Below are 144,179 nucleotides of genomic sequence, written 5' to 3'. Positions count from 1 at the left end.
CCATCAGCATTTCGACCCATGAGTACTCAGTAGTCATTACTACATTATGATATGAGTACTCATCTTGGAACTGTACAGTTTTGTGGCTGCATCTTGTACGGTTGCGGCACTACACATGAGAATTCATGTCATAATTAGGGTTAACGAATAGCGTTATAATGTTCTTTTATGCATGTGTGTCATGCGTCAATAAGCATGTACACAAAAACAAAAAAAACAGACAGTTTTCTTACTCGTGTGTTCAATAATACTGGTCTGAAGCTTAATTCTGAGTCTGTTCAGTAAATATTTTTCTTTCTTTTTTTAATATAGCAACTTCTGATTAATCCATATCGATCAGGCTTAAAATAGAAACTTCCTTAGTCACGTCTGGTTTAAACCAGGTCTATTCCAAGTACGGACACATCCATATAATTTAGTTGGTTATTTAGAAAAAGGTGGTGTACTCACTCATCCCTGATAATAGTGTAGTCATTACTACATTATGACTGAATTGACACACCCATCTTTAAACTCAACCTTCATTTTGATCCCAACTACAGACTTGCAGTGCAGTTTCCCGACTGTATCTTGCGTGGTTGTTCACAAAACCAGTTCACAGGCACCAACCATAAATCAATTCCTTATGTGAGTGAACATGCACAGGGTACACCAACGTGTCATTAAACACAACATCAACTGCTCTCAGAGATTATTAGCAGAAATCCACCTGCTTGAGATCTGCTCCTTTGTTTTTGGCTCTGGTTGTTGATTTTGTTCCCTCAGATTTGAATCAGCTAGTGAGGCATTGGTAGACACTCACAGGTAAACTGCCACAAACCAAACCACACTAGTGTCAACTAGTGTCAAGCTTAAAAGGTAAAGAAAATTCTGGCCAGGGGTACAAAGAAATATACCTTTGGAGATCAAATTCAGGACTATCCCTCTCACCTCATTACCTGGTCCTGCAGTATAATGAAGCCCCCCTCCCCCCTAAAAATTTAGGTTCAAGGCCCTGTCATGTCACCACTTATGGAGACTACAGTACACACCCTGGGGGCAACACCCAAATCTGCTCATGCAGCTCTACTGCTATTCTGCCCTATCTTCACTTGTGTAGTATTGTACGTGACACGGGTGAGAGCACACACACACACACACACACAGACAGTACATTAAAGTGCATCGCATGCATACACACACAGCTGCACAACACACCACACCGTTAGTTGTAGGAGAAACCCAATCTGCTTGGTTGGGACAGTTGTCTTATGAGGTGTCGTACACTGACTGGACATATGCTGACCCCTTATGATATTTTTTGTGCTGACTTCCTCGTTGATGCCTCTTTGCGTCATGACTTTGTGCTGAGTGCTGTTTAGGAATTGTGCAGAGGGAGGTTGTTTGTAGTGTATCAGGGATGAGCCCTCTATGTGTCTATACTTGTTCTGTATGTGTGTGTGTAGTGGGGTTGTTTGGTTCTTGCTTGCAAAATTAAAGACAGGAAGCTGTGCCATCTGAACTGAACTACACGAACTCTTACACACACACACACACACACACAAACTCACTTGCAAACAGTGTGTCTATATACATTACAGACCAACACACACAGCGGTCCTTTCAATCCCAGCTCAATCTCCACGCAGTCCATGTGAATGACACCTGACAGAATGCGTGTGACTAGCGTTAAAGGTAAACACACACTCTCACACCTCCAGAGAGCTTGTCACCTGCTCACGCCAGGCGGGTTGAAGAGAAAATAAAGAATCTGGATAAGGCGAAGGGGGAACGGGGACAACAGTCTAAGCGTGTGGACATTGGTGCTGTCTCGTGAAGGTGTGAATCTGTCATTATAGAACATCACAGACACATCTGGACATACACTGGCACAGCAAGTGCATGCAGACACGGCACACATGCTGATACATTCTCAGTGTTAAGAAGTCCTTGCATGTACAAATATACACAAATACAGGCATATATCTTTATGTATACATGCCCACACTCCAGTACACCCACTGTACCACAGTCCTCAGGTTAGCACGAGGAGGTCACCCACAGTAAAAGTCTACTTTTAATCATGCCACCTCAAATCCTACAACAGTGTGTAGCTGTGCATGTCAAAAAGGCCTTTCTCTGAAAAGCCTGACAAGATGCAAAAGGATCAGTCACGCTGTACCGGAAAGATAACGTCACCAGAATGTGTTACGACATATTGAGGGGGGAGAGAAGAAAACTGTGACAGGTTGCACAAAAGCTGTGCTTAAAACAGGAGGTGTACAGTTACTTGGTGATATTAATGTACGACGACAACTAGCAAAAAATAAATAAATAAATAAATAAAAATCAATAAAATGTTTTATGACATCTCCATCTCTCTTGGCCAGCATGCCTTTAATGCTATTCAAATGGGAGAAATGTTGATAGGTTTGGCCATAGCTTCTATAAGGGAGGGGGAATGGAAGACAAGGATGATAGAGGGCCCCCAGATAACTCGCTTCAGGCTGTCTGCAGTGCCATAAGCTGTTGTTTTATTTCTCATTTTGTGGATACAATCAGAAGAACAAATACAGTATGTAGTTGGCAGGGAGGTCTGAGGGTTATCCCCATCTCTGAAATCACATAGCACATAATCTACATAGTATGCGCTACCTGAGGAATTATAGAGAAATGTGTCACTTTGGATCTATGAGAATATGACCAGAGGTTAAACCTGTGTGTTGTTCCAGCAGTGCTAGCTGTGAAATCCATACCATGATTTAAATGTGCATATCAATATATATTTCATATTTCAAGTCCAATATATGTTAATACAAGACAATAGTATACTTGACTAATAAATAACATATCTAAAATCACAAAATACTAAAAGGAGTTCTTAAATATCAGAGTTATAAATAAACACAGCCACTTCGTTTAAATTAGAGTTCGCTGACGCTGAATATGTAAAATTTACTTAATGTTGCCTTATGAGTAAACAGTTCAAGTGCACTTGCTTAATGCTTTTTGCCATAGTATGTCTGTATGCTGTTTAGGAGTGTGGGTTTCTCACAGAATTTGAGTGGATTTCCTTCTAATCTTCTGGGTTTACTCCATGTACAGTCCAACAACAGCTTTAGCTTACAGGAATTTTGACAGTTGACAGTCACCCCTGGTTGTCTTGTTAGAGCTAAGCAAGGCAAGCACAGACACACACACACACACACACACACACACACACACACATAAGAGCAGAAGGAGAGCCAACTGTACACTAAATAAACCTGCTTGTCATAATAATGATGAGAGCCGTCTCCATTATGTTCTTTTGAGTTTATTTCTCTGATTTACCGCAGTCAAAGCGACGCGTGCCTGGGACGGTCTCCAAGGTTGCTGTCAGGGGGAATTTAATGTCCTTGGCTTTAGCGTCTTCCTGGGAGCCTGTCACATTGGCTCAGCACTGACTGGCATACCAGCCGGGACCTCTGGCATTGTGAATATTAATAGAATATTGATACCGCCAAAGCACTGTGGAGGGGAGGCCTGTTGCCTCCTGTAGTTAGACCAGGGCCTCCGTAGAGAGTGCCGTGTGGCCATCGCTCCCTGGGCAGCCGCCACAGCGCCCTCCGGATCGCCAGTCAGTCCCTGTCCTCGCCGTCCAGCGAAGCCGTTGCCCCGCGGAGTTGGACTGCGGCACAAGCGCAGACCCCGGGGGAGGGTCTCGCCGAGCGGGCGAGCTAAATGCACTTTTTTTTTTATATGTATTTGTCATTTAGTGTTTGTGTATATAGGTCGGCCTATTTTCTTATATCTTATATCCGGTGGTAGGGTTTCCGGGGGGGAAGTGACGGGTTCGAGTGTGGGCGGTCTCATGGGTGCCATAACGCTGCAGGTTCGCCGGGTGTGGGGTGGTGTCTGAACTCTGCGTGCTGTGTTAAAGCGTGCCTTAAAAGCTAGCGACCCTAGCCGATGTGTAGTGGGTTGTCACTGAGTTACATTAGAGGCGAACCTGCTGTTGTGACCCTCCAGAAAGAAGCCTGTGCCCCCGACCGGCATCTCCCCCCGTCAGATTGGAGCCCCCACATGTTTTATGAACTTTGATAATTATTAATAAAGGCTGTTATTTACTGTAAATCATCCTGTCTGTGTGTTTGTTCGGAGGTTCTGACGTCATCAGCTTTTATAGCTAAAGGTAAAACCCACATTTATTACAGTAGTTTGGATAACGAAAACGCTTAGTGTGAGACATTTTGTTGCCACACAGCACAAATGCCGATAAATATTGAGCCTGGTCTGTAATATCTAACGTGTGATTTTAAACATAAATGCTAATGTCACATTCGCATTTTCTTACAAAGTTCACAGCGATTCCTGTACTGGATTGCCTTCCAGAGGCTTACTGAGAACGAAGAAGTGACAAAATGTTGGCTGGAGCATTTAGTGATAAAGATTCTTGATAATAATAATAATAATAATAATAATAATAATATTTTTCATGGCATCAGTAACCGATGGCTTCCTTTACCGGTGACTTAAACCAAAGAAATGAAGTGTATGTAACTGTGAGCCTCGCTGGACTCGAACTCGTGACCAGCGGATCTCTAGCGCTGTGCGCATGCGTACATGATATTTCTCAAGGTTGCTTTGGACGCCAACCGTTCGGCCACCTGGGCACATGACGTCACTAAGAGCATACGACAGCTGGTATGGCAGACGTTGGTCCGATCAGAACAGTGGGATGTTTCTCGGTGAATGTTGTTCTTCAAAGTGTTAAAACTTTTTTTTTTTTTGCATTTCACATTCAGCCTCTCACCACCCCCCACTTCCAGCGTCCGTGGTGGTGGGATTCTCATGTCTTCTAGCCGCTTCTCTCTTTGCAGGACTTAACCCCCCTACCCACTTTCTTTCCCTATCCCCCCTATATGTGCTTGTACTCTTCTTTTTTTTCTTAATTTGACACATGTAATATTATGCAAAACCGAATTAATTAGTGTTTTTACCACCTCTCCTTATCATTAAATTAATTATTAATTAAGCAAAAAAACTACAGGTGTGTTTAATGCTTCAATTATTACTAGAAGTTTTTATGGGCAGTGGAAGCTCACTGGTTGAAGATTGACACACACACAAACACACTTGGGTATACTCATATGCACTACCACCTCTGTCACAGTTGTTGCATAAGCCGCACTATGCATGTACCTTCATGTGGACATTTCTTAAAAGCAATGACTCAGCCATAAAGAAACTGGGAGCTCGTCCAAATATCTTTATTCATGTTTCTGCCACTGCAGTTTTACCAACCAGTACTGGCATGACCCCACAAGTGCTTTAAACCGTCTCATAATATTACTTAACTGATGTTGGTTTCCTTTCCCAGGCTCATTTTAAATCCCATAAAGCAGTAATAAAGTGCAGGAGTATTTAAACGCCATATGCTGGGCTGAGGAATTCAATTGCACAATACCTATTTATTTTTTGTCATGTGATCTTTAACGTGCTCAGTTCCCAAAGCGTGAACATTTAAAATTTAAATTGTTATGTTTAAAGACCAATCAACCAACAACTTCTTGTCACATCTTTTGTAATTCTCTAAAACATTTAAAGGTCCAGCTTGTAGATTTAGGTGGATTTATTGGCTTAATATTTTTGTTGTTCTATTCTATTTTCATTAGTGTATAATTACCTTGAAAATATGAATTGTTGTGTTTTTGTCAGAAAAGTCAGAACAGGATGGAGTCCGCCATGTTTCTACAGTAGCCTGGAATGGGCAAACCAAACACTGGCTGTAAATAAGGCCTTTCATGTTTTTCTTACTGTAGTTTCTGCTACAGGCTTGGAAGGGGAAAGTGAGGCGAGTGGTACCCAGTTGGTTGTAATCTTCAACTTCTGCTGGGGGCCACTAAATCCTACACATTGGTCCATTAACATTGATGACTTAACAACAAATACAGCTAAAGCTCGGAAATAAACCTACACTATTTTTCAGGATGTTACATTCGGCATTCAGCATTGAATTCTGCTTCACTGGAACTGTGTGGGTGAGGTTTGATCAATGTGAGCAAACAATATCACAACAGTCATCATATTTGGCGTCATCTTGCTTATCTCTGATGATATCATGGAAACATGTGACACTGTTCTTTTTCCAACTTAGCCCAGCCCATTTCAAGTCAGTGAAAAAAAAAAGAAAGAACAATTTTTTTTATGTAGAGATCCCATTGTTCATGAGAGAGAGAGAGAGAGAGAGAGAGAGAGAGAGAGAGAGAGAAATGTGTTCAGAGCCTTTAAAATGGCTTTTTGCACCATAAATATCAAATTCAAACTTTGAAAACATAGTTGCACTGAAGCACTCATCATCACTGTATCCCCTTATAATATTGAACCACGTGATAAATTCTACCATATTTAATCACAAGGGGCATTGATTTTGATGTAAACATAATTATCAAAGAGCGTCAGACTAAATTGGCCTGACAAGATAGAGAGTTCATTATCAGCCAAAACACTTGGGAGTGTGCTACTCTAATTAATTTTCTATAATGAACCCAATGTTTTTGTTAAGCTCGGAAATACCTCAATGACACATTGTTTACTGAGAGACCTCATCCCAGCTCCACTGGGTTTTGCGGGGAAGCTTGTGCTGGGTTATGTATTGCAGTAGCTCGGTGTATGTTCATGTTTTGTCAGCAGTTCTGAAAGTGCAAATTAATAATAACATTTGAAAAATCTGACAGCATGTCAACAGGATATTTTGATTGAAAAAGGACTTGGTGGGGTTATTGTATTCTGCACTCGCTTCTCGTCTGTGAAGCAATATTTTGAGACTGTGATTTTTAATCAAGTAAGAGACATTTTCAACTTCTTTCCCTTTTGGTCAAATCAGCACTGTCCCCTCTTTGCTTGCACTCTCACTCACCATACCAGGCAGTGTTGGCATCAGAAACCATTTTCAATAATTGATTCCGCACTCTAATTGAACAGCACGACTGAACGACATAGCTCATTACTTTACTCATTAGTTAATTATCGGAGAAGTAGGACAAGTCAATAAAAGTGAAGGCAGTAAATTCCGATACTAATTAGCCGCGCTTCCTTCAAGACATATTTAAAGGCAGATTAGTTACCTGAATGTCCCGCGACGGGATGGGAGGGGGCCGGTGGGGAGGGGTGGTTATAGGGGGAGGGTAGGACGCAGGAGTGTTGGCTAAGGTTAGCTGCTCGATATCATTAAAGTGGGAGAGATCATAGTTACAGCAATGGGAAGGAACTCCCCAAAAGACAGCCTTTCATCCACATGGGGATTCAAGGTATGGAGAGTGAAGAGTGGCAAATTAGTACGGAGGGAAATAAAAAAAAAACCCCAAACTAAATTATTAAATTTGCTGGTCTATGTCACGTTAGTATTTATCACTTTTGATCTTGTCTTTCTAATGAAAATAGAGCATAAACAAAGTAGTGACATGAAAACAGTTTCAAGTGTGCAACTAAATGCAAAAAAGAATAGCAGGTAATTGAATCAATATATAAATGAGCAATAAACAAACAAAAACAGAATACAGTGAAAGACAACAGAGTATAAAACTGCAATGATCCCTTGTGATTACAAGCTGTACTGAACAATATTACGTGTGACTCGTCAGTAATATCGACTGGGATTGTGTCTTTGACATATTGCTCCAAATTGATTAATGAGGAGAATTGATTAAAACAATTTATTCCCTTTCATTATGAGCCTCTCTGCCTCTATTTGTTTTCTTGGCTAATGCAGCTAATAATAACCGTTTGACATATTGGGCCCATGGTGAATAGCCGTGACCGGGTTCATGCACTCCTAACAGGGGGGGATTTGCAACAGTAGCGCAGATGCCCTGTCAGCCAATCATAAGGCAGGAGAGAGAGCTAGGCGAAGCGAGCGCTAGTGTCTTTTTCACATGCAAATGCTACAATGTGATAATAAACACCTGACATGGAGCATGACTGAATTATCCTGCCTGTTTAATCAAAGGCGCTCCTTATTGCAGCTCCCAAGCCCTCTGTCACCTTCCTCTTTCTGTAATATTTCATCATCTTCTCCTTCTTTTCTGCCTTTTTTCCCTCATTTGTATTTCTCTCTACATCCCCTTCGATACTTTTCTTTCCTCCTATCTTCTCACTTTCTCTCTCCTTCCTTCACGTGCTCTTCCCGGCCTGTTAATCTTTCTCCCTCCCTTTCCCTTACTCCCTCCCTTATATCACTCAGCTGTTTTCACAGTCATACATTATCACTTTTTCCGTCAATTGGCTTTAACCGTGCTAAGTTTTGTGAGGAGCCATTGGCGGGGGCCCCTTGGGGACAAGGAAATGACAGAAGGCGGCCTTTATTTACCTCTGTGGCCCCTACCGTGTCGTCTGCTTAATCATGTGGCTAATCGACAACACTGTCTCCCCGCTCGCCCGCACCCGGACAATGGGGAACCTCATTCATATTTAATACAATGGAGTGTTTAAGTCATTGCACGCGTCTGAGGAGGAGGATATTGTGTTTCATTGTGAAGGGCTCCACAGGGACCTCCTCCCTGCCCACCCAGGCCTCCCTATCTGCCCTCCTCCTCCCAACTAGCATATGCTTGGCACTTCTGGTGTTAAGCAGGCGGGCCCCGGCCAGTGCAGCTGGCTGGATGCAAGGGCCCCGGCCTGGTATCAAAGCGTTAATTCCCATGATTAATTCAAATGGTTAATTCTGCTTTATCATGGCTTAAGAAAAATTACCAAGACAAATATGTACTGCACTGAAGAATGAATTACGTGGAGGTGTGTTTAATAATGCAACAGGGCGTATAATAGGGGCTCTTTTCCTTGCACTAATCTCCTCGCCACCTCCACTTTAGAGAGCATGGTGTCAGATGCTTGGGACCATGTGCTGCCTCTGTTCTTTAATAGCTCTAAAAAGGGATTTATCACACAGAAAAAAAGATCATTGTCTGCTGTATCCGTTAATGTGTCTGCTTACTTAACCACTCCAAAACCACTCCAAATGGCATTTCAGTAGTTCAGCTTGGCTACGGCTGATAACTTACATAACTGCAAACACTTCAATTGATGGGTGTGCTGATATCTACGTCATCCCTCTCCCTGTCAGTTTTTCTCTCGCTGTCTTCTCTCCTCCCTGTTTCTTTAAAAGATTAACCAGGGTCATTAAGGACACTGAGAAGGTTCATTTGGTTGTTACGAGTGGCAAATTAATCATGGGGGGATGCCATTTAATGACACACTTCCCTGGACTGATTACTTGTGTTCTTGCTAATTACATTGGTTAACTACAGTGCACCTATGAAGGTCCTTTTGGTATTCGGTCTCTCAAGTCCACGGGCCTCCTTAAAGACACACTCACACGCTTTATTTTCTCCTCGGAGCAAATTAAAGAACATAAAAGAAGCAGCTGTGTACGGCGCGGTTCCCCCGACGAGCCCATTACTGACACGGCTGCCTGTGCCACGGAAGGAACTTAACTGTGTCCTATAACCTTAAAACGAGGGCACGCCGCTTGCCGCAGTTTTACTGTCGCAGTGCTGCGGCGGTTTTCCTTCCCATCTCTCACTCCTTGTCTAAATGAAAAGAGCACAAAAGCTCAGTGTCATTAAAAACCACCACCATTAGGGCTGGCTGGCTTCATTTGTCCTCCATTATTACTGAAGACGGCTCAGTCTTCCGAGCCTCAGAGATGGGAATGCGGGGTGGTATGCAATAGAATACAGGTTAGACAGAGGGCCACAGCCCAGTTAATAAGGGAGGGATTCTTGGGGCAGGTAAGGGTCAAACTGGACACTTCCTAGCATGCAGTGAAGAGCCATTCATCTGAATGGAAATGTCAGCAGAGACCATCAGGTCAACAGCTCCAGGCTAACTTGGACCTGGGTGTGACTCCTGACACTCAACAGTGGACAGGGGCCAGATAATGGGTTTAGGACCCTGATGGTTATCTCCTCAACTCTGGCTTGTTTTCATTCCTCTCCTCCCCCTGCCCCTCCTTCCATCCCTCCATCGTCTCCCCTCCCCTCGAATGACAACTGAGGGAGGGGGGTTAAATGGTCTAATTCCATAGAGATTTTTGGGGGAGAAGATACGTGACAGATGTATCGCGATGAACGCTGGCGTTACTCAGAAAGAGCAACTCAGAAGCCAGGGACAAGAATGGCAACGTTGTTTCCTTTGTGATGTGTGCCAGTACTATTTATAGGGGTGTGTGTGTAAACAACCAGAAGTCCCGCCTTGTGACTATCATCATTTTTGAGATCACAATCTAGACCTCTGTCGTTTTTTTTTTTCTTGATTCAAATGACTCACTTTGCGAAGTGCACTGATCTGAGGCAAAGATGTGTTCGTTTTTAAGTGTAATTGATCCCTTTCATTGATTTATCTGTTTTCAGTCACCATCTTTTGAAAACATTTTTATTTTGATTGCTTATCAATTAGAGTGAAATTACAGTAATTTAGATGTCAGTTGAAAATTGCCGCTTCCATTTGATGATTTAAATCAAAAGAATTTTAATCCCATGGAGGGGGGGTGGGGGGTGGGGGGTTGCTTTTCTGACATGCAAAATGTGAAAACACTTTTTTCTTTTTCTTTTTTTTTTCAGGAATGCAACCCCTTTATGTGGAAAACAGCAGACAAATATCCACATCTTCCTCATGTCAAAATCTGTCAGAGCATTTGGAGTCCTTTGATTTTTTTTTTTTTTTCTCTTGCTCATATTGAGACGGCTTAGAGGAGATCCTGAAAAGACCTTTTGAAATGGACCAGAGCTGGCAGTCTGGCTATTTGGTAACCCCCTCCTTTTCCTCAGCCTGTTTTACAATCTCATTAAATCGGCCCTTTGTTTTGCCACTTTCCAAGCTCTGATCTCTGGCTTAGGACGAGTCAAGAGGCCGAGACAGTTTGAAAAAGGCTCCCTCCGCCACAAAGAGGCTGCTTGTTCACAATCATTCCCCTCTTCAACGCCACCCAGACAAAAAAAGAGAGGGAGAGAGCAACAGGGTCACTCACTGGCGCGTTATCGTGAGAACTTAATGAAAGTTTTATAACTCTTGAAATGTTTATGACCTTCCCACTCAGCAACTTGTCCCACCAATTAATGGCTGATTCTGACAAGAGTGCACGAGCTCCACTGGTCCTACGTACGGGATAAAAAAGGAAAAAAATATCATAGAATAATAAATATTTCTGAAATGAGAAAATTCTCCTGTTTTAATCAAGGTGAGATTATCATCACCTTTTTTTTTTTTACTTCCAGATAATGTATACAGTATGTCATCAGTACCTTAACATGGCTGTTTAGCTGCTACAGGGAGGTACTGCACATGATATTATAATCTCTTTGGCAGCCAAGGCCTTTCAGACACCACTAACAAAGTCTTCCTCCTCTTCTCTGCCCAGCAGCTTTCCAGCTCTTGATAAATACTGCTCTATTGTGGCCTTATTATGCAACATTCCACTCCATTATGTCACCGTGTTTACAGGGTGTAAAAAAAAAAAATGGAGAAAAGGCCACAATCAAAGAGAGATTCTGCTGCTGTTACCGCATCATGTTAAGATCCAAATAACGCATTCAAAAGTGTTGCATCAAAGACCAGAATGAACGCCGAATGCCGCCTCTTTCGCTCAGTAGACAGTAGTTACTGAATTACTCCTCTTGCAAGGACTCAGCAGAGATCCATCTTGGTACCGTGAACCTGTCATGGAGCAATGAAGGGGAATCCAGCGCCCATCTGAAACAAATGACAAAGTCTATCGCCCAAGGCCCCTCTCTCCCTCTTCTTAACAGCTATGCTGAGAAGCCATCACTGTCCACAAAATATGATAAAACCCATGCCATAATAGGATTCATAAACATGCCCAAATACAATTTGCTGAGATGTATTTCAGGAAAAGACAATCATTTACAACTTCTGAGGGGGATTTAGAATAAGTATGTTTGTATGCAAATCCGGCAAACACGTTTTATGTACTCCGCTCCCACAGATCATGAAAGCGCATTAGATTTATGGCAATGTGTGTGCATAATTGTGAAGATGGCGGGGTGGGGGAACAGATGAAGAAGAAGAAGAAGAAGAAGAAGGAGAAGAAGAAGAAGAAGAAGTCTCAGGATTTATACTGAGACCTTTTTGGGGGTTTTGATTAGTGTAGAACGAGCCCAGCTTTTATGCCCCCGACATGGAAAACAATCGCTGCCACTTGGCTGAGTCCTGGGCATCCAGGCCCCCTTTGCTTCCACATGGGATGCCGCCAACATTCGCTTTTGGCAATAAAGATAGCCGAGGACAAAAGACAGGCAGCAAGCACCTCTTGGCAAATTCTTATTTGCAAGCGGGCCTTCTTAATTTGTAGTTGTTGTTTTTTTTCCCCCTTAAAAACAAGAGAATTTATAAGTGAAAAGTTGAACAAGGGGATATATTTTAGGGGGAATTGTTTTATTAGTGAAGAAATTAACCTTAAACGATCACTTGACATTATTGTCTCTCAAAATACGATAAATCAGAGTGGAGAACTCTGTTTGGGGGGGTTATATTATTCAGCTTTTTCACTGAAATTACAACCTCTCCACTCACTGTCTTGCCTTGTCATATCACAGAAGTCTTAACCTCTCACAGTATTCATCTGATCAAGCTAACATTTAGGGTCTTATCAAATTCTCTCTAGAAAAATCAATCTGTAAATATGCCACTTTAAATAAAGAAGTGTTACAAAGTTGAACGACTCTATGCTACCTTGGCCTTATTAGAAACTTTAATCCAATAAAGTCCAATTTACAAACTCATTTATTACCAATAAAGGAGAGGAGAAACACCTGCTTCATGCCACCTTAACCTCATTTTGAGATGTGTTTTCTTTTCTCTCGCTCACTCCGTCTGGAGAGACTGTTATGTGCAATGTGGCATGAATTTGGGCGTCTGAGACAGCAGCCTCCTCTTCCTCTATCTCAACCATTGGTGGGAGAGAAGAAGGAAAGGAGTGGGGAGGATGGGGGGGGGGATTGACCCAGGAATCTGGAGTTTTTTGGAATGAGAGTTCAAAGGAACTCCCCGCAGCCTATATAAACCACCCTCAATTGGCACAAAGAGGAAACTCAATTTGCAGGGAGCTGCGCTGTATACTTTTTATAGAGGAACTTTTAGTCATTAGGCCATATACTCCATCTCGCTCAAAGAGCCAGGCGACGCGGCAGGAGGCCTCAACGTGCTTCTTCTACAAAAAAGCAGAACAGAACCCCCCCCACTCCATAGAAGAAAAAAAATCTCTTAATGAGAGCCCAGTTAGTTCCTGTGTCTTCAGATGGTGTCCTGTTTGTTCAGCAAAGCAGGGGGATCTGTGTTAACCCTTCCACAACGAAATCTGCTTAGAAGGTGTAATCCTATCTAGTATGCATGTAGCAGTCTTCAGGCGGGGCTGTGCAGGAAAAACAGCCAAAGATGCTGTATCAAATTAAACATATGTGTGAAGAAAAAAAAAAAAAAAACGCACTCTTTTGGACAACAATCAGTCCGCATTGAAAGAGAATGAATTTCTTCTGAAAATCTACTTTAAGGTTGTCATATTCATTTTAGTCAAATGGGATTTGAGAACAAAACGCAGTTTGAAACATGACAAAAACAGACCCAATAGTTGATCTGTTTACAAAAACATTATTCACTATGCATACTCATCAAAGCGCGTGCTTAGCTGCTTAAATAAAATACTGGAAGATAATGAAAAAACATTTCATTTTAAATACAGATGTGGTGTATATTCATTTGAATATTATTAATTTAAATATGTCACGAAACAAAGGTAAAAAAAATACAGTACATATGGCCAGTTTTCAAGACGCATTTTTATTGTTTTATTCAATTATAGTAATATTATGGATTCTACAACATTCCACACACAATATTCAGAACAAATCTTTGTAGTGTGGGGCAGTCATTAGATAAAAATTACACATATTATTATTCAAAGTTTCTAAACATATATCAAGTGATACATTCTCCCATCATTGTCATTAAGATTATTTTTAACATTACACATTTTACCTCTGGAATGCATGTTGTCAGTATTGCAGATGTTAGCCCTTTTTTACCGTACTGGCTGAAAACAGCAAGTAAATTAAACATGATGTGTGAGATTATTATACTTATTGCCTTTTATTATACACTTTATCCAGGTTTCTATGCAGAATTGCCACTCAGCTGATGTGGCTTGTTTTTTGGGGGGACATATGATTACTGTTTGGTTACAGTTAAACGTTTGTGACATTGGATTGTTGCCAGGAAGGGAAAAAAAAATTACTTAAATATTTGCTTCTTTCTAACTGTCAAGGCTAAGACGGTGTATGTTGATGAAAATCTGCTGAAGTTGTTTTGTGTGTGTGGTCTCTAGCCTTTGTATGTTGCAATAATCTTCTGGCCTGCTCCCAGTTTAAGATTCCATCCAAATATCATCCGTCATAATTTACACCTGGGTTCTTGCTAACCTTTGTGAACTTTGACCTTACCACACAGCCCTTGCCAGCCATCATATTTGTCTCTTTGTGTCCTTTGTTGCCCTTCTCTCCCCCATTCTCCCCCCCTTCACTATATATGGCAGATTAATGACAGCTAATAATATCTGATGTTCCTGGACATTGCGTCCGGTAATGAGATGCATTCCCAATGGGTAGGCAAGGTGTCACCACTAACAAATTCACCGTCGCTGTGTGCAATTAGCCTGTAAAAAGGGTGGAAAAATACACTAAATCAGTATCGGCCAAGATGGATGAAGCGTGCTGAAAGAAAAATACCCCTTTGTTACCAAACAGCCAACACGGAGGAACAGAGAGAGAGAGAGAGAGTGAGAGAGAGAAAAAAAATGTCTCTTTTCCTCCTCCACATCTTTCTCCTGGAGGAGATGTGGACAGGTTACCTTTATGGAAACATTATTCCTTGACTGCTCCCTGGCAGGAGTTCATTACAGCTCAGCCTAACGTTGAAATATTCTCTGCAAAATGTCAGCATATGTAAATGAGGACTCAGCCCTCATTCGCATGTCATGTTTTGTTAAAAGTTGTTGCAACCTTTCTTTCCTACTTATTTCTGGCTTTTCTTTGCCCCCTCCTCATCACCAGGGAGCCAGTTCACTTCCAAAATGATACATATCATTCTGGAAAAAAAACAAAATATAAAGAGTATGGACATATTGCTAAATGTTCATCATTTCATCTTCGTGAAGGGTTAGGGTTAGGTTAGGTTATATACTGAGCTAACAATATAAATGAAATAATGAATCCTCAAATGGAGTATTCATTAATTTAATCAATTAAGAGTGTCTTTAGTTATTTTGTAACAGTGTTTAAGAACTGATCTTTCAGTTTGAAATAAAACATATGATTTACTGTCTGTTTTTCACCAGCATTCTAAAGAAGTTACATTGAACACCATTAAACATCTGTGTTATGTGGCTGTATTTATATCTGTACTAGTAGGCTATATTAAATCATGTTCAACAGCATCGATCCCTCAGGGCATTTTAAATATTAGTGAGCATTAAATCAATATCAATGCAGGCTGTTGTTACAATCTAAAAGGACGCTGGCATGATTCAACATTTATGCAAAACAACAGCTAAACTCTGGCATAATGTCTTGGCTGGTGCCATCCTCACTGTACAGGCCCTGTGGCTACTCCAAATGATGAGAATGGATAGAGCTTCCATTCACAGCCACATCCATGTGTGCCCAGTAGCTCAGAGCATCGACTAGTTGCCCAGTCATCCCCCAATGTGACAGCTAGCACAACTCAGACCGAGCAGCTAATGCTACACCGAAGCTGAAACACCACCCACTTCTTGCAATAAACTCACACTGTCTGTGTTTAGCATCACGCTCATGAGCTTTTTTCGCTTTCCAGGGCAAGTCTGAGGCAGACTTAGATGCGGGGCTATATGGTAAATAATTTAGGGGGCTTGTACAGGGGGTCTGCTTAAGCTTATGTTGCTATGTATGAATGCATCATGTTCTCATTGTTGTATTGTCAAAAATTCATTTTTATACAGGGCTACAGAAGATGCCAACTAGTTCACCTAGAGCTGTGAAGAAAGGGGATTTGGCGCATTGTGCTTCTGAGAGGAATGCTGCACTACTCCTATATTCAGCAGCCGGCTCACTGCTCTGGTTTGTGCCCCTACTGTACCCCTATGCACGGGCTGAATCTGTGGGGGCTCGATCAGCCTAATGAAAATTACATTCACACCCGCGCCACTCCTGCCTATACAGCCTACATTATGCAACAGATGAGCATTGGGGCCAGGGTGTCTAAGTTTGATGGCATTTCTTAAGCAGGATCAAACTGGAAGCGCGGGAGGAGTGTTGGCAGTGATGTGAATTTGATGAGTTCAACAGTAAAAATATTCACTTTTCACGTATAATGAGAACGAGAAACAGATCGGCGCCGGGTAGATTTTTGGAGACTTTTTTGGGGGGGGAGGAATCATCTTTGCAATATCATTATGTGGGGTAAAATTGATATAAAAATGAACTTTTTGGAATAATTGACTCTGTGCTCATAACAAGAGGGGATCCCGTCATTTGTTACGAGCCAAATGTATGCTACAATATAGGAAATCCAGTTAGGAGAAAAGTGATGAGTTTCAGGAAGGCACTGAAATCTACATGCAAATGCATAATAATCACACATCTACAATATTGCAGTGTTAAGAAAAAAATACCTTGAATTCAATTATCATGTGGGCTGGAATAATCATAATGTTATTGGAAACTCAATTACAGAGGCAAGCCATGTCTGGAAATTAGCTGAACTTAGCTAAGGCAAGTCAGCCCCTTGAATTCATCAAGTATGGATTATCACAATATTACATGTTCACTTTGATTCTGCTGTCCAAAGACAAACATTCACAGTCACTGCTGCATACTCCCCACGTTTGTTTTATTCATGAACTGCGCTCTGATCTATTATACATACAAAACTGATTCTATGCTGATCGCCTCAGGCTAAGAGGCTCAGACATAGAATTAATTATATTATATACACATGCATGATAATTGTGTACGATTCGGTCAAACACAGAGGTATTTCTCTATGTGTGATTACCATTGTTGCTTCAGCTGCAATTATTTTCATTATTGTTGCTAATATTGTTAATGTTATTGTTTTCTCATTACAGCATTTCTCTGGGGCTTATTTTTAAGATATTAGGATGTATGTGACCGCTACTCTGGAATAAATCATGGCGTTAGCTGACGAGGCCCATGACATTAATACATAAACGGCACGCTCATATGGCAAGAAAATTACTTTGAAATTAAACACCAGGCTAGCACAGGTCGGGCACAGGAAATAGAGATAAGGGTGCTAATTCATTAAAAAATATTAATGAAATATCCCCCTCTACACAGTGTGCATGGAGACCACCATACTTTTGAATATTGCAACATTAAAAGTATTTCCTCTGGCTGATATGAAGGGTAGATCTTTCTTTATTATTAATATTATATTGGTTGATACTTGTACTCTGTTTTCCATGCCTGAGCATGATTGAAAATATCATTTCCACTTGGTACTGGGAGCGTCATGCATGGTCTGGTTATCAAATTCCAACACACACTCCAAGGTCCAATATGATTCCACCCCAAGATTGTCCAAAGACATTTACAATAAATATACTGGGTATATGCAGAGTTTATTATGAAAAAAGTGTTGGACCTACTGAGGTCAATTGCATGCCTGGGTGGCATTTCTAATAAAGATAATGTCTTTAGGCATGGACCATGGAAAAGGGTGTAAGAATCTCTATTGATATTTGCATAGATCCATTAACAATGTGAGTGCATATAGTAGGGGAAAGTTTGTATATACCATATATATATGGAAGACAAAGCATGTTTGTGTTTACAGTGTGAATCTATTGGTTCTCAAGGAATTATTTGATATTTTACTCACCTTTCAAATACCTGGAATCTTGAGACATGTAAACAACGGAAAATCTTTTTACTAGCTTACAAGGAGAGGATAAAGGAAAAGAATGAAGTGCTATCATTTCTTTTATTCTGCTGTCCAGCATCAATGATTCGAGCAATTTCTATGTTCTCATCTCTGTGTGTGTTTCTGTCAACTTCAAGAGAGTTCCTTTCAGTTCACTCTGTCACCAGCCTTACCCCTGTTCCCCCTGCACCGCTGCCTGCCATGGCTGAGCTGGGGAACATGCAGCCTCGCTCCAAGACGACTTCAATCCCCTATTATCAGGAGAGCGCACATTGCCGCTCACAAGGGTTTAATTTATTTGTGCCTGTTTCAGCCCAAGATTAAAGTTTAATTGGCGCTGACTGGCAGCTCCCAAGTTTTGACTAATTCTCCTTATCGGGAATCCTTACCGAGTAGCTGTGGGCAATGTGAGGCCTGCCTGCTTGCTTGCCTGTGTGCGTGGCAGCAGTGCCCACACACACACACACACACATTTACACGCAGATGAACACATGCAGTCAACATAGTAATCCCTTATTTTAATTGGTCGATACATTGAGTACCTGTGACTACATGCTTATTTGAGTTGTGTGTTTTCTAGGTGTGTGTACGAGTGTGGATGCAATTATGCGTGTTTGGGTTTGTGTGTACGTGTTTGTTTGAGTGGTAATACATGTGTTAGCTCCATTTCTCCTTGGCAAGGCCCCCAAAAGCTTCTGGATTGTTGGGTAATTAGACATGCATCATATTATTTACTCCAGACTTCATAATTGATTTGCGAAGGTGGAACCATCATGCTATAGTGCAGACCGCTCTTGTGCTTCCCTAAAACAAAAACCCAGGCTCTGTGACTTCAGCGACGTCTATGAATGTACACATTTACAAGTGAAATTTCTCAGTCAGTGTCGCAAAACACAAAAGCAGAAAAATGCCGGGTGAAAAAACAACATTGGATCGTGGGTTGATGCAGCTTGTCTGCCACATTCTCCATGAATCGTTCTAGCATAAATCATTATAAAATGCATTACCGTAGAGAGATCGCATTTCCATAAGTGCGTGTTTATGCCAGAGTGATACACAAGCGTAAATAACACTGATAATCTCAGCCTGTGTTTGATCAGCCAAAGCTGAGTCTGAGGGTGCAATCATTTGTGACCTGTGATATTAGTGGCAGCTATTAAAAGCTGTGGAGGATTTGCAAAGCTTCATTTAGTCAGCCGGGGAGATGTGCGTGAAATAGAGTTCCTTTGGTCGTAACTAATGTCTCTAATTCTAATGAGCGAGGCTTCTGTGTTGCAGCTACATGCTCCTAAACTGGGAAGTAGTGGATTAAAAGAGTTCTCATGAGGGCAAATGGACCCGAGTTCAAAGTCATCGGCTTTGATCAGGCATGCAGATGTACACATTGGCACAAAAGCACGTAACAAATGATTCTACCGATGTACTTTTTGTATGTGTGTTTGCACCACACTTACTTTCATCCTTTTCATCATATTAAAATAATTATGAAAGAAGTGGGACAAAATCTGCCACGGCACGTTTGAACTCATTTGAATAAGTGACACTTTGACACTTTTCCAGTAAGAGAGATTTGTGATGTGTCAGTGTTCACTTGAAAAGGGTTTGGCACTAAAACTGAACTTGCACAGGTTTATATCCTCATTTAATTAATTCATTTAAATGATTTCAAAAGAAGAAAGTCCGGGAAACCAGTAAGACAGGAAAGAAGGGGGGGTGGTAGAAGTTATGAGGGTAAATGGGAATGAGAATGAAGAGTACATGCACGTACTGTACATGCAGGACGGGTGAAAAAAAAAAAAAGGTGAGTGAGTCGTCCTGGCTAGTTGAAAGCAGCTTTCTCAACTGCCAGAGCAAATCTGGGATAATGCCAAACTCACAGGTAGCGTGAGCGCTGTGTCCAGCTGGAGACAGCAGGCTCCCCTCTAATGCAAATAATGTGTTAATGCACCCTCCCTGAACATATTACTGGTCTGAGCTGTGCAGTGAAACATGCCACCGCTGCCTAGATACCTGTGGGAATAAGGGGGACGAAGTGGAGACGCACATAAGCGCGTACGTGAACGCAGACATACCCCAGATATGACGGACGGATATCGTCTGTGGTTCAGATGATACTGTTTGACAGAGCTTAGAACGGTTTATTGGATTGTTGGAGAAGATACTGGTTTGTGGTTTGTGCATGGTGTTCATTAAAACAGCCCATGAGCATCACCCGCATGCCTCACATGCACGGATAAACACAGACACATACAGACACAGGTATAACATGAATAGACACCTTTTTGAATTTGGTGAGATTCTTAGCTGGGTGTTATTCTTTGGAGCTGTGGGGTGAGACGGGAATGGCGTGCGTAGATGTGTGTGTGCGTCAAGGGTGTGAAGGGCTGTTAGTGAGTTGAGATGGGGAGGTCACCCCGAGTGAATCCCCCAGGTCTGAGGGTCTTTTATTGACAATCGCTAATTTCACCTGACACGGCCTGGCAACCAATCGGCACGCATCAGTCTCAATCAGGAGGAGCCATCCCTTCTTTAGTGCCCCCACCCCAACACACACACACACACAAAGACACCACCTAATAGGGTCACTGGTATCAGTGTTTCCACACTCTCATCCCCAAGGAGAGCACCTGATCCTGACCAGGAGGAGACGGTTTTGCTGAGTCTAACTCTACCTGACCTCCAGGCGCTAAATACTGTTCAGTCTCGGTTGTCACATCTGTCACACCTGAGGTAGAGAGAGCGATCAACCCTGGAGAAACACCCACATACAACACTCTTCTCTTCACTAAAGCAAAAAAAAAACTCTTGATGACACCACCTTGGCTTGTTGCCACCTTTTGCATGCTTCATGACATGATGCTCTAAAACACTGTGTATACCACCTGAGGAGTGGCAGAGTGGCTTCCTCTCAAGCTGAAGTCAAGCAGCACCAAACAAACAGCACCCAGTAGACAGTTGGTTTCACGCCACTGAGCTGAAGCACAGGGGAGGCACAGCCAAATCATGGAATTGCCAGTTATGGTATAACATCTTTCATAGAAAAGGTGAGTCTCATGTTTGTGTGTGTTCTTCAGTATTCAAAGACGGTTTCAGTGATTGGCTGGAGTGAGTGTTCTCTTGTGTGTAACAGAGACACATGCTGGCAGTCTCTGCTGGTCAGCTGTGCAACAATAACTCAACAAGCATCTCTTTAATTCATAAATGTGACAAATGCACAGCCATCTTCTGCTTTCATCATCCTCCCACTGGTCCTTTTTGTTTAGGCTTTTTTTTTTTTTTTCAAGGTCGTTACTCCGGGGCACGAAAAATATTTCTTTCTGCCGTCCAATGTCGAGTTATGATGAACAAATTGTGAGGCGAGAGTTGTTTACAGGAGGAAAACAAAACAAGAAACAATGTTGAAAAATGGGCGCTGCATTTAGTTTTCGCAAAACAATTAATGTTGCTTGCGGTGGGCAAAAGCGCTCGCGGCCAAAACCCATCTCTCGTCCTCCTCAGCCCGTGTATGCAGTCGACGTCGCGGGTTTCTCACTGTGTCAAGAAAGAACATATTCAAATGTGTATGGCTATTAAATGTTAATTTGCACAACAGATGAATGTCAAGTACAGTGCTTCATCAACAAAATGCCCCCTCTGTCTGAGTATGCAAAGAGCAGGGCTTTCACCAAGTCGAATGAGCTGTGGCATTAACAAACCTCAAACAGATTTCTTTTTAAGCTTTTAAAAGTTTGAGCTTGTTCTTTGTCAACACTTCAACACTTCCCATTCATACAGAAAGCCTGGACAAACACAGGGCGTAAGCAGCTCCAGTGTTTTCTTTTGTTTTGTATTTTTTGGCTTTAATGCAACATTTGAACAGCGACTATCAAAAAAAAATTCTGCTGTGTTTCTTGTATCAACTTGAGATTTCCGCTGAACCGTCTTACATTTAGAACTTAATCTTGAGCAAACAAGCTTGAATTGGCCGCAGACAAGGGGTGACTAATGTGTCCGCTCTCTGCGCATCACGACTGATGGAGCGCTGAGTCGTTATTGACAAATGTCACCGAGCAAAATGAACCGAATGACTAGAGACAGAACATTTCAATACCACCAGCTTAGTGCGCTGATGGATGGAGATTATCATAGCGGTCATGAACAGTTGTACCTCTCAACACATGATTGAAATTTTCAAATCCAAACTCAATCAAATCAAAGCGTGGGATTCACTAATGTCTTTTGCAAGCCTTGATTCTCTTTCCCCTTGTCAGTTTTTGCAGATAGCCTGCAAGCCTATGGCACTGAACTGTTACAGCATACAAGCTCAATTTATTGACTGCAAATTTTATGTTTGTCTTGAATTTATCTTGTAGATAGAAAACAAGCTGTATTTGTCAACCCACTGTACAGTAACTCAACGTGTTGATATACCGTATTTTGTCCGAACATGCTTTACCTCTTGCTTCAGCCTTTAACTGTAACTCAGCCATGAAGCATTGTACAAAGGTGAGTCAGTCCTCCTCTCTTTCTTATCCACACACACACACTTAAGTGCTCCTGTCAGTAGTGCTCCGATGACTTCCCGTGCGTACACACCTGACAGCTTCTCCCAACCACGTCTGCAACGGAGACACAACATACACTCACACCCGAGTCGGTGAAACCGAGACCCCGAAGAAGGAAAACGGTCTCCTGCGCCTAACGCCGGAGCTTGAGCTGATGTCGCGTGACACGGTCAAAACAAAGTGCGGCGTTTCTTCACCGCTACGTTAAGCATCAAGGCGAGGAGTGTCAGGACTTACCTGCTTCCTGTTTGAAGGCTCCATGGAAACCCGTTGTGACGACACCACCTGGTCAGTGTCAGCGGAAGTCAGCATGAGTGGATACGTAGGAGAAAGAAAGAGGGAGACGTGGAAGAAAGGCAGCACAGTATGCTCTTACACTCTCTACTGTACTGGATTGCTTCAGGAAACTGTTGTCCATTTTCACAAATATTGATTAATTTGTTGTAGAGCAGTAACATGCTGTACTGTTCTCCAAAACACTGACCTTTGCACCTAATTCAGACAACACTTGCATTTACTGTAAATCACAAAGTCAAATAAATGTTTACTTATTTCACACTTCTTTTTTTTTTTTTTGCCATATAGTATGATAATGTGCACCTGGACTACAAAGCAGTTGGTTTTGGGACACACATCAGAGGTAAAGCCCTAAAAAGATTCATTCATCCTCTGAGCCTTCTGCTTTATTTTGGCTGCATTGTTGTCAAATGGTTGCACATTGAGGCTACGGAGCCATGTAATGCCTTCAGGGGATTTATTATTTTTTTTATTTATTGAGCTACTAGTGCATTTTAAGGAGTTCCAAACATAAAATGTATTCATTTGTGTCAGCCCACTGTTTATTGATCACTAAAGTTGGGCCACATGCTTGCATTTTATACAGAATTATAATAGGATCGTAGGCCTTGGCTGCAAGGGGGGATGCATCTTAATGTGACCATGGGCTTAATACAAAACCATGTAAACATGGATGATTAGAATAACAGTTGAATATGTGAAGCATCAACCTGTGGTGTTTTTGAAGACAGTGAGTCTTTTTGGTCCGCCATCAGTTCTTCTGTTTGCCAATAGGAAGTCTGCGAGTCGATTCGCAAGCGTCCGCAGTGAATCTACATTCATCATAGCAAAAATAATGGACAATTGCAGCGTGATAAAAGTAGGACATCGCAACAGAAGTGCAAAAAAAGAAAAGAAAGAAGGAGGAGCAGAATGCTTGTGTGTGTTTTTCAGCCTTCACCCAAATTGAGGCCACACTTTTAAGGTCAGCAGAGTGCGAAGAAGAAGTGCAGCGGTTTGCAGAATGTTGCTGGCACTTAGCTTGGCGCACTTCTGAACCTCGTAGACGTCTGTGGCAAGGTCATCGCAGGGAGCATAAATGGGAGTTGATGGCTCCGTTGTTCCGTGTCATCCGCCGTGCTCTTCACCATACTATTCGGGGACGGCACTACTGAGCGCAGCTGACATCGTGCACATATACACAAAGAAGACAGGCGGTATTAAAAAAAAAAAAGTGTGGCAAAAATAGAGCCCGGCCCGACATTATTAAGACACAAGCTTCAGTTAGCCCACACAATGTGATGATGGGATATAATTGATGCACTTCCTGTTTTCAGTCCGAGAGAGCTTTTTACGCAGGCCTACACAAACACACATTCTTGTGCCTGGCTGCATGTTAGTGGAACTTTTTTTGTAAGTATTTGGTGGCTATTTTTCTCCTCCTTTTCTAATGGAAAGGGATAATGGATATTCATGATGAGAGGCCAGAGTGGTCCTGATGCTCCACTCACCCTTTTTCTACTCGAGACTTTTTTCCACTCTGCGAATGCATTGTTTTACTGCAAATTATAACCATAAAAAAGCCTCTGATCCCCCATTCTGTTAAATTAATAGAATTACGCAAAAAATGTAATGATAGCAATTAAGTCTTGAAAATGCAAATTTTATAGTCAAGGACGATTACCTCATTTATAGCATGTGCTGGAATGATGCCAGACGAAGGTAATTTAGATCCGGGTTGCTCACGGTTACATCATGATGAATATGAGACGAGCGGGGCCTCATCACGCACCTCCAGTCGCCCAACTCTCAATCAAATGGAGAGGTGGAGAGGCGGAGCCTGGGCGAATGAGGAACATGAACGCTGTCAGGGACGACTCTTCCGCAGGAGAGAAAGACATACATCAGGAGTAAATGGGACTGAAGGAATATGAAGATAAAAACCGCAGGTATTCTCCAGTGCTGGGACCTTTAAAATGACTGCAAAGGGCACTGACCATAAGCTTTAAAGGACCTGTTCTTGACTTCTGTGACTTTACAAATATTATGCATTCCGACAACTTCTCGACAGAGAGAAACTGTTATGTATTTTACAACGAATGCTGACATTTCCGAGCGAAATGGATTCCAACACAGGTTTGATGGAGGCCTCGCAGGACGACACCGCGTTGCTTGCTTCACAGCGTGCCCTGTTAACCTCATAATGTTTATTGGGCGAGATTAAGAATTCACATCAAAACTCCACGCCCAAATGACATTTAAATGCAGGGATTTTTAAAGTGTAACTGCGTTTGGCTGAGTAAAATACTCACATTAGTTAATTATTCGAGAAAGGCAGCTGTAATGGCATGAATCTTTTATGGGGGTCTGCCTGGTACCATGATCTCTAATAGCTTAACATTTCACTTTAGCACTCCCTCCATGCTAATACACTCTTCTAATCAACAACTGTTTTACATGCTGGAGTATGGTGCTCTTCTAATCAACAACTGTTTTACATGCTGGAGTATGGTGCAGGGGGCAGCACGGCACCAAGGTCCATTTCTACTGCACTGTTGTTTTTTTTGCTGCCTGTCTCAAAGCAAAAAAAAAAAAAAATCACCAGGAAGGAAAACACTTTGCTTCTAGTGAAAGCAAGAAAGGATAATTTTGTTATGACAATTTATCTAAACATTTCCACTGAGATAACATCCTAATGTGGTTGGATATTCCCCACCTATCAGTCATATAATGTTTTCAAATGTTACTTGATTTAGTTTGATTTCCCCTCCAGGGAGATTTAATAGTGGGGAAAAAAGGCACCAAGATAAAAGAAAAGAAATAGCACAAGTATCCCTCTTGTTTCTTTTAAAACTGGAAAGCCATTTAACTAACATTTCACCCAGGTCTGGCTATTACACAGTCTATTGACACACATTGCACCCGGGTTGGACTCTTTCTCAACCCCATCCATCGGTCACACAGATTGTCCCCTGGTAGGCAGAGGCCTGCGACGTTAATGGAAATGGGGCGATGCTGGGAGCATAGAGCCTGGAGAAGCCTGGATGATCCCTCAGGCCATGGCTGCCACGGGATGAAATAGAGAGACTATTACAGCAGAGTTGTAAAGCCCCACACGCTCCACGCACTATCATAATAGAATATTGATTCTATCAGATGCCAGGCCCCGGCCTGTCCCCGCAATGAAGAAAAGAGCACTAAAGGTCATTGTGTAAAAGAATAGAGTGGGGGAGAGAGAGAGACAGAAGAGCAGAGAGGTAGAGAGGAATAGAAACAGGGTGGACAGGAAGGAAATGTGGGCTAGTGCTGTTGTAATACTGTATTTCTGTAATAATGGAATGTATCATGCTGGTAGAGTGCACTACAAAACTATTTGAAAAAGTAAAAGGACAAGTAGAAATGAGTTCAACATTGTATGAATAAAGTTGAACTAATCTTAACACATTTCTGCTGTTCAATTAAACTATCTTTTTCCTCCTTTCTTTTCTTTTTTTCTTTTCTTTTTTTTTTTGCATTGCCGCATCTGTCTCCACAGCCATAAGTAACAAGGAAGCAATTTCAACCATTAATTGTTGATCAAGGCGGTTGGGAAAAGCGCCAAAGGAAAAGGATGACAAATAAGCGCCCACCACGCGAACAGCAGTACAAATTACACCACAAGCAGGAGACGTTTATGCTTGATTGGAGCAATTTAATGTTTTCTTACAAAAAAAAAAAAAAAAAGCTCGCAAATCCTGGGAGGACAGTTAAGGAAATGACTTTTTAATCATCCAAGGAGCCGCTGTGCCTTGTCTCTCCTGATGGCCCCATATTGAAGACTTAGAGCCATTAGGAGAAGGAGATCATTGGTACAGGCCGGTCTTAGCAACAGTTGGACTGATGTTACTTAAGGAGATGACTTTTTAGGATGCAGCTAGTCCAAAGTGAACAGCAAGAGTTTGAATTTAGGAACCTGTTAAAACATTTGATGCAGGCTTTTAATCATCACAATCTTCATTTTGTTTTTCATTGTTTAATATTGATATAAATATATTCCGTTTTTTAAAAAAAGATTACATTTACAAACACCAAAACTGGAGGAAAAATTGTGCAAAAAGAGACCTCTCCGAGTGTAAATATATTGTGATTAAAGCCTCTAAATGCTATTAAAATAGGTCCAAAGTATACTTTTGTAAAACAACATAAACCATCGCTTTCTGCCTGCAACCATCGTACTCTGTACCAAGTCAGCGGGAACATATGCTTAACAGTGCCAGAGTTACATGCACAATACATTAGGAAATTGACTAATCTTCGCTGTGACATTATGGCCTGTACAAACTTCATGATAAATTCTGTTTTTCCAGGGCTCTTGGAAAATATATTCATGAAATTTCAATGTCCGATGAAACAAGTCATCTTTTAACCAGAGCTTGACTGTGACATACCATTCCTCATTTCTATTCCAAGCAAGGCTTTATTTTAGTCAAATAAATATCCATTTGTCTTGTTGTATATCTTTTCTTTCTTTCTTTTTTTTTTTTTTTTTTTTTTTTTTTTTTTTTTTTTTTTTTTTTCAATTCGCACACAAGCCCTGGTAATTGAACAGTAGTTGTTGTCGAGGGCCCCGGCAAATGAAACTGCCATTGTAGCATCAAAAATAATCAATTTGATGAGTCTTGTATATACTCCCATACTCAAAGTAATGTGATATTGATTTGGCGCTCTGATATAGTACTCCTCTTCTGCACCAGAATGATTATTGGCTTTTGACAAATTCCAGCACAATCTTTTATACCCCCCCCCTCCTCGCACTCTGCCCGGCCACCTCTTTTGTCTCAAAGCACCGGTGCCAAAGCTCTCAGCTCCAATTCCACTCTGCAGCCCGACTTTGTGTGTGTTTGTAACACACTTGGACAATAAAAGACTCTTTTCTTTACTGCAGAACAACAGCCGGAATACAATTTGACCCGATCAGTCTGCATCAAAGCATTTTACACGCGACTCAATTTGCATCTAAAAGACATGCAATTTCATATCGTGTGCCTCTTTCTCTTTCTTTCACCTTCACACACACAAACACAGACACACACAAACACACACACATGCGTACCTTTAAGTTATTATGTTTCATAGTGTTGTGAGGCATTGTGGATGGTAGCTCTGAAAATCTAATACATTATTTAAATCCAAATCACCCTCCCCTGTCCGGCCATGTTATAGATGACAATAATGCCAACTCTCTCTCTCCCTCACACACACACACACACACACACTCTCTCTCTCTGTCTGTCTCTCTCTCTCCCGCCTTTGTAGCTCTCTTTTCCCCTCTGAATCAAAGAGACGCCAAGGACCAAAACAATAATACGCACAGAGTGATGGTTGGACATGGGATGATGGATGTATGGATAGATGGATGGATGGAATATAGATGTGCAGAGACAGACAGGTGGATAGATGAAAGGAAAGGAGGAATGGGAATGATGGAAGGTGTAAGAGAGGATGAGGAGGGAGAGACGGAGGCCACAGAGGAAAGATGGCAGTCCCCAACAACAGTCCAGTCTGTATTGATTAGTGTGTGTAATAAAGAAAGTGAGACACTTGGCCCCAGAGAGGACATGGTTCACTTGGTGTCTGCTTTAACAAGGAGTGAGTGTGTGTGTGTGTGTGTTTGAGATCTAAAGCCACTAAATATGCCGATGCGTGCATTTTACACACAGAAATGCCTATGGGTGTCTACAGAAATGAATAAATGAGAAAGTATGCGTGTGTGCAAGCGTGTGCACCTGTTTAGATGTCTGTTTGTCTGTGTCAGCCCATGTACAGTGCATGCGTGTGTGTTTGTGCACGCTGCAGGCTGCACCCCCCCCCCCTATGAAAGCATGAAAACACCTCACACATACAACAGGGGCCTGCTCATAGAAAAATCAATATGCTGGTGATAGAAATATGCTAGAATGTTTTCTAGGTGAGAGATTGATCTGAGCTCCACAGAGGGTCTGTCCAAAACCAAGTAATGGTTAGAGGCCAGCGACCTCCAGATCTCCACAGAAAACAATAATTATAACCATGTCATGTATGCCTGGACTAAGCATAAAGGCCACGGTCAATGAAGGCTAAATGCTAACACTGCAAAGGTGGCGATTCAGCATTGAGAAAAAAACTGGAGCTATAGTTAGATCCACATTATAATTGTCAAGATTGGTGTTTTAGTGGGTCTGTTTAAAGCTTATTTCCCTCACTTCAATCCAAGGGCACGTATCAAGTCATGCAGATCATTTCGGCATTATTCGCTGAGGAAAGCCCTGAGATATCCAACTCTATAGTTTTCCCATGTCACTAAAAGATAACAGGTGAGACATAAAATCAATTTCCATGGGGACTATTTGTTTGGCAGAAAGTAGTTCCGATGAAAAGTGTTCACAACAAATAAAACCATTCTAAATCAGCAACAATCAATACATAGACCAGGTACAGAACTCTTTGTTTCACTTGATTCTCGATACATAGATAGAAACAAGCTGCATTGTGATAATTTAATACTGCCCTCTCTGTCTGATTACATAATGAGTATTCGGTGCCGTTAGGTGCATGTATGCATGGTTGCATAGAGCCACTAGTTTGGCTCTCCAGGACCTTGTACAATGCATGAGCAACAGAGCTGCGCACACTGTTTCTATTCCATAATCAAACCAAATAAAGAGCATTCATTCAGATTTGTAGCCGTTCATGCTTCCTGCCATCCATATAAGCGCATCAGCTCCTTAAGCCAGGTTGAAACCCACAATATGTTGAATGCATGATGTGTACCTTAGCTCACAGATCCATAGACTGTCCTTGGCATTATTGCTGGTGATGCCTGTGTCCAACTCGGTCCTGGCAGGTGCACTAACACAAGCTGTCTTATGTGGAAAGTGACCAGGCACATAGACTGATAGAGAGACAGCCAAGCCAAAGCACTGTGTTGGTGTGAGGAGGTTTAATTGCCTCTGTGTGTCTCCAACCGTCATCATCAGGACTAGCCTTATGAAAATGAAATCTCGGCTATATTGTGTCTTTCAGTTATGCTACAGGAGGCTTACCATGTCAAAAATGTTGTATTTTAGGCCTTTGGTTGACAATAAGATATTCAAATGGTCAAGTCAAAATTGTAAGTAGTTCTTCATAATCCCAAAGGAAAATGTCCTTGGCCTTTTTTTTCCCTAAAGGCTGGACTGGCCAACAGAACATCCTCATATTACCTAGCCAGCCTATCATCAGCACAGCCACTTTTTGAGTGATGAGTCTCCTACAGGAACCAACAGCTGTATGTGCAAATCATGCATATAAATCAATTACCGGGGCCCTATGTACTTTAAATGCACCCATTAATTAAGCAATGTCAGACACAATGAACCGTGAAGTTCATTACATTTTTAGCATTCAAACCCAGGATTATTTGAAGAGTGCATGAGAGAGAGGGAGACGGGTTTACCTAATGATTAGCCCCATAGCTCAATGTCGGGCAGACGCCAGCGGAAATTTCAGGAAAGCTGTTGCGAGAGGAGACAGAACAGCAGCGAGCTGTCTCAGCAATCTACAGAACACGAGCGGCTTGATCAAAAGGAAAGCGAGGAACAACAACAACTACGACGTGATCGGTGCTGCCTCTGTGTCTACTTTTGAACTTTCAACTCAAACAAACTCTCACACAGCCATCCATACGAGTTCTACCCGGTGGACTGATGTGAGTCAATTTTTTTTTTTCTAATATTCTTGCTTTGCATTTGCACAGAACCAGTGTGCACAGTGAGGTTTTATGTATGCAAAGTTCTCTAGAACAACACATGCAACACCCAGCTACAAACACGAGTCTTCTATGACTAGTAATGTGTGTACACATAGTATATATTAACACCAGAGCTAAGACAATAACCAGTAAGGGAGTCTTAAAAGCTCAAGAGAGTCGAGAATTATCCTAATCCTTTAAGTGAAGTGACGAAAAGAGTCAACAAAACTGAAGCTCCACGGGTTTCTTTCAACAACACAGATATGCAGGTGTTTTTGTGTACTGATATGTGTTCGACTGCATGTGCATGTGCATGTGTGTGTCCGTGACCTCTGTGTTGCTTCGTGCCAGGCTGCAGTTTGGTTCAAGTTGCTGTGAGATGACAGGAGAGGTTTGGAGGGTGGGGAGGGGAGGGGGCGCAGACAGAAGAAGCTGGGCCCAGCTGCCTGGCATTAAGCAATGACCTCTGCATAATGAAAGATGGCGACAACATTTCCCACTCATTACAAGGTTCCACACTGTGACAAGATTTGCATATTCATATATTTTTCCCTCCACCTCCCCTCCCCTCCTTTTTTTTTTTCCACCGCAAATTATTATTTTTTTTTTTCCTGTGAGCAGGACATCTGCCTCCCTGACACTGCTCTGGAAGAGGAGAAATAAATAAATATGTGTGCAGAGAGGCACATGATCTATCCAGATGCCACAAAAATATGGCACGATGTTGACATCGCCGCACACCCCGACCGTGTGTGTTTTCCGCGGTTTAAGCACCAGGAAATCATGTTAGGGGTCAGTGGAGAAGAATACAGCTTGGGCAGAAAAACCTGACAGAGGTCTGGAATGTATATCTGTTTTGCATATTATTGTTCTACCACAGTGGCATAAATGCAAACACTGGTGTTTGCAGGTTACGCATAGTTGGGAACGACTAAAATTCATGTCACAGAGGAGAGGATCAGTAGATGTGCTGCTGAGCTGATTAGACCAGTTCTTTCATGTAACTAGGCCTCATCTTGGTGAATTCTCATTGTACAAATTATGGAAATAAAAGATGTAATAATAGAGCACCTTGGAACACACATTTATTTACAGTCTAAAATAATAAAAAAAATATTACAACGTATATATTTTATTTCACGTTTTTAAATATCATATTCAAAGACGTAGGTTGAATAAAAAGATTACACTTTTATTTAATATTTAAGATGGTATTTTTTCAGAAAAATAAATATTCTTTGTAGATGAGAAGGCAAAATTGTCAGTGAACATGCACTTATTGGACACACAATTAAGCTCAGACTTCCCTGACGGATATTATAGACGGTTTTCTCTGATCAAAAGAGCATCAGAAAACCAAGCTCCTTCACTCCTTACAAGACATAATTACATTTCAACATCAAACAAGAAGGTGCCATAAATGAAGTTCAGTAAATAGAAAATACAGACATGTATGCAAAGACAGTAAAATGTACAAAGTTCTTCATCAAAAGAAATGCTTTAAAAAAAAAAAAACAATCAGAAGAGGTTTTGAAAAGAAGAAAAAAAAAGCAACAAAAGTGTGAATATGAATCCCTTTTATTTAGTTGGGTAACTTTAATTCAAATGAATCAGGCTGAGCCGCACCCGGCAACCGTGCCCGAAGAGTTGCCGATCTCAACGTGCAGCATAACGATCACCGCAGCACTTCTGAATACAAACTGTTTTATGTGAATACCTCCAGCTGAGGGCTACATAAATATAGAATTAGACAAAGTGTTATTTTTTTCTTTTTATGTTTTATTTTTCCACTCTTTTCTCACTCTCCAGCAACATCCCCAGGTTGGGTTGGCTCTAAGCAGATGCAGGCACTTACTTCAAAAAGTTGCAGCTCCCTTATGATAGCTCTGCAAAAAGGTTTTCTTTTAACTTAAATCAGCAAATGTGCGGAGCAGAGACCTAGCGGCGTGTTTCTCTCCCCCAGAAATAATTGCTCCCAGGGATCAATTTGAAATTTAAATCGTGATGAAATGGTGTTTGTCATTAACAATCAAATATTTGAACCTTGAACCTTTGCCCCCTTTGTGTCTGCACCCTCTGCCCCCAGTTGGAAAATATTGCACAGGGCATTGTTTTGATGATGATGAACTGAAAAGCTGGTGATGCTCCCAGAAAACATCACACACGAGAGAGAGCAGGAGGAGAAACAAATGCCATTCATCAAAAATTATAGATTTATATCAAAGTATTAACATATCAAAACAGATACACAGACCAGAGGAATATTTATGCTTTTCAGCTGCGTCGATTTTGCCTCTCAGACTAGCATCTTGTTGTACATATAGGCACACAGAGAAAGTGAAAAGAGCAGAAGAGAAAAGAGGAACATAGAGGTAGTAAGGTAGGACAAATGGAGAGGGAGAAGAGCTTCCTGTCATCTCTGAGAGGCAGCGTCTCTGCTTAATGTTCATTAGGGGGCTGATTGAATTGGGGGGTGTAGCACTGTCACTGTTAATGGAGTGATCTCTAATTGGAGCGCATTAGCTCTATAGGTTCTGGCTAATATCAAAGGCAGACAGAAGGGCAGGATGCAACACGAGAGTCTAATACATCCTGCCAATGCTGACAATGCACCAAAAATAAACCAAATGTTATCTGTTGAATATTTGCATACAGTTAAACAATCAGTTGAATTATGCCAACATGTTGTGCTTTCCCCCGTTTTATAGAGATGGACTGATAAATCTGAAAATGTCATCTCGTTTCATTTAAATCTTCTCCTCCTTTTATGAGGACTTTAGGAAAGGCCTGTGGCTCTAGCAGAGCTCAGAGAATCAGAAACAAAGATGTTAGATGTGTGTGTGTGTGTGAGAGAACAAATTTCTGAATGTGTGTGTGTGTGTCTGTCCATATGCACTGTGCCTCCGGGCCTCGATTGTGATGGTTCAAACATGGAGGAGGTGAGGAGCAACTTCAAGGCCAAAAGTAAGGTGTTCCTGATAATGACGAGCACGGATGGCAGCTATCGCCATCCAACAGGACACAGAACTTGATCCGTAATGGCTGCCCATAAAGGAGAATCATCATCAATGAAAATGACAGGTTATTAAGATACGATTTTAGGAGGGGGCGGAGGGGGGGGGCTATGGCTTTAGTATGATAGGTTAGCTATCTATAAAACCTTTAAAGCCTGCCCCTCAACGACATCAGCCCTGATTCCCATCTCCCCGCGCCCTGTGCCAGAGACACATGCTAATAAGCTCACAACCTTTAATTAAGCAATATGTGTAAGTAGGCAGCCATTATGGCCTGATTTGTGAGCCACTTCATTACAGTGAGCACCGGCTAGCAGACACATATTCAATACAAATCAAGCTGGCCTGAATATTATCCTGCTTAATGTGAGGCCAATATTGATATTTTATCACTCGTGTTCTGATTACTGACTTTTAGAATCTTAATTTTTCACTGTGTTGAGGCACTGCCGAACACCTAATGACCTGCATTCATTAGAAGTGTTGCTGAACATTGTTTATGAGGGCACAAATATCTAATATGTTCACATTTACTATTCATGTTTACTTGCAGATGGTTGCAAGACCAATGTTGTTGATTTTCATCTTTATTCTGATGAGTCAACTTTCCATCTTTTACATTTTTGACTATTTTAAGAAGTCATTCAAATCTATAGTACCCGGGGACTACTTCACAAATACTTACCACAGAGTAAAAGCTGTTGAAAAGTAGTACTGACTGACTAACAGTTTTTCTGTCTTCAGTATTTGGATTACTTAAGAAATATACCAATTACTTTAAGTCAAACAGACCCGACAGTTGATCAGTTGACTCACATTACTTCACGGTCCAATTATCACTTCCCACTTGCTTTGAGATCATTGGTTGAGGTCTTGCAGTGCAAAACTGGATCCACACCCACTTCCTCCTATTGGCTCAACGCGATGGGACCCTGAGGGAACGAAACATTCGATGAAACTGCCTAATTTTTGCTAAACAAACAGCAGATAAGGAAAAGGTGTGCACAGCTCACATGTGTGTGACATGAGACGATGAGGACGACTCAATGTGTACTTTTCTTTGCATGCTCCCAAATGAGTTCAGCGAGCTGTGACAAAAAACATATTAGCTGATTGTTGTGCATCACTTACTTCCAAACAGTTTCTTCCGTTTCCGTAGCTGATGTAGAACACTTTGACCTTCCTTGTCCTCTCTCTGATTGACAGAGCCCCGACCCTGGCAGGACACTATCCCAGCTGCATTGTCCACCACTTCCATGTCACCAATCACCTTCAGGAAAAAAACCAAAACCAAAACAAAACATGCATACGAGAGTCAGCAAGGAAACTTAACAATAAATGAACAGTACAACAATGTTAAACCCAACCGTTTCAGGAGGACCCCGGGGCCAAATGTATCAAGCATTTCAAAGTACAGGTTGAACTTGGATGACAGTGACTGAGATTGGCAGGAGTACTGCTATTTTCCTCGAGGCCTGCGAGTAGTGTTGTCATGCATAGTCTCTGCCTCTGTCCTGGTGCTTAGAGTGAACTTGGAGGAGAAGCAGAAATGGAGACTTTATATGACACACTACCTCTGGTCCCAGAGGGGAAACAGCTCTCACAACTCTGGGTTGGCCTACTTATGTACGGTGATATGAAATACAACTTAAATCACACTGGTATGAGCCATGATAAAATGATACATTGTGTCAATTTCTCTAAAAGTGGAATATAATTTGACCATAAATATATGACGAAAGTGAAACTGTGATCCGTGGATAGTGAGTGAGAATGCACAGTACAATGTACAATGATGGGTTAAGTCGAAATGACTATTGCATTCTTTCCACACGTCTATATTTCATAAGAGAAGCATCAAGTAGTCATGTGGAAAAGGTAGGCTGCCACTTTTCTAAAGTTGCAAATTACACAGATAGAACAGCAATTGAGCAAACTTGAAAAAATGTGCCACAGAGTGCTTCTTTATCTAAAACTAGTATAAACTTGCCAGATAATTACATGCGGTGTACTTTGGAGAAGTCCTCCTGCTAAGCAGATATGGCTGCCAGGGAGGCATTAATCTCCTCATGCAACATACAGTACGTAGCCAAGGACATCCCCCCCCCCTCACTCTCACTCTCTCTGTCTCCCACTCTCTGTCTCTCTCTCTCTCCTTGTCTGTATCTCTCGTAGCCACACACACACACACACACACAGCATACAGAGTACGCTCACTTCCTGTATAAATCATATTCATATTTCTGAGGGCTGCCGATGACCTCACGGCAAATGAAGCGTGGGTCCTCAGCTCCGCAGCGGCAATCAAACGTGCGGCAGAGTAATTACAAAAGAGGGGTAGGAGGGAGAATTGATGCGGTTTGTCAATTAATGTTGCTGCAAGGTGTTTTTTTTCGAAAGGTTAACTTCTTCATATTCTCTGCATGCTAAATTAGGTCAATATTGGTCCGGCGAAGAGTTGTCGTCACGCGCAGACAGACGGTGGGCTGAGTCATGGAAAGACAAGACAAAGGGTCCTTGTTAATGAGAGATTTGATGGCATATCATGATGATGAGGTGTCTCTCAGAGCCTCTGTGCTCTTTACAACTCTGTACCGCTCTGCCTTCCATTTCTCATATTCTAGATTCATCATCATCAGTGTCATTAATAGCGCTCATCATCATATTTAGCAGCATTATTTGAAAAATCTACAAACTATACAGGGAATGCTTCTCCTAATTAAACAAACCATACATAATACGACACAGCTGTAAGATGATTAAATGCAATACTTTTAAAACCTTATCATGTGGATAAACTCCATACCTTTTGTTTCTACAAATGGTTAAGCACATCCCCTCCAAAATACCAGAGAGGAAAAAAAGCACAGCTGAAATTGCAGGAAAAAAAAGTGTTTTTATTTATACAAGTCGCTGGAGATGCTCATCATCAGCGTTTTTTCCGAGCCATAAATAATTTGCGCAGAGAGGTAATATTCAAGCTGGCAGAGCCTTAGTTGTGCATCTTTAATGGAAGTTTTACAGAAGCTGAGCCAGTTCTTGCATATGCTGCTGCCTCCCATATGGAGGAAAGGAGACAAAAGGAGCACAGTTGGCTTGTCCTATCTTTTTATAAGTCCATCGACACTTAAATGTTAGCCCCCGAGAAAAAAACGACACAGGGGGACATAAACCCACTGTGGTTTTAGGAGGGAAGATAATGACTTCGCCTGCATTAATTTCTTCATCAGCCATCTTGTTTCTTCAGACAGAGTGGTTATGAGGCCTTCTCTGAAGGTCCTAGGTTATATAGATGCATTTCCCTGCATAATTTCGTCCCGAACAGTTGTTGTCAGCAGTGCAATTTGTGAGTTGGCAGCTGTGGAACATCTGTTTATAGGTAATGAGTGTTTGAAAAGCAACACCTCACTTTACCTTTAATGTCTTTTATTGGAGCACACTGATGGGAACGTAGCTTTAACTTTTTTGTATTGTTGTGATTCAGCTGTAAGATTCCTTCAACATGGTCAATATTACAGACACCAGCCTTGGGCAACACGTTGGATGAGAGCATATGATGGATCATTAATATTAACTTTCTTTGAACAGAATTCAATATGCAAGTCAATAAAGACTTCATTATCGTTATATTTTTTACTACAAACCCAAAACTCAGAATTTAGTCCTATTCCATTCCTACTTCTTGCTAACGATGCAATGCAAGAAAGAAAAAAAACAAAACAACTTTCAGTCAACATAGCTGGTTCAATAATGGCTGAATAAACAAGAGAAATATTTAGTTTCTCATGACTTTCATTCTCTAGCAAATCAAACAGGACACACCTCACTGTTCCTTCCAAACAGTGTCTAACAGTGTCTATAGCTCAGGGCACTTCTTCCAGGACTTTCTTTTAAAGGTGTTCGTTTAGACAAATTTCGGGTGTAAATTTGAGGGTATTATGCAAAGCTGCTGGCCCCTGGAGCTGTGGTCATGTTAGTCTAAGGGAGGAGCAAGTCCTCGGGGGCATTGGCGTCCAGGACACTGCCTGCGAAAACACAGCTTTTTAAAGGAAATGAGCCATCCGTCAATATTTTCTCAGTAAATGGAAACAGACTTCTTAAGTAGCAGGATTAGTCTTTTAAGTGTAACTGGGCCAGATGATGGAGTCACGTTATTACACTGTCAAATAAAGTTTTTTGTCACTGTCCTCAACTACACTCTACACTGATCAACATATCAAAACAGAATATATGGATAATAGATAGAGAATACTGAATAATAATAATGAACATGCGCACAGTAGACATGCTGAATTGAAATGCCAAGACAAAAGTTACAATATGTTGCAAGAAAGCGTATGCAAACATGGCAAATATAGCAAATATATCAGCATAATCAGCTTAAAGTAAAACAAATCACATTTGTTTTTATTGCTCAAAATAGGACTCATGCCATATAATACTTTGTCTAGTAACATGGCAGTAACCACATCACCATAAAACATGCTATTATTTAAGTGAATAAAGTAATAAGCCTGTACAGGAAAACCCATAAAACTGCTTTAAAATGTCATAAATCTAAGAACAGAGGGAAACTTCTCTGTATTACTGTGGTCACTGCATCTCATAGTACAGCCTTTTTCTATTTCATTCTGTATTTTTTTTTATCAATTTAATTTTTGTAGAAGTGTCTGCACGGCTGTTATTTCTCTCTGAGGAGCTGTCACCTTACATCTAAAGGCCAGTTTGTACACAGCACCCTGTCGCAGTGTGTATATTGCTGCCAGAATTATATAAAGCACTAATAAAATCAGCTCAAGTGTTCTTCCGAGTGCCGGGGATGCCCTTTGGTGATTCCTGAATCTTGCTCTATACATAAAACCAGTCTATATATTCAGGGGAGGATTAGTTTTGAATATGTAAAGTGGGGGTCCGTGCTGCGAGGCGAAGGGGAATGGCATAGTGCTCTCTCGGCAATGCTGAGCGTCGGTGTTATCGCTCCCCGCTACCAGCGGGTGAAAGAGGATGCCATCGGCATCTCTTGCTACTGGAGGTCCCTGCCTGTTAAGTTGCAAGGAACAGACAGCAACACCCAAGGGACACAGTGTGTTTGTGAGAAAAGAGAGCAACAAAAAGATATAGAGAGTATATGTGTGTGTGTGAATGTGTTTCCCAGGGACAGTAACACCTATCTTTCACTTAAGGTGGCCTCTATGAAACTCCCTTCACAGTTTAAAGAATGGACAGTCAGCTGAAATTCATTCTTTTACTCTCAGCGAGCTGAGTTTTTGTGTGTCGGGGTTATGGGTGTAAATTTGTGTCGGCATCTGTGTGTTTATGCAAAGGGTGATTTTTGTAGATTTTTGTGTATGCCATAACATTACTTTTCTCACAGTAAGAATTGTGTGTGTTTGTCTGTGTCAATGAGCGTGCGAGTGTGGCTATGAACAATCCCCCCCAGATGTCTCATCTGCTATGCACAGGTCTAGAGGCTACACACCCATATACATATACACAGAGACAGTGCGACACCAGTAATAAATATACCATGCTGTGTGTTTACTCACATAAGCTCACCATCACTCAAATTATGACGGAGAACCATTAGAACGCAAAAGAGCCTCAGAGCTAATTGTTAGCGCATATAACCCCCTCCTCTCTCACTCCTCTGACATTCAAACTTCAAAATATTAATTTTGTTGGGATGATCCAGGTTGCTCTTGGGCGACTGACAGAATGATTGAGGAAAGGAATGACTTCTTGCCACTGCAGCAGTTGTCACAAAGCACTACTTTTAATTAGGGAACAATCTGTGAAACAGTCTGTTTCTGACCTGTCTGTCTTGCAGGGACTTGGAGGACGAGCAGCGAAATATAAGAAGTTGCAATAATTACAATGCACAGCAAAGTTAGGCACTATTTTTTTTTTTTCCTGTTTCAAATTACATTTTGTCGTAAGTCATAACACAGTTTTAAAACAGGATGAGGCACTGGATTTTTTTATTATACCATACAGATTGTAAATGGTTGTTACAGGCAGAGGAGACTGAGAAAAAAAAGGGTGAGTTTTGTTGACTTTAACTCAGTAGTAGCTCCATTAACATGATGAACTAGGTTCTGATTTGTTTCTCGGGGCAAATCCTGTCATTTCCTGTTTAAAAAGAAGAAATATTTAGTTTTACCCAAGGAAAAAATCTGTCTCGGTATCTGTCAATATCTGTTCTTCACCTTTTCAGACCACAGAGCTGTACTGTTGTCTTTTTATTGTTCTGAAAGCAAAATAATGAACTAGTTACTGCATTTGTTTCTGTCCTCTACCCTTCTTACTCTCTTCAGTTGGAGGAGAGAGAGAGAGCGAGAGGGGAGTGTTTTGTGAACCTTTATCCCCTCTCTCCACCTTTCTCCTCTCCCTCCATTTAACCTCTTCTCTTCAATCCTCTGCCTTGGCATAGACATGTGCTCTCTCTGTGTTTATGGTCAGATTGATTATTTGCATTTAATCCCACTGCCAATATCGTAAGGTAAATTTGAACCTGAATACTGACAAACAAAACTTGTGTTTCCAGCAAGAGGAACAGGAAAGGTGACCTTGTATTTATTACAAACTGAACGTTCCTTTAAAACACATTGTATGAAAATATGTTGATAGCCCACCTCGGTGATAGTCCCATCCGGTTGTCGGAGGAAGTGCCTGTATCTTTGTTTGAAGCCACTCAGGTATAGGGTGTAGACTGCCACATGGGTGCTGGTCTCTCCCTCTGGTAAGGGTGCACCCTCCCTAGGATATTCACTTGGATCAGCTGGGCCTGCCAAGGGGTCTTCCGCTGTCCAGATATAGTCATACACGGCCACCTAATCAAACACAAACATGCATGAGATGATGATGTATCGTTAGCGGGGCTGTAAACTCTTTCTTGTTGGTGTGTTTAGAAGCTTGTGAAAAGGTTTCACAGATGTCACATTAACAAGTTATTCTGTTGGAAAATCAAACTGAAAATGAAGGGAATGATGTAAATAAGAGTGAGGTTTTCAAAAGGATAAATATGTTTCTATCAAACAATGTAAATAAAAGTAAAAAATAAAAATCTTTTTAACATTCACTACAGTGTGTTAAGTGTACAATATACAGTAAGTACATGTGTGGAAAAATCTTCAAATGATGCAAAAATAAGTGGCAGTAACTTTCAAAAACCCATGTAGAATATATTAAAATCAGGCTGAATCGTACCTTGTAAACTGCTAAGATGTTAATTTTAATTACATACAACCGCAGCCACCAGATAAACACCACTGGCGTACAGTACATCAGCACGCTAATTCCTAGTAGTGCATGAGTCCTTTGGGGCCTGATCTGTGGCAGGTAAAGAGACAGGTCGTGTTTGTGATCATGCATACATATGAGTAATCCTGGTGGCAGGCTTGTTTATGACTCCTGTGTGTTTGTGTGTGTGTGTGTGTGTTTGTGTGTGTGTAATGGAGGCTTGCACACCTGTAATGCGTTGCCCCTCTGTGTTAGGGTGAGACACGTGGAGCGAGCGGAGCGTGTAACATGTTATATAGGTCATGTAACTCGAAGTCATCCGTGTGTGAAGATCACGGGAGCTCTCTGCCTTTCTAATAGTGTGTGCTGGTGAAGGCTTGAATGTCTGATTGCATACAGTAGATGTTATACACCATAATAACTCAAAAACACAGTCATAAATTCATTAAATATCCATTAAACATAATGAAAATATGACTATTTTGTCCGACATGAATCCCAAATCCATGTTCCAGACTGCCAGGCAATGGTAGGCCCCAATCTGTGGGAGACTTTTAAAGTATATTTGTGTGTTTGTGCATGTACATGCATGTTCTATAGGGTGCCACATACAGTATGGGCCATAATGCAAACTCTAACTCTCACACCACAGACTCTGAGCAGGGAGAACTTCATGTGCACACACACTTAGCCACACAAACACACACACAGTCAAGAGTCACAAAGAGGGGGAAGTTTTTCAAGTAGTTTGTAAAACTCAAGGTGACCCCCTAATTGGCTGAGTAATTATGATTCGTCTAAAAATACAGAAAAAGGCAAACTCATTCAGCGGGCCATGAGTGGCAGGGTCAAGCTGAAGGAGAGGTTTAATTTGGTGGTGTATCGATGTCACCCCACACTTATAAACGGTTAGCCAAACACAACTCTAGGCACTTCACCGAGAAAACAGTGGGAGCCATTACCCTACTTGTAATTAGAGACATTGCATAAACTGCGAACCAGACAGCCCCATGAGTAGAAAGGACCTCATTGTCAAAATGTCAAAGAGTCACGAGTGCCGAGAGAAAGAAGACTAGCTAGGAACATTTAAAGAAGGTGTGCGTGTTTGTGTGTGTGTGTGTGAGTGTGAGCGTAAGAGGGAGGTGGGGACGCAGGGATGCATCTCTTCAATGCTAATTAAGACGCTCATTAGTGAAATCGCCTCAACTGCGCCTTGCCTCTAGCTTGGCCTCAGCCCACACTGGGGGAAACTGATTACCTGAATTCCTTAAGTAATCAGCACCTCTGCTAGGCAGCAATCAGTCTGTTTGGATAGTGTGTGTATGTTGGTTTGCCATTTTTTCTCCCTTTTGAGGACACACAAGTGGGAGTGTGCAAAAAATCCTAGCGTTCTTAGTTTGTCCATGATACAGTAACACATTCTAAACATTTAAAGTCACGAATGTGAGAAAAAACATCCTTTCCCGCTGTACTGGTCACAGGAAGTGTGCCTATGACCCGGCAAAGACTCAAGTCTAGGATTTTCTAAACCAAGCTGTACGGTGGTGATAGAAACACCGTGGATTCAGCCTCGGTACTCTAAGTCACTTTGGTTAAACACACCTGCTTGAATTCCCCTGTGTATGTATTTTGGCTTGCATGAAAATAGATTTTTTTGATGTTAGCCATGCCACCATCCTACGCCAATTAGCACGTGAAATCCAGTTGACAAGACGGGACAAAAGCTTGAAAAGGTGTTTGTGTGTTCAGTTTTGGGTGATGCCATTTCATGCAATGCACCATGGCTCTCAGGATGCATCATTGCTGAGACACAAAAAGGAAAGAGCATTAGAGGGCCTGTCTGCTCTACACTCTACTCTGTTCTGGTCTGTTGTGTTGCGTTATGGTGCTAGCCTGGCTTCTAGCCCTAGCTTGAGTGCTCTCTCCACTCCACCATTGTTCCATTTGATAGCACTAAGTGACTGATTTAGGTTCAATGCCTGCATGGAGCAGACAGGCCAGCTGTGGGTTAAGCAGATAGCATTCAAGTGAGCTAACCCAATTCAAACCCAATCAAGCCAGGATTTATTGTTGGGGTCTGTATTTAGAAATCTGATAGAGTCTACATCAGTCCCTTGACTTGCATCAGGAGAGACGGGCCTTATTTCTTTTAGCGGAGGACTATAAACAGCAAACCATGTTTTCCAGCAGGGACATAAATTTCAGGATTTGTAGACATTACCGCAAATGCACACGGAGAATGGGAGGGAGGGACAGGGGCACAGGAAGTGAAGATGGCACAGCTGCAGACATGGCTCCATGGTTCACAAATATAGTCTGTCTGTCTTTCTGGGAGAAGATGCGATTTCACACCTACCAAATCATACCATGCCACATATGAATGCAGAATAAAAGCAATCAGCACTTAAATACAGGCGCCTGTGGAAAGCTTTTCTTTTTAGAAATTCACTATGACTTGTGATAAATTTTGACTGACATGTCAATCATTTTTATTTAAGTGTGTGCAAATATAAAGTCTGACAAGAGATGGATTTGGGATTTCTTTTTCTGTTTTGTTAGTTAAGGGCCAAAACAACATCACTGCAACATAGATCAAAGGAAAAATGCACCATATTCTAAAAGGGGTATTCTTCTATGATATATTTAAAAAGCGACCCATATTCAAACCTGAATTAGGATTTAAACTCGCAACTAACAGCTAAAAATAGGGCAGACAGTATCTGGGAATTAAATAGTAATTTGGGTGACAGGCTGGACTAGTAATAGCTCTCTGGGATACGTACAGTGTATTTTATATATCTCACACGTCCTTGACTGTCACAAATATCAATGGCTGACATTTTCCTCTATCGTATGACATGTTGGGTATAAACACAGTGTCTAGAGTTGACCATTATTAAAAAAGGACATTTCCACTGTGATTCCATCTGTGTCCCAGCTGACAACCAAAACAGTTCCCAAACTTGACCTCATGACCTTGCGGAAAACTCTGCTATTTTCAGACGATAATCAAAACACAGTGTCAATTCAGAGGGCTAGAGAGCATGTTAGAAGTCAGCCGTAATCAACTAATGTGTGCCTTAATCCACCATTTTGAAAACTCTACCGTAAGGGGGGGATGCATCACTGATTACTAAACACAGACTAACAAGGTCCCAGAGTGAGGTATCCATAGGTATCAAACATGAAGCTCTTCTTAGGGAAGGTTTGAGTATACATTTGTCCGTCTGAGTTACCTACCTGTTGTTTGCATGTGTGTGTGATATATGAGTACATATATATATATATATACATGTGTGCATGTGTATGTGACAAAACTGAAGGGAGGAGAGAAGCAAACGTCTCAATGGGCAGGCAGACTGAGCTGGGCTGGCGACTGTCCAGGATAGGAGCCTAAGGCGTGGGCACGAACAGGCCTGTCAGTCCCCCTGATCCCTTAATGATTGATCCAAACTAGATAGCCACCATTACCATTCGTGCACTCTCTCTTCCCCAGGTCTCCCTTCCTCTGTCTAATTTTACCTTCCATTTGCATGTTCCCATGGACTAATTAAATCTTTCCCCTCTCTCTCCCTCTCTCTTTCTCTCTCAGTGTCCATTGGTATGAAAAATAATGCAGCACATTTTTGGCACATTATTATGTATGAAATGTGAGGGCATAATGTATTCCAGTTGGTTGAAGTTCTCTAGACTCTGCCTGTAATGAGCACAACAGAAGTAGACTTGCTATAAAGCCTGTGTGAATACTATACCTCCATTTTTCTACCCTCTCCATCTCTCTCACTATCTCCCCTCTTCAAGAAAAAAAAGCTGCTGACCTTCCCTCTGTCTACCACCCACACACTTTCTCCAGCCGTTTCCCACCCTTCAAACAGTTCATACATAGGAGCGCTGGGGTTTTCTCCTGCCACCACCATGATCATTTTGGTTAGTAGTTCTGTCCCACTTGGCTTTAATTTACAGTGGGAAAATAATTAGAATCTCACTTTTGCGAAGAGTGGAGTGAAAATGTAAACAATGCTTCCCTGCGGGCGGGTGCTTCATCACTTTGACAGGTGCATTTGAATTTGCCTGGGTGGCGGACAGGCTTGGTTATTTATGTGTCAGTCGCACATGGAAGCCCCGGCTGTGGCTGGGACTATGGTTTGGGCTGAGACTAGGGAAGAGATTGGAGTTCAGAGGAGAGGAAGATATAGGTTTAGATTTGAAAAAAAAAAAAAAAAACTGAGGCTGGTACTGGTTCTGTACTTGGTATTTGTAATGCAGTTGTGGCTGGTTCCAGGACTTGGAAAGAGCCACTGCAGGATTGGAGCTGGATGTGGAGCTTATGCTGTGGCCGAAGACAGAGCTATAGCTCTAGTGAGGAGAGGGTGAGGATGGAGACTAACATCTGGAGGAGACTAGATTTAGCGAAAGGGTGTGAAGCATGGCCGAGTTTGGGCATGGGAACTATGTGGATGCTGATGAAGTAGGTTTGGAGAATAATTCAGCAAAACTGTGCAAAGGCTTGGCTCATACCAGCATGTTATAATAACTCTGGATTTAAAGTAGCGTTTTCTCTGTAAAAATAGTATTTTCAGCATCCAGATCCTTTGAAATGTTTTATAGGATGCCAACTCACCTGGTCATTAGCCAATTTTCGGTAATTAAAGATTAAGATTAACTAAATCTGAGTCACAGAAGTGTTGGCATAGTTCATCAGGACACATTTGGAACTATTTGGGATACATTTTTGAGCGGTTGCAGTTGTCGTTGGTGGGATACCCCACAACAGCTGATCAAGATATGCCAGCTTGGTAACATGCACAGTTTATTAAGAGGAGAGCTAGGAATGTCCTCAAGTATGCTGCTTTTTCAGATATCCTGCATTCTCCAGCACCATTTTTTAAAACCGCTGGATCAAATATGCATCGAAGAAGGGCTTTGAAACTTATAAATATAAATAGAGACATCTAAATCATGCCAAACAATTACATGAGCATCAAACCTATGTCCTGCAACTCCTGACCATCTACCCTGCTTTCCTAGCACAAACCTGTAAGAGCCAGTTAGTCAACTAAACAATGAATAAGACCTAATGGTGCCCATTTTGTGGACAATGGAAGGATGCTGTCATAGACACTCAGATGTGAATATCACCATTGGACAGTAAAGCCGAATATGCTGTTAGGATAATCAGAATATTTTAAATTGTACAGTATGCCAATAAGAAATGGCTTATTTGCTCATAATATCTTAACCTGTACGGCTTTCTATTTCTTATATTCTATCTCATATTTATATTGTCACTGTAATGTTAGGTGTTACAATTTTTAAATGATTTTTCTGTACATGTCAAAACAAAAGACATAACATGAAAACACAGTGGACACCCTAGCACAGATAGAGCAGAAAGGAACATCAATGATTATTGCCAAGTGAGACATGGTTGCTTCTTTTGTCCACAGATCCTCATCCACACGCACACGCACACACACACACACACACGCACACACGCACTCACGCACACACACACACACACACACACACACACACACACACACACACACACACACACACACACACGCACGCACAGACGAAAACCCAGCTACTGCTACACACACACAACACACACATACATCCATGCTCACAAACAGACAAAGCCTCACACAGCGAGGCAACGCATGCGTGCGTCTCCAGTGCCTGCGGGCGCTTGGGGCTAGGCAGCAGGGAGTGGGGGGGGAGGGAGGGAGGGAGGGAAGGGAGGGTGGCAGGGAGATGGGGAGGAAGGGGAGGAGGGGGAGGGAAGGGTGAGGGGAGTGTGTGCTGTGCAGAGGCTCTCTAAGCTATAGAGGGTCAATCCCTTCACTCCACCACCACCACCACCGCCGCCCTGTCTGTCAGAGCTGGCCCGGGCTCAAGGCCTGTTTGCTGAGCAGTGGGTTCATACCACCACGCAGACTGTAAGCACACAAACACACGTGCCAACGCAGCCTCACGGACGCAAGCGCCAAACACACACATGCGCTGGGTTCACACGGACACACACACACACACACACACACACACACACGCAACAACAACAACAAATTTAAAATAACAGGCGCATATACTGGAGTAGAGAGGCACAAGCGTTATATGCACAAATGCACATGCTCATTCACAGAGATATTAATGCATGCACGTAAGCATACTCTGGCTTCATGCAACACACACACATACAAAGCCAAGACAGGCTACAGCACATTGCACATGGCTGGGAACAGACCAAGCCACAAAGCATAAAAGACCACCGACATACATGCATGGATAAGCCAAGCAATGTCAGCCATTAGGATGGAAATAGATATGCTATTATTGTAAATTTGGCCAATATGTGGACGGTCGGCAGATATAATTGGAGCAGCTTGAAAATGGCATGGATGCACACTGTCTGCGTTGGGCCTGATTTGGCTGAAGCAAAGGTCTGTGTCTGGTTAAACGCACCACTGGACAAGACAGGCTACCCATTCATATTTGCATGCAGGGACCCACACATATGCACACACAAGTGCACACACAGAGTGACAAAATGGCCAGTACGCTACAGTAGCTTTCATCCACACACCTCTCATTACTGCGCGTATAAAGCACAGAACGCTGTGATACGAATTCAACTTGAGCAATCATAGTTAAAGTGCAATGACACACTCCATCCAAAAGTAGCACAGACCAAATTGGACTTCGAGAAAAAAGATAAACAAGCAACAATGACTATATTTACAGTGAGAATAAACTGAACAACTTTAAAGGAGATTATCCAGTGAGATAGTATCTCTGAGTGCTTGAGATAATCCAGAAAATAAGATATGCATAATTCACTGTTACTAATCTCCTTAGCAGAAAATAAAGCCTACTCCCAGCCTACAGTAAACAACTCAGATAGTAGCCCATCTTTTACTTCCACACCATGTCTGGCTCACCCTGGGCCCTAAGGAGATCACTTTTCCAGGTTTGTTTTGGAGCATGTTAAAGTTTACCTGCAACTTTATTTAACAAAAATAAATAAATAAATAAACCTGTGTGATTCATGTTTTAGTGTTTCTATTACTGTCTGTTCATAAATGTTACATTGTAATCATCTTTATTTATACCTGCAAATTCATGACCTCAAACCATAAAAACACCACACATAAGCCAGAAGTCTTGCAATGTGACAATGCACTTGTATAAGTTGAAATATTAGCAAGAAGATGAGAAGAATAAATAAAGCACGTGCGACACGTTACATGGCTACTTCTGGTAATCCTTGAAAACATATTTTTTTCCACTAAGTGTATAGGCTACATATTTTATTTCTCAAAACGTCAGGAGCCCAGGCTTCGTATTAAGATGCTGCAGACAGATGCTAAAGTTGAGTATTGCCTTTGATATCCAAAATTTGACTTTGGAGTAGCTTCAACCTAATCAGGCCTCGGAGGCTGGAGATGATAAGTATCCAAGCCAATAACCGAAATGAGAGCTGGGAATCAGTGGTGAAACGCACACACACTCACATGCACATGCACACACTCTGTCTCACATAGATACTGTACATGTGCACAGACACATGCACTGTCTCTTTAAGGTTATGAGTGAAACCCTTATGAGGAAAAAAAAAAAAACCCTCCAAATGTCTATCTCTCCTCGGGATGTCATGTGGGGCTGTTAAGACGCGACACCTGTCACAATCACCAGACCTTCCTCATCCCCTCCGGGCCGCAGGAAGCGGCCAAGGTCAAACTCTTTAAAGGAAAGGAAGGGAGAAAGGGGGAAAGAAGTGACTAACGATGGACAGTCACAAAGAATCAGATCTGTCAAGTTCAGGCTGTAAAACCTGTGTGGAATCAGAGGCTGTATATGCATCTTTGTGTGTGTGTCTGAGTGAGCTTTACGCACAGCATTGCCCCTATGTGTGTGTACACAAAGTATGTCTGCAAATGTGGTACGTGACTTGTAACATTTCTTCAGCTGATTAACTTGATTACTACAGTCTACTGGTCTACATGTAGCATTAATCAATTAAATGTTTTGGTTAAACTACATTCTATATCCATGCGACTCCACAGTGGTTTGGTCATGAAACCTCTGGTGTGAGATGAATCTTTTAAATTCTTGTTTCCATGTGTGCAGAGCTCCTGAGCTTCTTTTTCTCACTCTTCAACAGTCCAATTTGTTCCCTTCTGTTTCGCATTATGGGATGGCAAGGGAACTGGCCGGGACTCCTTAGGTCTTGGCCTGATGGAGGAGGAAGTAGGGAAAGATGGAAAAGCGTCTCAAAGTGGTGAAAACCTAGCATCAATCTAACTTCTTCCAGCTGGACATGTTTTGACAGCTGATGGGTAAAGCTTCATATTATGAATAAAAAGAAAATCTCTTCCTTATTGACGGAGTCACAAGAGGCAAGTGTCCGAAACAATCTGACGAGCACAATGTTTGGAAATGATCTCCAAGAATCTTAGCATGATCCTTTTGTGAGACACAGAGGTTGACCATACTGTCGGCTGCTAACTAAAGGCACTTCCTTCTTTTGACTCTTTTTCACTCTCTCATTCCCTCCCTCTTTTCTGTCTGACAGAAACGCCTGCCCAGGCCCAGGCTTTGGTAGATAATGACATCCTCTCCCTGGATTAATTGTGAGGGACACATTAAGCAATGGGGCTGACACTCCCTGTAATTAAACTGTTCACACCGACGAGTTCATACTGGAACACTTTCGCTTTTCTCTCTCTATCTACTGTGCTGAAACCGTGGGCCTGTTAAGAAATAGGATAAGGCGTTATAGTGCGGTGTTTGTGAGGGAAGTGAGTGCATCACTTTGTGGAAGTTAAACAAAAGGAGGAAAAAGCTTAAAGTCTTTACTTTTGTTCATAGAACTAAAAATGTATCAATGCAAAATGAAACCCTGGTCATATGATGATAATTTCTGAATATAAGAAATATCAATCAATTAATCAATAAAACATTCTCATTTCATCCTGACTTATTTACTACTGAACAAAATACAGTCAACATGACATTTTTTCTGCTTGAAGCTAGAAATTGCTAGCATTTATAAGACAGTAAAGGTATCAGAAAACTCTCCACTCCACACACTAAATGTTAAGATGTCAAGTAAAATATAAGATGGCCCCTAAAATGTAGACCTTATATAATACATAGGAAGTGAACCCTGATGGCTGCTGTGACTCGAGCCTATCAGACAGTACTGGTATTGATTGCTACCTTATAGTGAAGCCGCATGCAGTTATGATCACCTTTGTTTGTTAGACGACTGAAATGACCTGAAATGCCTGCCAAGACCCACTGAGACACCGGTTATAGCTCTTCTTGGGTCCATGCCCTCACATGGTCAGGTCTCTCGAGAAAGCTACGTATGGCTATTGTTCGTAGTGCTAAACAGAGGTCAGAGAGGAAGCAGAACAATACTGAGTGAGAAATAGGTACAAGGGGCTGACTGATGGAGAGCAGCTCACCTCCCATAGCTCATTTAATGTAGATGTAGATGGTAAATGTGCACAAAAAGCCCTGCAAATAGCTCTTAAAGGATTATTGTTGTAGTTCTTTAGACATTGGATGAAACTAGGTGCTCATCAGTGTGTGGATCCTCTCTGTCTGATCATAATTCAAAGATGGTATTCTGTATTAACATCACTTGGCTGGTGTCCCCCCCAGAGATAATATGTATTCTATTTTAATTCTAGCACTGCTTTGAATGGCTCAGTGGAAGGATGTGTTTTGCATTTGGGTCCATAAAATCTTAAATGTGTGAGATGAAGGTGAGAGTGTACATGTGTTTGATCTTTATCTGTTTTTTTTTTTTCTTACCCTCTTTTTTTTTTTAACCACTGTGCACCGCTTTCACACATTACTGCCCAGCAAAGTCCATGACCTTTTCAGGAACATAGGAATGTAGTCTTTGCAGTCATATCTCATATTGAGCTCCCTAATGCTCTGACTATGGAAGCTGTGCTTGCTGCTACGTCGCTCCTGTCCTTGCCTGCCTGCCTGCTTGCTATCGCCCGGGGCCATTGGGGCCCTCAGCGCTGTCCACTAAAAAAAAAAAAAAAAAAAAAACCCATCCGCTGTAATTGAAGAAGCCACTCTAATGTGACATGCACATGCAAGCGCACGGAAAGGTTTGCGTGCATGTACTCACACTTACAAATGTGTGTGACGATGTATACACACACATGGGCAGAGTAGAAATGCGCACTGAGCACGTGAATTCACACTGACCACACTGCTCTATGGTAGAGGTTGTTAGGGGGGTTGGGAGGACTTCTTTGACCCTATGCTTACACACATGCATGCACACACACACACACACCATAGACCAATAGTTGCCCTCTGACTCTAGACGACCCCTCCCGTGCTACTGAAGCACTCAGCTCCTATTCTCCTCTCCTGGTGTTCCTGTGTTACTGTTATGGGTTCCTGTTCAGGAGCTGAGGGTTCTATTGTGGTGTGACAGCGGTTCCTGTGTATCCTGCCATGGTCTACTGCTCCCTCTGTCCATTTTCCTCTCAAAAGCTTCTTCTTCCTTTTCTCGGGTTTAGATTTGCATCTCAGGTGGCCTCGTACTCACTTTACTGTACTATTTGACTGATGATAAACCAGGTAAAGTGCTACTTAATATATATTGCGTGTATTGTCATCTTGAGTTTCTTGAGACATGAAATCTAGATTTTGTGATGTCAAAACTCACAGTGATATATTAAAAATAAAAGCAAATAAGGTGGCAGAGGTGTGTCTTCTTAAAGCTATTTAGTTCCGCAAATTTATGTTTTTTAACAAATTAGTTTATTATTTTGTCTGAAAGGCAAGGAATACTTCTGAATTAACTTTGCAATAAAATTATTGCTACAATTTTTCTTTTTTGTCACAATGTAATCGGTGGGAAGAAGGATGGCCTTGGTATCTCTTTGGTCAGGTGGTACCATCATTACGCTTCTGTAGGTTAAGATGGAGAACCCATCTTATATGATTAACAGCCAGCCTCCCAGACTCGGGTTATCATTACCACTCCAATCTGTGCTGTTTGACTCTCAACAGGTTTACTCCCCACCAACCACGCTGCTGTTGCAAAGCACCTTGGGTGTTCCCAAACTTGCCCGCTGGTAACCCATTACCCAGACATACGGAGACAAACGGCACGAAGGTACGCAAATGTTGATGCAATCAGGTTGCGAAAACATCTCCAGGGCCACCACACAGACCCCCCTCTCTCCTCCCCTCCCTCCTTCCCCACTTCTTTTAATCTCTCCCTCTCTCCTTCAATTATCACAATGTCACCACCAACCACCACTGGGAAAGTTTCCTTTTGGTGAATTAACAGGAAAAGAGCTTTGCAGCGGGTAAGCTGGCGCTCTACTCTGTCATTGTCATAGCAGTGGCTCTGACAAAACAGTTTGCGTACCTGCTTAAGTATTACAGAAATTAACACCTCCCTTCCAGGTACAGTAATCAAGGGGGTGACGGGAGACAATTAATTAGGTCCATCTGCATCACTGCCTTTACATAATTAATGGGGCTCATTACTGAACCACTAGTATGATGTGGAGCATGCTAGCACATTCACTAGCTCAGAGCATGATAGTACTAAAAGCACCGGGAAAGTGAAAGTGAAGATTCTTGTTTGTTTGTTTCATTTTGTACAAACTCGCCTCTATGTGAATGATCTGCAGTGTCAAATGCGGTTTCCTCAGTATCTGTCAACTTTTGATTGGCTTGTGCCACAGGTTTTATTAGCCTCCATGCCATCTCAAAAACAGTGACAAACACAGTTCCTCTGAGCTAAGTTTGATTCCTGAGAGTTGACCTTGGTTGCAATCTCAGCCAACATATTATATATATGATATAATTATATATATATATATATATATATATATATTTTACTATGCCAAGTGACACACACTTCACCAAAGGGATATAAGAACATTACATATATTAATTTAAAAAATACCACAAGCATAAGCTCCAAGCTATTTCCCTTGTGCTTGAAGCAAAACTAAGTGTAAAAGGTGTAACCACTGCTACGCACGTAAATAGCAGTGTTATACAAAAAGTGTGAAGTAAGTCTTAAGGAATTTCAATTATGAAAAATGCCATAATTGGTGGGTGAGCTAATGCCCCGTCTCTCAGCTGTTATCCACAACACTTGGGGCTAATGATCTTTAACAGAAACTCATTCTTTTCCCTTCCTTCCTGTGATCAAATTAAAGAACACACAGGTAGATAGGTCCTTGCCTCATTTGCCCACTTTGCTTAGCCAGTAAGCTGTACTGCCGACATCTTGACCTGAGAGTAATATTTAAACCTTGAAGCAACTCAAATGATCATATGGCGTGGAGGAATCTATAATATAAAGTTAATTGGTGAGAAAGTAAAAATTAGATTATGTTTTATGACTGCCTTGTGAAAATTACAAGTTTGATAATAATAGGCCATTTGCAGGTTGGTTATTGAATGTGGATTCTTTTTTTTATTGTTTCAGTGCTGGAGGGAGATACAGCATCAGAGAGATTTTGCTGAGTTCTAAGTTAAAGCACAGCACATTCAGAGAAGTCATTTTAACCTAATTGATTATAATCATATTGCATTTTGTTTTGCTTGCTTTAACTGTATCTGTGCTTGTGGTCCTGCCTAGTATAAACAATAGTAAAATGATGATAATATACACAATATTGGGAAACCTCTGATGCTCTGCAAATACGTTTCTCCATTGTTGGCGAATACTATATTCTGTTCTGATATCTTATTTTACTTACCAGTTATGTTTGTTGTGATCAGTAACTGTAAAGGTACAATGGATTCTGAAAAAGTGGATTGGCTGGTCAAGCAAAATGCAAACTGGCTGACAGATTTCTATTAAAGGTTTCTTTACCAATGCACAGGCAAGCAACAACAATTTGCTACCTGCAATGCAGCTTAAACACCTCTATAGGGTGCTGCAGAAGAGGTATTAAATTTGCTTCTGCATGTTATAACCCACATTAAAGTACTAGATTAACCGCAAAAGACTTTCACTTGTGATTCCCTAAACCATTTTACATTTTCACTTCAGCTCTGACATACAACCAGTATCAAATTAGGCCAAAACAAACATGAGGTTTTTGCAGTTCCTGTTTGCCCCAGATCTTATTGTTGAAAATGTCATACTTTATCCTTTTAAAAGTACTGTTCAATAACTTTGTAAAATTGGCTCAATATCTGACTGCTGCTGTTCCTGCGAGTGCCTTGTTTTCCTTCTCCTCATCCCTCCTTTCTCTCACTCAGCTAATGAAGGCCTCGTGGCCCACTGTTATTAAAATTACGCCCTTGCCTCTGATATTAATTGGGTCCGTAATAAGGAATGCGTCGGATTCATTATTTAATTGCAAGGGCACATTTGGAATACAGTTTCTGAAATGTATTTTTAATGAAAAACACTACATCCTGACCTAATCATATCAACCTTATTCTATCTAATTAAGGATGCAAAAAATCATTAGAGTTGCAAAATATTAGTTTCAGCTCTGTCGGGCTGCTCCTTGCTCGCCTTCATGAATATATTTTTTTCCTGTCTATGATAAATAGTTAATGAGGGAAAAATGACAAAAATTTGCATGTAGGCAAATTAGTCTAATAGGGATATGTCTTTGCTGAGTTAGGAAAGTGACCCTTTTCACGGGAGAAATTGTTACAATAATTATGGAATAATGGCAAGGCCCATCTTATTTTGATGAAAAATGGCTGGCTTGAATAATGTAAAAATCATAAAATGCAATAACCCTAAATTTTCATCATGCTGGAGAATGTGTTAACGTGTTAGCATTTTATCAGTTTAATAACGGCAAATTAGGGACAATATGAAGTATGCTGTAATTGTTGCTGTGCACGGAGATATGCAGTAATGCAAGGATGATTTAGCAGTGCCACCACAGCAAGAGGCCATCAGCAGCTAAATGAAGCATTTTCTTAATCACAAACTTTGGGGGTGTAATTTCTTTCAAAGTCTCTAAACATTGGGAGGTTCAATTTTCTCCCAATAAACAGGTCCATCACCATCCCATTAGCAGTAGTGTAGTCATCTCTCAGAGCATGGGTTGCAGTTCATTAAGGCTTACAAGACAGGTGTAACAAACAAAAAAACTTTATGTCTATAGTTATACATCACACAAATCGTATCTTATGAGTTTAATAATAAATTAAGACACTTTGAGGTAAATAAACAAGTTATTTTCAAGTATCAACCGTGTAAACATGATTCATCATAATTTTTCATGGGCTCTGTTTTGATAAGATTCTCACTCAAAAGCACAGGAAATGAGAACATCTACTGATACTATGTCTAGTTAAAGTGATGGTTGCGATTCTACCATTATCAATCTCTCTATGATGGCAGAGAGCGCTCAAAGAAGCTGATGGCAGAGCAGCAGCAACAGTTAAAAACAAACCTATAAGTGCCATCTGTTGAACTGCAATCATTATTGCCATTCGTGTGATAAGTGTGACACATTCCAAAAGACACAATCTTGTATTTACTAATGGTAATCATGTATTTATCAGTTGAAACACATCAGTTGTCACTACTACTTGATGATTTTCTATGAGAGGCATGCCTTTAATTGTGTTTGTAAAGATGGCTCCACTCACACTGTGGGAAGCAGACATTCAAAGCGTAGATTAATTTGTCACAGAGGAAGTTGATTTCCTTCTAATTAGATTTTTGCAAGTCATACAAATAAGAACTATTAACACATTTTGGATTAGTTGACTTTGTGTCATTCATTCCCCTTTAAGACAAAATGGTGCATAATTTCTAAGTGTGATCCCTGAGAGCTGACAGCCAGTCCATCTTTTACCAGAAACAGAGTATCTTCCTCGGTTTCCGGTCGGATTTGATCCTTTTACAGCCATATGAACTTGTGCAAGCAAAGAGCAAAGGAGTTAATGAACACAGAGAACACCGAGCGATGTGTGCCACTAACAAATCCTAGAGAATAAATTAAAGGGGGCTGCAGTTTGATCGCTGTGTTCCATTTGCCTTATCTCAACAAGTCACATTTTCAATCACTATGCAAAGATTCTACATCGGGTGTAGGCTCGGTGCTAATACACTGCCCTTTCCTGTGTCATCACCATCGACCTACGCAAGGCTGTCAAACATGCGACAGCCTCTCCCCAGCAATAGTAATTTCATGGGGACATGCATTTATGTGAACTGGAATCCTGCATTCCCCATGACACCAAGTTGTCCACATCAAGAGAATGCCCAGTGTAACATATGCATATGCGCCCCGGTATGTGTGTTGATTGAGCAGTCTTGCTTTAATGAAATATCTTTGGAAATTGGTTTCCACAGACTAATCAGGCAGCCCGCTAGCCGAGTTTCTGTTTTGGTAATTATCTTGTACTAATTAGAATGAAGCTAAAGACCTCTGAGATGAATTCTCAGCTTTCTGAAATGTAACTAAAGAAAATGTAATGATATAAAATGAGCCTGTTCTATACATCCTCTCGGACGTAATATCTTCGTTAAAGTGACCACATCTAATGTGGTATTGATGAAAATGTGAGATGGCAACATGGCTGCCATTAAATGTTCCTTTCAGTATCAAACTCTTCCCTCCGCAGCCAGTCTTTCCTTCAGCACCAAAACATGGCAGAAACCTCTCGGGATTACAAATAACCAACTGTAGTTCCTCTCCTATACACAGCCCAATCGAACAGATTAGTACCATTGACCTTTTGGCTCATTCTCTCTTTAAGAAAACATCCATTAGCCCAATTAATCTCCAAGGGTTTGAGAAGAGCATTGTCTAGAGAGACAGGAGAGGCTGCTGTGTGGTGAGATACTTATACCTTGCGCCTCTCCCCATTGAAGCCTCTCCACTGCTCCGCCTTCTTTACAATGTAGCTCAGTTCCTGATTGGACAGCTCCAGGTCTTGAGGCAGAAAGTATGCACCCTCCTTGGCTGTGAGCCGCTGAAAGACATCCAGCATGCGGCCACCATTGTGGAATCTAGAAGGTGTGGAGTGAAGAGAAAGAGTGAGGAGGGGGAAGTGGTAGCATGGATGACGCCATACTGAATCACTGTCTTTGCCCTGTAAAGGTCACATGGGGTCAAATGTCAAAACAAGAAAAGACACACATCTTTGCCTGGTGTCAAAGATGAAAATTGTGGATAACCAGCTGTGTGGCTACCTCTCTGCCAAACAGCATCATGCCCTCTTTTTTGCTGTCATATTGGCTGGCTTTTGTGGAACAGGTCAAATCACAATGATCCCAACTTGCTGGAAGACACCATGAATCTTCTATTGATTACACAAAGCATGTTTGTAGTGCAAGTAAATACATCAATTCAAACACAATGAAAGAGCAAAAGGAATCAAACAAATTGGCCTGTGAGTGGGAAGCACTTTGTTAACACAAGCTGACTGTAACAATGTCTGTGTTTGGCTGTGTGTCTGCGTGGTTGTACATCTGTTAATGTGTGGGAGTCAGATCCTGGGATGTTCTTCAGTGTTAATGCTGAGCTTCAAACATGGCAGATGTAACGGACGTGCTGGTTGCAGATGTGTCTGGAGAGACCGGCCTGAGTCACAAGAAAACGAAACGGCACAGCAGAAGGCTTATTGATTCATACCTCCAGATGAGCACACATCACCAAAGTGTTATTTTTCTTTTGCCACACAAGGGTGCATGCAGCCAACCCCTAAAAAGAATCACCATGTCTGTAAACAAATGCCTTGGCTGACCATCAAAACCAGAAGACCTTGTGCCCTTCCATAGAGATTCTAGTCTGTCAGAGGGTAATCAACTCTCAAATAAAACCAACATCAAGGAGACTGGGATTTATACAAGAAGCTGGTGCGGAGCTTTGAACTCAGCATCATTCCCCATCGCTCTTGGGAGAGGGATGTTTGTAGAATCTTGACCTCAGACACAGGAATAGCATGCATTCATTTTCATCCTACATTTGAATTGTGCTTCTCATTCATTTATGCGGTCTCTCTCTTGGTGGAATTCACTATCTTTGTATCTCCGTGCTTCAAAACTGGTTCATTTCTGCGGTGTTGGAAGTGCCCTGAATGTAAGTATGTGTGACTTATATCTGGGGTATGACCTGGATGATAAGGCTCTCATCAGCTCTTCTTCAGTATAGGGGTCACTTTAAGGACATGGGTTGACTTATGGAATAATTTAAGAGAATATTCATGACAACATCACCACAGTGGATAAAGTCTATTTTTGTGTTGTAAACCTATGTACAATAAATATATTCATACTGAATTTCAGTTTTCCGTCTTTAAATCACTGAACATGCTAAATATTGCCAAACAATAGAAGCTTATCCTACATCTCAATCTCATGACAATGTACAAGATATAGCATCCAATCAGTGCAAGAGGTGATCAATGAGTGATTTGGCTATGGAGTGTCACTGCCCTCTTAGACCCAGTTTAAACTGCATGTTTAAACTGCATGTTTAGTCTTGACCTTGTAATTGTTTGGATGTTACTGCAGCACTGTCAATATAACATTATTCTTTTTGGTGTTTCTAAAGTTTCAAAGAGGATAGAGGTGTAAAACACATCACTGATGTGTACTCCTGCAGCCAGTGAATAAAGGCTGCCTAAAATGTAATTAAAAAAGGATAACAGTCCATTCTATCTATACATATAGCCTGAGGCCTTTTTTTAGAAATAGGTCACGCTCTGTGTCAGAGCCCCTTCCTTGCAGCCAATAGGAAACTGTAACCCATAAAATTATCAGCCTTGCTTCAGCCTCGTGGCCTACATTCAATACAAACCCGTGTGGCGGTTGAGTGGCAGAAGTCATTATTCCCGGATGCTGTTTTAATATTGTCCATTTAGCTGGAGCCCGATAAGCGTCCCGCTTACTGAAATTAGATGGCACCCTCTCCTCGGCCGCCAATCTCAAACTGATTAATTCAATAAGGGTTTTCTTACATTTTGAGCCGTTAATGGAATTTGGTCTTATATGAGGGTGGGAGAACACACCTTGGATGAATACTGAGTTACATTATTCAGTAATTTATCACCCGCCCTTCTACTTTTCTTTTTACTTCCATGCTGCAAAAAATGATGTCCTTCTATTATTTAAGAAGTGCAATAGTCATCCCTTAAGCTGGAAATTTGGAGCCAGTAGTTCTGCGGCATATGTTTAAGTCTGCCTTCACATTGCAATGCAGCATCAATTGCCAGAGTTTCTCTAATACTGAGAAAAAGGGCAATTCTGGGGCAACTGGACTTGGCTATAGATCTATCAAGATGTTTCACCTCTCATCCAAGAGACTTGTGGCTGAGCCTTGCTGGGATTGTTAACTAGTCCATTGTTAACTAGTCCATTGTTAACTAGTCCATTGTTTCCAGTTGTTATCGTTAAGGTCACCTGAGCTCCAGTGTGGACAACATTGATTGAAGTCACATGACTCTGTTGTGACAACCATTGTTATTTATCAGTTGATGAAGTCACGTGAGGCCATGTGTGTGTATATATAGTTCTTAAACAACAATTCTCACTTTGCCTCACTTGACTCCAAAGACTGTCGTCCACACCAGGTATGACTGTAACAACTCAGATGATAGTCGTCACAACAGGGAGCATTAAAGAAATAAGTGAAAACAATGGCCTGGTTAACAATCCCACCAAGGCTAAATATCTTTTCCCACCAGTCAGTCAGAACTGAAGAGGCTTCTTGGATTAGAAGTGAAACATCTTCACAAGTCCACAACCAAGTCCCAGATTTAACTCTTCTCAAAGAAAGAGAATTTAGATGACTGACTAGGCTGTGAGAGATTCACACTTGTGTTACGTTTTTCCTGTTTATCCCTACTGATCAGGAAGCATCTAACAGCTACAGAGGAAATGAAGGCTTGGTAAAAAAAAAAAATAAATGTTAAAATTGTCTGAGGTGCAAAGCCAAAACACAAACCAAGCAAGTGAATGCTTCAACATGGGTGACCTCAATCTGCAAGACATGAGTGGAACACACAGTGCATTGAGATAGAATATATGTGTTCACCACTATGTATATGCAGTCCATTTCAGTCTGTACGAAACCTGCAGTGACACCAACCATGGTTGATGCCTAATCGGATAATGTAAGGGGGTTATATGTTCACGCTATATCAAAATGCATCGAACTTTTGAATTAGATTCGCTTTCAATTTTCCAACCAATTGCAGAGAATGGTACGTTAAAAAAAAAGGCGACTGTGTGTATTTCTGCTTTTGTGTCTGATAACTCAACGTATATTTGGGTAAGGTTGATGCATAACTGCATAAGTATTTCCGCTATAAAATCAAAAGGATTATGTAGATTGTTTCCATTTTCATCAGTTTTTTGTGCTTTTCTGCGGACAGAGGAGAGAAAGAAATGGTGAATGGGGTGGAACATGGCAGAGGGCTGCGGTCCTGGAGGGTTTAGAGTTATTTCTGAACGGGTGCTAGAGAATAGTAGGCTGGTGTTTCAGAAAGGGTCTTCCTCTTTACTGGCAGACTGTCCCTACAGGCTGCTTTGACTCAAAAATACCCAAATGATAATTTCCAACTTGAGCCGTGTTGTGATGTTTTTTAAGCCACCAGGAAGGTCAGATACAGAGCTTAGTCAGGGGTGAATGAGCTATATGGAATAATGAAGGAACTGGGTGCACTAGAACCAGAATTGACCGTACTTATGGGATCATGGCTGTACCGGTGTTTTGTCTTGGTCATACAACACGGTTTCTCTCGATCCTGACATGCACTGACAATAAGTTGGTTGCTTTCCACTACTGAGGAATGTTTCTCAAGTTCTTAGGCTGCACATGCCAGTGGTTCATTTGTGTTCACTGGTCAGCATCATGTAAACAAAGATTAAGTATATTCACAGTTAGCCAAATAAAAATTGAATCAGGTCATCATCTTCCTGTCTGTCTCACCTGAGCACGTAAATGGAGAGGATGGTGATGGAGAGCAGGAAGAGCACAGCGTAGAGGAAGAGAGTGATGATCACTCCCGCTGCACCTGATTGGTCAGCCCGATAGAAGTGCCAGTAAAGCTTGGCTGCGTCACCCACTGGTGTGTCTGGACTGTAGGCGAGACGCTGAGGAGAGAGAAAAGAAAGAAAAGGGGCAAATCTGTATCCGTTATATGTATGAGACTGGACATTTGCAATATGGAGAAGCACTTGCCTGGCACTGATCAAAAAGACATCACATGATGGCTCAAGGACAAAGTTTCACACACTGGTCAGCTGATGTTCCTCTAACTATACATCTCCTATTTCTAACTTTTTAATATCACTAACATAATAAAGGTTTGGACTCATTGCTTAGAAATTAGAACAAAATATATATAGTTATTTGGTCAGACATTGACCAAATTTAAAGGTCCAGTGTGATCTATTTTCAGAATACTGGCAGAAATTGAATATAATATTCACAGTATGTATTCATCGTATAATGAACTGAAAATAAGAATCATCTTTTCTTTATTTTGCCTCAGAATGAGCTTGTTATAGCTACAGAGTGAGGTCTTCTTCCGCAGAGTCCGCCATGTTGAACCATCATGTTTCTAGCCCAGTAGCTGAACCAAACGCTGTCTCTAGATATGGCCTTTCACATTTTTCAGAGTGAATTGCAGCCACTGTAGTTTCCCCTCACGGGTTGAAAGGGCAGGGCGAAGCGAGGGATATTCAGTTGGTTCCAATCAGCAGCCTCACAACTAAATCCTGCGCACATGTCATTTCACCAGGATTTGATTTAGACATCACTTCTTGACAAGTGAGTCACAACTATGAACAGTACAAATCATTCCTCACTGACTAAATCCAACGCGCTGCCAAAAAAGACACCCATCTAACCTTGGACATTTTCTCACCCTCTCCCCTCCCCCCCTTTTTTTGTAATCTAAAGTCACTTTGCCAAGATAAAGTGAACTCCTATTTAAAGTGCACAAGTGTCCAAGTTATTTTTAAGTGACTTACCCCGAGGACGGCGTCCACTGCAAAGACTGCCAGGGGGTCGAGGACTGTCCACACTCCCTGAGCCATGATAAACTTTGACGTGAAGGAAGGGAGTGAGCCAAATATCTGTTGACAGCCCCATCTGATCAGAACCAGCAGGAACATTACTGCGTTCAAGGTCAGGGGACCCACCACCACCATCGCCAGCTCCTCCCGGGTGTGGAGCAAAGAACTCTGGTATACGAGGTCCACCGTGTGTGCGTAAAACTGGAATCTGGCAAGAGGGGAACGGAGGCTGGTGATGTGCACATGGGTAGACTAGAGTGTGTTGTGTGTGCATGTGTCAATATGGGTGTAGTATATTTGTTTTTGCGATGCTTTGCAGCTCAAAGTCAACTGGTTCCAACAATTTACACATGTTGTTATATTGTTTGTGGTTGATTCAATCATATTTAATTAGTGTGATGACAATAACAAAGAAAACATTATAAGTGACTGTTTTACTTTGTGGTGTTTTAAGAAAACTTTGATTGGCTTGATAATCTGTACCTATATCAAATTCAATTTAATAAATCAAAGTGCTAAAAGAAACAGTATTAACACCTGTGTTAATACAAATAAGATGGAAACCTGAGAGAGCTTTTCTCAGTCCCCTATTGTAACTTGGGCTCCCCATTTACCGCAAGCCTCATGAGTTTCTTAATCTTCCCATCAGTCAGGAGGAGGTAGAGCCAGTGGTGGGAGAGGAGAGGTCCAGTTTTTGCTCATTAATTTCCATCTGATTTGCTCCAAGAGTCAAGCGTCTCTCAGATCCTGTCCATTAATCTGACAGTGGAGGTCCATTGGTGTTTTATCTGAGGCAAATCTCCGAACACACAGATTCAATCCTCCAAAAGTCCTTTTCGAGCACAGAGATTACCTCACTGAATGACCGGTACAGACAGAGGAGTTTAATGTTATTTTTAACACTGTGGGCTTCTATTTTCCAGATAAATTGCACTGTTAAATCTCATTCCAAGAATGACAGGGGAATATTTCATTTATAGTGAATCTTGATATGATACGATGAAACTTTCCAGTTTAATAAATTTGACATTGCATTTTGACATTGGCAGCATCGTTCCTTATCAAATATTGACGGTGGCAGCATCATTCCATATTAAATCAAAATCTCTTCAAATGTCATATTGTATTGAAATGTCAAAACTGCATGTGGTACTTTTTAGGTTTTAGCATGTGCAGTGCCGATGTTAGACAATAAGGTTCTTGATCAGTGGTGCAAAGTAAGTACATTTAGCCAAAGATGGTGCTTAAGTCTTAATTTATACATAGAGTATTTTCATTATATGCTACAACTGTACCACATTTCATAGAGAAATATTGTATTTTTCACTGTACCTTTTTTATTCCACAGTTACACTTACTAGTTATTAGTGTTTTTAGCAGATTAGACCTGTAATGAGAACATAATTTATTGTATTATACATTGTAATGAAGTACACATAACTACCCAACAGGACAGCTACAAAAATGCTGCTTACATTATATGATTCATAATAATATACACATCACTGGTTGCAGTAAGTGTGCATAATTAACACTTTTAGTTGAATAAAATTAAAGTAAGACTGTTTTATTACTACTTAAAACAAAAAAACGAAGAAAGAAGGAAAGAAAGAAAGAAAGAAAGAAAGAAAGAAAGAAAGAAAGAAAGAAAGAAAGAAGGAAAGAAAGAAAGAAAGAAAGAAAGAAAGAAAGAAAGAAAGAACGAACAGCTCATAGGTGACTGATGCACAGAGGCCAGAAACTCTGTTGCTCCTGGGCACACTTTACTCTCAGCTGATGTCCAAGGGTGGATTATGGAGAAGCAAAGATGGACAGAAAGACAGAGTCTGAGAGGAGGAAAAAAAGAGAGTGAGATAAAAACAAGAAGGGAGGGAGGCCTGTCATCACACTCTGCACAGCTACTGTCACTCTGTCCCTCTCCCTCTCTCTCGTTCACTGGCCACCACCAGCTCTGGCCATTGCATGGAGAGAGAAATGCTCGGAGGGAGAGCAGCAGATACGGACATGTGGAAGTTGTCATCCGACGTTGACCCCCTCTGTTTTCGCATTTTTGTTTTTTCACCTCGCATCCACCCCCTCAGTCCATCCTTTTTTTTTTTTCTTTTTTTTTACATAGCCACATTTTTTCCATTCCTCTGCCTTCCCCTATCACTTTCCATGATTAAAACACGTGATGTTTGCACCCCCATGATATTGTAATAAAATCCTGCTTGTATGCATGTTTGCAGCCAGCTTGTTTTATTGTGATGAATTAAATCAGCACCATATGCCATTGAGATGCGATTTAACAGTTCTGTGGTATCTTATTGCTGTTTATTATCAATGCTGTGTACCAAATAATAACAATAAATTCCTTCCAAATAATGTAGCCTTTTGGGGCTTAAAGCCGTGTGGTGGAATCAACAAACTCTCCCAGCAACGGTTTGTTAATATTGAGAGAGTCTTGTTAAAATGTTAATGGGGGGATTCCAAACAGATGATTTGGGCGTATTCAGTGTGTGTGTGTGCATGTATGCCAACACACACACTCCGACACAAACTGCACATCCTTTGCTCCTTACCCCCTTCACATCTCATTTCACCAGCAACAATAGTTTGCATGTGTGTTTCCTAGCTTGCATACATGTCTGTTGAGTTGCGCGAGAGTGTTTGTGTATGCATCTCCAATTTGCCTACGTGCTTCAGTAATAAGTGTGCATCTGCCCTCCATGTAAAGGGATCTATGTCAGCAGCGATTTGTGTGCTGAAAAAGTGTCTTTTGCTCCGTGTGTCTATACACTCCACCCCTCTGCCCATACAGAGTGTGTGTGTGTGTGTGTGTGTGTGTGTGTGTGTGTGTGTGCATTCAGCGTGATATCAAAGGAAGCAAACTCACTTGTTGACAGGAACTGCTATGGCCTGGAGGTAGAGCCACTGGCTGCAGTAATGCAGGTAGAGCCTCACAAACCACATCAAAGCCAGCAGCGGCATAATGAGGCCGAGCTGCCGAACGGAGCCACGCCAGCTACTATGCGGCTGTTGTTGCCTCGGCAACGGTAGGCCCAGCTCGGACGGCAGCATGCGGAGGGCCAGGCGGGCTCGGTCAGACAGTCGTGAGGGGCAGGAGCCAGATCCAGTCAGTGCTGATCTGTTTTTAGGCAGAGGGGAGTCAGACATGCCATACATGATATAATATAATCTAATAATATTTATTCAAATACCTTTTTTAAACACAATAATGTATTAAAGTGTCAACCTTTAACTGTCAAATGTCCTAGAACTATGCTCCTTTCATTCTTGAACACAGGATGATTAAATAGTTCCTGCATATGGGTGACAGTGTCAGTAAAGATTACTGCAAAATATATAGTGTATTGCCTGCAGCGGTTGCAATCATAAAGGTAAGTTACCACACTTGATCTGATAGCCTGTATGTTTGCATTCACAGTGCAAAAATCGTCTATTCTTCGCGTCACATATATGTATTCAAATGCATTATTTTTGTTATCATCAGATACATGCATTGAAATGATATGTGTTTGAATACTACATTTCCCTAATGTAGTATTCAAATTGACACACATTCACACGTGTACACAAAAGTAGACAGACGCACACACACACACAAACAGATAGGAATCCCCTTCAGCAGTGTTCAGCTTCCCTCAGCAACTCTGCCTCCTCTGTGCCGCCCTTTGTCAGGCCTGCTCAACTATTCCCTTTCATATAGAGGGCACAGATGGAACAGTGGAGGCGAGAGGAGAGGAGAATTAAAAAATATGGGTTAGCCTAGCATAAAAAAACATCACACACACGATGTACAACACTATACAACACGTGTCTGTGTGTATAGTAAATTAGTGTGTATAGTTACGTGTACAGGCATCCATTTATTACAGTTTGAACGTGTCAACACAAGCAGACACAGATGACCTCCATCGTCTGGCTGACAGTAATTAGGCCGAGGCTAAAGTAGGTGTATAGAGTGGAGCTATGGTTAGCATCACAGAGTGTGACTTTAGGCCTTTGCCCGTGGACATCCCTGTGTCTCACCACTGTGTCCCAGAGCACAGTTGGAATTCACTTTGTAGTGTGTATCTAGGGAAAATGGTACACTGCCTAAAGACGAAAAATGAGAAAAAAAACAGAATCAATTGTATCCCCCCCCCCCCCCTTCACTAAATAATTAGTCTAGACTTACATCAAAATGCAGCATTGTGTTTTCTTCTGCTTGTATTGCTGCCGAAATATGAACCGGCAAACAATTGAGTGGAAAACAAAAAGAGATCATTTTTTACTGTTCCTGTGAGGTGGGTACACTCTCTGAAGTGTTAAATTGTTTGAAGTTATCAAGTTCCTTAGTGGATGCGCACAAGAGCGGTGGTGTAGCATACGGCACACGTGGGAGAACTCGACATTCATTCAGAAAACGCTCAGTCAACAGTTTGAGCTGATAAATATTCATAGCATGGATGAAATAAACTCAAGCACAGAGGATAAACATCTGTCAAGTCAGTTACCGGTCAGTTCTGTGGTTGAGATTTTCAACTACAGCATGTATGCCAAGAGTTCCCAGGCATATATGCTATATATTTCCTGTGCGAGGTCAGTAAGATGCTGTACTTACAAGATAATATACTGTATGCAGTAGAGAAGTAGGGAGAATTATGTTGCATCTATTGCTTTTTCATTATATGTAAATGAAATCATCTGAAGGCACTGTTCATTGTTGTTTTTCTACTATTAATGTTACATGAAAATAGCAGCTATTTATAATGCAGTGACACAGCCTCCATATTAATGAATGACAGCGGCGATAACTTTAAACCCTGAAGCTCTCAAGTGTCACGCATGGTAAAGAAGCCATGCATGACACTTTAGATTTACAGGAGATATTGTCAAAATAGACATGACGGCTTTTCAGGTCACTGCAACAAAAACAAAAAAAAACAAGTTTTGTTCTGACTGTATGATCTTGATAAGTGTTTATACAAGATTCTGAAGTGTAACGCAAACAGAAAGACGATAATGTACGGGCAAATGTGTATCACTGTTTCTCTATTATGATTTTGACAAAGGCACTTCCAGTCTGTTCCGAGCTTTATCACGGCTTGCTTCAGTGTGTGGTGTAAAACTGCTTTCCGCATGTCTGCAAAAGTGGAATTACAGAGTAGACAAAAAAGCAGTGTGTCACAGACACAGGCAAGATGCTACCCTGTCAAGTGGCATTAAACGAAAACAGCAAATACAACCTGACGCCCATCTTTCATATAATGAAGATATTGATGATGCATGAAAGAGGAATATTTTTAGACGTCTTCATGTGGCGGCCTCTTCCAAGGGAAACTGGTAACATGATGTGAAATCTGTTATCACCATTGAATTGATTTCATTATGGCACCTCCAATTACAAAAGTACAATACAGAGAGAGAAGGAAAGGCAGGGGGTGGAGGTGTGGGCTTTTTATCTTGCAGGAACGAAGGATGTTTCATTCCAATATCACAGCTTGTCCCCTGAACGACTGATAGCATGTGGCGTAGCGACCCAGAGATGAAACTAACCATTTCAACAGGCATGCATTGGCACATAATGCTATATTTTAATTGTAGTTTATATGATTCTGTGAAATCTGGGCCAGAAGCTGTTCCCTCATTATCTTCTGATATGTTTGGTGTTCATTCCCATGTCATCAAAGCACAGCGCAAAAGAACTCATCATTCTCCTTAAACCTTGTCACAGAGTGTCAGTGCCTGTAAATCAGATTTAACTAGCGTACATCTGTCAACGATTGGAGCGAGAACTATCTCCTGGACTGGTTTTCCCAGGCTGTGTCCCTTAACATTGTACGCCATGACAACAAACAGGAGCTGTGCTCTTAAAGATAGCACAAAGTGAATAGCAAGTACAGACAAGTATTAAACCTCTGAGATGGCATGGGTAATGAGAGATGGAGGAGCAGAGGGAGGTGAGGAGTACAGTGTGGTGTTACATTTAAAATAGCAGATTTATGGCAAGAAGGCTCCAGGGCCGAGGAGAGTGAAGGTAACCCTCAGAATCCCTCCGCATCGCCCTGATGGCTTAATCCCTCCAGTCTAAGGCCACTTCAAGTATTGGACTTATCCCTTTATTTTGAGGATTAAGTTATTTTCTGTCACTTTCTTATTTGGGCCACCGGCATTGTTTATAAATGCACTAAAACCACACATCTTTTCCCACATAGTCGAACAATGGTTTGCTGTTGGCTGACTAGTGAAAGCAAAGATGCAGCGTGGAAATAGACTTAAAAGATTGACAGATAACGTGATTGTTTTCTTAGTGGCCCAGATGCACGAGTGTTGTGGTGATTATGGAAGTGTAATTATCTTAGGTGTTAAAAGATAGGACTGGAGATACCACATCTTTGTTTACATTTCATTTATGAAGGATGCTGATAATGCATTTGGCTTTGGATTTTGACAGTATCTGTCATCTGTCCTCTGTCGGTTACACAACCAGCTCCTTTCCTATTGAGGCTTTGAATAGTTGGGGAAGGACAGAAACTTAGTTTGCAACTTGTAAACACACGTACACGTGGAAATTGGTATTGCATGTGAACATCCAAACAAAATGTCAAGTTTAAATTGAACTTGCTTAGAAAAAAAGGGAGCTTTTTAAGCTAATTAGAGTGTGTAACCCAAACCCAAAACAAATGAAATATCTTTATGGTGAAGTAACAACTCCTAAAAAAGTAGTTTACTTACCTCATTGTCCGACTCTAACAGACCACAGACATCCTTCACTGTTAGAAGATGCTACTGCACTAACTGTGCAGGCATTACCTCATCTAAATAACAAGTAGTTTTGTATATTTATCACTATGGTTTTAATCACAGCTGAGATTTAGTCATAGGAGTTGCACTGTGTATGTCAATGCAGATGTGTTGTAATATAAAAGAAACATGCCATATTACTACTAAAGTGCCTTCACCAAGCCAGGAAGCACAGATGTCACATGATGAGAGAAGTCTTATATTTGCATAAATAACCTATAGAAACAATTCACAGCCAAATTTTAAACTTTAAAGTAATGCCTTTGTTAAATGAGATGTACCATGAGAATCTAATGCACATACACACACTATGCTGTTCACAACTGCCAAAGACAGCAATTTACCATTTCTATTGTCTGGAGTAATTCTGGTTGTGAATATTTGTGTTTTTAGATAATGTATATCTATATTTCAATTCTGTGTATATATACTCCCATACATTTACAGATATAAGATACAAGTTACATACAAGAGCAGTGTGTATTTATTGTATATTAACTCTGTGCTGCACAGGAAACATGAAACAGATGCATACCTATGCCAATCCAAGTTTACATCAATGTCCAGAAGCTGGTGTCATTCGCACAGTAGAAGCATTAAGCTTTAACTGCGTAGTTACTGCATTTACGCAGAAGCACGTAGGTGTACGTAATGACTGGCATAAGCAGGGCTCTGCACAGGTGGGGCAAATAATGCAGGAAGCTATGAAACCTTTACTAAGTGGAAATCACAAAGAAACCCGCTCCCACAAGATGTATTAAATGATAATCATTGGTTACTAAGCTAGTATCATTTTTGCAAAGCACCTTGAATATGTGTGTGTGCATAAAAACAAGTTGAACAGAGCAGCATATGCCCGCAAGGCTTTTAGATAATTGAGTCATTTTTATATCATCTTGAGAGAAGTTTTATTTATAGTGAAAAAAAAGTCACAAAAAAATCTTAAAAAAAAAAAAAAATGCTTTAACTTCATGCTTGCTCTTTCTCTCTCACTCCCTCTCCTCTTTTTTTTCTCAATTTTATTTGTTCCAAGAACAATTACCTTACCATTTGGGGGCTTTATAAGCAGAGTTTTTTTTACAGAGACCCTGGCAAAGTGAGAATACACATAAATGAGTTTCATTGACAAAATGGGAGCACAGTGGCAGGTATTTGGGGTGTAGTTAAAAGAGAATTATGGAATAGTGACTCAGCTGCAGAACTGGAGTCCATCATCATATAATTAAAATAGTATAACGATGCACCACCAAATTATCAGAATTATTTGCAGCTGACAGGGAGTGTAGGAGAGCGTAATCAAAAGCAGTGAAAAAAAAAAAAATATGTTCCACTTAATTAGGAATCCATGTTTGACTAATAGTTGGCTGCTCATTTTTACAATGCGAGGGAGGTTCTCGCATGCAAGCAAGCATATAAGGGAAATGGGAAAAGCCACAAGTGCTCTGTGCTGTTGATCAGCTGAGATGTAATGCTGGCACACGATCACAAGCTGATAGAAATGTTGCATTGGTGATTATAAATGGCAGATGAAGAAACATTCTCATTAGCATCATGGTGGTAATTAAGAGCATGATGTGGGTCATTTTATGTAGGCGACCAAAACTCCTACTTGGGGTTGTGATTCTTTGATTATGATCAATAATTTTGCTACTGATCACTTATTTGGTTCCTGCTTGTTGCCTGGCAACCTCAAGCTAAGCTAACTAGCTGCTGGCTGTGGCATCATATTTACTTCACAGATATGAGTGGTATCGATCTTCTCATCTTACTCAAGAAAGTAAATGAGTGTTTCCAAAACTGTCGATCTATCTCTTCAACACATGAACAATTGCATTGTGTAGCAACAAGCTAACATCCCGTCGTGCTTCTTGTTCTAGTACAATTCAGGAAAGTAGCACTTTTCCAATATCAAAGTCAGAGATAATGATGAAACCATGAGGAGTTCATTCTCATGTCATACCATAGACATGGATGTGAAAGAAATTTCTCCAATACACAAATATTCTTCCTCTAAAGCTACCCAAAGGACTATTCAAGAACTCTAATCTGATAAGTGATAATCCATCTTTGTGCCTCCTGCACTGGCCAAACAAACCTCCTCCAACAATGTGTTTTGGCCTCCACACACACCTTGGAATAGTTTAGATGTATACATGAGGTAGCCTTTTCATTGCCATGCAACATGTGGCGTTTTTATGGAGCGCCGGACTTAGCACGAGAGGGGATTAAAACATGGAAATGGCAGGTCCCTTGGTGCACTATAAACTAGGGTGGAAACATTTCAAATGCAGATGCACCTGGGATCAACAAACACACATACAGGGACTTTTCCAGGCCCTTGTTACATACTCAGCTACCACAACTACCACCACCACAGTCCACAACAATGAAGAACAGGTTGTTTTTCTCTCTATAAACTTTTTTTGGGGCAGTGAGAAACTACTTGAAACATGGAGCCAGTACATGTGTAATACATCTAATGATTAATGCATGACAAATAATAACTGTTCTAAGTAGATCTATCCATTCATCAATTTGGGTGAGGCGTACAGGGAGGAGTGCTACGGAGGCTGAGTATGGGCCTCCAGAGAGTTGCATCAGTATTTAAATGGATTTCACTTCTCTGACCTTGCCTCATAACTGCAGGACATTGTCACCAGAGAGATAGAGACAGAGAGAGAATGAGGAAAGGGTGCAGCGAGAAAGATGGAGAAAATTAGAGGCAGAGAAAGTGAGATGAAGACCAAATTAACGAGAGAGAGTGAGAGGCAGAAAGGAAATAATTACGAGCCAGGGAGACTAACTTAAAATGTGTAATATGTGTGTATGTAAAGAGCAAGTAAGTGGGTAACGTACAGAGAAAAAAAAAGCAATAACGAAGTTTTCTTTGCCAAGACATGACCTGAAATGCCAGCCAGCATCACAAAGCAAACCAGGAATTTGTGGCTGCTGGATCAAGGCTGTTTTTCTACATGATGCAGCCATACTGTCACTTTCTCTCTTACTTCATGAGATAACACCATTTCTTCTGAGTAGTAATATCATAATTTGAATGTAACTACAGTAAAATTCTGCTGTAATACACTTGTATTGCTCCAAATGTCCAGCTGAGAGTGTTGCCCAGTAACAGTGGTGTAACAAAGACACCATCACATAATAAAAAAAATTAGCAAAAAGCATCAACAGCAGTATTTTTGGATTTCAAATAATATATTATAATAATAAAATAATAATAATAAGAAAATATATAATAATAATAATAATAATAATTTACTGGTTTGTGTTAATCTGAGTTTATATGTGTTTTTTAAATGTCAATCGTATCTTATATCTGCATGTGTGCCTCCAAACAAGTAATGTCTAAGAAGCACGCAAACACCTAACTGTAGTGCAATTATTAATTAAGCATGCTCTGCTTTTAAACTGACAGCGACTAAATTAGGTGCAAATTCTGATTACATCGACATCTCTAACCTGTCAGTTATATTATTAGAGCTGCCCGTCAGTGATGTTTTCCCAAAAGTTCATATTTATTTTCACAGGGCACAGTGTATTAGCGCGTGTTTGTGCAACGGTGCATTAGCTGACATGTATCTGCATGTAAAAATCCACTTTTAAATTGTTGGGGAGTTGTTTGTTGACTTTTGCCATCTCTTTTTATATGTTTTTGTTGGACTGGGCAACATGTGATTACAGTTTTCCTCCCTCTCTCTCTCTCTCTCTCTCTCTCTCTTTCTCTCTCTCTCTCTCTCTCTATCTCTCTCTCACACACACACACACACATCTCATCTCCCATGCACAAATTGAATGCAATCACTCATATGCTCTCACATACACTTGCTGTCATTCTTTCTCTATGTGAACCCCCTCCTCCCTCTCCTTCTCCTCCTCTCTCTCTCTCTCTTACGTGTCTGTGGGAAACACATTCATTTGACCCGGACCACCAATGGGACCGCAGTCGGCTCTGACTGACACCCACATCACTGCAGATTAACCAATCATATCGCAACATTAGCCTGTCAGGGAGCTGACAGCTCCGATTTCCATAAAGGAAGCAGCACGTTGATTGTGTATGTGTGTGTCTGTGAGATTCAAAGTGACCTAGGGCGCGTCTGGCCACAGAAAACCCTAACATGTGCACTTGGGCCGAGTTAGCCAGGGGCCTCTGTTTCACACACGCATGCACGCACAGGCGCATGTACACACGCAGACACATTCCTGCCCCCTCAGCACAGGAAAGAGCCCTGGAAAGCACTGGAGACCCAGGGGTGAGCAGCACTGCCATCTCCACCCACCTCTCCTACCAGCATTACATCAGAATTGATTGACCCTTGCACTGAGTTGTGATTTGGAGCTGCAGTATGCAGGGGATTGACATCCTGAAACTAGCTGTTATTTCAGGTGTTTTTTTTACTGCAGGCTGATCTCTCTTTCTCTCCACGATGATTTTTCTTTTGCAAAGGAATGACACTGCAGGGTGCGTGTTCTGAATGTTTCATGCACATGATCCTCTGTAATTAGTACCGCCGACCAATACAGATGAGCAGCCTTGAATAATAGAGCTATACACTTAACTGCTAATCTTACACTTGAGCATGTACACACACTCACAACAGATGGAGGGCACAGGAAGATAGAGAGACAGAGACACACAGTGAGTGAGTGCTCTGATAGGCTCGGTTGGGGGAAACGGGCGGAGAGGATTGTTGGTCCCCAACGAGGCGAGCTAACTGGGGGAAAATTAGGTCAGTGTGTTCCCTCTGACTCCACAACAAGAACAGGCTGTGCATGTGCGTGTGTGTGTGTGTGTGTGTGGGTGGGTGTGCACGTGTGTTTTGCTGGTGCACCTACATTGCCATACTGCACCACGGCAGCAATGTACTGTGCAGGTCGGTGCTTGTTTGTGTTCTCTGCTAGCCACACGTTGGCATGTGAGCGGATGTGCCACCAAGGTCGGGTGTAATTTTAATACAGGTGATCTTTTTTTTTCAACCACTTCTACAGCTTCAATCCAGATTTAATAGTAGTGTTTGATAACTAGCTTTAATCCGAAATACTAAAACTGTATTTATTTTGACTCATCATTCATCTAATTGAAACAGAAAACTAGGATGTAACTAATCATAACATCATATGCAGTAACAAAATAGTTCTGAATATGAAAAAAAAGAATAAGGTTAAGTGACATTTATCCCCAGTTGGCCATATAGTCTTTTGGAATAAAAGCTTTGGGGACAGATGGAGTCAGTTCTGCAGTCATTTGGCCTCCGGAGGATGTGGATGCTCTTCTACCTCCCACCCAGCTTTGTCTTTACTCTGTGTCTCTCTCTGTTCATGTCTCCTGATCAGGACAAGTCACACATACTATAATTGATATGAGATTTAGGGGGTATATTTCAATGTAATTAGAATCTTGATAATTGGACTAATTAGATCTAATTGCTATGTGAGAATGACTTTGATTAAAACAGGTTTCTCTCCTCAAAACCAGAGTAGAAAAAAAAATAGTTGGGTGACATTGGTGAGACACAATACTAATGCTAATTGGCAATAATCACGGATGCATGAAACTCAAAATCTGTATGACTAATAACAGGTTTTCCTCAAAACAACATTTAATGAGTCGTCAGCGTTAAGTTAAGTTTAAGATGTGATTTTTTTTTGTGATGAGGTTTGTGAAGCTTATATACAAGCCAGCAACAGTATCACTGTGTTGAGCACACTTAGTGAGAAGCACTGCTAAAGTGTCCTCTAAGGTGTCAAATGAATTCAGTCTGAGTATGTTTACCTTTTCTAGAAGTTGTTGCTGCATTAAATTGGCCCTATCAAATTACAACAGCCATATTGAATCAGGTGCTTTGATTTTTCTCAGTGCTATTCTGTGAGAAAAAAAGAAGGTGGTTAAGATTACACTTGTAGACATCAAATAAGCTGGAAGGTCGGCAGGAGTCTTTCATGCATGTTCAAACAGATAGCAGCAGCATAGGAACTCAGGGAAGAAGAAAAAAAAGAAGAAGAATCATTCCTGGCTTGTTTTCATAGTCTTTTTCATTTGCCCAGGATTGACTTGCAATTGTCAATACTTGCAGTAAAAGGTGCACTGTGTTGTCTTTGAAATTGTAATTTATGGTTTACGGTTATTATGATTCCATATACTGTACCATGTAAGCTTTTTTTTCTTCTTCTTCTTTTTTAAAGGTGGTATGCGTGCTTCAGGAACATAATCAAATTACTATGACAGAAGCAGATCTTGGCTCCGCTGAAAAAAACACTTTAAATATAAAAGTAAATCACATATAATAGAAACACCTGCATCCCAGAAGATGTATATAGTTCTGTTCGTCTAAATAGGTGAGGTTATACTCCTTTGAAAAAACAGGTGTTCGTACATTGTTGTGCATTGTGCCAACTTTTATGTGACTGACACCTTGATGTTAGATGCCTTCATATTAACTGTAAGTTGCCAAAATTATTTTATTTTTGACATTAGGGCTTGACACAAAGTTAGACTTTGAAGGCACACCTGTGTGAGATTTACTCCCGTTATGAGTATGGGTACTGAGCGAAACACAGACAATGCTTCATTCAAGTAGATTGCTTTACATTTATTTCACTTGGTGAATAAAATCTTCCTGACTGTGACGTTCCGGAAATGAATGCATTGTGTTAAAGATTTTGTGCGATTCTCAGACTGTCCTAACTGAATCTTACTGTTTCTAAGTGTTTGCTTAATAATGCATGAGCATCTGATTTGCACATTTGTGTCGGGACGCCCTATAAAAATCTCAATGAGCTCAGTCTCTTGTGGCTCAATAGATGGCAGTAATATCCCTCAATCACTGCAGTATGAATCCTCATCCCACATAAGATACGTGTAGACATCTGTGCGCACGCATACTGTACGCAGACACAGTCAGGAAACGATGTACACATAAACACACACACACGCACAAAGATACAAACAGAGCTCTCAAAATGCCAGAAGAGATGTAGATGACATCATTACGGCAAATAAAATAAATAAAAAATCAGTAAACAATCCCTCTCGTCTGCGTCTCTGTCAGTCCTCAGGTAATGTAGAGAAGCCCAGAATAAGTGCAAACAGCACTGTGGGAGAGATGTGTGAGGGTATGACTTTGAGACTGCAGTGTCTTTAACTTCATTGTTAAAGCCAACACAGGCACCGTATCTTTCTAATGCTCTGATTAGACGGGGGCAAAAAAAAAAAAAAAAAAAAAAAAGCAGCCTTTAGCTCAGAGATACTGTAATGTGTGCGCTTGTAAAGATGAAATCAATAGGAGCAACACCTTCACAGGGCATCAGGGAACCGCCAGGGCTTAAACTCAATACAATCTGTACCTATAACTGACAGAAATGTCTCATCTCACGGAACCCGGCGACTGCTCAGAGGTAAAAAAGCGGCACTATGAATAATCGTGAAAACCATTTAATTGTGTCCCTTTGTGTGCTGCCTGCCTGGGTTCTGTGTTCGTTTTGTGTTCACTCTCCCTCAAGATAGTCCCTGTGTCGTCATTTGTTGGCAGGATACGCTGGTAATCATTTGAATTCCCCCAGTATGTTCAGAAGATGTCAGGGAGTAGTCTCTGATCTTGTTTAATATGTGACCAGCAGCTATAAATTACCAACTCCCAGAAATGAGGAAACATGGGTACTTTTAAATCTCCAGGGAGAGCTCTCTCTTTCTGTCTCTCTCTCTCACACACACACACATAGGCTCCCTCTCTCTGTCTCTCTCTCTCCCCCCTAGTGTAGTAGTGTGTGTGGTAATCCCCTCCCCTTAATTTAGTTGACGTTCAAATAAAAACAAATACCTGTGACTTTTTTGTTGAAATAAGCAATTTTGCTTTTAGCCTATTTGGGCGCACAGTAGCAACTGCACCTTGTTGCTTTTAACACGTTTGGCCAAGGTGTTTTAGAATCTGTGCTTCCTGCTTTGTTTATATTTCATACATCCCTGTTTTCTCATTAAAATCAAAAGCTGTAAGCAATGGTAAAGAGGAAAACAAATTTTTACAAAGCTCCTTTGTTGCATTTTGTTGTGCAGAGGAGGGGGGAAGAAATAAACCACACAGTGACATAATGGGTAGCTGTTGAGCAATGTTTGGTTTGGCTACATACAGTGTATGCGATATTGTTACAAACCTAATTAGTTTGAATAGAATGGATTATTTTGTCTTAAAACCGTAAACCATAAAGTAAAAATTTTGACTTATAATCCACATTTTTTGCATTATTTTAGAAATTTGAGTCTATATTTATAAAAAGAAAAAGCAGAAGAGTGGAGATCTGATGAAGGCACGGTCGGGGACACAGGATGTTTTTAAGTATGAAATATTAAATTGAATTTTTTATGGTCAGTAGAATTTCCCTGTTTTCTAACAAGGTCCTCACACAGTGTGATTTTTTCTTTTTTTTTTTTCTTTCAGGACAGATCAGGCGAAGAGAATCTGAAAATGCCTGTGACTTGTTTATGTTGACAAATTACAATTGAGCAACACAAGATTAAAGCTATAGCAGATGCAAACTCCATTTAGTCAGGATTTCCCTTGAAAGACATGTGACTACTGTATCTATATCTGTACAGGAGGTGTTCGAGGCACATTTTGTTGTCAACGTGTGTCTGCTTGATGCCGTTTTTTTTTCTTTTTTTTCTTCTTCTTCTTCTTCACGTTTGAATTTTTCAAGACTGAGGCAGGATAATGAGTGGTGAGACTTACTGTAGGGAGAATGTATACTCCTCCATCTCCTCCGTGGAGAGGTTCTCCATTGAAGGCTGCATCTTCTGTTTGTCTGCCTGCCGAGGCGGTGCGCCGCTGCCGCTCATGCTGGGGCCGCAGCTATTTGTCTTCTTGATTGGCTTCTTCTGTGAGGAGCAGAAATCGGGGAGAACACATGCGGATGTCATTTGTAATCAAAGCAGGAAACGGGCCTCTGAATTTATCTTGGGGGATGCACACGATGACAGTGACAGTGTGCGTGGCACTTTGGAGCCTCTCCCTATATCTCAACCTCGCCTCAATTGACACGAGACAAGAATGACGGCAAAATCGCATACGGCACGCCATCATTCAAGTTGAGTTCATTCGGGAAACATGCGTACAGTGACGGTGGTGTTAAATATGTGATATTTGAGCAGCTGGCACTGTTTTTTTCCACACAAGTCGTTTACTGTCATCGTCATAAACACAGTCAAATGGAGTTAGGAAGTGGGGTTTTAAATATTTCACCAAGGTACTTGGGAGCAGATATTATTTGTTAAGCCGCCAACATGTTAACGGCTTGCTTTCCCTGGCCCTGTCAGCCCTGCCTGTGTTGCCCTTGGGTGGGCTTAGTGCCTTTCTGCTTGAAGTTGTGAAATACTCACTGATGTATGTTAATGAGATCCACAGTTGGAATAAGCTACCTCTCTCTTTCTTTCTCCCTTGTCTCACTCTCTCTCTACCTCTCTCCGTTTAATTTTTTTTTTCATCTTTTCCTCCCCTCCATCCCTCTCTCTCTCTCTCTCTCTCTCTCTCTCTCTCTGTCTCTCCCTCTGAGATAAACTAGGCCCAGGAAGTAGTAAATGGGCAAGGCCCCATAAAAGCTCCATCCGTTTTCATAGGGCAATCTTTGCCAAAGCAAGCTTGGATTCCAGAGTGATGATCACAATAAAAAGGTGGAAAGGAGCGGGAAAGAAAGCAGAGAGAAAAAATGCGAGAGATATATAAACCGCAATGTTCTCCGGTGTCTCCCCACAATAAATTTAATGCAATACCTTAAGAGCGGATTCCGTATATAGCTGGATTCCTGCCCTGTGGGCAAAGTGGTCGCCTGGAGAAAATTCATTTTAATTAGGCCTGCACTGCAGGTTGAAGGGTTGAAATCTGATCCCTAGCGCTCCCAGGCTGGGGCAGGTTGGAGATCACTCCACTTAATCATTAGACAACTGGGTTCCACACCACGACATTTGACAGAGTTAGCAAGGTTTTAAAGATAGGGCCAAGAAGAGAATAAAAAAAAACATGGTCTACAGAGGCTGCAGAGAAATAAAACCTCATATCAACAAACTCATTTATTTAACAGGTCATCTCTGATTAATGGTGGTCTGAAGAGCCTCTTGTACATCAGTAGAAGGAGGTTAGTAAGAATAAAGACTTGGAGAGAGAAAGCAAAGAGGCGGAAGGGGAGGATGTGTATATGTGTGTGACAGACAGAGGCTTGTTAATAGGCTTCTAACTACTTCAACAATAACATCACAACAACAAAAGGCCGAAGCGGAGGCACAATGGCAGGGGCGGACCGGGAGGCAGCAATGCCAGATCAGCACACAGAGTAATTTTGCAATTACCACTTCAAAGTATGGCAGGTAACATGCAAGCTTTGATTAATTTAGCTTAAGTCCTCTGTAGGACAGGAAGAGGCGTGTTTAGAGCAGCTTGGAGAAAAAAAAAGAAAGGGAGGCCTGGCTGGCTTTGCTGATTTCACAGAATTTGAGCTGCTTTGGCTTGTCAAGCAGATCAAAACTGTCTTTGAAGGCTGAAAAATACCTGTTAGTGTGAAATGTATTTTGACAAATCTCAGATAATAAGCAGGGGAGGTGTGTGTAGGGGTACAGAGAGGGGCGGGAAGGGAAGGGGAAAGCGGAGAGGGTGCTCATTTCAAGGGTGGGAACACTTTCCCTTAAATCACAGTGTTACCTTGTAGTGAATCCCACCCTCTCCTTTCTCCCTGCATGGATCACTCTTCTCTCCCGTGTTTCCAGAAATGGCTCCCGAGGAGGAATTCTTCCCTGCATCCCCAAAAAAAAAGAGAATGTGCAGTGAGTGTGAAAAAGAAAGTAAGGTTCATGTTTGTTTTCTTTTGCAAACCACATCTGGCAATCATACTGAGGATCAGGGGTGGCTGAGTAATATTTATATTAGAAAATCCAAATGATTACGAGTTGTTGAAGGTACTGATGAACTATCCATAACAGCAATAATGGAATTTGACCAAAAAATATTCTAAATAATTGAATAGACCGCAATAAAAATGAAAAGGTTTACATTCAGTTGTGGTAAATAAATTTAAAATTGAGCTTAAATCCAGATTTGTAATGACACACAAAAAGAAGAATAACTGTTTAAAAAAAAATAGGTTGTTTGCGGTGTAATGAGAAATCAAATAGAACACTCTTTGCATTTCCGAACACACTCCAAATGTTGCTTTTGTCTTGTTTTTCTACTCCTGGGCAGGTAGTGAAGATGTTTTGGTATACTATCTGGAGACTTGCAAAAGCAACAAAGGCTGATTTTACTCTGTACAGAGAGAAGTAGGAGTGTTAACTTATGGAGCTCCCACTGCACAGTCATCTCTGTCTCCCACCATCTCAGAGCTGAAACATTCCCAGCCTCGACGCTCTAATGTATGCAATTAGAAATGATGAAAAATCGAAAAAGAAATTAAGTTTGGTTGTAACACATTTTCCCATTCTTCTCTTCTTTGGGAAATTACTTTTGAAGTATTTTTTCATCCTAACCCTCTTTTTTTTTCTTTTCTCTCTCTATCTGTCTCACTCTTTTTTTTCTTTTCTTTTTTTTTGCTGTAATTTAAATGGTAAGCCGCCAGATGTGTGTCTCATGCTTGAAGAGTCGGAGATCTGCATTATTTAGCATATTAACATTCACAGAATTTAAAAAAGGGTTCCTGCATTGCCTGGAGGTTGTAATTAAGTAAACCTTAGCTTGATACATGTAAAAATCTCACTATGTGAAACTTTTTTTGCCCCCGTGGAACCAGTCACATCTATATAATACATATGGAAACCCCTGCAATGATATCATTTTTCTCTTGCTGTGGGATTAAATATATCAGTAATAATAACTTAAATATAGGCAACACATCAAAAATCCTTCTGACAGCTCAAATGTATTTAAATGGCAGGAAGAGTCTGCTCACTGATATTTTTAAGGCAGTCTGAAATCAGATTTCATCCTAACACAGATGTAGTTTTTAATTAACACCATTTGCTGGTAAGCATTTTGAGTGTGCCTTCAGTTAGAAAGTAATAAGGTTCTATTTGTTTTATTAAAGGGATAAAATGATTTTTATTTTTATTCATTCTCATGACATTACATAACTGTATACTCGTTTTTTGTAAAATTCCAATAAATTCACAACGGTCAAATGCCTTGTGTACACGGTGTGAGCATATCTTATCTTGCCTGGAATTGCCACGGAGAGATATTTTACACACCCTGAAAGCGCATAGAAAAATAAATTTCAAAAAGTGACACCATGAAAAAATGTCAAACACGGAAACCCTTTCGTGTCAAAAGGTACAAAATGTGATAACCTGGTCAGTTTTTTCAGGCTATATTCACCCAAAGAAAATATAATACATTCTACATTTCTAACTTTAAAAAATTGAAGTGATTCATTTGATGTCATAGTTTATGCAATTGTTTAAATATTGTTTTATTGCTAATATTTTAAGTAGAGGTGCACTTGAGCAAATATTACATTTCAGCAAAGTGCATGTGTGTGTTGCTGTGAAGACAGACCAAAGCAGCCCATGGCCAGCTGCTTTTTTACACACACACACACACACACACACACACACACACACACACACACACACACACACACACACACACACACACACACATCTCAATCTATTAGCAAACAACAGCAACTATGGACTCACAGACTTGGACCACCATGTATTAGGATGCTTTTTTAGACTAGCACATCCACAAAAGCACACACACAAACACACACACACACACACACAGTCATTACACCAGGCCCCACTTGCTAATGCGCAGACGCTGTGAAACCAGAATGAGCGCGGAGGCAGCATCGACAGCGTCGACATCATCGACAGCTTCGACAGCTAAGGGCTACGTCTGTGAACTCAGAGCGCTGGAGCTGCCACAACTCCAGCCTCTCCGGGCACTCAAGGCCAACAACAAACTCCTTGTTATCCCCCTGTGCTCTGAGCTCTGTTAAGACCAGCGCACACACACACACACACACACACACATATCTATCCAGTGCATACAGTACACTGCATTCGCGCACCCACACACAGAAAGGCGTATAAACAAAGATATTAATATGTAGACACTTGCATACATGCACAAACATTTTCCAGGGTAGAAATACAAATGAGCGTACCTCACAACCGCACACCTCTTTTCTTTCTTGCGTACACACAAAAACAGGCCAAGGAAAGAGAGAAGCCTCGGGGCCGTAACACTGTCGAGACCCCATCTCTGTGTTACTGGCGAGATGCAACCAGGCTGAGATGGCGGTTCTTGCTCACCTAGGCCCCTAATTGCCTGATGACTGGTCCAAAGTTACAGAAAGATCGAAGGTCAGTGACTCACGGATTACCCCTGAGTCTATGTCAGGATTTGTGTTAAGGTTGCTATGATACTGCAAGGATTTGGTGTCGCTTCACACAAGAGTTTATTTTCTTATAATCCATTGCATTTTAATGGCAAAAACAGACACACTGTGCATACTAATACATATCTGAATGTCGTTTTAAGACTTTTTTCACTCTCACTGGTGAAGCCTGTCGCTCTGGAAAGTTGAATCTGTCTGCATGATGTTTACTGAACCACATGTCAACTGCAATTGTGTCATCGCACGAAAAAACTAGGAACACAGTGCGTTTTAGAGGGAAGACACCGTCACCTTTGGGTGTATTTGTCCCATACGCTTTGTATTTGTTCCCCACATGCAGTCCTCAAGGGTTCTTTTTCCACACCCACTGTGAGAGTTTACATGTGTATCTCTGCAAACAGGCTTCAAAGGTTGAAACCATCCATTTGGAATCCGGACATTGTTGAATTAATCGGCAGGATGCAAAGTGCGACTGATTGAGAGGGTATGATGTAACATTGCGGTTTGAAACTCTGATGACTGGGACTGGCCTGGAGGGGAACACATCCTGAAAGTGCAGGGCAGTGCTCCAAAGAAGACATTAGATGAGGAATCCTCAAAATCACCATCAGTGCTTTAGGGGATAGATGTTACAATGCATTTGTAAAATAAATAGGAAAAATAAAAAAATAAAAATAAAAGCAGTGATACAGTTATGGCAGAAATCATCTGCATGCTGATAGTGATCCACTAAAGGAGATCATGAAACAAGACACTAATCTAATTAGTCATTTAGGGTTCAAACAAACCCAGTGTAACTGGATCATTCAGTTAATGTGAAAGGTCACTTAACCCAGTGTGCCTCTAGCTAATCTGCACGTTAAAAAGCCAAATACACTCAATTATGTTTGGACGAGTCAACTGAGGTAAACGAGAATTATTATCATCCAATAGCAAGTGAATGTGAAACACAAAAAACATCCATGCGCACACAATAGCACTTAGAGGAATCCTCTGATTTTTCTATCAAAACTTGTCCGAGTTATTATCTTGGATTGGGATGTCAGGTTTTGTTCTGTAATAGACACCTCACCACGCACTGTGATTTTTCTACGGGGATTAATTAACTTAAGGCCTCAGGAATACAAACTTCCAGTCTCACTGTCAAGCTCTGCTGTGTGTGTACGTTATCGCAGTGACAAGAGGTCTCCGTATACTTGTCCTGATTCTGAGACAAATGGGTAATGAGGAAAATCCTGGCGTCACATGCGCAGAGAAAGCACACATCAGAAACAGAGAGGCATGAAATGGGAAGGAGATGTCTGAAACTCCCAGACTTGACAGAAGACGGAGGAACAGGGAATAATTTGTTCTTCTTCTCTGCGCTGAATTGGATTTACATTTTTGGCTAGGTTAAAGTTGTCCGTCCAATCGCTCCCTTCAACCTTGACGTAATCTCCCCATCTGAATGCCATAATTCACTCCAGAGGTAATGCAAAATGAACGGATCTGTATGCAAATGTAGCACAAACGTCAGGTCAGCTTAGGGAACGGCGTGGATGAGGTGTTGTGCAGGACACCTTTTGATCCGTTATTTCACTTACGGATCGGGTTCACTTCCCAAGCAACCTCCTCACCTGGCTGCAAGAATGTGTGTGTGCTAGACTATGCAGCTGTGTGTGCGTGTGTGTGTGTGTTGAAGAGTCCAGGTACCTTTTGCCTTGTGTGGCAGAACATAAATCTCCCATAGTGAGTGCCTCCCTCCCTCCCTCTCTCCCTCTCTCTCCCTCTCTCTCTCTCTCTGGAAAGGCAGTCAGTTCGTTGGGGACACTTCCCTTGTGGGCGTTAGGATCTCTGTGGGGGGTCACAGGTCAGTCGGCGGAGGAAGCGACAAGCTGTGAAATGTAAAAGACCAATTTCTTCCACATGTTTCAGTGCTGGGAGAACACTGCCAAGCTGTCAGCCGGCATCACGTTTAAAATGGGCCAGGGTGCTACCCAGCAGACCTGTCACAACTCATTTGTAATTAAAAAGCCTGTGTGATGTTTAAAGCAGAGCACCCCAGAAACTTTTGAGGACTGTTAAATAAAGATGAGCTGTGCGTGCAAAAAAAAAAAAAAAAGAAAAGGAAAAAAAGGGGGATGTATTAATAACAAAGAAGCTAGCCAGTCGCCTTTGTAGTAGATCAATACCAAATGAGTCTGTATTTGATTCCTGGCAATGGCCACGATGTTGGAACTTGAAACTAGGTGGGAAACAAGAACAGAGTGCTTTTAAAATGAGGAAATAGATGATTATTACTATTAGCAGAAGTGATAAGCCACCTTTAGGTGTGGTTACAATTGTGGTATGACCTTGCGTGGACCACCACAGGGCAGGGCAACCACATCGGAACAGTTCATCAGTGCATCACATTTACCTATGCAAGATCGAGCGTATCCCAGTATGCATTGGAAAAGCAAAGGAGCACTAGGCCATCACAGGACTAAAATATGGAAACATAATCATGTTCACACCTGGGAATGTAAGTCTCAAATCAACCTGACCTGCTAGTCGTCAGACTGTAGGAGGAAACCAGATCACCCGAAGGAAAATCGCACAAATGTAGGGGGGGAAGAGAAAGACCCTTCTTTCTGTAAAGCAAAGCTAACCACTAAGCCGTTTTACTCAGTCCTTATAATAGTTCATTTCATTTAAAAAAAAAAAAAAAACATTTCATTCTGTGTCCTACTTCCTCAGGAAAATGGTTTTACTTGAGAATCCTAATGGATAATGGGACAGATAACAGCTTCAAGACAGTAATCAGAAATGATACATGGATCTCAGTCAAATGGCAGAAACAGAACAAAACTGTCCTAATAAATGCTGTATAACAAATTCAAACTCTCCAAAGGTAGAATTAAGTCCGAATCTACATATAATGACAAAGTAATAAAACAGCGTGTGTCCAAATAGTCAAAAGTTAGCTTGCTTAGGTAGCACTCACTATTAGCCTGCTAATATTTTTCAAATACATTATTTGATCATCTAACTGAGGTTGGCTGAGTTCAAAAGTGGCAGCCACTGGTACACACTTCCCATTTATCGTTGTATTATAAGCTCTGTTATGTGTGGGAACTAATATATTAATAACAGACTCTTAGTCTGAGGGTCAGAAGGTTTATTTACTTTCTTTTTTACTAATTGGTGGTATTATCAAAAAGCCTGATCTGAATATATTACAATTTATTAGTGATGCTGCTGCTCAGGCAAAAATTTGCCTGAACTAATACACTAATGCTGCATCGTATCTGTTGGGTTTTTACATATAATCTAACTAAGAAAACACAATTTGTTTAACTTCAGCTGGCATGCTTGGCACACCCATCCCTTCCCTCAAGCACATTCACCTCAGTGGAGAACTGCTGTAAGTGAGGCCTGCCATTCTCCTCATCCCACTGCTTGTGACATTAGGGTGACATTTTCTCCCCACTGTGGCATAGTCGGGGGTTTTAACATTGGACCCCTACCTGGCAGAGATGAGGAAGAGCAAGCAGAATCAGCTGACAGGTGGAGAGGAGACCCCCGGTGAGAATGTACCACAGCGGGCTCTCCTGCTCTGCTGCTGGGGCCTGCATGCGGCTGCTGTTGGGGGTATAACTGGGAGTGGGGGTGAATGGGCTGAGGATGGAGCTGAGCCTGTGATGGGGGTTGAGGCTGGAGTAGCAGTTGGTCTTGTGGTTGGTCATGATGGATCTCAGGTTGGGGCATGACAGGAGGGTTAGGAGGGGGTATTGATAGGGTGATGGAGCACTCTGGCTCCCCAGATGTTCCACAAGGGAGCTTCTGAACCTGAAAAACCACAAACAAGAGGGAAGTAGTAGTAGTCTGTCTGTGTGTGTTAGTGGTCTACATATGGGTTCAGTGAACATTAATATAACCACTCATGTTAATGTCATCAGCAGTTATGTTCATATCATTCCATTGCATCACCATTGTTTGTGGGAAAACAGCATGTGTGTGTAATTACACTACAGGTGTTAGTGATCTAACTGCAGACAGAGCCAGCTATTAGTATTTGTCATAATGTGCCCTAATGGCTAAAATAATTCAATTAAGACCATAAATGTGACTGGTATAAATATATTGTACATCCTGTATATCTGCAAAGATGGACGGAAATGTGGCTATTTACATCCCTCAGAAACCGAAAAGCAACAGTAATGATAATGTACTAATACAAACAACATGTCACAGTCGAAGGGACAAATAAAGAGACAAACCCAAGACAGAGAGCTTTGTTCTGGCTTTTAATTCAATTAAGATGTTTACTAATCTAATCAATGCATCAGCTCAAATGCATCCGGAATTGCTGGGTAAAGATGTGGTTCTTGTTTGCTCTCTGGGGCCAATTTCCAATTGCTCTGCAAAAGCTTTTTATCATAGAAAATCCAAAAATCCAGCCCCAGTCTACCCAGATCCACCATCCTGCCTCCCAAATAATAGGGAATGGTCAGAGTGGAAGACACACACACACACACACGCATATGATTTAACATTCAGAACCATAACTCAAACCTGCACACAATTATGAATATAAGAGATAAGTATCTTCAAAAGAAACGTGCATGCACATGTTTGCTAATCGCACGCACAAACACACACCTGAAAGTACAGGTTGCACAGCCAGTGGTCGAGATCAGAGGAGATGTGGGCTTCAATTTTTTTAAACTGGTCCAGTTGTGAGTTTGGCTCCCCCCTGAGCAGAGGGGTTTTGAACCTGGGTCAATGACACACAAACGGTAATAGTCACTGTACAGCCAGATGTGTGATGAGCAAAGCTCCAAGGAATATTTCACTAAACAAGATGTAATACTTTTTGATAATACTGCTGGGAATCATAGTGCTTTATTTACTTAAAATACTTATACGGTTAAACTCCTCCAACAACTATCTTTGCTCTTCCTTTGACACACCTGCCCTGGATGTAGCAGAGGCTCGGTCCACAAACAGGAAATGCCCCCCATGCCAGTACAGAGCTGATGTGGCTGCTGTGTCCTGGTAGTGCCATCAGTTGGAATACCAGGACCATGGAGGGGACGACCTCACAGGCTGCAGGTAAGATCTGTAGACACACAGGAAGGCCCAAGGTCACTCACAGTTTCACTCAGTTGAACACACATGCCTGCAGGCATGTACACTAACGTAGGCACACATACGCGCACGCACATCTGACAAAACCAATGACAAACAGACACACGGAGGGTAAAAAACAAGACAGGAGCCTCCAGGGAGCCACTTAATATACATCCTAGTTTTGAATCCTCGTTTAACTTATTTCTGTGTTCTTTGTTAGGGCCTTTTAAACTGCCGTTTTTATCCGTTCAACTCAAATTGCCTAAAAAGAGATGCTGGAATGATAAAGACTGTCAGCTTCAAACACGGGGTGGAGGAGAAGTTGAGACTGCCGTTGTAGTCTATGGGCTTGACAGTTACTGAATTTGCCGTGCAGTGAGGCCACCATCAATCACGCTGATGATATTAAGGGTATCTTGCATGAAGCAAAGAGTGTTAGTGGTTAGCAGTCGATGGCAAACACATACATTCTTATTTACCCAGAGAACGGTGGGTTTGCTTAAAAAATGAACTGACAGTGAGGTGCGTGCCACTTCATCCATCACTGGGTGGAAATATTTTATCCCTTTATTAGTTGTAATGGAAAACGCAGGGGACTTGTTTTAACACATAAATCATGTGTATCCCTCCCACCCCCCTAATAATCTGCTTTTGGTATGCACCTGTGAAATGATGGGTAGTAGTGTCTGACTCAGGACACAAATTTATGGCATAATATCACGGATTATGGATATTGAGGATATTTCATATTATTCATTTACTGTAAGAAATATGACCTGCATAAATAGTAATTTGTGTGCACACGTGTGAAGTGCCTGCGTGTAGACACGTACGCTCATTGGCGCATATATGTGTGTGTGGGAAGTGTTACTGTGGGGTTTGTGAGGCTGGATGGTGTGCTCCGGAGGTTTTCTCACTTCCTCTGTTTGCTGGAGGAGCTGCTTAAACCATTAGAAATATCTTCTTTAATTCAAAACAGACTGGCGCTTTCTCATTTTTTAAAAAAAGCAGTGCATGTGTCCACAAAAGGAGTGAAGGAAGAAAGACTATCATTGTGCAGGATGACTCACTTCTTCCTCAATGACCAACAAAAGATTAAAAGGAGGAAAATAAATAAGAGAAAATTCATGGATCTCCATACGCACTTTTTGGGATCTTTCATGTCTTTTTCTTATTCCTCCCTCATTCATTCTTCTCCCCTCTTTAATGTTCAAATGTGAAATCCTAGGCATCTTCTCATTTGGTGTAAAAACTGCACAAAGACTGTGGGTTTGACTCCTCTCAAGTTCCTACTTGCCAACATATCCAAGACATCTCCAACTGAACTGCACTGTTTCTGTCTAAATCCAAACCCCAGACACACAAAACAAAGGATGAATGAAAAAAAAAAAGAGGGAGGAAAGGAAAATAAGCTCCTGGCTTCCTCTTACCATCACTAATTCCTCATTTCCTCTTAGAAGGCACTGCGAGCACTCCTAAAATCGCACGCTATAGTGTGGGCAAGAGGAGAGAGAGAAAACATCCAAGCCAATCCTGATAGTCTCAGACAAATCTGATCAGCGTTTTCACCACTATCAATGAGGACAAACAACAACAGGTTTGTCTATAAAGCACAACTGAGTGTTTTTGGCGAGGAAAGGAGGGAAGGAAGAGTGACATGAGGTATTTACCATGGTGTACTTAAACCTTTTTTCATCTCAGAATCAGATTCCAGGTCCGCATTCAGTTTATGCCAGCTTTTACCCCATCCTTTATGTTTGATGGGAGCTGGAGACAATATTGTCAGGATCTCTAGCTCTGTGAATACACCCACCAGCACATTGACAGTGTCCATATGTGCTAAATGCTCCAGCTAAGGCCGTTTAGAGTTGCCATCAGAAGAGCAAAGAAGGCCTTTCTTAGCCTGTACAAAACTCCATGGAATCAGTAGGGACACTGGATTTAGTGTCTCCTGTTTTTTGGGTTTCTCTCGTGAATGTTTTGGTCTGTGCACACACCATCAATGAGAAAATGTAAACAGAATTTTTTTTAATCCACTGGTCAATACGGTTCAAAACGGGTGTGTGGGTTTCTAAAATTAGTACAGCTTCTATAGAAGATGTCTTCCCTTAAATCGAGAGGTTTAGGAAAGTGGTTGTGAAATGTGCATAAATTTCATCTAATGTAATCTACCGTGTTGTTTCATCAAAGGGACCAAATGTGGAAACATGTTAAGTCTTTTATTATGCACTGGAAATGGAGGTTGAAAAAATATTACTATTATTACTTTAGTCAATTCTGCCTGTTTTCTATCTCCTCTTTTTCCCCCACGATCCAGCTCCACTCTGCCACAGATGCTCAAAGAAATGTAGAAGGGACACTAAATTTTTCAATGCATTTGTACTTCATTTTCATTCCAATAAAACATTACTTCCTTATATAAATGAATAATTGATCTTAGGTTTGATTTACATGCATGGATTAAATGTCATGTTTGAAAAGTTGTTGTTTTATTCATATGGAGATCCTCGGAGAAAAACCTAGAGGCTGTGTGTGGCATATTTTCATATGCCGTCTTTTACAGCAATATAACTTCTCATAACCCTTTCAGTCTAGAAACTGCTTGGTCTTCACTGCAACTGATGAAACCAAGGAAAACAGACAGACAAAGAGGAATTTGGAAATACTGTGGCAAAAGCACAAAACTAAACATGCAGTGTTGTAGGCTCTGTCATATTAGCACAGCATGTTTTATTGTTCGCTTTTATCTGAGGAGACTGTTTGTTTTTTAAAATCGTGTTTCACCAAATTTTTCCATTGAATTTCACATCAAAGGCCTCGTCCGTGTCATTGGAAGAGAGTGTATTTTAATCCAGGGTATCTCAGTGTCAAAATTGCTTTCAGATAGGAGATGTTTTATATTTATTCCAGAAAAAGAAATATTCAAAGCAGCTTCCCCAAGTATTAAATAAATAAAGGGTTTATAATTAAATAAAATTCACAAATCACAGCCTGATTCTGTCCGTTCCTTGTTGGATAAAACCATATCAGTGCCAGGAGAGAAAGCAACATGTTATTGGAAACTGCATGAAATAAATATTTGTGTATTTTTAAATGATCCTTGACACATGTGACATTTAAACAAAGCTAATTAAACAGAAAAGTATTTTAATGTCTGGTAAACTGTTTCAGTATCATCACCATTAATATTTTAGTATGTACATTTTTTTTTTTTTGCTGTTGTTCAATATCTCATCAAAACATCCTTACCATGAACAGGCTCTGGTTAATGTGCAGGTCGAAGTCGTAGAAGCAGCCCCGATGCTCGATCGGCTCAGTGGACACCGCCCATTGTTGCTGCTCTTTCTCGCCACACCAGGCCAGAGCTGGCCCACCTAAACGGGTGTGAAGGGCCACACTGACAGTGTAGAGGCCCCTGGGCAGCTTGTTTCTGGTGGCTCTTAGGCAACACACACACACCTGCACAGGCTGAGGAGGTGTGCTCTGGTTCACCTAGAAAACACAAAAGTGCAGAACTTAGGATCTGATTGCTATTTATCAATTTTGTGGTATTTAGTACTTTTTCCATGGCGGTCAAGAAACTGTTTTATTACTGTGGACAGTTGGACTAATGGGATGCTACACTTGTCACTATCTCATTATCACCCTAAATAACATAATCACAAATGCACAGATGGTTAATATTGATTAGAAATAAGTCATTATTATTACGTAGTAATTTAGGTTTGTGTAGCTTGTAAAAATTTGAGTGAAAAAACATTTTCCCCATTAATAATGAATTTAATCTAAATCCAGTAAGAGTCAGGCTTTACTTGTGCTCAGCAACTGTATTCAACTAATGTAATTATGTCGTTACATGGATGTTGCAACTCACCTACTGCATCACACACCTCAAAGTAAATAGTTAACCTGCTCAAAGACAAACAATTTGCAACAGTTATGCTATATAAACTTCACCCCCCCACCACACGCAACGTTTTCTGTAAAGCACTTTCTAACAGTGTTTGGAGTTTGCTATGTAAATTACATTTGCTTACCCAGATACATAAGCCCTATTTTATGCAACACTTCCTCATCTGCAACCTCTATGTCATCTCTGCTTGCCCATTTAGGTAAACGGAAACTAATAAACGATTCTAGCTTATTTTCATACTGAAAAGATGTTGCTGCGCTAAAATACACAGTTCTGGAAAATACTAGCAATTATACAAACACAATATAAATACAATAACACAAAGTAAATAATGAATTGTGAATTCCCCACTTTTGGGTGGAGTTATCTTTTGTTTAACTTAAGGTATGTTTGCTGAACAAGGGAGTTTTCTTTTTGTTTTTTTTGGTCCAGCTGCAGTCAAGCAGCCACATTTGTAATATGTGTTCCGTCTACCGATCTCCATTCAATCATTTCGGGGTTAAGTGTGCTCAAGGGCACATCAACCTCGCTTGCTATCAAAGTTGAGAGTGATATGTATTTCCCCTGGCCACATTGCCCATTCAGATAAGGTTTAAAAACGCCAACCTTCTGGTAGAGAGCTCATCGTACTAACCTTCAGGCTACATCAGCCCACTTGTTGTTTATTTGCTTGTTTGTTTTGGTGACATGTGCCTCTTTTTAGGGCTTAGAATGAGTAATAGGGTAAGCTGGCTAGACTTTAGTTTTTTTCAGGAAACATAATCAGAGAACAATATAAATACATATTCAGTCTTTTGTCCCCCATGGCATCTGTTGAACGGCACTGAATGAAAGTCAATCTGGCTTAAACAGAGACACTTGATCTTCACCATTTCTGTGATTATAAACTTCAATGCCAGTGTTGGTTGGTCCGCTGTTTGACTGTTTGGGCATTTTGTCCATTCATTTCTTCATCTAGCACAGACCAAGATTATTGGACAGATTGTCACACTTTGTATGGACATTGAGGGAGATTTTGATCACGCCTTAGTTTTACTGCCATCATCAGAACAAAAGTTCTACTTGTGTACAAATATCAAACCTTTTTCCTATCCCACCTCATCGTATCCATTCCTACCCTATCCTGTCCCTCCCTGGCTTAAGTGCAGGCATTTATTTTTCTCTGATTATCTAAGTTGCATCTCTTAATACCCATTTATTTTATGTACTTGAATTCACACTGCGTTGACCAACTCCCTAGGGCAAATTTTGAATGTCTGGCAATTAAAGCCCTCAATTTCAATCGATGACATAGTAGCACTCAGGGGCTACAGTACATGTGCTCACACACAGACACACACTGTATCCACTGTTTGTTTTACAGTATACAGTGCACTGTGTTGTCACCAAACAATCTGAGGCACACACCACACACACACTTTCACCTCGCAGAGGCTGGCGGTGCCCATTGCTCTGCCAGTATGTGAGGGGGGGAAGGTGTGTGCTGAGCCCTGCAGTAATGCCCCTCAATCTCCCCACTGTGAGCATCTTTGCATACCAAAACAAGAAAAACAATTTAGGCAGAAGTGAAATTAGTATAATTGGTGGCAAAGCGGTTTAGCCCACACATCTCACATTTGGGAGGAGGTGATGGAGGCCTCCAAACCCCCACACTGGAAAGAGATGTATGCATGTAGACGGGAAACGGAAGAGGAGAAAAAAAAGAAGCAATGCAATAAAAAAAAACAACAACAACATCACACTGGTGTCCAATTTACACTATGTATGTCTTTAAGAGGTATCGTTATTATCTGGCCCTCATGCTTGCACAAGTGTCGTAAGAGACAGTCAAGACAGCAAGGCAAAGGTAAAAGGCGAAGTGAGCCAATTTTCCATATCAGAGGTGGTTTGTTTGCCCCAAGCCTGAGTTGTGCCTAAAGTGCCATAACATTACAGCACTCCTACAGATGAGATCAAAGGCTCGAGCAAGGGATCCTCCGTGGTTTTGCTGGCAAGCGGTCGTCCTTTCGCTGCAATATCTTTTCAGGGCTTTCCACACATTGACTGATCACACAAAATGCACTCTTAATAGAGACAGGAAATGCCACATACAAAAACTTCCTTTCTTTCTAAGTATGGGCTAATATTCAGAGATTAAGCTTTCTCGTTAATTATTTTCATTTTAATTAGTAAATCTTAATTAACAATGAACATTTACCCTTAAAATTTTTTGGCTTCGGAATGAAGGAGGGGGGTGAAGAAAGGAGAGAATAAATATGACAATCTTTTTGGGACCTCCGGGCAGGATTACTGATGCAGGCTGCCTTAGTTATTAAACACGTTCTAAATTAAATGCCTCCATGAATTTTGCACAGAAATATATTTTCATAGTTTTGCATGCCAAATGTGACATTTTATATTTCAGATTCATCTCGCTGCAGTAATTTTAGGGAAATGTCATATAAACAAAGATTTTGTCATTTACCAAAGGAAATTACTATGCGTGGCAGGTTTGGCCATTGCTTTCTCTCTCTCTCTCTCTTTCTCTCTTTCCCTCTCCCTCTTTTGCCCCCTATTCTGCCTGTGCTGGTTGTTTCAAGTCAGCAAGCCATAAAAAATCTTTATCTCAGTGAAACACAGCAATTTGGGAGATAATCGAATGGTGACTGGGGGGCACAAACGCCAGTCTGAGGAATTATACCACAATCTCCCCTGCATTTACAACCTTCCTCAAAGCCAGTTGTCACCCTGGAAGGAAAGCCCCCGACTGAAGATTCATTACATCTTTAAGCCAGCACGGTGGCATGGCAGCCTCATCCCCAGATGCAACACAACAGCACACTCCTCCCACAGCTGGTGATGCTACCACTAAAAGCTGCAGCTTCCGTCTCTCTTTCCCACTTGGTTCTCTTTTCTCTCCCTCTGTTCCCCTTTTTCATCTCCAAAGACTCCTTCTCCCTCCTACTTAGATTCCTAAAACCACAGTCGACATTCTGCACAAAGCTTTAAAAAAAAATCTTTGTATACTATGTAAAAAATAATGTGGCTGAATAGTCGGCATTGTGTTTATGGAAACCTGTATACATTGCCTGTGTGTGTCTTTGTGTAGGCATGTGCACATACAGTACCCACTGGTGTAATGAAAGGAGTGAAGGAATGTGAAAAACTAGAAAATAACGGATATGATTTCCCCATTCCGAACAGGTCCCAGTTATCACAGGATTTCACATAATTACATCATATGACTTGTTTTTGAACAAGCCTTGTTTTTTTTTTTGAAGGATTTGTAAACACTGCGATCAATATCTCCTCCTGTGAAACAACCCTCTTAGAGATTAAGGGGGATGTCACTTCCTGTTTATGTGCTTTCTGTTTCCTACAATACGTGTTTCGCACTCCACAGTCCACAGCAGCACAACAGATCTCACCTGACACGGGGGCCGTGATGCTGAAGAAGAGGATTCTGGGAGCTCTGTCATCTGGCCGTATTTGGCCATCGCTTCCTCTTGGCCTTCCCCCAACGCTCTGAGTGACGGGCTTTCAGTGGTTGTGCTGCTACATGCACAAACACACACACACACATATAGAACACACACAAACACAAGAAGCTAACCCTGTTAACAGCCACCTGCATTTTAGACTCTCTGTTGTTCCACTCTGTAGCCAACAGCAGCTCAATCTAATAACACCACAACAAAACACTTTCCACTGGGTCCCTCTCGCTCTCTCTTTTGCTCTCTCTCTCTCTCTCTCTCTCTATTTCCCTCTCTCTCTCCCTCTGCCTTTCTCGGCCTCTTTCAATCTTATCAGTGGTAATGTAATAAGCGGTTGCTTCGCTCTGTCTCCTCGCCACCTCTCTTAATTCCTCAAAATAAAGCAATATCACAGGGGCCCTGGCCTGCCTGTGACTGGGGATAAGATGCTTGTAAAAGGAAGGATAATTCAGCAAATAAATGCTCGGCATCAAAGGCAGGCACGGGGTCTTTCTTTCCTTTCTCTCCCTCTCTCCCTCCTCTCTGTTCGCCTATCAAAAGTATTACATGTGCTTTCATCAGTTCACAACAAGGCACAATGTGCTTCCTAATGCAATTACTCGACCTCCATTAAATCAGAAACAGTGGAAACAAATGAATTACACATTTGTTACAAAAACCACAAGTCAGCTCTGCGTCTCTTCTCTTTATTTTTTTTTTCTTTCATAGGCGTAGGGAGAGAAAAAGTGAAATCATTTCTCATTAAATTTCAGGCAGATGTAGCCCTAGGTGATGCATAGAAAGTCTCCCATGTCTAATAGCCACCCACCATTGATATCAGAAGGAATTTACAGGGTTCAAGGCTGTCGAGAGGAGGTCATCTCGCTAAACTCTGAACCACATTCATCTGACAGAGCTGGTGTCCGACTACCACCCACCCATAAAACAACCAAACACACGAGAAGATACTGATGTGTACAGTAGTTTCTTGATTTTATCACGTCAGTTGGCATGGTAGCCCATAATTACTAAAAACTTAAACATGCTAAGCTGACTGCCTGCGGGGCTCTCGCTACGAGATTTGATGTGTGATCTCTGACTAAAGTGGATGGACCAAGAATTGATGCTCCTCCGAGCCCAGTGACATGGACAGATTTCTGTTCCCTGCAGCCATACTACCCACAATGCAACGCCTGTCGACAGGAGAAGCCATGCAGAGGACGTATGAATTACACGCCGTCTTGAATGTCAGTGGGAATACAAATGCTTTTCACACAATTAATGATTACAGTCATGTGACATCAATTGTACATATGGAGAGAAATATGAAATGGGTTGGACTTACCACTGTAACGGCATGTTCTGCTGGGGTTGTGGTACTTCTGTTACTGCCTCGTCACTTGGTGAATCAGGCTCCTTTGGAATATTAGAGTGGATATTGATGACAAACATTGTTAATGTGTTAACCATCACTAACATTATTAGCTAATTGACAGTTTAATTTAAACCAAATCACAGATATCATTTATCTCTTTGACTTGCTCTGATTAAATATCTCTAAAATGCTTCAGCATCCATGTGTGGCGGCTTTATGTTCGAGATAAATGTAAAAAGAAAAAGTAAGCATACAACAGCATGCAGTCCCAAAGTTCTGTAACTAAAAACACATCCTTCATACAGTATATATATACAGTACATCGGCCTTTACCTTAACATTCCCAGTGAAGAAGGCCATTAGTTTCTTCTTTCTCTTTGCCCACTCACTCCTCTTCAGTGGTCCCTTCTGAGCCGCTTGCTGAAAATACGTGTAAATACACATGCACACTTTTCTTTGGATGCAGCTTTATGAAACAGTGCAGTGCACCATAATGGCAGAATTAAGCACAAGGAGCAACTGTAATGCAATCTGCAGGCAATCGATACTGAGCCAGGCCCTAAAGACATGTAGCGTTTGATGAGTATTTCTGCCGGTTTTACATTCAGTCAGCACATTCACACTCCCCATTCAGACGCATTGACACTGCTAAGTGACAGCGTCTCGCCCTGTAGAGGCTTTGTACAGCAGAATAGAGAAAGAAGAAAAACACTATTATTTTTAAAATAGATGTGAAATCTCTGGTGGATAATGTGCTTTCAATGGGAGGTGGGTGTGGAAACAGTAGGAGAGCGCATACATATTATGGCAGAATAAGATAACACTGATCCCAATACTGATACAGTAAACAGTAGATGCCACTGATTATCCAGTAAGAGTGGATGAGTCAACTGTTGCTGTGGCTTCCAAGTGATGGGAAGACATTGTTGAGCCATTTTTCCCCAATTACGTTGACTTTCTATTCATATAATTTGATACTCCTACTCTCTTTTCAAGCCAGATTATAACTAAAAATACAGTGGATAGAAGTTCAGCATTCTGTTTACATATGCGTTAATGTTTGGGTTTCTTTGCGATCTAGATTTGCCAACACAATAGAAACCCCATCTTCTTGTATCCTATCCCATTTCTTTTCTGACTGGAATGAAATACAAACACTTGTTTTGAAAGACGCTTCAGATTTTGATGTTAGTTCACAATATCCCTACTCCCCGGTTGGAAAATAAAAAGTAGTCACGCTCTATTTTTTCCTGAAAAGACTATAAGACGAGTAAAGAACCAGGGAATTCAGCTTCCGTCTGAGACAAATATGCATAATAATGTACAACAAAGTTCAAAGACAGAACAAAACTGTCTTCACAAGTAAATTAATTGTGTGAGGATATCATATGTGGCGTAGATTATATGCTTGAAAGCCATGCACTTATTATGAGAAGAGGATGAATGAGTTATCTAACCTTGAATGCATGTTCTACAAAAAGCAATTTCACATGAGTGCATTCAGCTGAGATTCAAACCATCTGCACTGAAAATGGAATGGAGAATTTTTATAAAGGTGGCAGTTGGGGAAAAAAAAAGAAAAAGCTTGGTGACAAAAAGTGGAGCAAAAAAAGCAAATATGGAAAAAAGAGAAAGAAAATTAGAAAGCTGAGTATGTAACACACACACACACACACACACACACACACACACACACATGTATACACAGTGGCATGTGAATAGACAAACCGGATAAATGTACACGCACACATGCACACACTCTATGTCCATTAGCCAAAGCCACTGATACACAGCATAATGGACATGGCTGATGTGCTGGTGAATATGGGATGATGACACAGATATTCCTCTTTGTAGCCCTGACCTGCTGCAGTGAAAGGCTGCCAAGCGTGATCATGTCAGGCCGCACACGCTCCCTCAGCTGCTGGGCGTAGTGGGGGATCGCCTCCTTAGCCGGGCTCACTGCAAGAAATAAAACAGTAGCATCACAAACCTTATAATATTGATCAAAAATAAAATGTTACTGTGGTGCTATGCATAACTATTTATGTGTATCCTATCGTGTCACCCCACTAATAAAATCTGCGGCAATAAAATATTGTCTAGAGAAAAAGAATTGAACAAAAATGTATACAAGTTCCTAGAATTATTGCTTGCTAGCTTTAATGATTGTTTCATATCATGTACCTGCAAATAAAACACATTTTAAACCATCATAAGAAAGTTTATAGTATTATAATATAGTATAGTAATGTAATGCCGCTGCACATAAAAATCAAATATAAAAACAAATAAAAGCATAGCATTACTTTTTACAGTGCTCTCTGTGCCCATTACCATCCTCCCTGCTTCGAGTCCAGCCTCCTCTCCCAGCCCAGCACTAGCCCCAGCCTGGGTTTTGGCAATGGTATGGGCCTGGGAGGGCCCGGAGCCCGAGGCATCACCACCACCGTGGAGCAGCAGTCGCCGCTGAAGCACCGGATCACCCGCCTTCACCTCCAACACCTCCTCATCCCTGGAGGCTAGCAGCGTACCTGGAGAGTTACGCATCAGTGGGCATGCACAGACGTACACACACACACAGACACAGACACACACACACATATATACACATACTGATGGATGCGCATACTTACCACATCCAGAAACAGACACACACTCACCGAGATGAATTTGTATATACGTACTGCAGGTGGAAACAGTAGCTCACACAAACGCAATGTGAACATTCACAAAACCACAGTATCATATTCACACCCACTCTTAAAGCTTCTTTTTTTTTGTTTCTCAAATCCTGACCTTGACATGTTCATACTTAGACAGAACCTTATGGGTATTAATGGACCATATTTTGCTCATATGCTCCTAGCTGTTTATTCAAGCAATGGAAATATCTCATAACATCCAAAATCAAGTGAAAATTAGACAAAATGCATGACTGGAATTTTATTATGAAATCAACAACAGGAGTTTTCTAACTTGAGAGCAGATGTAGCGTAGGGTACATGAGATTGAACAGAGCTGTTTCTTTGCAACAAATCAAAGGAAGATGTATTATAAGTCTTTTAGTGGTTACAGTCTCTTAAGTGGCTGTGGCTTTAAGCTCATTTCAGGGAGGGAAAAGAGATTTTCTAGTGTTTTTACTCACCAACCTCATCAACAAACTGTGAAAAAAACAAGCCCATATTTTGAAAGAAAGTTTCTTCTGCATGATATACCAACTAGTTTGTAGTTCGTCACCTAGAATTCATTACTGAAAACACAGAAGCATCATCCACAGCAGCTAACCTGCTGGCTGTGTGTCTTTTCAGTTTTGCTTCATCGCCTCATTGGTAGGAAGCATGAGGTATTCTTTGAGCATCTGTGTATTCAACGTGTGCAGTCCAATATGTGTAACAGCCAATGCTTATCACTGCCTAATGCTTTTCACATAGAAGCTGATATCAATGCCGAACGCCTTACAGAGAACTAGATTGAATAGAATGCCAGTTCTGTGTTCTTTCATCTCCGAGCCAAAGCAATAGAATTTATCGAGATAAAAAGGAAGAACTGACGATCTTAGACAGACAGAAGGGATTTCTCCAGGAATTTTTGTATTTTTTTTTTTTTTCAGAGAAAATGTCTACAGCACTGGCCACTGTCCATTCCATTAATACTTTGCTTTATTCATGCTCTTTCTTGTGAAATGTGTATGGTGCTTTGTGGCAGACTGTAAAACCGAAGACAAAAGCCTGAGAACATAAAATGTCAGGATCAGTACTGACATAGACTGAGCCGGTTCTGCAACTGCAAAGAGGACTTGCGGCCTACACCGGTGGGAGGCATCCATACAACAACATAAGGTGATTGTCTTGAAGTCCATTGTAGCTTGGTGAAGTGCTTACTGGCAGTTACCGCAGTTGGACTCCAACAGTACAGAAGTAAGAGCTCACTCCCTCTCTTCCTCTCTCTCTTTGCTTCCCTGTGTCTCGCCTATTGCATGGAGGAACTGTTAATCCAAGATCCTCTTTACTTTTTCTGTGGGATTTCATGAACATTCCAAGACAATGGATGGGGCTGCTAATCTCAGTGGTACAGCTAAATCCAAGACAATGGCAAATAATACAAGCCAGCTAAATTCTACCGTGTTGAAGCGGGCCTAAACCCATCACTTGTGTGCTGGAATTACAAGGGAGATGTGCGTCATGTCAACAGGATCTGGTGCGACTGTCTTCACCCAGAACAATGCTAAGCTTAAACCACCTCAATGTTGCCTGGTTGGCTACATGTTTAAATGAAACTGAGCTAATGAGAAAAGGCACACCTACTGTGAGACAATGGCTGTGCTTGGAAAGCACTGACTACTAGTGAGGGTCCATTTCTAGTCTTATTCTTTGTTCTATGTTAGTGCTGCTTTCACTGCTAGTGAAAAATGTAGAGTCTTACTTTTGCCCGGGTTCTTTATGATTTCTCTGTCGGGAGCTTCTCCTAGAGACACTGTACCTAAAGACAGTAGTACTAGTTTTTATTAATATATCACCATGTAAATGAAAAGGCACAAGTGGTTCTAAAGTGTAAATCAATGAACCAATGAACTAGATCAGCCAACAGTTACACCTGCAACTAGATCTGCAACTATGCAACTATTCGAATCAGATATTTTTTAATGCATTTACAGAAAAGAAAATACAATCAGGACACGTTAATTTAATTTCTAACAATTCTGTGATCCTAGAAATGTCTGTATTCTAATTAGGGCCAACTGCTTTCAAATAACTAATGTAGAAGAGCATGGTAATATGAGGATACATACCAGGTAAATTCATGAAGGTATCCTCCTCATCCAGCAATGCAGCCATTCTTTGATACAGCCTGTTTTCATCAGCATCCAATATCGCTACATGTCAAAACAATTATAAAATAAGTACACCCTCAAAGGTACTGGAAAATTACATGCATTTGTGTGCTTCAAAATTACTTTCTACTTATCAGACAAGTCAATCTAAACCACATCTTAACATGCAAACCAGAGATATTAGCCGTGGCTGGAGAGGGGTGAAAATCAAGTGTATGCAGAGGGGTAATGAAATAGAAGCATTAACATGCCTGTTAGCCGGCCTGTCATCATGTGATGAGATTTGGTTTGGCGAATCCTTTGATATTACACGGCAGTGATATCCAAAAGATACAGGTGAAATGGCTTCTCCATTAATAGCCATGTTTCATTATAACATGCATATTACTTGGCTCCCAAGAGCTCGCTTTTAATAGGCCTACTTCAGGAGGGGGCTGCAAACTATTGATATGGCTCTGCGTGTGTCATATGACAGGGGAAAGAAAAAGCCACAGTGAAATGAAAACTGACCAATGATACGTGACCTTCGTCAATGACAGTGAGTTGGAAAGCCAATCTAGTGATGCCATCACTTGGTGTATTTACATAGACTGTCCTGTCGTCACAAATGGCGGCCTGCTACCAGTGATCTCTCTCACCTCACTTTAATGAACCGAGGAGAACTATTATGACAGAGAATGGCATACTTAATTCCAGCTCATCTTCAGTGCTGACCCCAGCCATCCCGCAATGCCTTGGGTCTGTCTGCTCTGCCGACAACGGGTCAAAGTAATTTTGGGCACGTTTATTTCCTGTGGAAAGTGCGAGAGGCGAGAGAATGAGAGAAAGAGGGGTTGGGGGTTGGTGGGAGGAGGGGGAGGGTGGCGGGGAAAGGAAAGAGGAGAGTTGTACAGGTTCAGGTTAGTGGTTATTAGAAGCACATGAAGCGAAATGTTAATTTTGAAACCCACACTGTCGAAGGGCAGCGGCTGCTACCAGATAAGGCAGAGCCAAGATGAGACAGGAGTACAGAGGCAGAAAGAGAGAAGTAGGAAAGAGTCTGCTGGGTTTCTCAGTGCACCTCTCCACGGCCCGCGGTGCTCTGGGGCCTAATTAGCATGCCGCAAAAGGTCACGGCAGGCAATCTCTTAAATACTACTGCCATATGTTTGCCATGTTCAAAAGGAACTAATGAGAAAGTCTACAAGCTCAAAAGTACCTGGAATTTCAAAGACAATACCTTCTAAATACTCCGAGGTCAGCGGCCTAAAGGACCGGGCAAGTTTGGAGGAGCAGATCCAAAGGAAAATAACCTGAGCCCATGTCTCATTGACTTCTTATTAGCAATCACTGACCTATGGGTATCAAGTCTGCTCCACAGAATTTATGGGAATCCAATGGCTCCGGGGTCTTTCTATTAAGGGTACACCCCACCAAGCAGCTTTCTTAACCCCAAATCATTCTCATTACAGGCCTTGAATATTTCACTCCAATCTAAATTGCATTACTTGTATTTCTCAGGTTGTGGGGCAAAAAAATGCATGGTGCATTAAATCATGTTATATATTCCACACAAGGATCGCCTTTATAGAAGTCTGAGGGTATCGGCGCTTGGACGCATAAAAATGTGGCTAAGTGTGTTTGCATAGGAGCACCACTGGCCCACTACCCAAAAAAGCTCACTGGGATTCTTTCGTGTTCGTATGAAATATCTGCACGAGGGTTTTCACACTCTGTCCTTACTCTAAGTTAAACAGTCTGTCTGAAATACATATTAAACGAGGAGCAGCCGTATGACTCCTCAACGGTGCCATAAATTGACTGTGAAATTCACATGTTAAATCCCTCTACATCGTTAAGAGAGAGTTTGAACAATTTCTCTGCAAATAGCTCTGAGGTTATGAAACCCTTTTTTCAAACACAAATTTGCATAATGGCAGTAGCTTCGTGGATCGCCTTTTGAATCATATCTGTGATTTACCTAAATAGTCTCGCTGTCCTCCAGTTCATCTCTCTAATGAAAATTTCAATTCTCTGTTCTTATATGCACAATATCAATAACTGGCATTTCTCCCCAGCCAGAGTTAATGTTAACAGAGAATGAGAGATAATGAAAGATTTTGGTCAAGGCGAAATAGAAGCATCACAAACATGGAACAATCTGCCTTTGTGATCTTCCAATAAAAGCACACGAATCACTGAACTGCATATTCACAATCCCTAATGAAAAAATGTTGCTTATTTTGTGATAGGGGTTTATAGTTTATATAAATCCTATATTCAGTGCAATGACCGCAATGAAAGGAAGTTCTAAACCTATGAAACACATAGCATGCGATATATATTATTCCCTTTGCATGTCAGTAAGTATATATGGACTAGATACAGCTCTGTTCATATAGTAACTGTGTAGATATTAAATGTAACACAGTTTCCTAAGTTCTAGATCTAGAAACTTCCATATGGTTAAGTTCATTTTATATGCTTTAAGGGTATGGCAAGTGGCCTAATTTGCATTTCCAATTAATAGAACAAAAAGTAAGACAGAAAAATCATCAACTTAACTCATCTCTAATCATCAGCATGCCAATGTGTTCCAAAAAAGTGTTTTTACTGGTATACTAAGAGACATTAGATATTTTAGTCTCAGTAAAAAACTAAACTAAATTAGAGATCTTTTTTTTTTTTTTATTCATTGAACAGAATTTCTTCGTTAAATTGGATTTTTGTGAAGGAACATAATGTATGGAGAGATCGTTGTTGTGTGTAAAACAATAGAACATATTGTCTCCTCTATATAGCAGAATATAGAAGTGAAATGATGTGTGTGATGAGCTAATAATAGTTTTGTTGTGTTTTCATCCAAATGTTGCACTTTTAAAAAGTTACATATCAGCTACTGTCAACATGCAACCCTATGTAAGACAACATAATGGTGTGTTGTAACATCATTTCATGAACAGGTTTAAATGTATTTTTACTTTTTTGAGCCGAGTCATGTTATCTTAGATGGTAACAAATCACTGCAATGCTACATTCCCATGTAAGCAAAGCATAATACTGACCCTTTTCTATTAAAGTGTTTTATAAAGAATTGAAACTGCCCAAAAACATGTAAATATAAATAAACATATAGAAAATAGTTCAGTATCACTTTTCTGAAATAAAAAGACTGGACGGGACTTTTTAACAATCAGAAAATCCATCATTTATCGTCAGTCCACATAAAGGAGTGAAGAATTAAAAATACAGTCCTATTATATAATTCCAGTATTACTCTCAGCAACTACAGTAACAGTAAAAAGCTAAAGCATGTCTCCTCAAACCAAGGAAACATGCATCAGTCTTGGATTTCTGATGTGATCAAGGAAAAAAGAGACTTTCACTGTCAGTTATATCTGCAATTTGACCTTAACTATGGACAGCATCCATGTTTTCATTATTTTCAACGCTGAAATAAATGTAATATAAATGAAATGAAAAGGTTTTATTCACTATTTGTTGTATCAGATGTTAATGGTCTAACTTACTTGACCTGATGGAAAATATTTTTGTCTGTATGCTGGCCACTGCCACACACCATACTAAAGTGTTGCAATCCTACCTCTTGTGCATAAATCATCATGACAATAATTGATAATAATTACTAGCCATGCATAGCAAAAACAAAATAAACCACATTAAATCAAGAATCTAACATGTGACTCATCCCTGAGAAAACTGGCACGTTCGCAACCTTGAACGCATCCTAATTTACCATCCCATTCCTCAAGAGTTCTCCCTGACATACTGAATTATAAGGGGGCATATTTGTATGCCTGATTGGCCTTAAGCCGTGTTTCGGGGGCGTTGTGAGTACACCACACAGACAGCGGATCGGCTTGGTAGCGTAGTAGCGTATGTAAATGCACTCTCCTATGACTCCAGCCCACCACAAGGCATGTAGCCGAGAGTGGGAGTCAAGGCTGATTGTGTCGAGGGTACTTCTAGATAGAGATAGAACACCCACTACTGTAGCGTTTTCCAGCGGAGGAAGAAGTTATACGAGGGTTGCTTGTTAGGACACGCTTGCTTTGGAATGCAGCGACCAAGGGCCCCCCGAATGAAGAGAGAGAGAGAGAGACAGAGAGAGAGAGAAAGGTTAGATCAGGAACACATCTACTGTCAACAAATTTGAGGCTAATGGAGAATGAAGCTTCACCTCTTTCTTTGGAAGAGGCTTGCAGCTCCATTTTTTTTTGGTGAGCTGCAAGGGTGCTATCTGGGCTGTCACCTCGAATTTCTCTCTCAAGCCAAACCGGAGGATCGGAAAGCTCGGTGCTTCCTCCTCCATCGAAGGCTGGGTTTTCTATGCCTTCCAGAGCAGCTCTCTCCTCTCTCCCTGACAAAATAAGTAGAAACATAAATATAAATACAAACACTGACATGAAGGCAATACAACAGTTAGGTCAAAGCAACTCGTAAAAAAAACAAAGCATATTTAATGACAACACATTTTCTTTTTCTATTTGTGATTTCTCTGCCCCAAAATGTTCAAGCGCATCCTCCTCGAATGACACTAAAACACAATTAGGTTTAAATTAAATCAGAATCTTGCAAAGGAGGAGAAAAAAAGAGAAGAAGAAATGATTAAAATAATTACAAATTGCGCCCTGACAAGCAAGAGCAAAATTTAGCCCAAAGCCATTTGTCTGTAATTAGTTAATTAATCCTTACACAAATTATGAGCAATAACTCATCAAGCAGGACTCACCCATCAGAAATTCAGCCGACTTGGATTTCTTCTGCTTAGGTTGCTGCAGAGCCTTCTGCTGTAACTTCTGGAGGGAAATTGTTAAATGAATAAATTAGCTGCAGAATGAAGATCATCATTTATGATCCGCAACTAACGCAGTATTTTAAATATGGGACGACACTAAAATGTCATTTAATTTACATCGCCGCTAAAGGGGTCAAGCACTAATTGAACAACAGGAGTGGAAAAGAATTTAATCATAAATAGATAAGAAAAGTTGACATGAATGTGTAATGAAGGTCACATTAAAATACTTCCTTCCTTGTTTCTAAAATGAATGAGCAACAACACTCTCTCCTGGAAAATTATGAATTTTTACATAGGGTGCATGAGAGTACACACACTTAGTGTGCAAATGAGTATGGAAATCCAGGCACACTTCTCATAATTTCAATTCACATGAACTCAACCTACAAAAACAGAGAGAGGTGTATTTTGTATTGCATTTTTGAATATTCAATATAGTCATTTCAATACAGGAATCATGCATAAAGCAATGATAAATATAACTATGATTGAAATGTAATGTGTGTATGTATGTATGTATGTATGTATGTATGTATGTATGTATGTATGTATGTATGTATGTATGTATGTATGTATGTATGTATGTATGTATGTATGTATGCATGCATGTATGTATGTATGTATGTCTATTGCTAAGTCAACACTATTTTGACTAGTGCTGTAGGTGGTCTAAATGGCATGGCACGGCATGGCATGGCATGGAAAAAAAATGAGGAATGTATGAAAGAAAGTAGGGGTTCCTTTGAAATCAAGAGTATGTGGAACAAACTCTTCAGTCCCACATTTCTCTCATTTCTGCGGACAAGCAGAACAATAAGAAAGCTGAGGTAAAAGGCATAAGTAGTTGTTTTCGTTATGGATATGTTTACATAAGAATGCACCATATAAAGGAGCTCCATTGCTCAAAGCGTATGGAGCTTTTTAAGCATCATTTTATGCAGATTTCAATGATGAACTGTGCTCATGCCCATGAACAGCATGTATTTGTATACAATATTTAATTTCAAAGGCAAAATCAAGGGGCAGAATGAGTGGGGGGCTTATTTCAACTCTGAATGACAGAGCAATTAAAATAGAGAAGGACTACTTCCAGACCAATCTGGTAAGAGGAGTTTTTGTAAATCTGTTTTTACATTCAACAAGCCCTACAGCAAGACATTCATTTATACCACTGAGATTAATGCTTATCTAATTGTAACTTATTTAAAAACCATTTTCTTTTCGACTGGGTACCAATCAGTTTTTCTGAGTTTCACATACTGTGGAGTATGAGACTGGCAGATTTTGGCATAAGCGGTGGCTGTCTCCCTGTGTTTTCTTGTGTTCCCTTATTTTCAACTCTTTAGACACTTCTCACACCTTTCTGCAAGACAAATACTGTTTGGTTGCATATGCAAATTGGGAGACAATTATGGGAAAATTAATCAGGTAATTTTACTAATAAAAAAAAATGCGCGCAATCACCATTTGCTTTGTATTACACCAGGCCAGTGTAACCATATTGTGTTGTAAACTAAAGCAGACATTTAAATAAGCTACACGACTTTGCATTCATTATATGGTATTAAAATTTTGATCGTTATTGGAACCTCACAGCCAATTCTGAGACCTTAATGAATAAATTGAAAATAATTGACCTCTATAGTAAATTCTATTTTGACTTCATACTGCAAAATTGTTGTTCATTTAACGACACATACTGTGAAAGTTATTGTTGGAATGGATGTTTTTTCTTGCTAAAGTAATTAATCATCATATTAGAATAATGATGGAGGATAAAGCTCTTTATTTCACAAATTATTGTTTTTGCCTTAAGGGCTAAAGGCACTTCAGAGGGATGAGCAAAAATCAAAGGAGAAATCACATTAAGTTTTATCTTAGGCTATACAAATGCATTTTGTTTATCACCGTAATTACTGCACAGAATAATCTAGAATATCATCATGTACAATGTATCGCCAGTTATAAAATTTCAAGATTACTGGAGAGTTTTTTCTTTAAAAGTTCTTTATAGCCCTTTTATTCTTTTCCTTGTGTTATTCTCATTCCATATTATATTAGCTCTCCTCTGGGCACAGTTTTGTTTTGGTCTCGCTTCCTACAGTACCCATGTTTCTCACTATGCAAAGTAAATTAGCTCCATGTCCTGCAAATGTCAATAAGTCCTCTGATGAATGTATTCTTTTCTTGAGTTCAGTTAGAGCGGGATAAAAACCAGAGGAAACACACAAGGGAAAGTACACAGAAGGAGTACAGTACATACACCGCAGGCCTAAAGCTTTGGGTCATTGTCACTAAAGATCTAATCCACACAGCACCATGTGAGTCTCTCTGTCTAGAGAGCTAAGAGAAAAGCCTGGTTCTCATCTTGCTCCCTAGACCCCACTGACATTGACAGCATGTTCCTTGTAATACAAGGACTGTTGTTTAATGTGCCATAACCGGATGGAACATGCAGATGTTGCATTTCTAAAACGATAAACAACAATTCAATCCTGAGGAAAGAAAGTATCAGAGGTTCATGAGATGAAGTGGATTTTAGAGACAGGAATGGCTGTTCAATATGACTTCAATAAGAATGGTGATGGCAGAAGTGTAAACTGTCCCAGAGCAGGCTAAAATTTCTTAGATTTTTATTTTTTTTGTCACATTGCACATAAATGTGTTACAATTATGGCGCTGCATCAAACTCACATGCCAAGAAATGTGTGTATATAACAACATACAAAGCAATAGCCCCTGAGTACATTCACTTGTCATCTGGAGGCATCCGCACATGCCCCCTTAAACCGTCTCGCTTCCCTCATTTTACTGTGATGCACACAAATTGCTTACTTTGCAGTCAACATGAGAAAAAAAAGATCATTTATAACTGGTGACAAAAATCCATGACTTCTTTTTGTTTCCTTTCTTTTCTTTAAGAAAAAATGTGATTGTTGTCAGAAGGAATTGAGCACAACAATGCCTTGTTCAGTTCTTGTTGCATTCAAAGGCATAGCTAGAAGGGCTTGGGGAAGACCGCTTGCTGCTAGGGGCTGGTGGGCACAGACCAGCTAGAAAGTGAATTTTGCATACTGTACGGATCATCGCCCAGTTCAGCCCAGTCACATTGAATCTGCCATCAACCAATTGTGCTTCATGAAACCGTCAACCCTCATTTACGTCTGCCTGTTTTCTTCCCCACGCAGCTGTAAACAAGGCCCCAGCTTTGAGCTGTCTTCCTCTGTCCCTGTGTGCGCTGCTTGCCAGGGGAGCATAGACAGCAAAACCTCGGCTTCACAGAGCTACTTAAAGCTACCATTTCCAGACAAGCACCCCGTGCGTTAGGCATAGAAGTCAAGGACAAGAGTGTTTCCAGAAATTACAAGTTTTAAGAGCTTACACAGAGAACCCTGCACATGTTAAGTGTCTTCCTTGACGTTTAGTTTGTGCCTAAAAATCCATAATATTAGGTTTGTGTTTGTTCTCAGGCTATTCTGCCAGTTGGTTCCTTGAATGTAAGTGAATGTGAATAAATTATCTTGTCTTCGTATAAATATATATGTGAATATGTGTCATAGTACAAGTACAAACAAAATGAAAAGCTATAATAAAGATGAGACTGAATGCCTTGCTTAATCAATAGAGACTGTGTTTTCATGTTTGCAAAGTCTCTTTTTATCTATCTGCATAATAAATATTGCCATAATAAAAGTAAAGTAGAATGAAAACATTTTTAATCACTAAAGATAAGGTTAGCATTTTGTTTCAAAGGCATACAAACCAATTCTACCCTTAAAATGTGAAACAGTCTTAAATTAAGGAGCAGTCTTATATGTGCACAGTAATTGTGACCCACCAAACAGTTTCTTATTAAACAACAACCGCGTCAGTTGGTGTAGACAGAAAACATAATTAGTATTCAAGCTTAATTAATCTACGCTGGCCCCCTTTAAGTGAATTAGTCAATTATTTATGCATGTGTGCTCCTTTGATGCTAACAGATTATGTATGTTGCTGGAAAAAAACCTTGAAAAATGACTTTGAAAACTTTCCACCATGAAATGTCACTACAAGCTTCTGCACTGACTTAGAAATGTCAGTGAAGCCCATGAATAGTGAATGATTCTGAAAAAAAAAAGAAAAAAGAAATCTTCCGAGACTAAACTGCCAAACTTCTACAAATGTTAATTATTGCCAAATCATCATGCCAGATATTTTAGCGCCAGTCAAGGAAAACATTGCAATTCATTGTCTGAAATCCAGAGCAAAAGACAAAATAAATCAGCCAAATATGTACTTTTTGTGTGCCCTAATCCGTGGAATGGAAATCTAACACAGGTCGGATCAAGGTCTTTCCTAGGATCATGGGAACTCCTTGGGATTTTCAAGAGCCTTTTTGTTTTTACCCTTGAGAACCAGGCGCTGGCCTCTGCACCCCTCAATCCCCCATTGAGAACCCAGAGGCAGCGCAGAGGAATGCTAAATGTCAATGGTCAGACTGCACCAGCACCTTTGGAGAGAGAGAGATGGAGGTACAGGGCCTGACCTCTTTGTGTTCAGCTACGTTGCTGTGAGGGGGGGCGAGAAGTGAAACTGTACTCACGCTGCTGAAGGTGTCCATCTCAACAAACTGCAAAAGATCATCACGGGCTGACCCTGATCTCTGAACAATGGCAAGACCTGCAAAACAGAATGTGTGAAAATACGGTGAGAAATACATAAGATAAATCTAAAGTTATACGGCTCCTAAGAATCTAAACCGCATGTGAAAAGAATCTGTTATTGACTTCAAACTAAACCTTTAAATTTACTTCATAATTCAAAGTTTGTTGATGCTACTAGAGCTCTTTTAATCGTTTACTTTGCAGCACAAATTTCTTCATTCCATGCAGCGTTACACGATCTCTCTCCTTCTTTTGTGTTCTGTTATCACTGTAATGCATCTCCGAGAAAAAGGTCCATAAACACCATTTATTATCACAGATAAATTATTTGCCCTGATTATTCAAATAGTTTATTCATTTACATCTGATACAATATCATTTGGTATTTTTATCGTCTTTTCCTATGGTAATTCACATGGCTCGCACAAGTTTCTGCTGAAATAGCAAAACAAACCCCAGGCAAAATGTGAAAGATTATCCCATACCATGCGAGCTAGGATGAAATGCTATACTTTTTCACACTGAACACTGCTCCACTGGGTGTGATTGAAAAACATGTAAAGCTATTGAATCTGTGGTTTGTATATGTGAGGGAAAATGAGTGTTGTAACAAGTGGGCCAGTGTTTTTGTAATTGTTTCAAATTACACTCTGCGTAATAACTCAGTGAAAGCAGAGCCAGTGTGCGGTCCGTACACATTAACTAGGCAAAGACCACAGGATATCCATGCACCTTATCATCACCGACAAAAGAAAAAAACTTGATTGTGTAAACAACTGTGGAGACTAAAACTCTTTAGCTATATTTCCAGCTGTGTCTATTTGTGTCGAATGGCACTTATCACCAGCTACACAAAAGAAGGATAATACTTTTAGATGGAGAGGTGCTTTGCAGCATTTCCTTTACATGTGTATTTTATTGAATTAAAGACACCCTAACGTTCCTGTTTTTAATTTGCCGAACTGTTTTTCCAGGTTACTAATAGAGCTGTGTGTGCATGTGTGTGTGCGTGTGTGTGTGTGGATGTTTTATACAGGCTGTAAAATTGTGATGCTGTGAGAAAAATAACTACATTAGTTGTTAAAACTCAACGCCCTCTGCCAAATACTGGCTCCTTAACCAATGAGACTGCCAGCACTATTGTTAACTACATGACTGACTCACATTTCTGCTTGAGGTTCAGGCTTTCTGTCAAAAGTCATATATGAATATATTACAGTATGTGCAATGAAGCCCTAAAATCCTGCAGAGTATGATGTACTTACTGGATTAAGTTAGTATCAGTCCAAAAAGATCATATATGAGTTCACGGCTGTGTTAAATTATCTCATGGGCTTACTGAAAAATACACCCATGAAAAATGTACTTCTAACATCAGCCCGCATGCAGCTACATGTTCTATACAAGGTTTCCTTGTAAATTTATATTTATTTTTGACACAGCAGTGCGTCCTGGTTTGATCACAGCAACATGTCGGGAATAAGCAGCTCTGGTCAGAGTTTAACCACAGAAAGACAAAACTGCTGTCAATTGATTTGAATTCCTGAGCTGAAATATCTCAACGTTTAAAGATGTCATGACTCCGTGGCTCTTTCTGGACCTTCTTTCTGCACAAGCCAGTGTTCTAAGGTTTGCAAAATTTCGTCTAATGCCTCCTTTAATAAATAACTTCTTGGCCTTTTGTCAGACCCCCAAAGTCCTCTGACCTTTTAAGCTTTACACTTTGTATAGTTTGCATAAATTAAACAATGAGTATAATAAAAGAGGAAGTTGTTATTTATTGGGTGCAAACACAGCATGAGCCAAAATAACTGACACAAAAGTTATACTGAAAGCATGTACATGTCCTCTAAAATGACATGATGCAACCCTTTACTCCATCTCCCCTATCCTGCCCTGGGAATGACCATCTCCTCTGTCATCTAGTCAGCTAAGCTCAATCAACCCTTAATCCACAATGACAGTGGGGTCTGTGTTGCACTACACAAGGCACTTCCCCTTTTCTATGGCATAGTGCGACCTGAAATCTTCGCCTGACATTCTTTTTCCTTTCCATGAACATGTAATTCAATAGTCACCAAGGGACAGGGCACCCGTGCACCAAAGAATATTTTATTTGCTTGTGGACAGAGGCCTTTTCTTAGCGTCGGACAACAGCCAGTCTCCCTCAAGACATAGACTTGACACAGCTGACAATAAGAGAAGAAAAAGGGCAGATTTGTTGTTCCTCGCTCGGCATTGGAGACGTTTTGCATGCATATTTGCTATAAATGTACTCTTTGCACTTTAAAGTGCACTTACAAAGACATCAACAGTGGAGTCAATTCATGCAAGTTTTGTTCATGGGAATCATGGGTACATGAGTTTTGTCAAAGTACTCTTCCTCAGGTAAATTTCAAGCAGGTAATGCCTTTCTAAGTACACTTGTACACACCAATGTCATCTGATCTTACTGGATTATAAAGCAAATCTGTTGCAAATAACTAGCACATTATATTAGTAACTGTATACATGCATATTGTTTTTTAGGATTAAGAGGAATGTTACCTTGTGAGGCCCGGATTCTTCCACTTCATGGTCAGCTACACCTCAGTCGTCAAGGTGATGATGACGCGGCCCCTAACAACACACACATGTACACATAGTCTCAGGTGACCTCCTCGTGTTCACTTTCACTGACTGAAACAAAAGTACAGGAGAAAGTCTGAATTAAATTATACACCTGAAATATATAAAATACAATAGATCTCAGGTTTCTACCTGACAGTCTGTTAGCATACGCCGTATGTTATAAATCAAGTTAAACAAAAGGAAACACAGTACTTGGGAAATAGGTAGGAACTCTCTTTGTGTTATTTATTTATTTAGGAAAGGAGAGATATACGACACAGTTTAATGCATGCCATTACCAAAACTGTAACCGTTGAGTTGTGCCAAGATAAAGTTTCATCTGTTTGACACTCTCACGTACCAGATGGCATCACTGTTTGTGTTCTAAATGATGTTTCATTATTAATGGGGAGTGTGGCATGGTGCTCCTTCAAAGAGATGTTCATTTATTGTTTCACCAGAGCCAAACATATCACAGGCTGCTTTATCACCTTTCAGTGCCGATAACAATGAACTCTCCCCAAACTGAAGGTAAAGTACTCACGCTGCTTTGTAAACATCCATTATGTATATGACAATTCACACAAAAGTTCCCCTGCATTCATTATTTAGAGGGGACTGCAGACAAACGTATTTCTCAGCCAAAGACAACCCAGCAAGCTTTCCAGCTGCTGTGAAGAATAGGTTAAAAAAAAAAAAAAAACGCCTAGCGGATTAGCCTGCTCACGTTAGGCATAAGGCATATTAACACTGATGTCCCCTTTAGAACAGATCGTGAACTGCTAATGTTTTCCTTAGAACAAGCAGTCAGACTGGGCTTTATTTATGACTCCAAAGCCATCAGGCCATTGGTGGCCTTTTCAACTGAGGAAGAGAGATTGTTCATAGGTAATAACAATGAATCGTCCTCATCTGTTTTGTTTTATATGAAGTTAATGATTGGTGCTGTGAACTCTGTTCCGTCCATTCAAGTGACCCATATTACAATATCATTATCCCACAATACTCAAAACAATCAGAAGTTAACAAGGCACAGTAATACATCATTAATGCACATTTTGATCAATACCGTGCATGCAAAGAGGTCTTTACAGCATTACAAACTGCTGGGATCTTTTTTTTTTTTGCTCATTAAGCTGGTTAAATGTGATCTAAATAAGATGCCCACCGTTTTGGACCTCCCATTACCTGGCTAAGCTGTCGTTGATCGTTTATGCGATTAAATATAGACCTAAATCTCCATCTTATCCAATTAATTCTCTGTGCAGGCATGAGAGTGGCTAATGATGTTATCTTTCCTAATTAACCTGTATAGGGATTCAACTGCAGGACAGGGGATTGTTCATCCTTCATCCAAGTGTTCATTATTATCATTACAATCATTATCATAAAGGGGCTAACTTATGATGTTGGCCATTCCATCACCATTAATCTAGATTGAGTCCTTTTTTTTTTTTTTTTTTGGGGGGGGGGGGGGGGGGTCCTTTGGGGTCATTTTTAATTATCAGTCAAAGAAAGGGAATTCTAGTAAAGCTGAGTAAGTTCAGTTGTGGTCACAGCAATCACTGGAATCCCATGAGACCACATTACATGAATGTGATTTGACTAGTTATGACTGAGGGGACATTTCTGATTTTGCTGTGTTTAGGGCCCCTGCACCCTGCAAAACTCTCCCCACAGTTTTCTGTCAGCTTTCCCACTGAATGTCGGCTTCAACCTATTAACACAGCAGACTTGGAGCAGATCAATAGCCCTCATTGGGCCATGTGTCATTAGTTAATCGGATATTGATGAGGGTATTGACACGCACCTAATTAATCTCAGGCCCAGTGCCGGCTTTCATATGTTTCCCTTATTATGCACTTCATCTTAGTCCTTATACAATCAGCAGGCTGCCGCGTCCTGTTTGACAGTGAGTAAAAGTTAGCTGTCAAGTCTCACTCTTGTATTATAAGTTTTCTTCTTTTTTTGCTGTTTTTAAACTGTTACGTACTGCAGCAGCAGCACAGGAAAATATTTTCAATATTTTTATTTCTAACTTTCGATAATAAAATGCTATTGCACAAACCAACAGATGCATATGGTGTAATTAGACATTTCTGCACTTACAATAAGTAAAACAATGCTTTCGTTTCCTGGCACCAATACAAATAAATCAACATTTTAAAACGTTTTTGTATTTAATACAAATTACAGAATTGAGTGTTTACAGTTTTTTTCTAATGTCCATATTTACTTTGATGCACTGACCCTCTTATGGCTTAAAGTGTGTATGTAAGTGCAGGCATGTAACCTTGTGTCCATGTATATGATATTAAATGTGTGCACCTGCATGTTTGTGTGTGTGTGTGTTGGCGCGTACAGGCTGATCAATAGTGCTGCGAATTAGCGCGCTGCTGTACAGATGAGAGAGCACCTGAAGGTGACCCTGACTACTGGCATCACCACAGGGCTCCAATAAGCTGCTCCTCAACCGCTGCTCTGCAAACCACAAATCTCCAACTTTTCGCCTGCTGCTGTTGGTTTGATTATTGTTTATAGATACAGCGGAGAATTAAAGTATGGCCTGCAGGCAGCATAATTATTTACAGCTGAAAACTCATATCATTACCAGCATGCTCCTAATTGCCAGAAGTAATATCAATGTTAGTTGATTAAGTGTATTTTTTTCATCTTCACTCTCCATAATGTGCAGAGATTGTTTTCCCTCAGCATATGGGGTGACGGTTTATCTCAATACAGCTGTTCATCTGGCTTGACTTCTATTTTTTTTTTCTCTGTTTTTTTTCTCACTGTTCATTCCAAAATACAATATCGCAGTATCTTCAGAGGGTAGCGATCGATTGCTCCACTTTTTGTAGTTTGCTCACAAGGTCAAAGAAAACACAGGAGATTCATCCTTCATTGCTCAAAAATAATTTATCTCTGTAAAGATTTTCCCTAAATAGATACACATGTGACTCACAGGGGCAATAGCAGACTTTTTGACTCAAGGTGATGTGAGAGCTAAAGAGAAAGGCCAGTGGACTGTAAAGCTACCTTTAATTCATAATCAAATGATTAATTAAAACAAATGTTTATTTGGCCTGGACCTCCCTCCCTCTGCTATGAACATGTCAAAATATTTCATCCTGTATTTAAGGCGGCAAGAAAGATGAGGCTATTAATAACACCGCCTGTGAAGGGGAAAATACATAAACCTTGAAGGCTACTTTATTATTCACATGTAGATTACTCAAACATGAATGTGGCGCTGCAGCACTAGAAACCTATTTCTTGGACCTGAGCACAGAAATCTCCAGAGTTCACTGTGAGTATATGTTAAATTTTAAAATTCAATTTTCGAAAGGGCAAAGGTCAAATAGTTCTTACAGTCACAAGTCATCTGTTTTATATATATACAGTCGGAACACCTTCAAGCTTGCACACTATGTTTATCACATCATTAAAACTACTGCTGATGACAACATCAGATGTGTTGCTTCTGTTTACACATGCGACAAACTAAAATGGGACACACCATGTATGTGTGTTTGGAAACGCTCAGGCATAAAACTACTGTGCGTACTTGTCAACAAGCGCTGTTGTTTCCGGATTCTGGTTTCCAATCACAAGTCAATGTGTCATTTAGTTAGACGTTTTGGTTCTTAGTTTCTAAAGTTACATCTACTGTACTTGTCTTGCTTTGACCACAGAGTTCATGCAGCCTCATAAGTGTGGGAGTAAGTGACAATTTTTGAAATTTTTTTTAATATGTGAAGCCTCAACTTTGCATCAGTCAAACTTGGGAGCAGATGCTGCGGAAGTAGGCTCGCCTCGCATGATACAGCATCAGTAATACATAGAGGAAAAGTCATAGAAGACAGTACTTTTACATTTCCCATCATTTCCTTTGAATGCATCATATCTTGCGAGGAGAAAAACTGATATGGCCCCAAAAGATTGTGTCTAGTTACAAATCACAGGAATCCATCTCATGTTTCTGTGGAGTTAAAACTGTGCAGAGGAGTGGAATAATTGTTAAAAGGGCAATGCAAATAGTGATTAAAAGTGGGCCTAGGGTCATCATTAGGGCATGATCTTGGAGAAATTGAGAGCGAGTAGGGGGGTGGGGGTGCTTGAGACTTGCTGACCAACGAGGGGCATCTTGCATGTAACTGAGTCCTCTATGACAAGGATTTATTATGCGCCCCGTGACAGGCAGTGAATCTGCGCCTTTGATGAGCACACTGACTGCGAGTTCACGCATAAAACGCTTGAGGAAATTAGACAATTGTCGGAATGAAGCTTGCTATAAATACGTATTCTTTCTTCCTTTGTCATTCAGTCGGAGATGCAGTGATGTCATTGCACATTAAAGGTCTTGTGATCTCTTTAAAAGATCAAGAGGCCACGAGCGGTGGTGTGTCAGTGACTCCAAGGGTCGGTATGCATAGGATATGCTATGAAATGTGTCTGAGACATTTAGCTACAAGACTGGACAGATGAGTTGGAGTCTTTCTATCGCAGGAATCATATTTTGATGACTCACAGGATACATGAAGGAACAGTACAGAAAACAGAGTGGTACTGATGCTGAAGAGTTGGAATTTGTATTTGCCATTTCACTACTTTAAATAAAGATGTTTACAGTTGAAGGTGTTTTTGCTGCCAGCTGCTTAATTCAATTATTTTACAGCTGTGTTCATCTTCTTTGACTTGACAATGTACCCTATGTTTCATGCCTGTCATTTGCTGAAAAGCAGGGTGATTATATGCGCCCCTAACTACTTAACAGTTTGAATTCCCTAGAGGTGGTGTAATGACACTATAAGACTGTTTCCATAATAGTGGCAGTTGTAGTTTCTAAAACCTGATGGCCTTCGGAGTGGCGTGTTCAATCTTGTACGTCAAAGTATTGTAAATTGAGTCTTAATTTGTGACCAGTGATCACACAAACGTAATGATTGATGGTCAACATCTTGATCTGCCAAGTAACCTTTGTAAGAGGAAGAGGCAGAAGTGGGTTTTTTTTTTTTTCAAATCTGTGTTCCTGTTTAAATTTTTTCTGAAATGATTTCCTTGCTGTTACTTGATACAGTCTTCCAGGTTCATATTATGGCCACCAGTTTTCATCAGTTTGTTCCTTGCATGTTTTTCAGAAATGCAAATCATAGGTGTTGTAAACTTCCGCCTGTGTTCTCTAACTAATAGTTATTAGATCCATACAAAATTGGTCAAAATCCATAAGTGGATTCATTTAGTCATTTAAGCTGCTTCACTCAACTGCTTAATCTTTATTTTACTATCCTACTGTAAATATATATTGTGTATTTATATACTACTGTCCGTATTGTACATGGTGTATTCATATTCATATCTAGCTGTCTATTCTGTGCATAATGTTAGCTTTACAGCTGAACACAAAAGCACACCAAACATCAGTCACATGACATCTATTGAAAAGACGAATGGGACTTTCCTTCTTGAACAAGATACAGTAGGTGCATCGTGGGTGACACAATTCAACCTGTCAACCATGTTGTAATGTTCTTTTGTTAAAATCTAGCTTTTTATATGTGTCAGTACATCTCGCCCTTACAAGACTTTCATCCTGTCACTCTCTACTTTCATTCCCTTACTGCAAAACATTTGATACTGCCAAATGCAAAAAAAAAATGCCTTGACATTTATTTATGTAATTTATTGAGGGGCAGCTACATATAACAAGATTTTTCTTTTCTTTTCCTTTTTCATTAAACTATTATTTATTGCGGCAGCTGTGCAGCATCAGTGAGCAGAAGTAACAATACTGTACTATTGCTGGTTTGTCTAATAATGATTGTAGCTCATGTAGAACAATTGAGAAAATCTCTCAAGGTGGTTACTTTAAAATGTTTAAAACTAAGGACTAAACTAGAGGGAAGCTAGTTTACAACTCAGAAATGCTCATTTACTTTTGACTCACAAGGATGTTTAGTATAACAGACCAGGAAATAGTTTTTCCAGGTTGGACTCCTGCTGTAAGAGTAGCTGACTGCCTGGAATGAGATCAACCCTGATCTCCCAGGTCACTAACTAACCCACACATCTGTCTAAATATCTAGGGGAATGTTTGAAATGCAAATGTCTTCAATGACCAACTCCACTCAGCTTGTCTTCAATGGACATGCAACGTTGACCCTTAGGGCAGTAGCAAGCTCATTGGACTATTCATAGACTGTGTGTCCTCTGCCTCTTGCCTTTTAAGTTTTTAAAGGGTATAATGTTCACTCTGTGAGTTTAACCTAGATCTCTTTTGAACTTTTAATGATCTATTTCCTACAGTTAATGATTCAACACTAAGTTTACTACTGTGTGTGCGCTGACATATTAAGGCACAGGCAAAGCAAGGACACACAAACTGGGGTAACACTGTATTTCTCTCTGTTTGCCATCGCTCTTTAACCCGCTGGACATTGTTTATTTCAATACTTACATGTGTGTAATCTAACTTCATTTTCACATTTATGTTGGAAGACCAACCACCACTGTGTGTGTGTGTGTGTGTGTGTGTGTGTGTGTGTGTGTGTGAGAGAGAGAGAGAGAACAGTAGCAATGTCCTAATTGCCCTAATGCTAACAAATACACAGTCATTGTGTCATGACCATGGCCATGCCTCAGTGTTCCTTGTTTCTTTTTCTGTCTTCCCTTGTGTCTCCCGTTTTCCCCTGTTTGTCTCGGTGTCTGTGGCTATGTTTGTGTGGGTGTGCTCTCCCCTTGTCACTCTGGTTCCCTGGTCTACTCTACTTGTATGAAGCTAATTTACTTTTGCATTGAGTTAGTTGGTTAGTTCGCCTACCTGCGACTTGTTTTCTCTGCATCCACCAAGCCCGTCACATAGCTCTCTTTACCAAGCTTACACCTGGATTTATTCAGCCTCTCCCCAGCCAGCCATATCTCACCTGACATGTTTTCACCTTACCTACCTGTCCTGTGTTCAGCTTTACCAAACCATGACACGTTGCTTTCAAAAGTACCGACTATGATTGCATGTGCATGCAAAACACAAGCTTTAGGCAAAACAATGGCTGTCGTTAGCATAAGCTAGGCTATAACTATTTTAGGCAAAACAGGAGAAACAAAAGACTTTACTAGCTAACTACTGTAAAGTAAGCTATCTAACGGAAATCACGTTACAGTGTAATTCAACAAGCCCTACGTTTATGTTTATGCTCGCAGTATGAGCAAGTGAGTTGCTAAGTTAGCCTGTTAGCTACCTGAATGATGTCAGATAAATTGACTTTGCCGTGTAACCTGCTGCAGTGTGTTCGGTATTTATTCCTGTTTTTTACTTTAATTTAAGGCACATATCTGTGAACTCCTCTCCGTTATTCGGAGGCTATCAACCAGCGTTGTTGTCGTTGTTTTGTTTTTTTAACAAGAACAGCTTGTATTTTCCTTCACCCTCAAAAGAATTTTAAACGTTTACAAATTAATTTGCTTCAGTAGGGAAGGCCCTCATGAGATTAACTTCAGTCACACTATTAACTCTTTTCTAAGTTGCTCAATCACTTCTAGGTAAAAATAGGAAAATTGTAAAATGTTTGAGAATAGGGGTGACCCTGGCTGTGTCCGAAATCACTCCCTAACCACTATGTAGTGCACTATATAGTGACCACGCCATTTTGTAGTGGTGTCCGAATGTTTAGTGTCCACTATATAGTGCACTGCGTCTATCCCACAATTCACCGCGAAATGTAGTGAACATCCGATGGTCACTAACCGAAGCAAGATATCCCATCATGCATTGCCAGAAGTTCTCTGGGCGCGGAAAGGAAATAAATTGAAATTAAAAAAGTAAATAAAAAGTAAATAATTGAATTATTGATAAAACACAAACAGCCAGACTGACAGTAGATGGCATTTCTATAGCGCTACATGAGTTTTCTAAAATAACGGTGTATGTTTTTTTCGGCGGATGGATGAGAGGATGAGGATGATGCTTAAATAGAAAACAAAACACGAAAATAAAACATACAGGACAGTAATCAAAAGACTCTAATTTAATAAAAATGCAGTAGTAAATGGACAAGAATTATGTGAGACGACGTTAATGTGGTACGTTTTAATTATGCGACAGCAATGACGTAATTACCGGCGCCAAGAGAAGTGTCCGAACATTTTTTCTGTTAAGCTCACTATATAGTCCACTACATTTATTTCCCTATGTAGGGAGTAGGGAGTAGGGAATGAGTGAGTGATTTCGGACACAGCCCAAGAGTTGTTTCTCTCATTTCAGGAGCAAGATACTTGACATTGGGGGGGGGGGTTTATGTCAAAATGTAAATAGCCAGCTCTTCTCTGCAGAGGGATAGTGTTTTTCTTACCTTGGCGTACAACACATGGTTGTCCAGCGGTCTCCAACCAACGAGCCACAGACCAGTAACGGTCCATGGGTCATTTGCTCCTGGCCTGCACAGAAAGAATAAATAAAAAATAGTCTGAAAAAGGTTTTATTTTGAAAAATTACCGGATATAGCCATCTGGGCCTCTTGACACATGTCAAGACATGTCAAAACCAGACACTATTGTCGGTCACGTGACACGTTACCCCAAAAATGAAGCAAAATGAGTAAAAAACAAACGACTTTGGAAAAACAAAAACAAAATTACGGAGTAGACTAGACATGAAGAACACACTTCGAGTGTAACTGTCTCCCGTTACCGGTGAGACTGGCTTGTTGCAGAGAAACAAGCTCAGGGCTCCCACTAATGCAGCATAATGGTGAGTCCATGGCACAAAAAAAGGTTGGGGACTGCTGGCTTAGTCACTAGCAAATTAAAAAAAAAATCATTGTTGTGTTTTTGCCTTGTTTTTTATATATTATATACCAACCAACCCTACAATTCATCGATGGGGACGGTTGTCCCAACGTTCAAGACATTTGACAGTCAATATCTTTTGAACAGTATAATCTTTGAGAGAGTAACGCTGGTCCATTTACACCTGAAACTACAGGCTTCAATCGCACATATAAAGGAATTCTATTAAAGATACAGTTTTTGAGGGGTTCAGATTAAAGTAAAAAGTGTGAGAATCAGTCCTGTTCTCCTGTACACAACACAAGAACACTAAGTAAACTCTGGGATTGTAGATTATATTTAACAATATAATTGTTTCGTTTACTCTTTTATTTATGTATTGTTGTCCCTTTTTATAGTACACATAAAACTGTACAAGTGCACATTTTGAAGGTTCACACACAGAAATCATGGTATCTGGATGTTTAAGAATGCAGTTCGTAAAGCCCGATAATCCACAGTCTGTTTGCTGCGAGATGAACGGCATTAACAGTTACTGTGTTGAAGTTGTTGAACCAGAGATGAAAAGTACATAAAAGCCATAAGTCAATGTTTATGCAGTCGATGCATGATGTTAGTGTCAGCTCAGGCTTGCTAATTCTTTAATTGCTTGCATCTTATTCCACATTTCATTTTAACATCCCTCAGTGATCAGACTCGCTTTTATGTTAGGAACTGACACAATATTAGCTGGAGACTATACTGCAGATTATGTAACTGTCTCAGAACACTTGTATAGATTTGTACCTATGATTCCTGAAAACATAGACCAGAAGTAGTGTTTGTAATTATTTGTTAATAATTAACTTTTTCGTTGTGTACTGTTCAATATCGCCAAAGTTTAAAGTCTGTTGTTTAGATATGTTCTTATCTAAGTTTGCGTTCCTCTGTTCTTTCTGAACCTCAAAATTAAAAAAAAATGCTTAAAATTGAGAGCATAGTGCTCTTTTTGTAGATTTATCACTGTAGAGTGACAGATTTCCAGTTGAGTTCAATTGCACAGTTTCCCTTCAATGTTTTTTTTGTCATCTCTATCTCTCTCTTTCTCCACGAGACAAAAATTGGAGCCAAAGAGAACACAGTCAAAGCTGAAGGCAATCACGGCACCATTCTCACATGAGTGAGTGTTAGATGTGGGTCTGTGTGGGGCAAGTCTAAGAGCTCAATATCTCCAGCACATGAAGTTATAAAGAAGACAGAAGCAAAGCATCCTCTGTTGTATAAAAGTCATACATCGCTTGCAGGCACCAAAACACAAAAGAAGTTGAGCCATGAACGTATTATGAAACAAGATTGGAGAGTGGCAAATTGGTAATTAGCCTCTACGTTGCAAATGAGCAATACAGTCTTGCTTATGACTTTCCTCTCTGGTCCCCAAAGCCTCTTCTATTAATTTAGCTCTGAGGGGCCATCCATAAACAGGCTGAATAAGATGTTAGCCTTAAAGACGAGTGCAAATGAAGGGCTGACTAAATATGCTGAAGGTAACAGAGATAGCGAAACATTCAATACTCAAATTACAGTGAGTAGAAAGGGAAGAAGGGAAGAATAAATTAGTTTTCTCAGGTATTGCTGGAATCATGCACACATTTTTTTTTTAAACTCTACATATATAACTAACCTAATTAAGTAAAAAAGTTAATAGCAGGTTACATGTAACTAACTACTTGATGTTTTTTTCTTAATGCTTGATGAACTCATTTGCTGATTACATACAACAGAAAAAAAAAAACGGCTCTTGATTATTTTTGCATGTTCAGTCTACTCCCATCCGTGTTTACTGATTCTTATTCATTGAACCAGGAGTCAAATATAAAATCTAATCTATAAAATAAAATATCCAACAGTATACAACAAATTATGTTCTTGATAGTGCATTATTTTGTACATGACAGAGAGACAACAAGCTCTAATCTAGTAATAATCTTTCCTGCATGTTCAGGCATGGCACAATATGCTTGCCTGGCATCATTTGTCACATATCATGTTCTGTCTCACGGCTTTAATGGAAATTGCTCTAAACTCTTCAGAGTCTGTCTCCCTCCCTCATGAGGTCAGTTTCCTGCTTCAGAATTCATTCAGCCCTCTGGTTGTCTTGCATAAGAACAAGTACAGCCCATTACTACCAAATGAAAAGGAAGTAAGACAGAAACTTCCAAATTAATTTACAGTAGAACACACCTTACAGGTAACTGACTCGAGTTTGATGTAATTACTCCAGAAACCATAAATGGCTGTAATTGAGAAAAAGCCTAAAGCATACAAGGATAACGAATGGCAAGATAATGGAGGCTGTGAAAGTCTTAGCTATTCAGATTGATGTTAGGGAGGGAAATATCTGGCTTCTTTGAGATGGGCAATTCTCACAAATACACCTCACCAACACTGGTAGCACTGCTGCCCTGTGCTTGCCCTCCCCTAAGCATGGCGCTTATATTCAGATGAGCCAGCCATTAGCTCTAAGTGGTCTTTACCCCCAAATTCTGCCATTTCACAAATTAGCCAATTTTCAACATTAGATGTTAGCCAGTGGCTAGGGTCAAAAGGTCAGCTGTGGTAAATATGAGGTGCAAACCTGCAGTTAAGGGGATTAATAAGGGCTCGTTCAAAAACACTTAAATGGAGCGTGCAGCAGGTTCACTTGGAAGGAAGGATGGATGCTGGTTATTCAGGATGAGTGACATTTCTTTTAAATAAAATATTTCACTGTGACCGAGCTATGCACTGCTCTGACCTCAACTATGCGTAACACGGGTTTTAAAGGCATCTCTCTCTCTCTCTCTCTCTCTCTCTCACTCTCCTCTGCTGTGGCCTACATTGTGTCCTAAATGGCCACTGCATGGTTTAATGCAATAGAGAAAACAGCATTAAGCTTTTGCTCTTCACCAGAGTGGGGAGAAAGGCTTGCCAGCCCTGCAAAATAGACTGGAAATAGAAAGAAAAAAAAAAGAAAAAGAGGAGAGAGCACTCTCCCATCCCTGCCCTTCCACTCCATCGAGTATGCACCAGGGCAGACGGACATATGGGTGACGCTACATTCTTTAAAGAGAGTGAAGCGAATTCCTGACCCTCCCTTCCCACCCCCATCCCTCTCTCCCGCCCCGTCGCTCACAAATTGCACGTCCGAATGTCAGACCTCCTCTTTATCAAACAAGTCCATTGTCTGCCAATTCGCGGGGCACTGACAAGAAGAGGCTAGCAAACTGTGGATCCTCTCGTCTGTGAATGAGTGTGTGAGTGTGTGTGTGTGTGTGTGTGTGTGTGTGCGTGTGTTTAGTTATGCTTGCTAGCTGTCGTGTTAGCAGTCAGCCTTTTTAACATGGCGGCACACAGTCAGACACACAGTCAAAAAATCAATACAGCTTTGCATGGGCCTGACCCACATACAGTGAGGCCAGTGGCTGCCTAGTCGAGGTTGTTTCATTATTTTGAAAGCAAGAGTGTGTTTGTGTGTGTGTTTGTTTACATGCTTGTGTGTACAATTATGAAGTTATGGGCAAACACGTGCGTATATGCAGTACAAGTACATTTGCGTGTGCACATGTGAGAGGTTGTGTCCTTGTTAACTTGGCTGTGGAAGAGTTTGTTTGTGACAATGAATGTATACACACATTAATGTGTGTGTGTGTGTGTGTGTGTGTGTGTGTGTGCAAGTCTAAACATTGGGCCCAAGTGGGTGTTGAGTTCACACAAGCCCTTCCTGCTGCCTGACTTCACTGTCACTGATTGCAAGTGACGCAGAGCTAATAAAAGAGCAAAGCTGACTGTCAGCAGCGATTAGGCTGGCTACACAGACAAGACAAAGAGAGGGCAGAGCACCGCGGCATTAGTTATGGTCATTAAACAACTTGAGTCAAGGAGATTTTCAGACTAACCTGGTTTATTAAAGAGGAGGAGGGCAGCTGTTTGCTAGAATTTTGCATCCACATTTCACACCAAATTTCTTAACTGAATGGTTGCAAGTTCGGACACAGACTCCTGTCCTGTGTGGTCTAGTAGGACAAGGCCCAAAAGGTTATATGATTTTAAATAAATCAGAACAATCAAAAATAATGCTTATTATAATAGTTATTTAACTTGTATCTATTCCTTTTCTCAGTATCAGTTCAAACCTGTTCGCTAAACATGTCCTCACTCGTCAAATATGGCCACTTAGTGTGTGCCACTTCGCTTCAGAATATGACACTGTAGGTACCCGTTTAGCATCACTTCTGGACGTGGAAGGCTCTGCAGTTAAGTCAGAAAGAATAAATATGCAGCGTCTGTTTAGACTTTCAAAATAAAGCTTGTGCGGTCAATATGAAACTGACACATTTTTTTTAGGTTTAGGCACAAAAGTGTCTTTGTTTAGGAAAAGATTGTAAGATGTGTTTTGCACCTGCCCTGACTTCATGACCTCTTTGTATCTATTTAAGTTCACTTATGAAGCCAACATAACTTAGAATAAGTAAACGTTGACTTTTGGTTTCACACAGGACACAAAACGGCAATGTCCTGAGTGAAAGTCCTGTGTTTGTTCAACTCAAACATCCACCCCACCTCCTCCATATGTGGACTTCCTCGCTCTTTATGCTACTTCACAACTTTGATGGCACATTAAACCATTAAGCTACACGTCCAGACATGACGAGTTTGGGGTAAGAACTGGCTGGCACTCACAGTCACAACAACATTACTCCACAACAGCTATAAGAACTATGCAGGATGTCTTTCACAAAATAATCTCAATTGAACGTCTCCTTGTTCATTTTTGTTTTTTTTTTCCTTTTCTTGTAACTTTTTTTGTAACAGGAAAAGGAAGTGATGTTTTATAGTAATGAACTACAGGTGAGTCAGCATGAGTTGTGTTCAAATGCACAACTGTAGTCCATAGTGTTTGTATTGAGAGTATGGTTGTCTCATTAAACTACCCATTCAGCTCTGTATTCCTTATTATTATTATTATAATATTTATGAGTGACTAATGCTCAGGTAGCATTTTTTTGTGGTTGTAGTGGGTTAAAACCAGTGAGCACAATGTGCAGTCTAGCACAGTCATTACTGGCTTTCTGAGATGCAGCAGTGATGTATTCAGTCTCCGTTCGCTTTTTGCCTGGTGCAGTTATTTGCACATAGCTTTCAATCACACACACACACACTTACACCCTAATTTATTACAAAATTTTCTGAAACATATATAAACACAACTACATGTTAAAACACAAAAATGAAAACACAGTTCCAAGATTTCTCCCAGTGGCTGGCTGCCTTAGCAGGCACCTGTAGATCTCCTGACAAGCAGGTGGGGATTAGTAAGTCTCCTCTCTTTGCCTTTCAGCAATGTTAGCTCTCTGGCTGGCTGGTTCATTGGCTGACTGGCTGGCAGGAAGGACCATCTCTAACCCCACTCTTCCTTCTCCCTTTAACATCATGCATACCAATGATATTATCTGTAGATGAATCAAATACGAAAAGCGACCCATCTGCTTTTTTAGGGTTAAGGGGGTGTACAAGTTATGCGTGCAAATGTGCTAGTAAGAATGGGAGACGGTGTGTGTTGGTATTGCAAAGAAGCCTGCTAAGCAGTCAACCAGTTAAGGAGGGCTCCTGGCACATCAGCACTTAGTGAGACATTTATGAGCAAAACTAGCAGCTACGTTTCATCTTTAGTGGCCTCTAGGTTGAAATGGAAGCTTAAATCTGAATCTGTTGATGACAGTGAGGATTATGAGAGAGAGAGAGACCAGACATGACATAGACGAGAGAGAGGCAGAGTGAATAAACAGCAGTGATAGGGGGAAGCAAAAAAGAAATAATATTTTGGTTGGATACACAACAGATACAGGAACTGTAAATGATTGTGTAGTGGCAAACTTCTGAATCAGGAACCTTGAATAGGTAACCTGCCCAGGCCTGTGATGACAATTCCTGCCTTCAAGTCCCACAGTTAATAGCATTCTTTCCCTACTGTAACCATATTATTTATGCCCAATGATTCCCATAAATGTGTCACAGACCTAGCTTTGACTTCATAAACCTGAGAATATATTATTCGTTCAAATTCCTGGAACCTTTGTGATCAACATCTTACCTCACACTATCCTAACTGTGATGAAGCAAAACTTACCCTAGTCAGTCACATACTGATGTTTTCTGCTTATGACATAGATCAGAGAGAAAAACCTGATCATTCTTGCTTTGGTCGAATCAAAAGGTAAAATAGGAAGAATGAATAAATGGATGGAGGGAAGTGTGGATGGACAGATGGAGGTAATTAAAGGTAAGAGGTGACCTGAAAGCCCAGACAGGAGGCAGTAAAAACAGCAGTTAGAAGTGCATGTGGGAGTTCTTAGGAAAACATGTAAGAGATATATAAATGGATATACTTACTTTTAAACTTTGCCTCAGATATGATATCATAATCCTGAAAATAAAAATTATATTATCATGGTCTGATGACACAAATTGAAGTATGCTTTTCTTTAGTATTTTAATATACAATACACCCTCTCAAATATATATATAAAAGCTGCTAATATTGAAAGACAGAATCAGAATACCTCAGATACAAAAACTCTGTACGGCGTGAAGGCAGCGTCTGAATAACATAATATGAAATGTTAAAGATTTCTTTTGCCCCTTAGGCAGTTTGGCCCAAATAAAATGAAAGAGCTGAGCTCTTTTAAAATTTAGATTCTGCCATTCTGTCATTTATACATTCACATATAAATCTAAAATTTCTTTTTCACTTTGATTAAAAATGAAGCCACAGCAAAAGACTTCCTGCATAAGAACATTTTGAAATCCTTTTGTTGCACGTACAAAAAAGTCAGTGGGGGTGGATTCATTTTTTAGAAACCATGCATATCAAGTTGGGGTTGGACTTTCTTTTTGTTATCTCCAACTGATGTTTCCTAATGTTATAGCAAAGTTTTTTAATGTTTCTATCTGTTGACAGATCTGTTTTTACTTCCTACAATCTGTATGCACAAGCAAATGTGCATGCACACGGAGACATGCGGGCGGACGTGATCACATAAACAAAAGCCCATTTGAAATGCATATGCCTTAGATGCAATCACACTCACAAAAATACACTCACAGTCATATAAAAGCGGATACAGAAAAACTAGTCCACACATTTATTACTTCTAGACTGGACTATTGTAACTCTTTGTTGTCAGGCTGCTCCGATAGGTTTCTTAGGATTTTGCAGCTAATTCAGAATGCTGCTGCACGTGTTCTGACAGGAAGATCAGAGATCACATCTCTCCCATTTTGGCTTCCTTGCACTGGCTACCTGTTACATCTAGAATGGAATTAAAAATTCTTCTCTTAAAGAGCATATCTAAAAGAGCTCATAGTACCTTACTACCCCTCTAGAACACTGCGCTCTCAGAATGCTGGGTTCCTTGTGGTTCCTATAGTTTCCAAAAGTAGATTGGGAGCCAGAGCTTTCAGTTATCAAGCTCCTCTTCTGTGGAACAAACTACCATTTTGGGTTCGGGAGGCAAACACGGTCAACACTTTTAAGAGTGCTTGCTTATGGTGGAACTGTTGGTCTAGACCTGCTCTGTATGAAAAGTGTCATGAGATAACTGAACTGAATCAAATAAAAACAGAACACATGCTCATGCAGAATGAGTCAGAAGCACAGACACAAACACCCAAAGCCTGTTTTTCCAGCTTGTGTTAGAAATGACTGCCAAGAAGCAGGGCTATCCCACAAGCCCTGTAGCCAAGAGACCAAGGCTGATAACCAGATTGAAACTTTCTGTGTGAGTGTTTCTCTCTCTCTCTCTCTCTCTCTCTCTCTCTCTCTCTCTTTTCTCTCTCTCTCTCTCTCTCTCTCTGTGTATGTGCATGTAGGTATAGGAGGAAGACAGGGAGATTTGGATTGTTTGTTTGTTTGCTATGTGCAGAATGCAAATATAAGTGAGAACTTCTATCCCATGTGTAATGGTGTTCAGGTATATACATCTTAATTTGCTCTTCTTCTTTTTATAGCTTGCATTTTGTCATGTGATTCTGCACCAAATGTATTTATGCATGCGCAAAGTGGCAAGTTTTCTGCTTGTTTTCTTATGTGTGTGGGTTTGGCACTAATCTACTGTGGCTGTGGGTCACCTGTGTTTTTGTCACCTGTGTTGCATTCAAAGGCCAAGTCTTATTGCTCCCCTTTTCCTCTGCAGGTCACCATTCCTGGGAAGAGGGTTAAGGCCTGCCCCATTTGGCTGGGGGGGGTGCTCAAAAACACCTAGGGGGGATTTTACACTTCTTGTCTGTAGCAATTATTCTATTACAATCTGTGTCAAAGTATTTATGCTGCTGCAAAATGATGTTTGCAGACATCTGACACTTGTTGCACCTTTTGCATCAACTGCTTAAATGATGTAGAAACAGTAGAATTTATTACAGATTACAGATTTGTGTATTATTGTAAAATAAGGACCTTCATGAATTACTTTTTAGATGAACACTGTAATGGGCTGGCACAAATTGGAACCAGAATTTATAGTGTCTACATCGCTGTCACATCAAAGCAGCAGCCTCCGATGATGGGAAATGAAACCATTGTGGAAGTGCTAAAACTTAAAGTTCCTTGAGCAGCCTGTGTTAAAATGTACAGTTTCACAGCAGAACTGTGTTTAACATGTTTACAGGCTGGTACAGGCAATGATTTTGGTCTCAATAGCTAATATCTCCATTTATGACAACTGTGAGGGGGGTGAATTTTTCTTAGAGTTGTGCATAATTAACAGCATCGCCACTTGATTGACAGGTAAGTACCGTTAGAAATGGGTTATCAGAGCACCAAGGCATTATTCAGCCCACCTTAGGTCATCTGATGATCTACGTCTTTACCAATAATTTCAATATTATATTTAAGACTAACTGGGAGGGGGGTAGGAACAGTACATCCAACATGGCGACGGCCATCACTGCATTGCTGCGGCTTCAAATCACCTACGGGTGACGTCACTCGGGCTCTGTCCATTCTTTATACTGTCATTGGTCACATCTCAGAAAGCCAGAGAGAGGACTGTGCTAGACTGCACATTGTGTTCACTGGACACAACAAGATCCTGCCATCGCTGCTGCACCAGACATTACCTTCCAGGCAAAAAACAAGGACAGTGAAGGGAAAGAGTTTCTCACTTTTATTGCTCATTTCGTCTTTTTATGACTCTTGCACAAACACAGAAAATTCCACTAAGGGTTGATTCCAGGTTGAAGCTGGATTTAGAGTACAGGGTATCTTTACATATTTATTTATTTGGATCCGGTTAAGCTCCAGAACAGGTTCCTCTGGGACCCATAGAAAAAAAAATATTTTACTGTAAAATATTATAGCACTTCCATGTGATCATGTAAATAAAAGCATGTTTATGCAACATTACATACATATGCACATATGGTATTTAATACATCTACTTACACACACACTGCAATCAAATGTCAGGCTAAATTCAAGATGCCTTAACCCTTTTTTAATCTCTTTATTTATTACTACTACTCCTAGTAGTGTTGATGGATACATGTGTATGTGTGTTTGTGTGTTACAGAGAGGGAATAAGGTTGATAGATGCTGAGTCAAATAGAATATACAACAAAGGGGGGGAAAGAGCATAATTACTATTTTGCTCTTTGCTTCTTTTATGGACATTCTTGCTGTTCCAGTTCAGTAGCTGCCTTTATCAATGCACAAATCTATCTGATTTAGTATAGCTTGGAGCAACAGAGAGAGTAAGCGTGAGAGAGTAATTGCCTATAGATGAGGAAACGTTTCTTTGAGCCATCAGCCATAACTGACATTACCGGTTCCTCTTAGTGACTCTGATTAACTGTTGTCAGTGACTTTGTTCAGATGCAGCCATGAAATGCTGCAGTGAAAGCAACCATGAAAGGGCATTTTATTTCATATTAAAAGACCAAATGCAACCACGGTATGTATTGGCGCTGAAGTCCCCCACTGTGCATTCATTCACTGGATTACATGGAAAAAGCAGCTACCCTGCAAGCATGACAGACTTTAAGACACACCTCCTGAAGGAGCTCAAAACTTTTTGCCTGCCTCTCTTTTCTTTTTTTTGCCATAAAGCTCCTTCTCGAACCCAAGTTTAAAAACCCAATTATCCGTTTTGTGTCTGAAACCCAGCCTTGGTAAGAACTCGGTCAATATGACATACACAAACTGACACAATCCAGATAGCAAGCACATGCACGGAAAAAAAATACACATTCACAATCTCAGAGCTCAAAACATTACCAACAGACACATTTTGAACTGCTCCACATGCTCAACAAATCAATACAATTATCTTTTGTTCTTGAGACGTGTTTTCTTTCCCCAATAAAAATCGAAATGTATTTTTATATGCCTAACACACAACGGCAAAATGTTCAATGACAACACAGTGTCTGGGGAATGAGGGAAGTCTTCGTTCCGGCAAACAAATACGTGCATGCTATTTTCTGCTCCTCCAAGATCAGATATTTGGGGCAAGGTGTTCGCAGTTTCCTCGTGGGTCTCTCGGGGGAGTTGTGTTTTGTGCTTCGTCTTCGGTCTGAGATAAATGAAAAACCTTTTGACTTTCCCTCCAAGGAGAGAGTGCAAGCAGGGAGGAACTGTGAGCTATGCTGAGGAGAATGCAGGATGCCTCCAATAGAGAGAAAAAGAGAAAAGAGGGGGAAACATTAATAAAACAATTTCTTCTCATTATAATGCTGTTCGGCTTTCTATTTTTATTTTGCGTTGAGGAACCTGCATGTCACTTTAGTTGGGAATGATTTGACACAGCACACATTGCCACAGTGGCATATTGTTGCATGTTTTTGTCATTACTCAATGTCACTTTTTTATGATGTTCCATAATGTCGTATATTTGCCTGTTGAAATAATCATAATAACAGTTGCATATTTTCACCACTGTTTTTCTGTCAACTCAGTTTTAGAAGTAAAAGCACACTTTTATTATTTAGATTAATAATGTCCTCCTGTCAGTTTGGCTGTTCCTTGGGGATAAGGCAACGGCAAACTTCGTCTTTTAGCTTAGTTATCATGTCTTTTGTTGAACTCTCTATTGGTCTTTCAGCATCTGCTGTATTATGGATGCCCACCAGTTGCACCATTAACATGACTGTGTTTTTGGCAGAGAAACTGTCTACTCAACACCCATCCTTCTTATTATCATCCCTTTGTTTTGTTCTGTCTGTCTGGCTGTCAACACTACATCACTCCATCAGTCCGCATCCAGCAGTTCTCCTTGATCGAATGAGTAAAGATATAAGTGAGATTTGAGCGTGTTGACAAGACTTTGGTCATCAAGGAGAGGTGCCAGCTTGTGTCAAGCGGTTGATGGTTGGGTGAATATGATACCTTGGGTTTACTTCACACAGTTACAGTCATCACAATAAGGGAACAAAATGATTGTATTGAATTTCCATGGCTGTTCAATGTAAGTTATGAAACCAAAAGTACTATTTGCGTTTTGTTGGTCATTTTAATTGAGCTCTACACAACACAAAGGCATTTTAATATAGAGCTTATAGAGCTAGTAATTTTCCATTAGTTATGAGAGTGTCCATATAGCAGTCATTGTATTCGCACTAGTGAGTGAGTGTGAGTATTATGTGGTAAGTTTTATTGGTGGTTTAGGTGACAGAAGCACAACATACTACTTGTCGGAAAATGTTTTCATTGACTATACACTTTCGCTGTCAAGGTTGGCACCATCACGCTAGCAGAAACATTGTCTAAACCTTTGCATCAAAAATGTTGGATGATTTAATTTCTTGATATAAATTACTCTTACCCAAAATGCTAATTTGTTACCTTAGTTTATACTGTCTTTGCCACAAAGAGGCCGTGCAAGCCCAGGTGAATATTTCTGCTTCGTCAGATCTTAACTAGACGTTAGTGTTGAGTGTAGTCACTGACTTTATCTTAACTTTTGACACCTAAATGTCAAAACATTGACATTACGTCAGATAAGTCTGTGTATTGTGTTGCCAACCCCCCCCAGGGAAAGTGCCGATTTGAAGCCAGTTTGACATCGTTGCCAAATAGTGTAATAATCAAATGATGCACACAGTCCCCAATACGCCCAAATACAGGCCCAAATACGTTTTTCGTCACAACTCGCACACCACAACGTTTCACCGTCAGAATTTGATGCATTAGTTCTGGTAACATTTGGAAAGTTTAGAGGACCTGCATTATTAAGTCGTTGTATTCCCATTAAAGTTAGCAGAGAGCTAAACCGGATGTTAGCCAGCTTGGCCTGCAGAAGTCACAGGTGCTCTATGCATTCATCATCTGCATAATCTTTTCTCTTTATGCCTCACTGAGCAAGCTGCAAAGAACAAACACAACGCAGCTTCCAACACTATCAAGTTCTCTCTTAACTAATAAATCATGTGTGTGTTGCAGAGATATCTACTGTTATCATGCTAACCAGCACCTTGTTCGTACTGCTTGTAATGCCACTTTATAAATCAGGAACCGATAGTCACTGTAGCATGTAGCCTGCCCTCTGTCCAATATAAGAGTATTAATCTGTAGTACTGCCCAGTGGGCGGAAAACGGAGTTCTGATGCTGAACTCACAACGTTTCTTCTTCTAAAAAGCTGCTAATGTTGGCTATTCAGGGTGACGTACTGCGTGTTGGGCGTCACTTGGTTTTTATTTTCCATTTTCCAAGCAAGAAAAAATGACAGCCTGCCTCATCACAAACGTTCTTGTATTGCAGCTAAACAGTAGAATATGTTTCTAAAAACATTTGAGCCGTGAAACAGGATTCATATTTTATCAGCACTGGCTAGTTTTACAGTTTGTCACACGTGCAAACAGTTATGAACAGATTTAATTTCTACTGAGAGTAACGGATATGTTTCTTTTCATATTGTGTTCCAGTGAACCTTCTGTATCAGTGTGTAATCTGCGTGAGTGTGTGTGTTTGTGCATGGGTGTGTGTGTGTAGGGGGTGTGTGGCGGGTATGAGGGATAATGGAAAAAAAAGAAAAAAAAAAGGTGTGGCATTATTAACCGGCTTGTCGCCACCTGCCAGAATCACAGATGGGTAGCGTTGGCTGTACCTGAGTATGTTGATACGTGTTTTCTTGGGGTTAAATCACTGAAAAGACTGACAGTTGACCTTAAATCATGATCAGAATTTGTGCATCTTCCCACGGGGGTGGATGACACACACACACACACACAAACACAAAAACTCATATCCACTTTTGATTTTATTTGCTCTCATTTTCTCTCTCTCTCTCACACTCTATCTACATCTCCACGGTAGTTATGTATCCCCTTCACCTGTTAGTCATCATCAGTGTATCAGACTTCTATTCTGCAGCATTGAGTCTGCTATGAGTCATACTATTGAGATAAATACTTGTTTGGCAGTGTAGACAAGTATGGCCTTGCAACCAATAGTGTTGCAGTGTTCCTGTACCACAAAGTATGTACGGTAAGTAAAAAAAAAATCCATGCATTAAGTCACCATTATTTCTCTGCAATAAATACAACACAGGTTTAAAAAAAAAGGTCTAACTATATATGAAGACGCTTCAACACATGCCCTTGTTATGAAAGGTAAAAGCGTGGCCATTTATTTTCCCTATTGCATAAAGACTGGGAAGAGAGATAGTTGAGCAAAAGCCACTTTCATCATCTTCATCAATGTGTCCCTAACCACGTGTTGAGAAGGAGAGAAATCCTTTAAACTTGCTCAAGTGGAGGTGTACGTTCAACTTAAGGCAGGGCAAAAACAGCATTAAAAAAGCTCAATGTTCCCCAGTAATCCAATCGCATCACACCAGTCCCTAAATCTTTGTCAAGGAAATGCAATTGTTATAATGCGTTTATTGAAACTTGGGCAAGGTTTTATTTAATCATGCTGCGCTCTAACAGCACTGGCGGTAGATGAGAAAAACACACAATCTTTCATCACACCATCATCCTTGGGAAATCCAATTTGTTCCTGTTCCTCTCGCCCCGGTGCGCACCACACGTGTGATTGCTACATGGTACAGCTTAGAACATGTAGTAAACTCTGTGTTAATGTGTGTTGCATCTGTTTTTTTTTGTTGTTTTTTCCTTTTTATGTTGTATTCTGTGTCATAGCAGTTTCATTTTTCTGGTGATTATTAGAGTAATTCAGTGTGTTGGGAAGGTAGAGTGTCTCTACTGAAGAGGTGTATGTTCATCGTTATACGTATGCAGAGAAAGCTCAATGAAATGCTATTATACCGTAAGCACAAATTTACACATTCAGAAGTTGGGATTCCCCTACAGATTCTGCCTTGTTCATCTCAAACATGTAACAATTTCGTATTTACAGTTTTTATTGTGTGCCACCATTATCAGATTCGACAGAGGGTCTTTTTGGTTACTCTACAACACAAAGGAAGGAAACTCAAGCTAATGTTCTGTTATCTCAAACATAAAATGACCTGAAGAGACTCATAGCATTGTGTTTTAATCTAATTACTTCTGTTTGCCTGTTGTTTTTGCATTTTACTAAATGGGTTTGCATTTTAACCGAATGCACATACTCAAACACATCTGTCAGCTGTGTTTATTGGATTGTTTGAGTTGCTGACAGATGACAGGTCCGGGACTCATGGTCCGTTGGGAGTAATGCCTTGGATGTTGATTTAAAAATGGCCCACGCCATGCCTTTCCCAACGGCTCATGTATGGCTGTCTACGTTAAACGAATGCACACGTGCAGAGTTTTCAGAAAGTATATTTGTATTTGGTAATGAGACAAAGGTTTGAATGTGTTAGTTAATTCTCGGCCATAAAATGGCTACTTCTATGGAGACAAACTGCTTGGCATTGGTAGCCACCACACCCTGGCAATGGAAAGTCACTGCTTGTGTGTACTTGTGTGTGTGTGGTTACATAAATGCACTGTGAACTTTCCTCATTCCTCCACCTGCCAACCTGGCATCGTTTTCTCCCTCTCTTCCTTCTCTCTTATAAAATTTGCCAGATGTTACAGATTAGTCAGCATTTCACTTTGGCTCTAGTCTTAAGTCAAATGCCATCACCTCGAGCCACCCCTAGGTAACCATAAAGGCTTGAGGTTAACCAAATGGAGGAGGGCAACAAAATATAGTTGGGCTTTGTTTGCAGATGGGAAACCGTATGGTTGTAAACCTGAGAGGCTCTAATCCAGCTGTTTTTTAAGCCATTACAGTGATGTAGCCTCAGAGAAAAGGAATTTTACTCCATGTTTGTGCACTTCGTGTTCCGCTCGAAGCTTCATGATGTGGTTGACAATATGTTGAAGCCAAACAGTGGCAGTTGGCAGGACTGTCCATTTGAAAACAGTTGAGGGTGACTGACAACTCTGGCCTGACACTGTTTGTAAAGCGTTCAAATAATGACATAATTGACATATGTGTTGACTCTGTAAAACATAGCAGGCATCGGTTCTCTGTGTTATAAATGTTTAGCCTTCATATTCTACATATATTGCATCTAATATGCTGGGTTATGAATCCTGGCTTCACATAAATTGGATATCTTCTACATCATATCATCTTATTTTTCAGCCTAAAGATGTGTTTAGTGTATAAATATGGGTGCAGTTTCCATTCTTTGGAATATTCTCCCCGGATGAAGATCTGAGTGGGATTGAAAAGTGTGCAGATGTTACCCTTTTTTCATTTATGCTCTTCTCTGTTTCTGTGGGGATTTCTACTGAATCAGTGTAATCACAGCAGTTAGACAAAGCATTTCATTAGACAATAAGGCATTCAGAATAATGTTGTGAATTCTGGTACTTTATGTAGAAGTAACTGCAGATATAAATAAATCATTAAGCCATGTTGATTATGATTGTGAAGTAGTGCGAGCAGCAGAAACATTTGTAATAGAAATAGTCAGCTGTACTAAGAGTTGCTGTATATATATAGCAGCAATCGTTGCCAATTTTTGACATGATTGCATTAAATAATTCATAAATAAATAGATGTGACTTTGTCACTTTGTCAGGAAAAAATGAAATTAGCTTGACTTAAAAGACTTATGATTATGAAATAGTAAGAGCAGCAGAAAGGTAATAGAAATAATAGTGACAGCTGTACCAGGAGTTGCTGAATAAGTAGTATTGATGGTATAGCAACAGTAGTACAAGTGACAATAATTATTGTCAGTTTGATTGCATTCAAGGTGCAGTGTGTAAGATTTGGGGCCTTTAATGAGGCAGACATGCATGTATAGTCAACTGAAAATGAGTATCTTTTTTATTTTTGTTACTCTAAAATGAGCCTTTTATATCTACAGTGGGAACAGGTCTTCTTTCTTGGAGTTTCTACAGTAGCCCAGAACGGACAAATACATAGACAGAGCCTTTCAAGTGTTGCTTTTCCTTTACACTAGGAAGGCGAGGGTGATGTGGAGATTGCAATGCAGCGATTACACCACTAGATACAACTTAATCCTTTACAATGGACCTTGAAATAAATAAACAGATGTGATCAGATTATATTAAAAGCAGAGCAAAACAAATGCACATGTCTATGCAGTATATGAAAATATACTTTACATCATATTTGAATATGTCTCTACTGATTAACTGACAAAACATTTCATCAGAACAATATTTTGAATAGATCATAGATTTCTACTGAACTCAGTGCCATCACAATAGACAAAGCATCTCAACCAACAGTGAGACATTTTTCTCCCCTTACTTGATGTACAAATAACTGTGTAGGGATGGGAATCGAAAAACCGGTTCTTGTTGAGAACCAGTTGCATATGTTTGAATTCCATGGAATCTTTTTGCATTTTATCTAACAATTTTCTTATTGATTCCGAAAGCACAAATCATGTCACGTAACTTCCGCAAGAAGTTAAGCACACTCGATTCCAGCAAGCAAGTTTCGCACGTGCAGTGCAATCAGTAGTTAACAATGTCACCCACTTGGTTCAAACGCTCCAAAGTTTGGCTGCATTTTACCAAAACAGACGGCAACAGGGCGACTTGCAATCATTGCAAAGAGGAGATACATGCAATATTTTTAAATGAATGTTGTGTTTTTGACATGCTTCGGACTAGAGATGAATGTCAAATATCAGCAGCCAGGCTATGACCACCTCTGCAGTTACTACAGAAGGTAACTCTGGTAAATAACACACTGCCTATGATGATGAAGATGACCATGACAAGAGAGAGAGTCTGGCTGGCTCAGAGGCTGCAGCTGTACTAGTACTCGCTCCAGTTCACTACCTCCTCTAGATGATGCTGATCAAACTGTTTGTTCTCCTTTTTTTCCCAAATAAGAATCGATAAGAGAATCGATAAAGAATCGAATTGTTAAGAAGAATCGATAATGGAATCGGAATCGTAAAAATCTTATCAATTCCCATCCCTACTGTGGCGCTGCAGATACTGTGTATAAATAAATCATTGATATCAGCATTCTTCCTTTCAATAACTCCATGATATGCATTGAGAATGCTCCTTGACCTTATTAATCCTTGGTCACGTCCCAACAAACATCACCACAGGCATACACACACACACACACACACACACACACACACAGCCACACTACACCAGTGTACTGATGTTTTATAGTGTTTGTAGTGTTATGTGTGTTTGTAGTGGTGTGTGTGTGTGTGTGTGTGTATAGCTGTGGTTATGTTGCAAATCAGGTTCAGGTCAAAGAGGGTGTGTGATGTTCGATGTATAAAGTGTGTACGTGTGCACAACTATGGTGTTAAATATGTGTTTGTGTGCGAGTTGTAGTACATTTTTTTGCGTGTTATGTGTGTGTGTGTGTGTGTGTGTGTATGCAGCATTAAGGTGCTTCAGATGTTCTGGAAGCTCAGGCCCTCTGGCTTCAGCCAGCTGGAGTTCTCCAAATTAGCCCGGCGCTTCATTATGCAGCTCCTGTCTCCTCCTCCACCCCCCTCAACTCCCAAATTCTGCCTTCTTCCACCTTCTCGCCTCCCTCTTTTTCCTCACCCCTACCCAACATCTATCCTTATCCTCCTCGCTGAACCCTTCTCCACTGCCCCAGTCGCCTTCCTTATCATCTCCTCCTCTTCACTCCACTACTTTTACCTAGCTCCGCTAATTTAATTTGCAACCTCCCCAATTCACTCGTGTGTGTGATCTCTTAAAAATTCTTCCTCCTTAGCAATCTCAACAAGTTAAAACTCACATAAAGAGAAACGGATTGACAAAAAAACTGAAATATTCCGTATCAGACCTCACAATATTCACGCTGAACCACCTGCTCTCCCCTCTCTTCACCCCACTCCTCTGCTCTTCCCCTCTCGTCCCCCCAACCCTTACCTCTCCCACCCATTTCTCCCTCCCACTCCTCCCTCTGCACTCCCTCCTCTCCCACACCTCCCTCTCTTCCCTGACTCCCCTCCGCTTTAGATATTTAGCTCCAGGTGAAACAGCGAGCCGACCCTTATGTTGCCTCTGTCTGTGAAGCTTTTGTCCTCTTCCTCCTAATTGCACAGAGGCTCGATGCAGAGAGAGAGAGAGTGTGTGTGTGTGTGTGTGTGTGTGTGTGTGTGTGTGTGTGTGTGTGTGTGTGTGTGTGTGTGTGTGAGGGCTACTGTACATGCGTGTGTCAGAGAGAAAGACAAAACAGAGAGGAGGAGAGGATTGGGGTAGTGTGCAGGTTGTTTGTGTATGTGTGTTGCACTTGTTTTTTGTGTGCATCCACCTCCTTTGCTTTTCATCTGTTGCCTGTGGTGCAATCCACAGCCGCACTCCCAAATGGCTTCCTAGTACACACACACACACACACACACACACACACACACACACACACTTTGCAGTGAAGTTGTGAGCAGGTGTGTACAGTTTATGTTAGCATTAGCCACATTAGCCTAGCCCCCCCCCCAGTGAGTCTCTGTCTCAATGGAAGCCAGGGATTTCTTTTCATTTGAGGGCTGAAGGGAGGGCCTTGGTTGCGCACGCATATACATACACACACATACACACACGCGCATATTCGGGGGGCCTGAGGGAGGGCCAGTAACTGAGCCACCAGCCAAGGGAGCTGGACCAATTACATTGTTAGGATAAATGTAGCGCCGGCTATGCATGGATTGTGGTACTTAACAGCCGGCGCGAAAAAGAAAAACCCTCCCTTCCTCCCTTCCCTTGCCTTCACTTCTCTCCAGTTCGCCTGGGCGTTTTTAAATGGAGGGGAATTTAAAAACAGATTTATGGGTCAGTTAAATATAGTAGGCAAAACTGATTCCCTAACCAACCACCCCTCCTCCGTAACTCCCTCCATCCATCCCTCCGTTGTATCAGTACCTCCCTTCCATCCCCCCAGTTTTTGTCTCCTTTTCCCTCCCTTTGGTCTTTTATAAAATGATATATCTCTTAAAAAGGATGGAACAGTTCCCCCAGTGGAACGCTCAAACACAAATTGACAATCCAGGCCTTGTGGTTTAATAGGCACCCTGTATCTCTCTAGCTTCCCCTCCCTTTCTTTCTTTCTTTCTTTCTCTCCTTCTACCTCCCTCCCACCTTCCTCTCTCCTGTCTCTTATTCTCCTGACCAACAAGGACTTATTAAATGAAGCCTTAACTAAATCTGAGTTAATGAATTATTCTAACACCTACGATGTGATTATTGTAATTAATGGGCCAGCGACATACCTACCTTCACACCAGGTTTCCTAAATGAACGTCTCACACGGGCCTAATGTCTCTCTTTTTGACACAGATTTAAAGCTTCCTCTGTCTCCCTTTCCTCCTCTTCATGTAACAACCCCAAATGCATTGTGGGATAGAAATCTGGGTCTGATATTCATTTTTCTTCTCTTAGGAGAGAGAGAAAAAAAAATACCCATGAGTATTTATATTATGGTTTTAATAAAATTGAGAGCAGTTGAATTAGTGTTTAAAGAATTAGCAATATCTTAGTGGGCACATTTATGTTACATGCGAGTTTCAGTGACCTCACAGGATTTGCTCTCCATTTTGCAAACAGGCTTAAGTCCATGCGATGGTATCAGGGAATGTTTGCATTTGGATGACAAGCATCATTTGGCAATCCAAAATGTTTGTTTTAGGGGCAAAGACAATCCCTCCTCTATAGCACTGCTATTTTGGATATGTTTTTGCAGCTTTTCCTTTAAAAGATTTCAAGAGGAAGGGGGGGTGGTAGCACTAAAAATGTGTTTACCTCACCATACTGAGAGTTGTAAATGCAACGGTTAGCAGGTTTTCAGCAGCGTGCATGGAGGTGCGAATCTCCCTCCTCACCACACGCTAGCCTCCAGCGCCAACACACAGACTTGTACACATACTTTCCTCACACATACACACACACACACACACATAAACGTACACACGCTGCCTGCTGTTGCCTTCTACTAATCCACAGCACCAGCACAATCCACTTTCAGGGCTGCGCTTCTGCAACCGCGCCAAACAGGCCACAAGTTTGGTTCCCTCTCCAAGACACACAGTTCCAGGCCATGTTTTAGATTCTGTTTCAGCAGCAAACACACAGAACAGCACTGTTCAAAGTTCTAGTAGTATAAAAGCAGATAATTTGACAAAAAAAAAAAAAAAAACCCTTCCTGGTGTCGGCGCTAGTTCACGAACCTCGGCCAAGCCTTTCATCCCAAAGCCAATGTGTATGGGGCAAACATTCAGTGCGCTTTGATTTTCTAACCACTTAAGAAGATTCGGTCATGCTTAATCCAGTTTCTCAGCCGAATTTCCCTCCAAGGTGGTAATTATGGCTGAATAAAGTGTATACTTGAAATATTGCTGTCGTTGCTGTTGGTATAGACTACTTCGGATGTAGTAACCCCCTTGGAAACCTGCAGGTAATTTGAGGAAGTTAACACCCAACCTGAATGAAGTCATCCACAGTAGTTTTGAACCAGAGGCTAATACTGTAGCTATGTTTATGTTTTTTTTTGTTGGGTTTTTTCTTTTTTTGAGTGGTGTATATGCTTTCATCTGGATTATTTCGTCATACACATAGCAAATTTATTTATAACTTTCTGGTGTATACATTTGGCATTCTGGGTATGTTTTTAGGTCTGTGTACGTAGGTCTGTAGATGTGGGCACACTGTAGCTGTAGACAGTAAGTGACGGTAGTGGGATAAGGAGTCTTACAATAAGCAGTTCTGACAGAACTGGCGTGGTGCCTTCTTGGACGTCAGAGCTTTGACCACTTCGTCTGCAGATGTTGCGCCTCACTCACCGGGTCTCCATATTTACTTTTCCTTTTCGGCTAAAAGGAGGGCTGTATGAATCACAGGCCTCGATTCAAGAAATCCTTTCATCTTATCATATGTTCTCTAGAAGCTTTTGCAACTTTTGCTTCTGTTGGATGACATTGCTGTACAGCTGAAATACATTACTGGTAACATGCTGTATGTAGCATCTCCAACAAACAACTGACCAACTGGAGATGCAACGCAGTGCTGATCTGAGCTGAGTTTATGCAGCTGTAATATTCTTAAAACATCTTAGTAATGCTTAGCTGTCAGCTTAAATTCAGATTCAAGATTTAAAACGACTGCTTGCTTGTGTTTCTTATAAAAGATGTTTCATGTGTTTCAACAGGTGCAGTTATAAGTTATAATTCCAGAATTTGAACTGCAAAAGATTCTTGTGAATTTGATTATTCATTTATTTTATTTACATTTTCAGTCCAGCCCAATTTCACAAAGCCACAAACAACAATACTACACAATAATACTACAGTTTTAAGCTGCTTCAGTGTGTTTGCACAGTCTTTGTCATTGGTTGAATTCTAATACAACTTTTTGTCCTATGTTGCAAAGTAATAGAATGTTTTGTTTTTTACATCTAAGCCCAAAGAGCATAATTTTAGCTAGCTTTTTTTTTTTTTTTTTGCCTTTTATATATCAGTTCTGCCAAACCAGCAAGTACTGCATCTCCCAGGTATGCTCATTGCGTAGAGATGTGAGGGGTACAGGGTTGACCCATGTGGACCCTCGGCAGGTCTGTGTGCTCTGAGCCTGCAGCAAAAAAGGCAGCCCAGCACTGATGAGAATCCCTATAATTGGCCCAAACCTGCACACATGGCCTCAAGCTCCTTCACTCTACATTGCCAATGAGAGTGGAGGATACAGATGGAGAAAGTAAAGCAGAGAAAGGCAGCTGACCTGACTAAAGATGCAGCTACACATTGGTCTCTGTGAAAAGATATAGTTTGGATTCACCAGATTTTGAGAAATGGCTGGAAACGAAGCGGCTCACCTCACTTGAATAATGTTACGCTGATTTTTTTTTTTTGTGCAGAGTCAATCAGCTACCAGGCAGACCTTGAAAACTGCTGGTATTTTTACACCTACAGTATATTCTATCTTTTTACCACGATGTCTCTTATCCATCTTGATCCACGCATTGTTCCATCTCCTCATTGTCACTGTCAGTGCATGTGTGTGTGTGTGTGTGTTTGTGTGTATGGTGCACCACTGCACGTGGGCCTGCTATCTCCCAGCCACACTTCTGGGGCTGGCAGTGGGACAGAACATCCTGAGGGCCCTAACTTTCCCCGGCTCCCCAACCCCTCCCTCCTTTCTCTCTTTCTCCGTCTGTTAGCCATCCAAAAATATGCCAGTCAGGTCCTGGGCAATCTGCATGCTGCCCTCCTGCCATCTTCCACCTACTCTCTCATCCTTTC

At 40.8% G+C, this 144,179-nt stretch overlaps 1 protein-coding gene across 3 annotated transcripts; it reads right to left on the bottom strand.

The window, feature by feature from the left end:
* Positions 1–33,394: 33,394 nt before the first annotated feature.
* ofcc1 (orofacial cleft 1 candidate 1) lies at positions 33,395–121,246 on the bottom strand. 3 transcript variants are annotated; one of them, XM_027274009.1, is made up of 25 exons: positions 121,046–121,246; positions 112,635–112,766; positions 110,027–110,103; positions 105,373–105,439; positions 104,821–105,000; positions 101,327–101,431; positions 100,599–100,682; positions 98,116–98,340; positions 97,671–97,768; positions 96,140–96,226; positions 95,777–95,847; positions 94,387–94,513; positions 90,316–90,558; positions 86,907–87,055; positions 86,596–86,710; positions 85,461–85,782; positions 79,278–79,369; positions 77,319–77,464; positions 64,667–64,918; positions 61,747–61,999; positions 60,701–60,864; positions 56,616–56,775; positions 40,166–40,363; positions 34,665–34,803; positions 33,568–34,465 (listed from the first exon to the last, which is right to left on the bottom strand). In XM_027274009.1, the coding sequence occupies exons 3-25, from the start codon at positions 110,042–110,044 to the stop codon at positions 34,392–34,394; spliced, it is 3,369 nt and encodes a 1,122-aa protein (XP_027129810.1). In that variant the 5' UTR covers positions 110,045–110,103; positions 112,635–112,766; positions 121,046–121,246; the 3' UTR covers positions 33,568–34,391. The 3 variants fall into 3 exon arrangements, with proteins under 3 accessions (XP_027129808.1, XP_027129810.1, XP_027129809.1); XM_027274007.1 differs by lacking the exons at positions 100,599–100,682; positions 101,327–101,431; positions 104,821–105,000; ... (2 more) ...; positions 112,635–112,766; positions 121,046–121,246 and adding an exon at positions 33,395–33,561 and having other exon boundaries at positions 34,350–34,465; positions 98,116–98,437; XM_027274008.1 differs by lacking the exons at positions 100,599–100,682; positions 101,327–101,431; positions 104,821–105,000; ... (2 more) ...; positions 112,635–112,766; positions 121,046–121,246 and having other exon boundaries at positions 94,387–94,510; positions 98,116–98,437.
* Between the last annotated feature and the right edge of the window lie 22,933 nt (positions 121,247–144,179).

Source organism: Larimichthys crocea, chromosome XXIII (assembly GCF_000972845.2).
Source record: "Larimichthys crocea isolate SSNF chromosome XXIII, L_crocea_2.0, whole genome shotgun sequence".
In the NCBI taxonomy this organism is placed as follows: domain Eukaryota; kingdom Metazoa; phylum Chordata; class Actinopteri; family Sciaenidae; genus Larimichthys; species Larimichthys crocea.
The sequence above is the reverse complement of the archived record's forward strand: the minus strand, read 5'-3'. Positions and strand labels throughout refer to the sequence as shown.

Excerpts from the sequence above, each read along its gene's own strand:
- ofcc1 (XM_027274009.1), bottom strand. Across the intron at positions 98,341-100,598 it reads TACCTTCATGAATTTACCTG|GTACGCTGCTAGCCTCCAGG; the intron begins GTATGTATCCTC and ends GTAACTCTCCAG. Across the intron at positions 79,370-85,460 it reads CTCTTCCTCATCTCTGCCAG|GGAAGAATTCCTCCTCGGGA; the intron begins GTAGGGGTCCAA and ends TTGGGGATGCAG.